The 144,179-nt window shown below is 38.2% G+C and overlaps 6 protein-coding genes across 11 annotated transcripts; 3 read left to right on the top strand and 3 right to left on the bottom strand.

The window, feature by feature from the left end:
• Positions 1-2,273: 2,273 nt before the first annotated feature.
• On the bottom strand, positions 2,274-8,993 carry LOC127945018 (UNC93-like protein MFSD11). 2 transcript variants are annotated; one of them, XM_052541531.1, is made up of 14 exons: positions 8,793-8,960; positions 8,411-8,543; positions 8,279-8,334; positions 6,973-7,080; positions 6,796-6,875; positions 6,612-6,708; positions 6,454-6,512; positions 6,065-6,221; positions 5,907-5,947; positions 5,737-5,802; positions 5,058-5,183; positions 4,799-4,973; positions 4,546-4,681; positions 2,274-4,377 (listed from the first exon to the last, which is right to left on the bottom strand). In XM_052541531.1, the coding sequence occupies exons 2-14, from the start codon at positions 8,504-8,506 to the stop codon at positions 4,216-4,218; spliced, it is 1,359 nt and encodes a 452-aa protein (XP_052397491.1). In that variant the 5' UTR covers positions 8,507-8,543; positions 8,793-8,960; the 3' UTR covers positions 2,274-4,215. The 2 variants fall into 2 exon arrangements, with proteins under 2 accessions (XP_052397491.1, XP_052397483.1); XM_052541523.1 differs by lacking the exon at positions 8,411-8,543 and having other exon boundaries at positions 8,793-8,993.
• A 3,985-nt stretch (positions 8,994-12,978) lies between these two features.
• Positions 12,979-31,853, top strand: LOC127945010 (fibrous sheath CABYR-binding protein). Of its 2 annotated transcripts, XM_052541500.1 has the most exons (6): positions 12,979-13,397; positions 15,059-15,208; positions 25,123-25,501; positions 27,886-28,000; positions 29,310-29,378; positions 30,883-31,853. In XM_052541500.1, exons 1-5 carry the CDS (start codon positions 13,065-13,067, stop codon positions 29,341-29,343), a joined length of 1,011 nt encoding a protein of 336 aa, XP_052397460.1. In that variant the 5' UTR covers positions 12,979-13,064; the 3' UTR covers positions 29,344-29,378; positions 30,883-31,853. The 2 variants fall into 2 exon arrangements, with proteins under 2 accessions (XP_052397460.1, XP_052397470.1); XM_052541510.1 differs by lacking the exon at positions 29,310-29,378 and having other exon boundaries at positions 12,980-13,397.
• Positions 31,854-33,397: 1,544 nt separating this feature from the next.
• Positions 33,398-37,243, top strand: LOC127945005 (uncharacterized). Its single transcript, XM_052541487.1, has 4 exons — positions 33,398-33,523; positions 33,644-33,685; positions 35,673-35,942; positions 36,019-37,243. The coding sequence occupies exons 1-4, from the start codon at positions 33,505-33,507 to the stop codon at positions 36,456-36,458; spliced, it is 771 nt and encodes a 256-aa protein (XP_052397447.1). The 5' UTR covers positions 33,398-33,504; the 3' UTR covers positions 36,459-37,243.
• A 3,181-nt stretch (positions 37,244-40,424) lies between these two features.
• On the top strand, positions 40,425-88,681 carry LOC127944921 (caskin-2). Of its 4 annotated transcripts, none has more exons than XM_052541353.1 (22): positions 40,425-40,731; positions 44,105-44,577; positions 59,654-59,705; positions 67,275-67,372; positions 67,812-67,957; positions 69,388-69,483; positions 72,338-72,468; positions 74,020-74,128; positions 74,294-74,402; positions 76,171-76,265; positions 77,856-77,973; positions 79,248-79,433; positions 80,119-80,196; positions 80,643-80,776; positions 81,326-81,389; positions 81,630-81,724; positions 81,885-81,995; positions 82,106-82,207; positions 82,295-82,430; positions 85,017-86,651; positions 86,829-87,081; positions 87,218-88,681. In XM_052541353.1, the coding sequence occupies exons 2-22, from the start codon at positions 44,484-44,486 to the stop codon at positions 87,312-87,314; spliced, it is 3,939 nt and encodes a 1,312-aa protein (XP_052397313.1). In that variant the 5' UTR covers positions 40,425-40,731; positions 44,105-44,483; the 3' UTR covers positions 87,315-88,681. The 4 variants fall into 4 exon arrangements, with proteins under 4 accessions (XP_052397313.1, XP_052397304.1, XP_052397327.1 ...); XM_052541344.1 differs by having other exon boundaries at positions 82,292-82,430; XM_052541358.1 differs by lacking the exon at positions 80,119-80,196 and having other exon boundaries at positions 40,427-40,731; positions 82,292-82,430.
• A 4,687-nt stretch (positions 88,682-93,368) lies between these two features.
• Positions 93,369-115,377, bottom strand: LOC127944951 (Na(+)/H(+) exchange regulatory cofactor NHE-RF1). The gene is made up of 6 exons (XM_052541401.1): positions 114,704-115,377; positions 104,084-104,254; positions 102,329-102,482; positions 95,866-95,909; positions 94,899-95,024; positions 93,369-94,454 (listed from the first exon to the last, which is right to left on the bottom strand). The coding sequence occupies exons 1-6, from the start codon at positions 115,187-115,189 to the stop codon at positions 94,308-94,310; spliced, it is 1,128 nt and encodes a 375-aa protein (XP_052397361.1). The 5' UTR covers positions 115,190-115,377; the 3' UTR covers positions 93,369-94,307.
• A 10,553-nt stretch (positions 115,378-125,930) lies between these two features.
• Positions 125,931-136,182, bottom strand: LOC127944969 (ras-related protein Rab-37). The gene is made up of 9 exons (XM_052541420.1): positions 135,718-136,182; positions 134,347-134,457; positions 131,097-131,138; positions 130,420-130,486; positions 129,828-129,880; positions 129,590-129,655; positions 127,825-127,881; positions 127,641-127,717; positions 125,931-126,834 (listed from the first exon to the last, which is right to left on the bottom strand). Exons 1-9 carry the CDS (start codon positions 135,826-135,828, stop codon positions 126,726-126,728), a joined length of 693 nt encoding a protein of 230 aa, XP_052397380.1. The 5' UTR covers positions 135,829-136,182; the 3' UTR covers positions 125,931-126,725.
• Positions 136,183-144,179: the final 7,997 nt, after the last annotated feature.

Genomic DNA, 144,179 nt, shown 5'->3' with positions numbered 1-144,179 from the left:
ATATGTGGTCCACCAAATGGTACCCTCACAGCTTTTTCTTAATGAGCATAATAGACTCCAAACTTCTGAAAACACATCAGGTTTTAATAAAGGAGTTTTTCATGAGGAGCCTGACGGCGCAGTTGTTTTATGATAATTAAGTATGATAAGAATCTAGTCCAGCTGCTCACAGCAAATATAAACAACACACAAGAGCTGTTTAACAAGTCAGGCATCATTTGTTCTTTAACCACATGAATCATTTCTTTTCAGATATTTGTCTTGGCACTGCTTAGAAACAAAGCTTCGGCAAGTAAGACATTGAACTAAATGTGAAAAAAGTAGAAAGACTGAAACAGTATGTTCTTGTAAAATGTACCCCAATGATCTTTGTTTTATGCACAAATCCGAAAAAGCAGTATATGTAAACATGACAACTTTAAATCTGACCTACGTTGATAACAGTGGGTTAATTTTGTACACTTTTTATGTATTTAAGATTGCATGCTGAAATGTATTCGATTATAATTGTATCAATATAAAAAAAAAATTGTATTACACTCACAGTCAATTGTGGACCGTTAATGGTACGTTCAGATGACAGCTGAAAAGTGTTTCCTTCATGTTTAAAACAATGTATTATTCATGCCAGACCAATAGATGTAAAGAAACACTACGCAAGTGCGCAAACACCTAGAATGCACACGTAATACACATGATGTCACCATTTTCACAAATATGCATTTTTGTAGTTTTACACATGAAAACTACTGTATATAGTTTTAAAAAACATGCACAAACATTTTTCAAAAGTTTGCAGGTCCCCAAAACACCATTGTCATGTAAATGAATGGCTAAAACACATTTTCAAAAAATCTATTTTTTGTTGAAAATGCTCACGTAAATGCCCCGTTAGGAACTAATATCCACCATTGAGGCACTGATCTGTAAAAATGTTTATAAAAGGGGAAAAATATTTATGTAAAACACCAACTTTATTCACAAGGCTCAACATTTAGCTATAATGTAAAATATTCCGATAATTTAATGTTTTATCAATGTACTTTTCTACCTTTTAAACAGTTGTTATGGTCTAGTCTCTAATCTGCTGTTCAAATCTGAGGTCATAAAGATTTTTAGTGTTTTTGAAAGAAGTATGTGTATATATATATATATATATATATATTATGATGTCCCTGTGTGTGTGTGTATGCAATAAATTTATGCCCATTGTACAGATCATATTGAATCATATTTTCCAAAATTATCTAACTCCACTAAGTAACTACATAATATTATTACATAATTAATAGTCAAGTGTAAATGCTAAATGCTATTACAGTTCAAATGCTAAAATAACATCCTGTGGGTGTGGCCAGTCCAAATGAACCAATGTTCATTGGCTGAGTAAAGAAAGAGGATCATTTGTAGCCAACATTCACAACCTTCTGCCCATTATTTGTGTTTTCAATCAAAAAGTAGGCAAAGCCATGTTATCAGTAGAGTTACATGGCACTTCTATGAGTATCAGTCACATACCCTACCATGCTTTATGTCCAAAACATAATATTTCCATTCTATATGGTCTATAAAACATGGTAAATATCACGCTAAATATCCAGAAAACGTGGTGTTATCATGTTAACACCATCATAGGCATTGCAGTACTGTGTTCTGTGGCGTTTTGAAACACACTCTGATACGTGAGAGAGGAGAGCGATGTAACGCTGTACACATTATACACAATTACATGATATACATTTGGACTGAAAATGATACTGTGTGATTATAAAATTAACATACAAACCGTTTCCCTCCATTTTCATTCCATACTATACAACAACACTGGCCTATACAAATAGCCAGTGTACAAAACATACATTTATAAATGAAATATGAAAAGCAAAACAAAATTATGCCCGTTTCTAAACATGGAACATGTCTTTATTTTGTTTGTTTCTTGGAGGAACTTTTGACCTGGAGCTTGACCATTTCTTTGTCCCAAAAAAATAAATATATAAACTGTAAATAAATCTATATTTTGTGTGAAGCATCAAGGTGTTGTAACTATCAAAACTCGAAGAAGTGCTGAAATTATTATAATGCCATACTGTTAGGTAGTTTGTTATAATTTATACTTCAATATGTTATTCTTTCGCAATGTTTTTTTATTTAAAATAATAAAGTAACAATAAACACTTTTCTTATACCATTTATTAGCTAAAGTAGTTTTTATTATATATATATATATATATATATATATATATATATATATATATATATATATATATATATATATATATATATATATAGATAGACATCCTTATTTGTCATTGTCCCACAACAAAACACTGGTATCATAGCTGACAGAAAGACATGGCCAAGCTCAAAGGCTCAACAAGGACTTTAATCCCATATATACACATTTATAAAAGAAAACAGAATATCCAGGTGCCGTTTCCATTTTTACATTACGATACATTCAAGTATACGACCAGATATTCATATCACATCGTCCCTCAACATCCTGTAGATTGCACTAAACCGCTAGAAGACATAATAACATAGATGTAGCTCCCACTCCCATGCACATGAGCTCCTAACATATGTATTGTGAATGTATTAAGAAAGAGTCTTTCAGTAGCATGCTGACTTAAGCCCAGCTTGATACGATTATAGTTGCAACTGTGAAAAATGATTCCCGAATCATGCCGCCTCAGTTTTCCATTGAATATATCAGTGATTGGTATCATTGTAATATGTGCTCACTTCACGCAAATAAACAAGGACAAACCTAAAAGAAATACAGCAAATTTCTACAAAGAATGCTTCAATCTTTGGCAATTGTTGTTGTTTTTTTTTCAAATTAAAAGCCAACTGGGAAAAATAATGAAAATAAACAAGACATTCTAATTTAACTACAGTCTGTGCATCGAGTGTTTCACACTGATACTGATTTCGTAGCTGTGATCTTTAACCATATTTCTCATCTGCAGTCTCACAGCGTAGTGTACATTTAAATGGTGTTGCAAACTTGCAATGCTCAGTGATTTACTGCGTTTGCATTTAAAGGATTAGTTCACCTTAAAAACTGTCTATTTACATAACCTCATTTGTGATCCTGGACCACAAAACCAGTCTTGAGTCTCAATTTATACATCACCTGAAAGCTGAACCAATAAGATTTCCATTGATGTTTGGTATGTTAGGATCAGACAATATTTGGCCGAGACACAACTAATTGAAAATCTGGAATCTGAGGGTGCAAAAAAACAAAAAATCAAAATATGGAGAAACTCGCCTTTGAATCTGACCAAATAAATTCTTAGCAATGCATATTACTTTGGCATAAAAGAAAAATCAATAATTTTGACCCATGCAATGTTTTTTTTGGCTGATGCTGAAAATACACCCCAATGACCTAAGACTGGTCTTGTGCTCCAGGGTCACAATTTTGGTTTTCGTGGAACAAAAAAGCTGAATTTCCTCTTTGTACATCTCTTTTCCATACGTCAACATTCAAAGTGACCACATTTGTCGAGCTCCAAAAATGGACAAAAAACTCTATTCTATTTGTCTACTGCACTATACTCCAAGACTTTCAATGCCATATGATACTTTTCTGTGAGAATCAGATAGCAATTTAGGTCAATTTAGGCCGTAGCTCACAAATCTGATTCCTGTATTTAAACTGGTAAGTTTGCGTTCATTTACGACAACCACAAAACCCAACAGTGTTTGGTGGAACCGCATGCAAACAGTTCAAGCGGCATGTTTGAAGGTGGATTCAATCTTGAGGGAAGGGAAGTTTATCTGTGGTCACTATGAACTGTCTTTGTGCTCAAATGAGCTGCGTGAAGATTCTCTGGGTGAATTATTCCTACAGCATCTTGTTTAATGTTCAAGAAAATAAGCATTGTTGGAAATATAATGAGACCATAGTTACAGGTTTCTTTTTGCACAGTATAATGCTATGTGACAGGTAAAAAAAAAATGTGAACAAACCTTTTATTGCATTATAGCACTTCATCCTTGATCCCATCGGAGGAGTAAACGTATGGTAAGTGCATGTAAAGAATAGAGTCTACACAGCCGATTCACTTGAAAAGGATCATGGATACATGGACTAGATGGACTCAAGAGCTAAACCAAAGAGGGAAATAGCTGTTGAAGATGGTTTGTGGATCTGCACGCTGATGCTGATGGCTGGAGAGGAGTTCTGGCACTTCAGTCCTATCAGATACTGTCATAATCAGAGTCCCGCTGTCTGCTGATAACGCCCCACTCCACCACAAAGAAAGTAATGGTGCCCATGAAGCCCATCAGCACCATGATGAGCAGCTGCCAGTGGAGGAGAAGGTAGTTGCTGTAGAAGAAGGCCACCGCAGCTGTGATGGACTGCAGAGAAAGGAGGAATAACTGTAACATCATGGGCCAAAAAATATATATATTTATATTTGGGTGAAATATATCCCAGTCATGTTTCCACAGGATTTTTATATCAAGCAAATTTAATGACTTCTGATGCTAACAATTGAAACGCTTCAACAAAAGGAAGTTTCAAACCTGTACAAATTTAAAGACGGCAAATGCTGAGGCACTGTCGTCCCGGAACAAGAAGCCCACAATGCTGATGAGCTGAGTGTTGAAACAACTATCACCCAGACCCAGCAGGAAACTGCATATCAGCGCCACAGTCACACTGACAGAACAAGCCAGAAAAGGGTTAATAAACAGCTAGAGCATCTTTATGTCTGACACTATTCTATCAATGCTTATCTTTGGTGGACAGTCCAGTACTGTAACTGTTGTCTCTCACCTGGGTTGGATAAAAGCTTGCATTTGTGTGCCTTCCTCTGGAGCCACGGGAGCATCACTGGCTATGTTGAGGAAGATGAGGTAAAATGCCACAATATGGGTAAACAGCCCCAAAAACACCACTGGGTTTCTGCCAAAACGATTACACTTATCCAGGATCCCAAATACTCCTCCTCCTAGTTAAGCAGAGAGAACAGTTTATAACATTTGCCATGTTCACAGAGAACATCAAGCACAATGATTGTAATGCACTGACTTACCAAGTATTTCACCAACACCAATCAAAATTCCAGAGAGGCCGATAAGACCCTTGGCATCATGTCCAAACTGAGTCATGGCCCCTAAACATGTCCCATACACCCCACTGTAAAAGGTGAGCTCGAGACCTGGATAGACAGGCAACCACATTGTCTCAACATTACAGTCACACTAATTAAAATGATCATGTTCATAATATGTTCATGTCACTAAAATGCAAAAAGATACTTCTTTTTTTTTATTTCTGTGGAACTCGATGGATACAAACCAAAAGAAATGACACTTAACAATTCTTGTAAAAACACAAAAACAATGTCAAGAAAAATTACTTTAAAAACTTTACTACATTCTATATAGCATACTATTATTAGTAGTAGTATTTTAAATTATTAGTATCTAAAAGAAAAGATCCCCCTGACCCCACTAAAGGGGTCCCCCAGGGTTCTGTTTTGGGCCCTCTTCTTTTCATAATCTGCTACCACACAAATTATATACTATATTACTATTACTATTGTTATTATTTTTGTTATTATTATAAATACATAACTATATAAAATAATAAATCTCACTGCTACTTAAGGGGTCCCACAGGGTTCTGTTTTGGGCCCTCATCTTTTTATCTGCCGTTATGATGTGAATTACCACTGCTACTACATTTTTCTTTTGAGGGACTGAATTTACCTGAGTATGCAAAGGGTATGCTCAGTAGAAGCATCTCTTTGGTCACAGCTAGCTGAATGGATCTCTCTGTTAAAATGAGATAAGAGGTCTTAGTAAATGAAACAAGAAGTTAATAATATGCACAATTGTAAATCTTTTAATATATTTGTATATATTTTGTTGCCACTTACTGAATGCCTCAAATGCCTGAGAGCACAGACTCTGGGATAGACTTGAGAGTAATAAGAATAGGAAACAATGCAAAGGAAAAAAGACACAATAAAATATGATTAAACCAGTCCAGAAAAAATGTCTTGACTTGCAGAAGTGCGTAAAAATATACACTTACACCACAGAGCTACTATCTGAGATGTCTGCTGGTAGTAGTGACTCAGAGGCATCAGTAGGAGCAGGTTCTGGGTCTGGACGCTGGATAAGGAAAAAAAGGAAGTTGCCCACCAGGCTGATGACCGTTAGTGTGATGAAAACCGTCTGGCGGTCCTTATCTGAAACCAAGAAACAGCAAATTTTTGTATTGTTTTGTATTGTGCAAATTATTTTGTATTGATGCTTCTTTTACAGTAGCTTTATGTTAATGCAAACAATTAATTTATTTTAACCAGTAATTACTGTTACAATAAAAAATAAGTTTTTTTACACATATTATGACTGTCCTACAGTTGTGGGTGGATTTCCACCAAAGTGGCCACCATAGTTTATTCTAAAAAATAAACATACCAGTTATGTGACTCTTGCCACGCCAGGCAACAAATATGTAAAGATTCCCAAAGAACAAGCTGTGAATAAAAGAGAATCAATGAAACATCCTTCCTCATGTTCCATTTTCCTTCTATACAGTACATTCTTGCCACACAATGACAACAAGCAAGACGAACCTAAACTGCATCAATGCCCAAAATATTCCACTGTTTCTTCCAATGGTGGAATCTTTGGAGTTGATGGTGAGCAGATTCCCTTGGGCCGTCCAGAGCACTGCAAGACACACAGTTAGCACACAGTTTAAGAGGATGTGTGGCCTCATAATAGGATTTCTTAACTTAACAGATAATGATATCCCACCTGCAGCGGCGATTCCGAGCAACACAGATAAAGTGTAGAACGATGAGGTGTACGGATGAATGAAAACAGCAATATAACCACTAAAAGAGAGAAACTTTATCATAAATACTAAGAAAATTATTCATTTGTTACTAAATGTATTCAACTATTACTAAATTAAGTCCTTTAGGCACTTACCTATAAACAAGTCCACTAAAAAACAAAGACAACTGAGGTCCAATGACAGCTATCACTGAGGGCGCTATGAGGTTCGAGGCAGAGAACACGGCGTAGATAATCGCCATGCTAGAAGAGAAGTATGAGACGCGTGTGTTAAGGGAGCTATTTTAATTAATGATGATCACCAAAATAAACACAGCGTAACCATTTCATTTGGTTTTATAGAAGCGCCAAAGTAAAATATTATTCTATGGGTTAATACTTTTTATTTACAGACGGGGAAACAATTGTAACCATTTTTCACATAAACAAATACAAATCTAACTGTCATATTTTGGTATAAAAATGAAACATGTGACAACAGTAATAATTTCAGTCAAACATTTACATTGAGAAATACTAGATCAAAGAGTTTCATTTTATCCAAGGAGAGAGAAAGTTACAATCTGCTCACAGTACAATAGTTAGAGGCAACTGAAACACATTAAATAATAATAATAGCCCAATATATCTCACTAATGCACACATCTCAAATGAATCTAATATATCTAACCAATCTAATAATATATTGTTCATTGGACAATTATTTCATAACCAGTGTTACAACTGCCTTAACATTCCTAATAAGCCACCAGATAAAATATATTTTACTTTTCCCCCCAATATTTTCTTCCATCACTGAATAAATCAATAAAATGGTACAGTTATCTATAGAGTCCATGCTGAATGAGTGTCACAGCTGTTGATACAGTCACATGTCGACCGCTCACACTTCTGTTCCAAAGTTCTGCTTTTTTTGAGAACAGACAGTGCTTTTTTGTTACATAACCAGAGTCAATGTGATTACTGAGGTCAAAGAGAGATTCATAAGATCCCAGCACAACATCAGATGACCCTATTTTCATATTAAGACCTAAATCAGCCATCATAAATCTCATTCAAAAAGGGTACAGAGGCCAAAATATGTCACATTACTTGAGCAGAAATAGAACACAGCTGTTGGATTCAGATTTTATGAAAAAATCCCATTCATCGTTTTTATGTGTATGTGGATGTGGATATTTTACAATACAGTTTGTTGCACTTCTATTTTTATATTTCATTTGCAATGCTCATGGAATTAACCTTACATAAGAGACGTCAAGTACACAGTCTCGCAATTTTAAACACTGAATCAGCATTTCTAAAGTTCTGCTAATGTTGTAATATTGTTTTGTAATACCCAATGAAATAGGTGAATGAGAAAGTTACTTCCAGTGCCACTGAAAGAAATATAAAGAACGTGGCTCTGATGACAGAAGGAAGAAATGGAGAAAACCAATACCTTGTGTAGCCACTTCCATGAAACTCTGTGCTGTTGAAACTCTTTATCACGGTTTGCTGAAAAAGTGAAAATCTGATGTGACACCATTCATCAGATTATGCATTTCTAAGTGTGAACCAGATCTAAACCTACTTCAATATTCCCGCAGGTGCCAAAGGCAGTAAACATAACCATGAAGCCCAAGCCCAGGACAATGATGTTGAGCAGGGTCTTTCCTTCTGGACTCATGGTGGCTTACAGTCTTTAGCTCGATGACAACCTGAGACTAGTGAACACACAAAAGCACCAGTCACTAGTTTATTTGACACAACTGCTTAAAAACATGACTATGACATTTTATTATTCATATGCTGCATATGATCACTGCTTCCCTTGAGATCAAACAGCTCTGAATGATGTTCATGTATACCGAGAGAGTTACTGTAATGCATGCGTGATTAAATGATGAATTATCAATAAGTGATTACTCATATCATTTAGGCTGAATGTAACCGACTGTGCTCCGTAAACTTACCGACAACTTGGGTGCGCTGATGAACACAGCTAATTCATAATGTGAACACCTGTTTCGATAAGGGGAGGGAAAAACATTTTGTAAAAGCTGGTTAACATAAAGATTTGTTCGTTTCCGTCTTCTCGGGAAAGCGCTGCCTGCTCCAAAATAAAAAATGTCGGTCATGTGACATCCATCAGCTGACGGTGACGTCATCACATGCTCCGCTAACTGAATTGTGGGTAGTGTTGTTTTTTCCGTGAGTCAGTACGCGCTGAGGTAAACCGGGAAATTTGTGATTGATCGATATTCATTAAAATATTTATTAAATGTATATAGCCTAGTTAGTAGTTTGTATAAACTGTTTAAGTAAGATAAAATGTAGAGTTTTTAGATATAATTATATATTTTTTTAAACAGGCTGTTTAATGCTCAGTCAGAGGTCATGAAAGCATTTACTGCTATATCAGTTGCATAAATATTGTTACAAGACTAATGTAGTAAGTATAACGTTGTGTCTATATTCAGAATGTGTTAAAAAATGTATTTTACAAAGTGAATCTAAGGGTAAGTTTACACAACAATGATAGTACTAAAAACAGAAACGTCTTTCATTTGTGTTTTGAAAAATTTTGCTTACAAAGGACAACATTGTCAAAATGCTGACGCTGTCACCAACGATTATTTTGGTAATTGAATAATCGGTTGATTATTCTGACGATTAATTTGAGTAATCGGATGATTATTATAAATGTTTTGTTGTGGTAATAAAAATAGACCTAAGAAAACGTTAGCCTTTAAAATTACTTAAAATACAAATATTATAGCAATGAGGAAATAATAATTAGTTCAAATAAAGTATCAAAAGAAAATAATCATATGGTTTTATTGACCAAAACTGGTAAAATTAATGTATTATAAACAATAGTGATAATGTACATTACAAATTAAAAAAAAATGCATGAAGAGGATGCCAACCTGACGATTGTTTTTACACTTTACAGCGCAATCTAATCTTTGTTTATTATTGAATACATATATAACATTTTACTCAAATTTATGGCGCAATCTAATAGCTAGTGCTAATAGCTCACAGCCCGCCTTGTACGGAGATTCTAAGAATCTGATTGGCTGGCTGTTTCATAGTGTACAGTCACTTTGGAAGCTCATTGGCTGTCGGGTGTACGAGTAGCTGTCCATCAAACTGAGAATCAATAAAACGTAACCAGAGAAAGAACGGTGCAGGTATTATTGGATTAAATTATTATTATTTTTTATTAATGCCAAAACACTTAATAACGAGCCTTTAACCACAACAATCTAAAAAACAATAGAGGGGAAAAAAAGATAAAAGTAAAAATGATTAAATCAAAGAACAACCAAATAAATAACCAGAGGGCAGAAATTATACAAGGTTAAACAGCGAAAGCATTTTTTTTTACTTTTGAATGACTTCTTGTTTTTTATGCCCATCAAAGATAAAACATAAGAATTTTTAGCAACAGCCCAATAAACATTTTATGTGTCAAAATGATAATTTTTTCTTTTATGCCAAAAATCATTAGGATATTAAGTGAAGATCATGTTCCGTGAATATATTTAGTATTATTTCCTACCGTAAATATATCAAAACTTCATTTCTGATTAGTAACATGCATTGCTAAGAATTCATCTAGACAAATTTAAAAGCGATTTTCTCAAAATATATATATTTTGCAACCTCAGATTTCAGTTTTTCAAATAGTTGTGTCTCGGCCAAATATTGTCTGATCCTAATAAACCATACATCATTGGAAACCTTATTTATTCAGCTTTCAGAATAATTGTTTTGCGGTCCAGGGTCACACATATGTTTTATAATGATTTTGTAATCGTTATGTTTGTAGAAGAGTTTGGTCCATTCCTTCAGTTTTGTCTTGTTGATGTAGGTGGTTTGTGATGGGTCCGGCCCGCTCTGGGACAGGGATCCACATTGACCCTCTCGGGACGAGTGCGTGGAACGCTCTGGTGCAGGGTCACAAATGCTGGTGCCTGTTCCCCACCCACACTCCTCGAGAGCTCATCAAGGTGACCCGAGAGGACGGGGGTAACCAGCAGGACGAGGCCATCACCTGGTTCAGCCTCATCTATCCCCGAACACAACAGTCCACCTGGCCAGCCGAAACACCAACAAAATATCCAAATGTGGAGTGTTGCATGAGTGTGTTTGTGGGAAGACTTCCTGTGTTGCCTTTGCTGATGTCAGGCTCTGGACAGGAAGCTTGACGTCTCCTCCTGTCCCAGTGCCAACATCATTAATCTGCCTTCGAGTCAGAACAGATGCCGTTTTTATACTTCTCACAGAGGTTATGCTCAGATACACGTGTGAAATCTGAGGTAATACGGTTTAACCTCTTGTGTAATGTTGCCTTTAGCTGTTTGATCCTAGAAAACCATTCTTGAACTGCACCTAAACGTGGCTTGCTTGTCTCTCAGGTAGCAGAAAATGACGTAAAACTGTTAAACAGCTGTGATCTGTGGTCCCTTTTCTCACAAGATCATTAAGTCGCAGTATTTTAGATGGGAATTTGGATTTAAAATGTCTCTAAAGACTAAACTTTCAATTAGAAGCCCTTTACGCATGCACGATTAGCCCAATTCCTTCTGATTCTCTATTAATGAGTTTTATTAATGAGGAGTTTTTTTTTTATGACCCTTTCTACATAAGTGAAACCCTAGGAGGCGCTGTTGTTTATTTATTATTACAGTGCACAATGAGCCATGCAAAAGATGGGGGATAATTTGCTCTGAGCGCTCATGTTTCACATTCTCATATCATTTCTCAGAGCTGTGGTTTGAATTGCAAATACTAATGTTTAAGTGAATGGCCTGCACTCTTAGATGAAGCCTCTCATTCTCATCGCTCCAGATCTTCTGAGTTTTCTCTAGGAGATGTTCTTACTGAAGCTCCTCATGTTTCATATTCAGCACTGGCTCGGTCATGTGACCCCATGGTGTTGCTCAGATCACAACTAAATGTATACTTGTTTAATAAAGGTTTCTATGTATTTATCTTGGTGCAGTGTCTTTGTCCAGCATTTGCATGTTGTCCACTGGGCGTATTTAACTGTTCAGAGTGAGCACCCTGGCTGATTGTTATTGACCATTGCATGCCATAATTCCTCTTTTTACGTCATTCTGTTTATTTATGACAAGATCAGTTTAAAAGGGGGATGCACAAAATACCAGTGCAATGTCTCTTATTCCAAATCGTTTGAAGAGGTAAAATATTTTTTTTCAATACAGGATTGAAGATTAATTTCTAAATTAACACGTATTTGTGGTAACTTCCATTTAACTCAACTTTAAATATTAAATGATGCAACTTCCCCAAGGATATTTAAAACTATTATTTGCGTAATTTAAAAACTCATATGCATGAAAAAAACAAGGGTTATGTACTGCACAGTCGGACAAAATTCTACATATTTCTAAAAGATGCAGTGGTGTAAGTTAAGTAATGACATATTGTGAATTCCATCATATTTTCTCTTTTTCAAAACAGGAATAAAAGGACCATCTTTTGCACCTGTTTGGTCAGTGCCTCTTTAATAAGGTGGTCTGTCCTGTAGGGAGTCTTGGTTGTGTCTCAAATCCTAATAACCTGCCTAACTACCATTCATGGGTAAACACAAGAAGCAGCATTTGTAGAATCCTTAGTAGTACGTTTGATGCACGTTTATTTTTAGTTGTCCTCAAAATTCACATAAAAATTGACTTAAAATAAAATAATAATAATAATGAAGTCAAATATGCAAATTAAACTGACGTCAAAAACTTGACATGACTTTGATTGGATGTAAATTGAACGTCAAATATCTTGGCTTTCATATGAAACCAATTTCAGTGTGAGATTAACATCCTATTTTACCACTGGAAGAAAATGTTTTTGAATGAATTTAATATTATGTTACAGCACCTTAAGTCTATTTGACGTCCAGCTGATTTCCAGGTGCCCTCTGGGTTATTATTCATGCACTTGATTTATTCATAATTCAGATGTCTTGTTATTAAACAAATACATTTTTTTAAATGTAACAAATACATAGGCTATTATTTTAATTATTGCAATGGTTCAGAACGCTGTATCGTTCGTCTTCTGGATCTCAGAGGCGCGTCATAGTTCGCTCCCGGACTGCTGTATTTGTAGGCAGCTTACAAGGTTTTAACACACCCCCATCTCAGAAAGCGTCTGTGGCACGTGAGCTTGATGAGCTCTCTAACGGGACGAGCTCGAGGCGCTCTCTAATCCGCATGCCACAGCCACCATCAACCTTTCAAACTTACATTTCCATCAAACTCCGACCACTACAGCAGGCAATCATGACTATCGACGCGCCCGTTATTCTGTCCGCACTTTTCTTCACGATTATTGCCATTATAGTTGCGTCGGCGTTCCTGGCGAAGAAACCTGCGCAAAAGAAAGAGCAGAAACAGAAACAACGCGAGGAGAGATCCGAGCGGGTTTCTGAATATCACCAGCCCAGAGTAGAGCAACCAGCTCCAGTTCAGAAGGAGCTGATTACTGAAAAGAAAAGAGAAGAAGTCGTTCCTGAAGCCGAAGTCGTCCTCCAAACACCTGGACAGGTAGATGCGCGCGCGCTGCTCTTCACGCGCACCTTGCTTACAATTTCTCTCTTTATAATGGTCATTGATGATAACGAATGCATTAATGTGTTTTCCCCCCTCATTTGTATTAAAATAAGCTCAACGCTTCACAATTCCAGTCGGTTGTAAACTATGTAGGGGAAAGTTATTTTTAAAGTAATGCATGTCAGTATTAATAATTGTTACTTTTATGGAAAGTAATGGGTTATGTTACGTTTGCACTACTTTTTCTCATCTGAGCTGGGCTTGCTTGATTGGTTTTAAATATCAAAAACTCTATTTTTGGCAAATGTAAAAGTCCTTAAATGAATTGGCTGGCTGTGGACTCTCTAGTCAAGTCATGTTTATTTATATAGAGCTTTTAACAATACAGATTGTGTTAAAGCAACTGTAAGCTATTATTAAGGAAAATAGTGTGCCAATAATGACAAAGAACTCTAGAACAGAATTCAGGAACTGCACAAAGTAATCTCTTTACTTCACATGGTATTTTTTTACTTTAACGTTCATTAAATGTAGAAATGGTGTCACTCCAGTGAAGAAGATCCAAACATGACTTGAATAATGTGAATTCTTGTTTGGAGCAAAAACAACTTGAAGATCTTTTCAAAACCGTAAGCAGATGGCCATTTTGGCCTGGAGTAGCTATAGAATGTTTCTCTGCTCAGCCTCACACTAGCAAAGATTATAGAGTTCAGCAAGGGTTTGACCTTTCATGTGAGCACACGTCTGGTCTCGTCTCAGAATGTGCTCACCGCAGCACAACTCAAGAGTTTTGGACATGGCACACTCCAGGGCCCTTCTATATACAGCTTCGAACGTATATCCACTATGTTTAAGCGTATATTGTATAACATAGTGCTGTTGAGAGCTCAAGGAGCCTTGAGCACAGGTGTGTGTGACACTAGCGAGCACATGATCTTCAGTGAACACTCTTGAGGGGCTGAACATGAGCCTCAGAGATCCAGTCTTACTAAACCGAGTGTGAGGTTCACTTTGGTGGACTACATGATTACATTCATACTTTAAAACAATAGTCCATATTCTGGTTATGGCTTTATTTTGGAAAACCAAGGTTTACATAATCCACAGCTATTGGAATATTCCTGTATTGGTGTAATAAAAATGTGTGCCCTCCTTGTACCAATAATGTATTCCAGCAATAGCTTGATTTTTTTTCACTACTTTTCTGTATGTAATATCACCTGGATTTATATATTTTTTGTGAATCTTATATCTAAAATGTTTGTTTATGGATATGGTGAATGCATTTTTTTATATGACCAAAAAACTTGCATATGCAAGATTTATAAAAACCATAATATTGTCTGAATGATGACATAATCAGAATATGAGCAAAATCTGATTAATATCGGAATATTCTTGTATCAGAAAATTCTGGTTTTGATTTTGGTTGGGTTCCCTTACTTTTTGGAACCAGTTCTTTTATTTTATAATGGATGGATGGATGGATAATTCTTATTTTTTGAACATGGAACTTGTTCCCTTTCTCAATCCTCTAGTCATGATTTTTCAAACTCGGATAACATATTAGTATAAAGTTAGGTTTTCATACGCAACCACACTGAAAACAGTGTATCCTTGCTTTTTTCTGAGCTTCATTCTCTTTGCTCAAAGAGGCAGAGGTAAAGGCTGAAGAGGAGATCGCTGTTGAGCCGAAAAAGGAAGAGGCCGCTGCAGTCGCGCCTGTAATTGAGGAAGTTGGTGTTATAGAAGAAAACCCTGGAGTTGAACCTGAGGTCATCCCTGTGCAAGAAACACCTGTCCAGGTAAAGATACGTGATCTGATGTACTTGTTCACAGCATATAGATGTGTATAACAGCTAGACGAAACAACTATCAGTTCTTTTAGTAATTTTGTGTTTGGTGTCATGATGGGGTTGTTTTAGTGGGATGATGGTGTTTTGTCTTTGTGAGAAACATTAGTCCACCTCCTGCTCCAATCCTGTCCATTCAGTACTGCAGGAGACCCTCTGCTATCCATTACATAGTGTTATGTAACTTTACTTTTCTGCCTCCCCTGCAGCCAGACTAAATAACCATGAGGGCGTCAAAATTACAGGGAGAGCCAGGCCAAATTTTGTCTAGTCTCCCATAGCCAGACTTCAGACTAAATGCATGAAATCTGGTCCGCATTGCAGCTCATTCTGGCTGAGAATCACCCTCCAAAGTTGACAAGGGCCTCTTTTTTTCCATTTAGGGGCAGAATAATAGACAAGCATGGGGGGGGGGGGGATCGGGTCAAATAATGGTCAGTCAGTCACAGTGAATGGTTACACTTCTTCTGCAGTTAGTGTATTTATGAATTTATGAATGTCTTGATATATATGAAAGCTCTGGATATATTTATGATATGTTACTCATTTATTGAGGCTATAAAGCATATTTACATTATCTTGATCCCAGTTCCCGCCAGGCCATATATTTTGACATGAGTTCATTTCTAGAAAGAAGGGCTCAAATTTCACCATGCTTTGCACTGAGCCTTTGGATTGACTGCAGGTTTCGTGTTCCTTCATGACTCTGTACATTGTTTATCTGCTATTTTTGCATGACATGCCTCATAATCAGATGTTTGTTCTGCTGTTGGATAGAAAACCATTGCCACCGAGTATGCAGTGCACCCAAGCCTCATTTTTAAACATCTGGACTAGTTAAAGGAACGTTTATCCAAATGACAATCACTTCAAGTACAACAGAACAAGTTTCCAAAGTGAAGCGTATATGACCTAAATCACACTTGCTTCAGGGGCTGATTCATTGAGTCAATTTTAGGTTTATCTTTCTTCTCATTTCTGTTTGCTCTCTTTCTCCCACAATTCCTTCTCTCAGCTCCTCAAATTTCCTGTGTTCAACGTGTTTTACCTTCCTTACATGGCAATGTGTATAAAGAGGGAAAGCCTCAAAGAGGAAAGCTGTACCAATCTGCCCTGAGGTGCCGCCAACAAGAATTCAACTCCGGATGTAGTCTGCAAAAGAATGTCCTCCAATGCTAACCCTGCTTCTGTTATTTGGGCTGGAACATGACTTGTGTGTGAGTGGCTGAACTGCAAAGATGTCCGTGTTGAAGATGCAGACCATGAGCGTCTGAAACAGGGCGAGCGCTCAGGAACATTCCTCAGCACTTTGGTTCTGTCTCTTAACAGCTGCTTGGACAGGCTTTTTTCGGACTTTGCTTGGTTTGGAATTCTGTCCTGTTGCGGTTAACTTCCTTTTCCAGTGATCTGTGCAAACACTGGCTTGATTGATTTCTTCTAGGTGGGAGTTTAACTTGGGTATCCCAAGACTGTCAACAGTTGTATTGGGATGTTAATGTTTTTATGTCCACAAATGATATATGCAGCCAAGTTTCCACATAGCCTTCCAATTGAGGGAAACTAAATCTAGATGGTCAATTCCAATTCAAAATTCTGTTTTAAATGAGCTGCCTTCTTAGACTGCATTGTAATTAATCATATTTGTGTTTCCATTGAGTTCTGGAAGATCGGCTGCTTAATAATGCTTTCCACTTCAAATGGACTTTACTTTGAAATGCTAATCGCACAACTGTGTGCTTACGCTAGTGCACACACACAAAAAAAAACAAAGTATCCTTGGGCCTTAAGGAAGCTCAATGTTTTTTGGAACCCATCTAACAATCCCTGTCTTGCCCTTTCAGTCAAAAGTGGTGATGTCTCTTAACTAAACAATCACGCAGTATAGTATGCTAGTTATGCAAGTAGGCTGGCCATACATGATGACTATGGCCTTATGACACAATGGCCTTTTTGTGAGAATTCAAAGCAGAGCTAAGGGGTTTGTGGAGATTTCATTCAGCGCAAATGCTTTCCATCATTGACACAATAAGAGCTTATTCCAGTCGAGATGCTTTGGCCCACTGCATCAAATAAGATGTTAAACCATTCAAAATGATTAAAGTGGATCTTCATTATTTTCTTGCTGGAAATGTGGAAATTAGGAAGTGAAGAGCATTTGAATAAGGTCATTGAATAAATTGCATTGCATCTCATATAGATTTGCCATCATCCACTGAGGGAGGATCTGAGATGAAAGTTAAGCCTGCGATGGCGTTGTATATCCTCGATGGTTGTTCACGCTTTCTAAGAGCATCAGGGGCTAATGGACTGTTGGCAGTCCTCACCGCGAGGAGGAATCCGTCTCAGGCTGCCCTAATTCACTCAGCGCCTTTGAGTTTGTCTCGGGACAGAGTGCTGCTGGACATTAGGGGACTTTTTTTGGAATAAAAAATTAGATGTTGATCTCGTATTGTAAATTTAATACTTTTAGCTCTAAATATGTGGTAAAAGGACACACTTGTGACCTCACATCAGTTAGAATTCTGTGCCATCTCAGAATTTTTGATGTGTTCTAATAAATTACAACAGAAATAATGTCCAGCCATTTGTAAAAGAAAAAAAAAGGGCAAAGGTAAAAAAAAAAATAGTGTATTACGGTATACACTATATGGACAAAAGAATTGGTCCACACTTCTTAATTGCTGAATTCAGGTGTGTCAGCTATTTTTGCAAAGTGGAAGCGTTTCAGGCAGAAACAACAATTTTGAACAGTTCTATGCTTCTGACTTTGAGGACAGTTTGGGGAAGGCCATTCCAGAGTTAAAGCAAGGCCCATAAACACATGGTTTGGTGTGGAAGAACTCGACTGGAGCCCTGACCTCAACCCCATCAAACACCTTTTGGGTTGAACTGGAACGAAGATTGTGAGCCAGGCCTTCTGGTCCAACATCTGGATGACTTGGCAAAAATTCCCACAGAAACACTCCAAAATCCCTTGGAAAGCTCATTCTGATTGTTTGTTGAAACTGAAGTCTGAGTTAAACTTGTTTTCTGTGGTGAACAACAGCATGTCTTTAATGCGGACGCTAGAGCTTAACTTGAACCTGGAATCAGTTTCTACATTGCTCGTCAACCATAAACAGTGTAACGTTGGTCTAATGAACAATTTAATATTTGCACTGGTATTATGATAATATGTGTCTTGACATGGTGCCTAAAAACCTTTAGCTTTTGGGGGCAACTAAAAATGTGAGTTTTTAAGTTTCACTGATGAAGTTTAATTATTGGCCTTTTTGCATTTGATTCTGCTGTACTTGGTGCGTTTGGCTCTTTTCTTAACTGTGGAATCCAGTCGCAGATTCTATTTCAGCAGTTTGTCAGTGGGATTTGAGGGTTACTTCACACTCATCAGAAATGTATCGGTGCGGTTGTGTGAGATGAAATGCACCATCTGCTGGTGGCCAGCCGATGCCAGAATTCTTGAAGTGAATAAAGTTTGGTTTCAGAGGGTTGTTATTCTGGTAGCAGCTGTCTTGTCGTGTTTAGCCATGCATTGTTTTCATCCAGTGGATAATAAAATGCACTGAAACAATCTCTGGAGGGACCGAAGTCTTAGAAACTGCATAGCAATGATCTTGTAACCACTCAGAAAACTTGTGGTTTTCTGTTGGTATTGCTGTCATTGTTATTGTCATTCTCTTTGTTCTCTTCTCTTATTGTCATTCTCTGTTGTCAACAACACACTTGTTGTTGGCATTCTGTGTCACCTAATCTAATAATGGCACAAATCTACAGGTAATCCTAAATTGAACCCCTCTGGATAACCGTAATCCCTGCAGACTCCAATTCAATCCAGTCTCCACGTTGCTTTTGTATGGTGTAAGGTGGAGCTGCAGTACGATTGAGGCCATGTCACAGAGTGTGATAGTATTAGGCATTAGTATTGGTTGCAAATTCAAATAAAACAATCTATTTTGCAGATTTTTTTTTTATCCCCTAACAAGTGCTAAGGCAGCAGTCACTTGGTGATTGGAAAGCTTGCACACCAGTTTCTCACAGGCTTCTGGGAGTGTATGTAAGTGATTGAGTTAAGCGCTTTCATGGTCAGCAGAAGCAGAGAAGTGGGTTTGGATGAGGGTTAGTCTGAAGTAGTAGCTTTGTCCCCTTGTCATGGAGGGGTGTGTGTGGGTTAAGGAATGAGAGGAGGGACGACAGACTACAGCTGTCATGCTGACACTCTACACCAGCCACAAATTGTTTTGTTTTGGGTTGTTGGTTTTGTTCTGTTTCTGATTGCAGTGAAGTAATAAACATTGGATTAATTCAAGATCATTTCCCCCAAGCCACCTTATGTATCCCTGTTAACCTGAATTAAAACTACTTGTCTGATTGATCCTATTCTATCTCATCTTCAAGCCATTTCTCCTGCCGTTGTTCCTGCACTCACTCACTCACATCAACAGATCCTTGCCACTGGTTTGCTCTGCATTTAAATAGGCACGTATAAACCCTCAAATTAAGAAACCCACCCTTAACCCATTTCTTGTAGAGAACTACAGACCAATTTCCCGTCTTCATTTAATTTGCAAAAACACTTGAACGAACTGTTAAACCAAGTCTCTGCCTTTTTCACTCAGAACAACCTCCTTGTTGACACCAACCAGTCTGGTTTCAGAAGTGGACAATCAATCGAGACTGCCTTGCTCTCAGTTGTTAAAGCCCTAAGACTTGCAACAGAAGATTCCAAATTTTCAATACTTGCTGGATCTGTCCGCTGGCTTTGACATAGTTAACCATCAGATCCTCCTGTCAACCCTACTGTCAAAGGGCATCTCATAAACCACATTCCAGTGGTTTGAGTCTTATCTCTCTGATCTCCTTCAAAGTATCTTGGAGAGCTGAGGTGTCCAAGTAACAGCATCTAGTTAGCTACTGGGGTGCCCCAGGGCTCAGTTCCTGGACCACTTCTCTTCTCTGTCTACATGGCATCATTAGGTTCTGTGATTCAGAAACATGGCTTTTCATATCGCTGATGATGCTTAACTCTACCTTTCATTCCATACTGATGATTCGACGATAGCTGCTCACATCTCAGCATGTTTAACATTTCTTGTTGGATGACAGACCATCACCTTCAACTCAACCTTGCCAAGACAGAACTGCTTGTGGTTTCAGCAAACCCATCGTTTCATCACAATTTCACCATCAAATTAGGAGTTATGATTGATGATCAGCTGAATTTGACTAGTAAGTGACTAGTAAGACTAGTAACATGTGACTAGTAACATGTGACTAGTAAGTCAATTCTCAAATAACCATTATGATGAGTTTTGTTCCACCCGCTTAAATGATAAAAGTACTTGTGCTGTAAAACCTATTAAGACTGTGTCTGTTCCCAGAATAGTGAGGTCAAAATATAAATATAATGTAGGATCTAGAAAAAATCTTATCGTAATTAAACCAGAAAAATGTAAAGTAAATGAACAAAAACAATTTTTAAAGTTTGGGCTCATAAATATTAGATCACTCACACCAAAAGCAGTTATTGTAAATGAAATGATCACAGATAATAGTTTTGATTTACTCTGCTTGACTGAAACCTGGCTAAAACCAAATGATTATTTTGGTCTAAATGAGTCTACTCCACCAAACTACTGTTATAAGCATGAGCCCCGTCAGACTGGTCGTGGCGGGGGTGTTGCAACAATATATAGTGATATTCTCAATGTTACCCAGAAAACAGGATACAGGTTTAACTCTTTTGAAATACTAATGCTAAATGTTACTCTGTCAGACATGCAAAAGAAATCTAATGTATCTCTTGCTCTGGCTACTGTGTATAGACCACCAGGGCCGTATACAGAATTCCTAAAAGAATTTGCAGATTTCCTCTCAGACCTTCTAGTTACAGTTGATAAGGCACTAATCATGGGAGATTTTAATATTCACGTTGATAATACAAATGATACATTAGGACTTGCGTTTACTGACCTAATAAACTCCTTTGGAGTCAAGCAAAATGTCACCGGGCCCACTCATCGTTTTAATCATACACTAGATTTAATTATATCGCATGGAATCGATCTTACTGCTATAGATATTGTACCTCAAAGTGATGATATTACAGACCATTTCCTCGTATCGTGCATGCTGCGTATAACTGATATTAACTATATGTCGCAGCGTTACCGTCTGGGCAGAACTATTGTTCCAGCCACCAAAGACAGATTCGCAAATAACCTGCTTGATCTATCTCAACTGCTATTTGTACCCAAAAATACACATGAACTAGATGAAATGACTGGCAACATGGGCACTATTTTCTCTAATACATTAGAAGCTGTTGCCCCAATCAAATTGAAAAAAGTTAGAGAAAAACGTACTGTACCATGGTATAACAGTAATACTCACTCTCTCAAGAAAGTAACTCGTAGTCTTGAACGCAAATGGAGAAAAACTAACTTAGAAGTTTTTAGAATTGCATGGAAAAACAGTATGTCCAGCTATAGACAGGCTCTAAAAACTGCTAGGGCAGAGCATATACACAAACTCATTGAAAATAACCAAAACAATCCAAGGTTTTTATTTAACACAGTGGCTAAGTTAACAAATTACCAGATGCCACCTGATTCAAATATTCCACCAACGTTAAATAGTAATGACTTTATGAATTTCTTCACTGATAAAATAGATAACATTAGAAATACAATAGCGAATGTAGATTCTACAGCATCTAACACTTCAGTTTCATCCATCGCACCCAAACATAAACTGCAGTGCTTTACAACCATAGGACAGGAGGAGCTAAATAAACTTATCACTGTATCTAAACCAACAACATGTTTATTAGATCCTGTACCCACTAAATTACTGAAAGAGCTGTTACCTGTAGCCGAAGAACCGCTTCTCAATATCATTAACTCGTCGTTATCTTTAGGACACGTCCCAAAACCATTGAAGCTGGCGGTTATCAAGCCTCTTATTAAGAAACCAAAACTAGATCCTAGTGTACTGGCAAATTATAGGCCTATTTCAAATCTTCCATTTATGTCTAAAATTTTAGAAAAAGTTGTGTCTGCTCAATTGAGCACCTTCCTGCATAAAAATGATCTGTATGAAGAATTTCAGTCAGGTTTTAGGCCCCACCATAGCACAGAAACTGCACTTGTTAAAATTACAAATGACCTGCTCCTTGCGTCAGACCAAGGCTGCATCTCATTTCTAGTCTTACTTGATCTTAGTGCTGCGTTCGACACCATAGATCATGACATACTCATAGATCGATTACAAAACTATACAGGTATTCAAGGGCAGGCTCTAAGATGGTTTAGATCCTACCTGTCCGATCGCTACCATTTTGTTTACTTAAATGGGGAGTCATCTCATTTATCATCAGTAAAATATGGAGTGCCACAAGGATCCGTCCTAGGTCCCCTTCTATTTTCAATATACATGTTGCCCCTTGGTAATATTATTAGAAAATACGGAATTAGCTTCCACTGTTATGCTGATGATACTCAGCTATATATATCAACGAGACCAGATGAAACTTCCCAATTATCTAAGCTAACAGATTGTGTTAAAAATGTAAAAGATTGGATGACAAAGAATTTTCTCCAATTAAATTCGGATAAGACGGAGATATTAATTATTGGACCAAAAAACACTACACAGAATCTTGTAGATTACAATCTGCAACTAGACGGATGTACTGTAACTTCCTCTACAGTCAGAAATCTGGGTGTTATATTAGACAGCAATTTGTCTTTTGAAAATCATATTTCCAATGTTACAAAAATTGCATTCTTCCATCTTAGAAACATTGCCAAGCTACGAAACATGTTATCTGTTTCTGATGCAGAAAAGCTAGTTCATGCATTCATGACCTCTAGACTGGACTATTGTAATGCACTTCTAGGTGGTTGTCCTGCTTCTTCAATAAACAAGCTACAGGTCGTCCAAAATGCAGCAGCGAGAGTCCTTACGAGGTCAAGAAAATATGATCATATTACACCAATTTTACAGTCTCTGCACTGGCTACCTATTAAGTTCCGCATCAGTTACAAATTATCATTACTTACCTATAAGGCCCTAAATGGTTTAGCTCCAGCGTACCTAACTAGCCTTCTACCACGTTACAACCCATCACGCACCCTAAGGTCACAAAACGCTGGACTTTTGGTAGTTCCTAGGATAGCAAAGTCCACTAAAGGAGGTAGAGCCTTCTCACATTTGGCTCCCAAACTCTGGAATAGCCTTCCTGATAATGTTCGGGGTTCAGACACACACTCTCTGTTTAAATCTAGATTAAAAACACATCTCTTTCGCCAAGCATTCGAATAATGTATCTTTTTAATTGTGAGTGTAGTTGCATCTGATCAAAGGTGCATTTTTATTCATTAGCTTGGGTTAAACTAATTTTACTTTGTTGGATCAGCAGCTATGCTAATGATGTCTGTATTTTGTTTCTATGTTTTGCCACGGGATTCACATCCCGTGGTAACTAGGATTTACACAAGCTCCAGTCTGGATCCAGAACACCTGAGAAGAGATGATGCTGACCCTCAGAGGACCTCAGATGATGCTAACCCTGAATGAACAAACAGAACTAACAATTATTCCTAAATGTGTGACTTAATCATATAATAACTTAATTAATAATATTGATAGTTCATCGTCTAGCTGACTACGTCTTGTATTATTATTATTTTTTAGTTTTTCTAAAATCCTGTCAAATGTGCACAAACTACTAGCTACTACTAAATATTGTAGAAACATAATTTTCTGTAAAGTTGCTTTGTAACGATTTGTTTTGTAAAAAGCGCTATACAAATAAACTTGAATTGAAATTGAATTGAATTGAATTTCTCAGACCACATTGCTAAAACTGTCCGGCTTCATTCAACATCAAGAAGATCAGGCCCTTTCTTTCAGAACATGCTGCACAACTCCTTGTTCAAGCTCTTGTTCTGTCCAGGCTGGACTATTGCAATGCTCTCTTGGCATGTCTTCCAGCCAGTTCTATCAAACCTTTACAATTAATCCAGAACGCGGCAGCAAGATTAATTTTTAATTAGCCAAAAAGAAAACACGTCACACCTCTGTTTATCAATTTGCACTGGCTACCAATAGCTAATTGCATAAAATTCAAGATTTTGTTTGCCTACAAACCCACCACTGGCTCTGCACTCCTTTACCTAAATTCATTACTTCAGACTTATGTGCCCTCTAGAAACTTGCATTCTGCAAGTGAACATCACTTTATTAAGCCATCCCAAAGCGGCACAAAATCACTTTCACAGACTTTTAAATAGTATGTTCCCTCCTGGTGAAATGACCTGCCCAACTCAATCAAAGCAGCGGAGTCCTTAGCCATCTTCAAGAATCGACTTTAAACACATCTCTTCCATCTTTATTTGAGCCTCTATCTCTGGCATGCACTATTCTAATGCCCTTTTTAGACTTGCACTATTAATTTACTAACTGCTTGTTTTATAAAAAAACAACTAGGTTCTTATTGTAATATGTTTTCTTTTAATTTATTTTACTGTTAACGGAAGCAAAAAAGGCCTCCAACACTAGCTCTCTCTATTCTTTTTATATTCTGTTTTGTTTTAATTTATTCTTTTATTTTTATTCTAAAAACAAGAACAAAAAAAAAACCTTGCTATGTGCACTGCGTTAAGTTGAGGCTTGCTATAGCACTTTTATATCATTGCTTTCTTGATATATTGATTGCTTCCATTGTCCTCGTTTGTGAGTCACTCTGGATAAAAGCGTCTGCTAAATGACTAAATGTAAATTTGAATTTATCACACCTTATATTTACAGTATTATCAGCTGCATCTAAATGACTGCTATTCTTTCTCTCTATCTGATCTCTACAGGCAGCCCCAGAGCTTGAGCCCGAGCCTGTACCTGAAGAAGTCGTACCATCAGCACCTGTAGAAGAGCCCGTTCCTGTGCCAGAGCCAGTGCCTGAGCAAGCACCCAACTTGTCACCAGAACCAGTGGCTGAACCAGTGAAGGAGTCTGTCCCAGAACCAGTGCCTGAACTAGTCCCAGAGGTGCCCATTCATGAACCAGCATCTGAAACCACCCCAGAACCAGTATCAGTGCCTACCCCAGAACCACTTCCAAACCCTGAAACCGAGCCTGCACCCATCACAGAGCCACTGTCCTCACCAGCCCCTGAAGCAACGCCTGTGCCCATCCCTGAGACATCACCAGCAGCTGAATCCCTTCCAGAAGTCCTACAGAATACTGGTATGGATGCATCAGTGCTACACCGGGTGTAGTTTTTGTACTCTTTTTGGGTACAATCCTGCCATTACAACAGGGATGGAAATTAGCACCCGCCACCAGCAAATGCGAGAAACTTTGTGTTTTGGCGGGTAAACTCGTTTCACCTACCGGCCACCGTGGCCGGTAGGTGAAATAATAAAAGAATAATAAAATTAGCATACTGTTTCACTCGGCCGGTGGACTAAAAAGTTAAGTTCCATCCCTGGTGTGTGTACAACATTCAATAAAGTGTAATATCATCTGAAGTAGCTCCGTGGAGAAAGGCGGTGTAAACCGGGCTCGTAGTGGCGGCGTTGTTTCCAGTACAGTGTTTGCAGCTGAAGTTAGTGCCGCCGGCGGAGTGATATATTTGTTGGTTATTTACAGTACGTTTTATAGCATGCGCTCATGATATACAAGATCGCGTGAAGAGTTGAATTTCCCAGACAGCAAGCAGTTTCAGCCCAGATCTGGCCCACATTTGGCTCGCATGGATTTCACTCGGGCCAGATGTGGGCCAAACAGCTTGCTGTCTGGGTTGCTATCGCGCACAAGTTTCCACATACTGTCGCGTCTCTGTCAAACCCCGGTAAGTTATTTTTACTCCAGCATTCTGCAACGTTTCAGATTTATATAGACTGTTTGTGTTTATCTTATTGTTTTTAACTGCATAATAAGCAAACTAACAAACAGTATTATCGGTCGCGTGTCTATAATAACGCACAACCTGATTTTACCAAGTGAGACATGTTCCTGGGACAACATCGTTGTTGACCCTGGAACAACACTGTGATTAACCAATCACATTTGAAGAACCAGTTTATAGATTTTGGGAAGTTTACACTTAAAATCAGTGCTTGGTGCTTGTACATCAGTGTCATTCATCTATCATTTCTTCTGATTTTAGGGATTACTCATGGTTAAGGTTAGGTTTAGGTGTAGGGATATGGTTAAGAATATATTTTTGGAGTAAAATGTTGTTCCAGGGTCAACAAAATATGTTGACCTAGGAACACATCGAACTTGGCAAAATCAGGATGTGCCTATAATAACTGCTGTCCGGGGATGCATTTAATTTCCAGTCTTCAAGTACTTTTTCAGAAGTTAGCTCTGTGGCTAGTAAGTTGTTACGCTGTTCATTTTGTTTTTTTGTAGAAACAAAATTGTATTGTTTGACAGCTCTGGCGTGATGAGTGGACAAAAAAGTTAATTTTTCATTTCCATACAAGTGACCCTGTGAAGAATGCTGGGTAACACTGTTTTACAGTGTCCTTGTAACACATGTTAAATGTACTTACTATAGTACTAACAGTAAATTACTAAACCAGTAATTAGTAATAGTAAACCAAGTTATAATCCTAAAACTACAGTAACTATGTGCTTATGTGCACATTAATTTGAATTAAAACAAGGACACTTTAGAAATGAAATATATTCGAATACTGCATTTATATAAAGATTTTTTTATACACTTCCTCCAGGTCACTTGGTTCCATGGTTAATGTAGTTAACAAAAATGTGTGTGTGTGTGTATTATATATTATTTATAATTAAATTATAAAATAAAATAAAACATAATGCAAAAAATCAAATAGACTCTATTGTAATTTGACATTCTGAAGAGTAAATCATTTATATTTTCACTTCTCTCTCATGCATTGAGGTGGTTTCTTCAGATCCTGGCTTCTTCCTCCAGTCCTTCTTGTCATATCTGCCTGTGTCTTTCTGAGCGAGTGTTTTGAGAGCAGGGCTGTGAGTGCTCACAGAGATAAACACTCATAGGTCGACCCACTCAAACACACTGGAGCTTTGTGCCCTGCGGGTGTAAACTGACGCCAGTGTGTAACTGGGTCCCGCTCACAAACTTCCTTTGTCCTCCCAGCAGTACATTGGGCTCCAGGTTACAGATACAACCCTTGTTTCCAAAAGACCAGTGTTTCTTGGGCAAAAGCATGTCAGTTAATGAATTACATCATCAACAGAGCTAGTTTCAGCAGCACAGATCTGAGGTGTGTGAAACAGGCGTCAGCCGCCAACCACCAACCGGGTTAGGAACGGGCCGCAGCGTCACAGGAAATGTTCTGGCCTTCCTGTCGTGTTGTCTGATCCATCACAACAATACAGACACTTGTCCTTGTATCTCACTTAGACAGGAGACCGAGGCATTAGGCTGACGTTTAAAGCGTCCAGTGACCGCTTTCTGTTCCTGAGGCGTGTTTATTTAAACTTAACCGTTAGCTTCTGTTGATAGATGATACAACTGCACCATTATATGGACAAAGCCCTATTCTGACAGCGATTATGTGAAGCTGAAATATTTTTATATCAATGTAAGAGTCAACCTGATCACTAATCGTCTCTTTCAGATGTGGCAGCTGCTTTGGTGACAGACGAGGTCGAGACCTCTGCAGCCCTCCCCGGAAATAAGAGGACCACCAAGTTTGAGAAGAGAATGACCAAGGAGGAGACAGAGGAGCAAAGGTCAGTATTTAGCTTTCTCCCGCGCAACAGCTTCTCCTAATGACACAGCAGTCAAATCAACATTTCACTGTTTTGCATTTCATATGTATATCTAAAATCAAATGTAATAAATAACCAAATGATGTGTGTTTTAGAGCTGTGTGTTTTATGGTGAGATTATACTTCTTATGGTGACAACAATAAAGCCTGTGCTGTTTGTTGTAGTTAGGAGCATGTCCAGTCGATGTGTTGTGAGGAAGGTTTTTGTTGTTGTATTTCTGGGTCATTTGTAGCGGGGGAGCACAGGGCCCACTGTGTGTGTTTGGATGAGGAGGGAGACACTCGCGGGGGCTCAAGGTCTGTCTGGAGGTTCAGGCAGTTTGTTTGCTTGATAAGACACAGATTGAGCGTCGGGGGATCTGAAATAAAAATAACACGTAGGCTACACTTTACTTGGACAGTCCACTTTAGACATTCGACTAACTATGGGGGTGTTTACATGACACCATTTTCAACAAAAAAAAAAACCTGAAAACGTATGTGTTTTGGCCATTCATTTACAGGACAACAGTATTTTGAGAGTTTGAAATTGCGAACATTTGAGACCGGGTTTTAAAGCGCTAGTTTTTGAAAGCTGCATTGTTGTCATCTCCATGTAAACTGCAACAAACGTGAATGTGTGAGAACTGTGACATTATGTGCATGTGTGTTTAGTCTGTATGTGCACAGACAAATAGTGTTTCTTCACAAAGCCACATCGCCATCTATTGGCCGGGCATGCATAAAACAATGCCTTTTTTTGATTTGTCTATTTTGAGGGTCCATGTGAACTGTGATCGATTTGACGACAATTGCATCACATGAATAAATGACATTATAAAATATATTACAATAGAAAATAGCAATAAGATTTTAATAGCGTTTCACAACATTTCTGTTTTCACTGCATTTTTTATTAAATTGATGCAACCTTGATAAACAAGTCGTCTTTCAAAGATATTAAAACAAACTTACTGACCCCATACTTTTGAACGCTGTTGTACATTTCCTGCATATTTGTGTCAGAAAGGGAGTTTACATGTGCAACAAATAATTATACATAAATAAAAAGTGGAATTTAAGGGCACCATAGGACGATTCTTAACAAGAACCAAGCCACTGTCTGCTAGTGCATGTAAATTCAGTCGGTGATTTGAGATGATTTCTACCGTTCCCACTGGCAGAAGTGTGTGTGTGTGTGTGTGTGAGATTAGCAGGAGGACTCGGAGTCAGAACCCTACAGTAATGCTCTGTACGTGATGTCCTCTGCTCCTGCCCTTTATCTCCGCAGGATAGAGTTCACAAATGACTTTACAGCTCTTTAAACAACAGCAGGCAGTATGTCTGTGTCAGGCCTCTGGTAAGGTATCGTTTACTTCAGTTTGACCCCTGACACCCCCCACAGTCCCTGTGCTGACACATCTCCCCCCTTCCACTCTCTCTCCTGATTCAGTGACCGTCCATGTCCTCACATGTTCAGTTACAGTAACACTTCACCCACAAATAACATTCGGTCATGTGCTAGCCATGTTGTCTCAACCCTGTTTGAATTAGTTTGTGTGTTTGTAGATTCACTCTTTTTTTTTTTTTTAAGTCTTCATTCGTTTGTTTGCTTGCTTGCTTGTAAAATCAACATTTTCACAATTTACAATTTAGAAATCTTTTCATTCCTTTTTCATTTATTCCTTGTTTATGTAAAGTCACAATGGATTTTATTTATAACGTGACTTTTTATTTAGTTGAAGGGTCACAATTTACTTATATATTTTTAAAGTCAGTGTATTTGTTTGAAAGTTTATTTATTTGTAAAGTCACAAATAATTAATTGTCCTTTTGGAGCTTGGAGCTGTATAAATCTATCCACATGTCTTATGCGGAAAAGAGAAGTTATATACATGGTGTGTGTGTGTGTATGTGTATGTGTGTGTGTGTGTGTGTGTGTATATATATATATAGTATTAATAGCTAGTCAGACTTTCAATGGAGAACACATGATGCTACTTTGAATATTTAGCATAATAATAATGAAAGCAAGCAAAGTATAGCTTTAATTGTATATAACTATATAATAGTGTGTTAATAATAATGCATTTGGATACTAAAGCCTGCACACTTAAAAATGTCTGAATGTCATTATTGCATTATTAGTGCAAGCATCTGGTCATATGTATTGTGACACGTTATGATGGTGAAACGTTAGTGGATTGTGTTGAGAATAGGAAAGCTCCTGTGGCATTTGAGTACGTGTTTTGTTTTTTATGTATTTTATCAAGATGATGCAAGATGCAATGACTTTCAGACACTTGTAGATGTGGCTAAGGGTTTTTTTCTGTTGTTTTTCTGTTGCTGAAGTAGCATTAAATGTCATTAGGAGGATAAATCCTGTCTTGTTTTCTGACTGGAGACTTCCTGACTGTGTATCTTTGCATGTGTTTTTAAATTTTATAGTTTGTAAGTCAAAGCAGCACATCCTCCAAATCATTTGAAATGGCGGTAGAATTGAGCCACGGTGCTTTCTGACTAAATGTGATGTTCTACTAGTGTCCTGCATTAAACAAATAGTTCACCCAAAAATAAATCTTTGCTTAAAACGTACTCGCCCCCAGGATGTCCGAGATGTAGATGAGTTTGTTTGATCATGGGAACCGATTTGGAGAAGTGTAGCATTATTACATCACTTGCTCACCAGTGAATGGGTGCCGTCAGAATGAGAGTCCTAACAGCTGATAAACACATCACAATAATCCACGAGGAATCCTCCAGTGAAAAGTCGTCTCGTCTGAATGAGGAGAGAAATATGCACAAACCGAGCAACATCTGAGGCTCTGTCTGATGATGGATATTCTTTTGTTTGTGTTTTTCAGAGATGCCGAGTGAGCAGAAGTTAAGGGAAGATGCGCTCCCTCTAACGGACCTTGAGGACCTTCAGGGACTTCTCTGTTTGACTCTCTCTGAAACTTACCATCGTGCTTTTAGTCTCTTTCCCCTTTGTTTTCTGCCTGTGAATAACTTATTAAAGCAAAATGCCAAAGAACATAAGATTATTTTATTATATATATTATTCTATGAAAGGTTTATTTAAACAGTAATTACGTATTTAATCTACACTGAGCTAGATTTAATTATCACTGTGATGTTACGGTTTACATTAAGTTCATTTAGTTTGTTTTGGAAACTTTTGTTTAAATGAAATGGAGGGATAATGGTGAACCAGTGATTCTGATTTATTTTATTTGATTTCTTTTTTATATGACATGAAATAATCTTGTGCCTTTGAGCATCATGCGTTCTTTAGTCAGCCAATCAGCATTAAGGCTCATCTTCTGAGAGACCACGCCCCCTTGTGGACACACACAGCTATGACATCACGCAGTTAGACATGTACATGATGAGATTTAGAAACCATGTGGATTTTGTTGTTGTTGGTGTTTCGGAATGTTATGTAATATATATATATATATATATATATATATAATAAAAATAGGTGAATCTCATTAAACATTTTATGAGTGACATTTCATGCCAGAATTAGAGAATGGAAAATTATAATTTGCATAAAGAAAAGTAAAGCCTATTAGAACAATGATCTTTTTTTTTTTTTTTTTGCATTCTAAAAAAGTTATATTTTACTTTAAGAGGCTAAATATTGTGCTTAATGTTGTTATTGGTAATGCAAAAAATACTACCATGTGAGAATTGTTTTTTTTTTCGGCATTATTTTAAGGAGAATATAAATGTTTTTTTTTTTTGTTTTTTTTTTGTCAAATGTGACTGATAGGGTTTCTTGAGATTCCCCTTAATGGCTTTTGTAATATCAATAAAGAGCCAAATTTGATTAATGTCTGTTGTGGCATTATTTCCTATGATGATACACAGTACATAACGTAAAGAAACCGTGAACATAAATAGAATTTGAAAAGGAATTTCATTCAATTAAAGGCATAGTACACCCAAAAACTAACATTATTTTCATAATTCACTCATCCTCATATTCCAAACCCGTCTGAGTGTCTTCTTTTGAAAACAAAAAGAACACTGTTATTGATTTCCATATTTTTTTTTATTTCATACTTTGGAAGTCAATGGCTACCAGCAACTGTTCGGGTTACCGGTATTCTTCAAAATATATAATTTTGTATAAAAGAAAAAGAGTTCTATTCTCTAGGTTATCTATTTGATAAAGTGGATGATGACAAAAATGATTTTTTTTTTTTTTTTTTTTTTTTTTTTTTTTGTGAACTGTCCCTTTAAGAGCTTTCTGAACTGAACTGAGGCCTTGGTAAATGATCAGGACTCCAGACAGCTGAGTGTGTGTGATCTTCTTGTACCTTTCTTTCTTTCTTCCTATATACTGTTGTGTTTGTGTTTCACTTTAAAGAGAGGTTCTCCTTCAACCCTAAAATGTAAGCGTCTCCACATGATCACTGCAGAACTCTTGCAGCATGAAGCTGTGTTCCCATGATCATATATCAGTTAAACTTTTCACTCGTTTTCACCGTGTGATTGGAAACTTAAATAAGTCTGCATTAGCATTTTGGAGTTTCTCTTGGTGTTGATGTTAATAAATGCTTCATAAACTAATCCCAGATTGCATATTCAACATATTTTGATGTTGCATTCTCTCTATTAGATTGGTATAACTCTTCTTATTTGTTTCTGTTAACTTAAAGAACAAATATATTCAAGAAAAAAATTTATTTCCGGTAACATTTCTCTCAGTTTTTGAAACCGTTATGGTGCATTGTAGTCTTAAACACTCCATACCACAAACATAACCAAACTTTTGTCACAAATGAACCCAAGATAGAGTCTCACTTTCATCAAACAAGCTCCGTGTTCAAGGTTAGATGTGAAATAGTTGGGACATCCCGGGAGGCGATCAGTGCCAGCTCTTTGTTGTGAAAATTGCTCAAATTCGTGTTAAACTGTGAAAGAGGGGGGAGGGTGCAACCAATGTTTTTTTTTTTTTTTTTTTTTTTATCTGTTTGGTAAAAAGAAGAGAAATCCGCATTTGGTCAAAGAAATGTGTCACATTCAAACGAGTCAGTCAGAACCAAAAGCATTAAACTTTAAAAGTTATAGCGGTTCCGGAATGTTATGCACAAAAAATAATATTATTCTAACAAAGAAATGGAAAGAGGAGACTTGTTGTTTCACACACGTGCACATTAATCAGCTGCAGTTTAAAGACGGCGAACAAGCGTGTTTGAGTCATGAGATGCATGGCATATTAAAATGGCGCAAAAACTTTCCCTAAAGAATATAAATAAATGAAAAATGTGGTTGATTCATTTCAAAAAGCCTAATTATGAACTGGATTTAAAAGGGGCCTTGGTGTGTTTTTCTTGGGAACACGCCCCTCTTCTCGCGATACTATGACGCGCCCAAACAGCTGTCGGGAGATTTAAACGTGTGTTGCGGGCACGCGCCTCATTGTTCCCATCAGCTATACAACGGTAACATTACCTGTGATTCACCACGAGGACATGGCTCACAATCTCAACGGTATGTGACCCTTTTATTTGTTCATGCACATGTTTTTAAGTGTAGCGTACATCGGGCTGCAGAAAGATATTACAAGAACTGAGCTCTGTTCGTGCTAAACGAGCGCTTTTCTGTTTGCAGTCGACCAGGCTCGAAACGGCGAAGAGGACACAGCAACGCCTGGTAAGTTATGCACACACACTTCTCATGGCTTTTATGAAAAGTAGGCACAGCTTTCTTACTGCAATGTTTATTTGTACTTTTTTCACGTGCTCTCAAGTTGAAACATTTATTTACACACTAAAAAACATATTAATGCTAAAAAAAATATTTTATATAATTCAATTTTTCGAAATTGTAATTTTTACATAATCTGAAATCTTAATAAATAAGCTTTCCATTGATGGAAATGATAGTAAATATTTGACCGAGATACAACTATCTGAACATCTGGAATCTGAGGGGGCAGAAGAAAAACCGAAATACTGAGAAACTTGCCTTTAAAGTTGCCCAAATGAAGCAGCATATTACTTATTATTATGATATAATTATTGTAGCAAATGTAGAAAATATTTTAATGGAACATGATATTTACTTAATATCCAAATTATTTTTGACATAAAAGAAAGATCTGTAATTTTGACCCATATATAATGTATTGTTGGCTGTTGCCCGTGCGGTCCAGGGTCACATTTACGGAGTATATCTCTATCATCTATCTTTATAGAGTATGTTTGTGTGTTAATGAATGTTGTTGGACTTTGCGTCTTGTGCAGGGGCAGCCCAGACAGAAGCCACAAAAGTTTTCGTTGAATTAAATGCCAGAGAAACATCATGTAACCAAAATACCAATATTAAACTAGAAAAAAAAAATACTTTATGCATATTGCAGGACATTTAGTTATACACCGGTCTAAAATACATAGACTTTTATTTTGAAATGTCTATGCTCTACTCTTTCTGGATGGTCAGTTAAAAGGGATGATATATGCATTTCAACAACTCCCTACAACATTTTCAGTGATTGTGAACTGCTCTGAAACGGCGAGCCTGTAGAAGTACTTTAACTTGTGCAGCAATTTTTTTTTTTTTTTTACGAAATCCAATGCTTTTTGAAGTTTAATAATAACATTTGATAGTTAAAGACACCCAAAGCAATGTCTGACGACCAGCCCCCCTTTCATCCGATCTACCCACATGTTCTCGTAACATATTACAGTGATCTTGTTGTGAAACAGTGATCATGTACAAAACACGTTTTCAAAAATGTGTGTTTTTCAGTCCCCGAAACGCAGTTGTCCTGTATACGAACAAGCAAGACGCATTTAAAAGTTTCTTGTTTTTGTCTGAAAACATTTTCATGCGAACGCCCCCTAAGATGGGTCACAAGACAGGACTATAGTAGCCTTAAATTCAGAACGTACTGATCACTGTTGAAAATGGGGAAAAAACTAAATGTTTTTTTAAATGGTTACAACAATGTCTAATTAATAACCATTTTAATTCAGACTTTTGGTGAGACGCCCTATCTAGGTGAGCTCCAGCACATTCAATCAGTTCTTGCATCGCATACCTTGAAGCACAGACATTTTTGGCAGATTTAAAGGATATGTTTGCCAACTTAAAACCAGCGTTTTATTGTTAGTGTTGGCAGTGTGTGCACGAATAATGTGTGCTCTTTCTCCAGGTTTCCTCCACCCAGGTTATCAGCAAAGTGATCTGCTTGACTGACGTGAAACATCATTTGCATCATGCCTTTGACTTTAACAGCTCCAGGGCTTTCGTTGAAACTACAGAGCGTTTTTGTATTCCTGGTTTCAGTCAGATCAACGTTTTTGGCAAACCAGAGCATATTTTCTCAGTTTTCTCTTGTCGTATATCAGATTTCAGATCCTTTTCTTCATTTATTATTTTCTTGCATTTCTACTGCACACGCAGCCAAGATTCGTTATAAGCCTGCAGCAAATTAGCTCAAAAGACAATATCAATAATGAATTATAACTTATTATTAAACGACAATTCCTCAGGTCCAAACTGACCCAGAATGTGAAAATCGTATACAGATTTGCATTATAGGGGTTAAGCTGTTTTCTGTTTTCAGTTGACTATGCTCATCGTCTTACAAATGGTGAAGAAAATACAACTCAAAGTCAAATTGTTTCACCATCAGGTGTCCCGTCATCGTGTGCACCTGGTAAATCAGCAGCTCTGGATAACCTCAAACCGGTGGCATCAGTAGCTTCGAGTGGCAGTAACAATGAGTCTGAACCGGTGACGCCAGGACATTCACGCCAGGCTACAACAACCCAGAGTCTTGAGTCCAATGGATGCAACACACCCTCCTTGAGATGTGGGGAAAAGCGGGAGAGGGGATCAGACAACCCCTCTGAAGTTCCCGTGAAACGCCGTTTGAGATTATCAAAGGATAACGGGAGAGAATGTATGGGATAATCATCTGTAACGATTGTGGGTTTAAATGGATGCATGCTAATGCTAACCAATCTCCTGTTTCACAGGTTCGCCAGATTACGACGAGAGATGTGCGGAGCTATGGATCGATGGTGAAGTGGCTGCTTGTGAGGCTTATGAGTTATCAAAGTCTAGCAGCAACACCCAACAAGTCGCTCGACAACCCGACAATAACAGCTCTTTCAGTCAGCCTCTCACTCCGAGGGACTTTCAGGGTGTTGTTCGAGCCGAAGTGGCAGGCTGTTTTGAACCCATCACAGACTTGATTAGTACGAGTATGGAGTGGAGCAGGACTGATTTCAATCAGGTGATAAACAGACTTCGTACACTGCAAAGGGATACCACAATACTGACACATGAAATCCGTAATATGAGAGCAAATCAAAGACTGGCGTTAGACGCAATCCCTCTAATGAATGAAAGAATGAGCGTCATTCAAAAGTGTGTGTTAGAGACGCACAAAATGTTGACCGCTACTAGAAAATGATGGGTATGTTTATTATAGCATACTGATACTGTTCAAGCCGATTTCTGCTAAACTTTTCCTCTTTTTTTATAGAATTTTGAGTGAATTTTTTTTTTTTTTATGAATGATGTGCATGCTTGTTTATTATATTCATTTTTGTGTGTTATAGTAATAGGTTTTTTTAGAAGTCATTTTAAAATGGTCATTTCAATGACATCCAACAAGATAATGAATGGGATTTTCCGAGTAATGCAGAACTGTTGAAACAACTTAAATCTGGAAAAAAAATACTGTATTTTACTTAATATTCATCTCTGCAGTGTATTGTGTTGTTTTATTGTATGCACCGATCATTGATATTTTGTGAACCGGTGAAGAGTATAACATTGATTTGGTTTTTAAATGGCTCCTGTCAAGGGGTGGTATATGTTAGTCAGCAAACGAACAGTCACAGCTTGAATTTCATATTTTGGAAGTTGAAAAAAATGGCAAATCGTGACCCCAAAGACAACTGGGTCAGGTGATGCAAGGAAGCAGCATCAAGGTCAAGGACGGCCGAGGCACACTGATGCATGCAGGTACAGTATGTAGACAATCTCATGTACACAGAGTACTGTGCAAAACTCTTTCAACAAGTTAAGGAAGCCAATGCTATGTTTTGTGAATATTTAACCCAAAACGAAAGATTAGACCGATTTAGCGTCAAATATGATGATGGTGCATTAAATATGGTAAACTCAGATGGTCACACCTGTGATGGGGGAGAAGAACCAAATCAGAGATAGATCAAGTCCATTCTTGATGAAGTTTACCATTTTAATGAGATCAGAACTGAACCAAATCGTGACGGGAGTGTATTGTTACACACCCTTTAGTAATTTCCAAACCATCTTTCTGTCATTAACTGTAATAATCAAGTGAAAATTTTATTTGCATAAGGAGACAACAGAAAGATCTGCTTTAATGGCCATTAATCCCCCACTTGATTAATCACAGTACATTTAGACAATTGGTTTATATTACACGTTTTCGGAAATATGATGCTTGAATATGCAAATCTAATTTAATATCAGCAAATTTGCATTCATTTCCAGACCAGAAATCTGAAAGTTAGATAAAGACAGGTTTAAAATTCCACTCCGGAACAGTATTCAAGGCTAAATGCATCCCATCAGTGTATGTTAAACATTAATAATAATTAGATACTACATATAATTTGGTAAAAAACAAAAAAAAAAATTAGTTGTGGCACATTTTATTAACAGTTTTGTTTGCATATTTTGATAACAAAACACAATGACAGATTGGTCTTTACATTGCTAACACAACATTTAATCCTTTGTATGATTCAAGTCTCATGTTAGTTAATAAGTTTATGGACACTGTGTTTAATCTGTTTTTAATGTCAAATGTAGGAAAGTCTTTCCATTTAATAGCATGTGCTTCACCACTAGAGGTACATGTCTTTTCCACGCCCAATTGACTTGTCAGAACATTAGATCTTTACACTGTAAAAATATGCCAGGAATTTACATGATTAAAGAGTATTATTTACTCTTATTTGCATATTCATATTCAAAGTTCTGATCTAGTCATGTCAGAAATGTGACAAATGAAAACATTTGTCCAAAAGATGACAAGTTAGAACATGAAATAAGCTAAATGCCTGACTTTAAAATAACTATTCTTAGCTTGACAATGAAGGTTTTATTTCACCATTATGTTTGTGGATGGATCTTCCACAATAGTGAGGCAGCGACATCAAAACTCGACTTACAAAACACACACAAAAGATAAATACAACACAACATAAACAAATAAAACCAACATAAAAAACAACAACTCTTCATGATGCTTTGCATGCTGGGTGACCTCATGGTGCAAATACACTGGTAAAAAGACTACACAATTAAACTGGCTTGATGGCTCTTTTTAATGTTTTCAGAGTATCCTTTTCTTGTGCAGTGAATCTGTTTGCTTATCTTACTCTATAAAAACCTTCAAAAGTAAACTGTTCTTTGCTTCAAGGTGCTTGTTTCACCCTATGGTTTAGCTTGTGGTCACTGTGATACTGACTTTATTTAAACATGCCCCAGGTGTGCAACATCTGTTTGTGGTATAGCTGGAAGATGATAGCACCCCTGATCCTTTGATCACCGCTCGCCCTTACCTTTGTGGGAGCAGGTGAAGGGATGCAGAACCACAAGCCTTATTCTCCAGTTTTCATCGGGTTCTCCACAGCACAGTCTCATTCAGGCACTTGTCAGAGCCATATCCACTTCCTGTTCCAGGTGACTTCATTTGAGAGGAGACAGGAAACACTTTGATCTGTGGCTCAAGCGAGAGACTGATAGATTAGTGTTTAAGTGAATGCATGCTTTTGGTGATGAGGAATAAACCCAAAGGAAAGACAGATCACAAAGGAGATCACTTCTTTCTCCTAAATAATAAAAATGAAAGTTGCTGCAAGTGTGGAAGCCTGTGGCTCTTTGTTCTTAATGAATAAACAACTTTCACAATAATAAAAGCTGTCTGGTTATTTTAGCTCCGTGAGAGTTGCAGGAGGTGATAAGACCAAATCACTCTGATGAACAGCTTTGGCTCAGGCATTTTTACAATGATTAAAAAAACATTTGAGATTGTGTGCGATGAGATGGGTACGCTGGTTAGCTCAGTTATCTGATAACATGATCTGCTGAAGCACACAAACACTAGTCACATGATTTTTTTTTGATGAGTATCAAGGAATTTATTCAGTAGTTTATGTGCATGTTTCCTTAATAAAAATAAATAAATAATAATATTAAATTGAGTGTAAAAGTTATATTTTTGATTTGTTTAATGAAAATTATTTGAATGTATGCTCATCTTGGCATTTCCATCCAGTGTTTTATATGCAATATCCCAAAATTCACAAATAATAATAATAATAATTAGGGGATGTAAACATATGTAAGCTGATGTGAACTCCAAAATCATTCATTAATTTCTGCTAAATCCAAATTTTTTGATGCTCTTCACATTTATTTGATTATGTACAAAAAATGTAAAATATATATATATATATATATATAATAATAATAGAATTAAAAGAATAACAAAAGAACCTAAAAATGGGAACATTTAACTTAACACCTAAATTAATATTATTTAACATCACAGAATCAACCTAAATACATTACTTCATTACCAACAAAATCATTTTTATGGGTTAAATCGGGTAGAATAGCTCTTTAATTGCAGCACTTTTTATGCCACTATTAATGTATCATGTCAATGTTTGCCTTATTTGTGTGTCTCATGTATTTATTACATATACTGGTTAAACATATATATTCTTTGATAAACTTTGTCCATTTATCATATTACATCATTTACACACACACACACACACGTTTGTTTTTGTGAAAACTGGGGACATCTCATAGGCGTAATGGTTTTTATACTGTACAAACTGTATATTGGCCCTACACCAACCCTACACCTAACCCTCACAGGAAACTTTGTGCATTTTTACTTTCTCAAAAAACTCATTCTGTATGATTTATAAGTGTTTTGAAAAATGGGGACATGGGTTATGTCCTCATAAGTCACCCTCTCCTTGTAATACCTGTGTCATACCCATGTCATTATACAAAGTTGTGTCCTGATATGTCACAAAAACAAGAGCACACACACACACACAAACACACACGCATACATATATATACTTATGGATTAATATCTTGCTAATTTATAGACACATATTGTGCCATTTTTGTATGTAATTAATATAATTTAATTGACTAAATTCATCATTCACTTTTATATAACACTCACAATATTAATAATATTATAATTTTAAATCATTATGTACTGTGCTTCACCTGTAGTCTACATCGGATAAGTCACGGCAGAAGGGGCTCGGGTGAGTGTGGTCTGCCGGTAGAGCAGCGGTAGAGCAGCGGTAGAGTCCCAGAGGGCGACAGAGCTGCTCTCCTCCCCGCCCTCACCGGAGCACCGCCCCGCGCAGGACTCCACTCACCACCGGAGCTCTCAAAACACGCTCGTGCAGGTCGAAGCACGCGCTCAGTCTGGAGTTCATCGACACGGACTGCGGAGAGAGTAACTTCTAAAGACTCGAGCGCGAGTAGAAGCGGTGTGGAGAGTTCACACTCACCCCGAAGTGTGTTTAAAGTCTGAGAGCTGCCTGAAGGGACTGAGCTCGCTGGGGTTCATCTGTCTGGACTGAACCTGGACCCGCTGTTACTGCTCCAGACTACATCGAAGACAAACACTTCTCTCTAATGTTATGGTAAGTGTTTTCATCATAACTGACGTCTTACAGTAGTGTGAAAACAATGTTAGTTGTGTTTAAATCGGTAGTTATGGCGCTAATGTTTGATAGATATGATATTTCACCAAATGTTGGTTTCATTTTCCAGTTTTGTCAGGCACAAAATGTCTAATTAGAGTTTCTGCGAAAACACAATTCTTATTGTTTGTATTTTAAAGTAGTGATTAAGTGTAAGCAGCTTTCTGTTTGTGTATTGACCTCAGTTCAGCGGTAGTAACTCAAACTGATATTTTAGCGGTCGCTGTTGTTTTGTAAGGCTCTCTGTCTCAAGATTGAATTAAAATCTGCCAAATGTATCAACTACACAAACTGAGCAGTTTACAGTGTGCTTCTGGACGTGCTTTAACTTCAACCAGCAGCAGCTGTTGTTTGGTTTATTGTTGTATGGTGTGCATTAATATGATTTATCGTTGTTTGTTTATTTTGGCAATTGGCACCCATGTGATGTCTGTGCTTAGACACGTTTTGTATGGACTGAAGGGGTTGTGAAGCAAACATCCAGACTTGTAACCTAAATAATATATAGTTGTAAACCTCCCAAGAGTTGATAAATCCCCATCCAGTCTCAATCTCTTTGCTTCGACCAAAATGATCTGAACAGATCTGATGCGCAATCACCGCTTCCCAACTCATAAATACAAACTTCCCAGAAGTACTCGAGGCTACCATGATGAGCGAGGGGCTCCTGGTTCTGGAAACCCCAACCAATGCTTATTTTTATGCATCCCTAAAATCAAAATGATTGTTTGTAAACATGAATGCCAGTTACTGCGCTTGTCTGTTTGTCACCTGTTTGTGAGATACAGTTTTGTTCAAAATAATAGCAGTACAATGTGACTAACCAGAATAATCAAGGTTTTTAGTATATTTTTTATTGCTACGTGGCAAACAAGTTACCAGTAGGTTCAGTAGATTGTCAGAAAACAAACAAGACCCAGCATTCATGATATGCACGCTCTTAAGGCTGTGCAATTGGGCAATTAGTTGAAAGGGGTGTGTTCAAAAAAATAGCAGTGTCTACCTTTGACTGTACAAACTCAAAACTATTTTCAACAAACATTTTTTTTTCTGGGATTTAGCAATCCTGTGAATCACTAAACTAATATTTAGTTGTACGACCACAGTTTTTTAAAACTGCTTGACATCTGTGTGGCATGGAGTCAACCAACTTGTGGCACCTCTCAGCTGTTATTCCACTCCATGATTCTTTAACAACATTCCACAATTAATTCACATTTCTTGGTTTTGCTTCAGAAACAGCATTTTTGATATCACCCCACAAGTTCTCAATTGGATTAAGGTCTGGAGATTGGGCTGGCCACTCCATAACATTAATTTTGTTGGTTTGGAACCAAGACTTTGCCCGTTTACTAGTGTGTTTTGGGTCATTGTCTTGTTGAAACAACCATTTCAAGGGCATGTCCTCTTCAGCATAGGGCAACATGACCTCTTCAAGTATTTTAACATATGCAAACTGATCCATGATCCCTGGTATGCGATAAATAGGCCCAACACCATAGTAGGAGAAACATGCCCATATCATGATGCTTGCACCTCCATGCTTCACTGTCTTCACTGTGTACTGTGGCTTGAATTCAGAGTTTGGGGGTCGTCTCACAAACTGCCTGTGGCCCTTGGACCCAAAAAGAACAATTTTACTCTCATCAGTCCACAAAATGTTCCTCCATTTCTCTTTAGGCCAGTTGATGTGTTCTTTGGCAAATTGTAACCTCTTCTGCACATGCCTTTTTTTTAACAGAGGGACTTTGCGGGGGATTCTTGAAAATAGATTAGCTTCACACAGACGTCTTCTAACTGTCACAGTACTTACAGGTAACTCCAGACTGTCTTTGATCATCCTGGAGGTGATCATTGGCTGAGCCTTTGCCATTCTGGTTATTCTTCTATCCATTTTGATGGTTGTCTTCCGTTTTCTTCCACGTCTCTCTGGTTTTGCTCTCCATTTTAAGGCATTGGAGATCATTTTAGCTGAACAGCCTATCATTTTTTGCACCTCTTTATAGGTTTTCCCCTCTCTAATCAACTTTTTAATCAAAGTACGCTGTTCTTCTGAACAATGTCTTGAACGACCCATTTCCTCAGCTTTCAAATGCATGTTCAACAAGTGTTGGCTTCATCCTTAAATAGGGCCACCTGATTCACACCTGTTTCTTCACAAAATTGATGACCTCAGTGATTGAATGCCACACTGCTATTTTTTTGAACACACCCCTTTCAACTAATTCAACTAATTGCCCAATTGCACAGCCTTAAGAGCGTGCATATCATGAATGCTGGGTCTCATTTGTTTTCTGAGAATCTACTGAACCTACTGGTAACTTGTTTGCCACGTAGCAATAAAAAAATATACGAAAAACCTTGATTATTCTGGTTAGTCACATTGTACTGCTATTATTTTGAACAATACTGTATTTTCATCAGTCAAAGAAGGTGTGCAATCCACCTTCACATTCATCTGTCCTGTTCCTCCTCTTTTCTTTTTCCAGCCGTGGCTTTCCCCACAATAAAGAGCATCTGTAAACAAGCTCATAAAGTTCAATCGAAACCTTATAAACCCATCATAACAGCACACTCCACCCTTGCGCAAAAACTCACACATTGGTTTGGCAACAATGACAGTGTTTGAGATGGTATGCCATCAAGACTTTTTTAGTGAGTGTTTCTTTTGGCTTGTTTAAATGTCATTTGAGACTTTGAATACTAGAGTCAGCAGTTTCGTAAATAGTGATGTAAAGGCGGTTGCTACTACTACAGCTGCTCATATTTGGGGCTAGGCATGTAAACGCAGATACGATAGATAAGAAAAATAAATGGATTTTGTCCATGCAATAAATGTGTTATTTCGAACCTCACTGACTTAGACAAAAGCGTTCAAAATACACAATACAAAATAATGGGTGTCGGTAATATTTTTTGTATTGTTTTTGAAAGAAATCTGCTCAAGGCTGCATTCATTTGCAGTAAGAACAGTAATATTGTGAAATATTTTTACTTTTTAAAATAACAGTTTCCTACTTTAGCATTCGAGTTGTCATTTATCCCTCTGATGCAAAGCTGAATTTTCAGCATCATTACTCCTTCAGAAAACGTCCTAATATGCTGATTTACTGCTTAAAGCATCTGTAACCTTTCCTTGAGAGGGAATTGTTCTTGTTTGAAAGGTGAAGAGAGTATTTATTTGATCTCAAAAGCTTGCTGTCAGAGCGTCAAAGTAGGCTTCTGTACTTTCTAACACTGACTGATTTGCTCATGGACTGTACTTGGCTGATGGATTAACAGTAATATTTTTCTTGCCCACTCTTTTTTTCAGGTTTTGGTCTGCTTGTGCCACTCCAGTCTTCTCAACTTTCTCAAGCATATCAGCAGGGCCTCTGCGTTCCCAGAAACTGAGCTCCACGTGACCAAAACCGACTATGTTACCCTGAAAAGGCTCTGGAAACTGAGACAATTCGTATAATTGGCGAAATAGATTTTCCATTTCTCCGACCTTCCGTGATTTTCGGAGAAGCAGTGATATCTGGTTGCTTGTGGTTCCCTCAGCCGTCTGGCTGTCACCTCCCCCGACTGTAGCACTACCGAAACAGAGGATTCTGGGATAGGTCCATGCCGTGGTTGTGCCGCTGTATGGAGGTGTAAGGGAGGAGCAGGACTCTTGTGGGACGCTGGTGGAGATCTGGCTGGTGGAGATCATGGGAAAAGAGCAGGATCTTCTGCAAGCGGTCAAGAATGGAGATCTAGCTACTACACAGAAACTGCTGGCCAAGGTCAAAGCCAGCAAAAGCAGTGAGTAACAGTGAACTTCCTCCCTCTCCTATCGCTGCATTTGACAAAATGTGTATCCATGAGGATTTTTGCATCAGACCCTCATTGGCGATTGTTCTACCACGAGGGGGCAAAAAGATGAGCAGTTAGTTCTTCAGACGATCCTGTGATTATAATATTCATCTACCCATGACTATGTGCATGTATTGTTTTGAAATGGTGCTCATGATTCTACAGATTCTGCATATTTGTTTTCACATCTTCTCCATGAATTGTGAGGGACACTTTGCAAGATGGATTTCAAGGAATAGTTCACACATAACTCTGAAATTTGTCATAAATGATTGATCCTCAGGTCATTCCAAGCCTGTATGACTTTCTTTCTTCCATAGAACACAAAGGAAGATATTTAGCAGAATGTTCATACTGTAAAAGTACATGGTGATCAGGAACGGTAAAGGTCCAAAAATGACCAAAAAAACCATATAAAGGTTGATCCATATTGCTTGTACACTATATTCCATGTCTTTTTGAGCCAGCTTCGAGGAACAGACTGAAATAATTTGGCTACGGTCTGCAGAAATTCTCCTGTGTTGTTCCATGGAAAAAAATAAGGTCATGCAGGTTTGAAATAATGTTAAGTCAATAAAAAAAAGTCACATTTAGACACAGGCAGGCATGTTAATTGACGGTTGAAAGCATGATCAAATTAGCCACAGTCTTTAATTAACAAACATGCAACGGGTAGCAAAGATTTCCACAGAATTCAGAGTTGACATATTCATGACCAAATTAGTCATTAGGAACAGTGATTGAACACATTTGCTCTTATTTACTGACACATGGCCCGTTTACTTCTCATTTCACTGGTTCAGTCAGTCTTTGCTGGAAGTGCATTGTTTCCCCTGGTTTGTGATCCCGGTAAGAGCAGCGGGATTGGCCTTTGGAACACCTTGCCAACTGGGTCCTGATAACATCAACAGACTCTGTGTTTGCGTTGTACTTTTATCTCTTTATGGCTGTACATTGAGAGTTCAACTCCGGCATGAGAACCCATGTTCTCTGTGATGTGGTCCAGCGGGAGTCTGTAAAGGGGAAGACAGATGCTCCACCCCAATAAGACCTCCCAAACAGCCAGGCGTCAGAAGAGAGATGGGGCCATAACATAAAGACAGCTGTGAAAACTATACGCCACTAAAAGCTGAATATTGCAGTGTTTTACTATAATGTTATGCATATTGTTATATGGTCACCAAGACTTCTCACTTTACAATAGACTGCTTCAGGGTTTGATTTCCAAGGCCGGCGAGAGGTCACTTTGATAACCCAGCACCACCTCAGCTATTCTTCACCAAAGTGTGTGTAAACACGCACAGATAACACAGCCGAGTCCATCTTGTGTATAACCTCCTCTTTTGTCTGGTCCATTGTGTGAGTAATTGTGCCATAATGTCATCTTTAGTGCGCTGAGGGTCATAAATGCTTTCATACAGTCATTAACACGCGGCAGGCTTTCGTGGCCCTCGTCCTTCAGGCTGTAGAAGACCAGGCCAGATGACTAGCCTAACCAGCATGTCTCAGCCCCACGTCCCTGCCGTTTTCCCTCAGTCCTCCACAGCCTGCTAGATTACCCACGATCCTTTGTTCGCACTCGCAGCTTTACTAATTCATCACCTTGTGCTTGTTACACGTGCTCATCAAGGCTGTGCAACAAACACCCTCTATTGCATCCAAACTATTTAAGATCTCTGTGTTTATGTCTAGAGAAAGGCTGTGGACAGTTCTCATGGTCAGGTGCACGTCTGCTGACTTTGGATTTTGCTGGACGGGTTTTCTTTCTTTCCACTGTCTCCGTAGCAGATGGAGGTTTGAGGTTGGGTGGGATTGTACAGTAATTTGTTTGTGCGTGTGATAATGCTCCATGTTAAATCTGTGGTGTAATCCTCTGTTATTTCAGATTTGATCCTGTTGTTTTTAGTGCTGGGATGTTTGTTGGCATACATGTTATTCAAGGGAACTAGACACAACATGATACAATAAATGCAATGTAAAGAGTTTTTTTCTACACTGTACAGGCTCAACAATATGCATAACAATAATCAACACTTTTCAAAATAAAATATTCAAATTATTCAAAATAAAATAAAATTTTCAATGTGCTTTCTTCACACAAAGCACCTTGTAGTCGTCACAAAGCATGTTTATCCTCATAGCAGGGAATGAACTGAGATGAAGTGCCATTGTGATGTATTCAGTTCACTGGATTATCCAAAAATGGGGATTACTTCATTTTTATTTATTATAAAAAAATAGCCTAATGTCTTTTTAATTTCTTAATAGTTTTTCTTACAAAATAAGATTAGTCAAACCATCCAATGCTAACATCAAGCACATTGGTGCATCCAGGGTGCAGAAGTTCGTCTAGTTCCCCGTATTTTCTAATACTCATTTCAGTGAATGTGGTTTTGATCCTTTCCTCCAGATGGGGTGCGTGTTTGTACGGGTCTCAAGCAGTCAGTGGTGGTTTCTCAGTTTGTAATGAGGGCACTCATAGTCACAGGTGAATTCATTTGATCCTGTAAAGGAGCCACTGTAGTGGTTCTTCATTCATTAGTTAGTGGTTTAACTGCATGTTTATGGGATGCCTCATCTCCCACCATGACTAATGGCAGCAGGGGAAACTAATGAGATCTTGAAGAGGACGTGTTAAAACCTCTTTTGACAGACTGTGAAATTCTGTCTCTGTACAGCAGTTGTTTGTCGAGTCTGTTGCTTGCCTGATAAATGGTTAATTGGCAACATGAGAGCATGTCAGGTGCTGTTGAGAAGATGAGAAATATCCCTAAATGTTGTGCCTATTGTCACCTGATTTATCTATCTGTGATCATTTGAACCAAACAGCCATTTAGATCCATGTTAAAAATGGACGCATCTATCAATACCATTCATAAATTGAAGGTGGTATGATTCTTTTGAATGCTTTTGGAAGAAAATACTTGAAAATTGTGAACTATTACAATTTAACAACTGTTTTCTGTTCAAATATATATTAAATAATTGACTTGTTCTTGTGATCAAAGATGAATTTTCAGCACCATTACTCCAGTGTGATTGTTATTAATGTTAAAAACAGTTGCTTAACATTAAACCATGATGCATTTTTTTTCCAGGATTCTTAAAAAGAAAGCATTTAAACATAATTTATTTGAAAAGATAATCTTTTGAGACATTATAAATGCCATTATTGTCACTTTTAACAAACAATTTAATGTGTCAAAGCTTATATCTTAGTCCTATGTAACAGTACTATGTAATATTTGATAAAAGATCACAAAAGATTTATTGACAAAACCCTGAGAATTTCAGAAAAAAGAAGTGACCCTGTTGTGACCTCTACATGAAACGTGTCAATGTCCTGAAACAATACTAAATTAATTATAAAAAACGTTAATGAGCATTCAAGCCGAAGAGGTGAATGGCTGAGATCATCTGTTTGTGTGTGTGTCTCACACACTGTTTATTTTCTCTGGGGGTCTTATCTTCTTATCCTGCATTTGTTGTGTCCGTCAGACACACAGATGCAGTTTTTGGCATGCCACAGATCAGTTTTGAGATTACTGTAATTATTTTCTGCCTGTGAATGAGTATACAAACGTTATCTTCCTGACACAGATGACTTGTACTCGGAAGAGTACTGCAGTCTTGCCTGAGGCCAAAATAATGCTGAATGAACCAGAGAACACTGTGTAGCTCGAGCTCTGCTTTGCTGCGGTTTAGCTTACATGCACAAACAGCTTGCAGTAAGCCTGTGTTTTTGGCTGTGTTTAGGAATGGAAAGTTACTATAAGTGCACCCAGCTCTCAGTAAGACCCCAGCAGCGCTCCATAACACTGCAGTCAATTAATGCCTAAGCCCTGCTGCATACGAGCATGGCTGACGACGCCACGTCTCTTTTCCACACAGGAATGCAGGAGCAGTACATGCGGAAAAAGGGTCAGTGTTACACTGTATGCTGTGACTGGAGAGCCGCAGCTGCCTCGAGCTGGAGCTTAATCGTATTCCACAGATATTTTCAAGCATTCCTCCTCCTCTGAGCGTGCCAGCCATTGTCCAGGCTGTGACATAGCACCCCGAACTTTGAATGAGGGGGAAAAAATGCACAAGAATCGTAGAGATGATGTCAGCCAGAGGGAATGCATGCCTCACATCGCTCTCTGTGTAGTTTGAATGCATGCATTTAACAGGTACTGCAAGACTGTGTTGTGTGCTGAGACAGCCGTGGAGCTGCAGAGGATGGGGCAGTGAACTCTACAACACCATCCTAGTGTACTGCACTGTGCTGTATGTTCTAGTAGAGACAATGATGCAATAATGGCAATATCTTGATTGTTGGAGCAACAGCATTACTAATTGAGCTGTATGTTTTGGCTTTTTTGAAGCATGTTTCGTTCCTAGAATTTGATTGGTTGAGAGTTCCAAGAGTTTTGATGTAACAGTCCAGTGGCACGGAGACTTATCACACCATTTAAGTGGCAACAAGTGACCATTATGACCTTTATAACACCTGCTGGTCTTTATGAGTGAGTCGTTGAATCATTTACTCAACCGATTCATTCAGTTTTTAAGCCATTCCTCTTGTGATGTTGCTTAATTAATGTGACCATAGCTGTTTAAAAAAACCTTTCCCACTGAGCAGTGTTGTTGTGTGACATAATACTCCATAACTCTTTTGGTAAAATTGTGCTTATAGCTTTACACGTTAGTGAACTGAAATTATAAACTCAGTTACTTACAAGTATCAGGAAGCATTAATAAATTATTCATTGTTTTTAATTAATTAACATAAATTTGACATTGTTTTTCTAGTGATACTGCTCATTTTTTAGAAATTTATGTATATTCTAGTGATGCTTAGCATTGGAAAATATAATTTGTTACTTTGTAATTCTTCTTATTCTCATAAAGTATATATTTATTCAATAAATAAGTGTGTACACCCTTCGAACAAGCAAATGTTTTTTTTTTTATCCCAAAAACCACTCTAGCCTAAGCTGACCTCAAAGCTAATAGATGTGGACTAAAAGCCACAACACACTAATTTTGGTTTAATGGGCTCTTTAAAGTGTCTTCACAGGAGACGTGGAAAAGCTCCAGCTCTTTTCAAACGGTGATGAACGGACGTGAGCCGAAGCACAGATACGGCAGGAGAACAGCTCTAGGCAGCACTGTTAATCTGTCACCTTATCTCAGACGGATACAGTCGATCACATGTGAGCAGCACGGGATCTCAGTGCAATACGGTGGGAGTGGATTTGGGTAAACCAATGAAAGTTTGGGAGAGGAGGAAAAAGACCTTTTTGAACAAAGCTTGGGGTGTGAATTTCCTTTTCATCCTGAGGACGAAATGAGTAGCTGATTCCTGTGTGTGTGTGTGTGTGTGTGTGTGTGAAAATGTGCTTATTTGTTATGAAAATATCACAAAACAAAAGCATTTTTTTAACTGAATATAATTGTGGGTGAAGTATGTCAGAAATCATGATATATCTAGAGTTTGAAATGCATTTGACAGCTGTATGCTACACACTTTACACACAGTGAAGCTTATGTAACAGTAGCTGGTAACTCATGATGAGCTATCATCATTACACCTTCGTTGAAGACACTTAACCTCAGGTTACTCCGAGAGGACTTAACCAGTAATATGTAACTGTTAGTCAAGTTGGATGAAAGTGTAAGCTTAATGAGTACTGGCAAAGCATGCCATGTAAACCAGCTCCACATCATCATGCAGCACACTGTCAGCAGTTCTTTGTCTCTTCCTACATCATTATCATCATCATCAGTGTGGTCACCTGTGCTGAAATGACACATTGGGTGTTCTGCTGAATCAACAAACTGTTAATGCTGGATTGAGAGAAGTCACACCAAAACAGGCCAGCCATGGTTTTACTGTTGCTCAGCTTGTCCATGTGCATCACACACACACACACACACTCACATTCAGAGCACGGATCATTTGCATGTTACACAGCCTCTGCTATCATCTTGCTTTGCATTTAATCTTACTTTAGCTTCGCTCTTCGAAAATGTGCTTATTTGTAATAAAAAAAAAAAAACTCAGAAACGACATTGTTTCTATACCTAAAGCAGTGGCTATAAGTAAAGACTGCCTCAAAACTTTGGTATTAACGACTTTATTTTGGCAATAATTCGAGGGACTGCATCGTCTGTCTGCTTCTGAAGAACCACAATTCTTGACAACATGCTCTTGTGAAGCTCCAGCTAATCAATGCTTTATAGTCAGAAACAGATCCTAGATCAGGTGTTTTCTGTACACAAATGCAGTAAATGTATTACTTAACCTGGAGTGCTGTTTTCAGGTTATTCTCACATGCCACCGATGCAGTAGCGGGACAACCCATGGCTCAAACAGATGTTTCCCTCTTGTTGAATAATCTCCCCTTCTCCCGTTGTTATTCTTGAGATATAATGGGAAGCGACAGGAGGAAATGGCCGCTTGTTTTAATCCTAGCTGAAATGCATTGTGGCCACAGGCACAGCCTTGCACCAGTGATCTGGATGGTGGTTTGTGCCATTACAAATATTAATGAAAGCAAAGTTCAGCTCTTCTAAAAAATGTTATTCAGCATTCTTATCCAAAGTGTTGGTTTGGAAAAGCAACTGTAACACTTTCACATAATTTAGTATGACAGCCTCTTATTTTCCTCTGTCTTGACAGGCTGCTCTTCACAGCTGTGGTTTGTTTTATTACTAGCTTCATAACCTGTTTGCACATTACTCATCAAATTCTAGTTTTTGAGCTCTTGCACACACATAATTAACGCGACCTTTTGTCATGAAGCAGTTGAGAAGTTTTTTTCTCATTTGGAACGGCAGGAAAATTTCCTTGACTCTATTTAGTCTATTCATTCGAGTCTACTCTTCCGAAACATGCAGAAACACTTCATCAGCAGCCCCAGACAAAATCTGTGGACTTGTTTTCCCACATTTTCCATGCTGATTTTTTGGGGAGAATCTGCTTAATGGATTTTACTATGGTACACTGTGTTAAATGAACTGACAGTGGTTTAAGTCATTCATTATTTAAAGTGAGAATTGGCAATTTCTGGATGTGATGCACAGATCCAATACCTGGATCAAGTATTGCCACAGGTGACCCTGATTTGATACTGTGTGTTAGTCGATACTATCAAGCTCTAAAAATGACAGGAAGGACTGTAAATGTAGTTCATACAACTTGTACGCTACAAGTTTTGTTTGAGGAACAGATTGAAATTAAGTCTGAATCCAGTTCAGCAGTCTTATGTCATTATTCTTCAAAACGTTCAATAAGACTGTAGGGTTGAGACGGTGAAAAAATGTTCCCATTGGTTAATGGACGCGTGACGACACTTGTAATACCGGTATCACCAGGGGGCAGGGCGTTCCCTCTTTTCCTCGCTTTGCATTTAAATAGCTTGTAAAATCGGTCTGCACATTTTACTTTCACTTATTAGCAGGCAGTTCTGCGTCAATTGCTTGAATAAAAAATACAACTCAAACTCACTTTAGCATATATATAAAACATATAACTTTACAAAACAAATAAAAATACACCATGCTATAGGGCAGGCTATGTCTAATGTAAAATAACAAAATTAACTTACATAAAGTTTAAATAGGTACAAAACTCTAAATAGGCTAAGCAAGCTTGTATAATATATAACCAAATAAATAAACTTAGAACGTTTATTAGCAAAACGTTGAGAGAAAGCTCGGAGGCATGGAATATATACCTTGATGTCAAATAAAAATAAATAACTCCAAGTTTAAATAAAGTAAAAATCTGCAATCAATAATGTAGAACCAATTAAATAAGAAACGAATCCGAAATCACCTTAGATAAACGGCAAAAGTCAACAGGCTTTTCAAAATCTGAAATATCGCCCCAACAGGCACTTTTGCATTTCATCTCAAAACTAAATCATCCGCCATCGTCTTGTCTGTCTCACCTCACTCTTCTTGTTATTGAGCTCGACTCACTCTCCTAATTCGGCACGCTGCATTGAGCAGCCGCGTTCAGTTTTTCATTGTAGTGACTGTTCTTTTACTGAAATAAATGATTTTTATTACTATAAAAAAATCAAAACAACTGTGGGGTCTGTGCCGCGGTGGGCAAGTGACGTAACAGGTATTGTGGCTTAATACCGGTATAACCGTCACTACTGTCTATCGCGGCAAGCCAATGATAAAAGTAATCCATATGAATCAAGCAATTTAATCAAAGGCTTCTGAAGAAACACGATCGCTTTATGTGCTGGAAAGATTTAATTGTCTTATATTCACATATATACATACATAGAGCACATCTAACATGGTAAACGCAAGCTCCAACACACTTGTTTGACGTGCGAGAACCAATATGGTGTGTTCTTGCATGCTATGTGAGTCTGTTTGAGTTTCCACAAGAACCAATTTTTTATTTTTTTTTGCATGTCAGGTGAGAACAGTTGAGCTGCTGTTGACCATGTTCAATGCGGTTGGGTTTGGGATAAAAATGGGCATGATCAATTGATGACAGAATTTTCAATAATGGGTGAAGTATATCCTTAATTAAATAAATATACTGTAGTCTGCATGTGTTCCATGCTGTTCCGTCCTTGACTACACATACTCAAGAAAGCAGTATGTGAACACTCAATAAAGTATGCACAGGCTTTATTGGTAGGAGTGAGTCAAATTAGAGAATATATCCCCACCCCTTGCATTTGAATGAAATGTGTAGAACTTTATAAATGACAGGCATTCTAGTTCTTTGAAAATCTGCTTTCAGCGTGTTTATATTCTCAGACGACCTATCCATCAGTGAATTTAAGGTTGTTTAACCTGAGAGAGAGTGTTTTGCTCTCTTGTGAGCCTCAGGGCTTGATCTCTGCTCTCCCAGCTGCCAGACCCCGTCATTTGGCACGAAGATGAAAGCGTGTCCTCTGTGACAAAGCCTGACCGCAGCACAGTCACAGACTTGTCCATTAACTGCACCGCTTGCCCTGTGACGGACACCCTGAGACCCGTAGGTGGCAAATCTGTCATACGCACAGTTCGCACACCAGCAGACATCCATTACTGATTTATTAGCACAGAATTGACTTCCTGAGATCATTTTTTATCTGACTTTAAAAGGAAACCAGGATTGGTTTCTTCAGGACATAAAATCATGGAATGTGTTTGGTTTGGATATGCATAGGCTTCCAGAGGCCTCAGATCCAGGCCTTGGCAGCAGCAGGCAGCCACAGTCTCTCTGTAGACAGGCAGCTCTCTTTGAAACGTTTGGTGTCTTGCTGCCATTTCAAAAATGCAGCCATGTGTTTAAAGCTGAAGGCGTTGCCGAATGTGAATTATATTACTTTCCTCTCTGCATTCAGGACTAGATCTCACGAATTGGATGCTGCATCAGTGAAACACTATCTAACACAGAATGGCCTGAGCTTGTAAAACAATCATTGTAAATTACGTTGGCATTTGCAATAAAGGGGTTTGTAATAATAAGAGAGGCTTCACTGAGAAGTTAATGATTGTGCCGGACTTTTCACTTTTTCAGTTTCAGAGAATGATCAACTTTTACATTGTGTTGAAGAAGGCAAACGGTCATTTGATTTGTTTGTTTTAGCATTGGCTTGCCAGCATGGAATGAGTTTTAACGCTCTTCCACAACGGCCATTGGAAGTTGTTGTTTCCTAAGCTTGGCGCTTTGGTGTTAAATCTAATCTTGTGCTCAAACTTCCACCTCTGACCACTGACATCATCTCCAACTTAAATTTACTGACCCTTTTAGGGTTTGTGTTATTTTTGTACTGTGGATTATTTTTTTTTGAGAAGTCACTGCCTCCCTTGCTTCTTTAGAGGAAACGCCCCTTAAACTAGCCAATGGTAAGTATTGGCCCTTAGAATGAACTTGATGTCCCAGTTTAAGTAAGAACTTTAGTCTTTTTTCAGAGGACTCTGGTGCGTGTGCTCTGTGGTGTGTTTGAGTTGGCTGTATGTGTGACCACACGCTCCTCTGGGCCCATCAGCAATGATTATCTATTTACACTCTGTAATGCTTAACCTCGAGCAGGCAAGGGCATCCCAAACCTCAGCAGCAGGGCAGGATTGACTCTGTACATATCGTGCCTCTCTTTTCAAACTCAATGCTAATCTATCCTCCGTACCTCCCTCAATCATACGTTGAGCACTCTTGATTCTTCCCAGACAATACTGCGGACATTACCAAGGTTCCAGATTCAAGTAAAATAAGCCTTTGCCTCATAAAATCAAACGTTTTAGTTGACAAATTACAGAATAGTGCTAAATAGATGGTGGTTTAGAAGTAATGTCATCTAGGGCTGCCCAAATCATTAGACTTAGGGTTTGTTAGTGCTATAGGAAACACTGGAACTAACTAACAAACAGTTCCTTTTCAGATCTGACTAAATAAAGTGTTTTCCTGACTGTCACCATTGGCGACTGGGTTTTAAATTATGGTCACATATATTAGGTTCTTTTTGTCGTAGTTGTAGTCATTTTAGTTGCAGTCTGGAGGTTTGATTATAACATGCAATAATCATGACCTACGATACTGGAAAGAGAGATATTGCACAGATAAAGACTGGCTTTATCTCTCAAGGATGTTATCAGGGCTTCATCAGGGGTCTTGAGAACAGGCTGAAGTGAGTCTCTGCATTCCAGAGTGGAGAGGTTTGAGCGTGTGAAAGTCTGCCATCCCTCCTAAACAACAATCACTGTGAGCTGGGCCAGTTGTTCACCTTTATCTCTCTCTGTTCACAGGCGTTGCTGCCTGTTTTGCTTCAGTAATCATCTCATGGGAACTGCTGCTGGGGTTAGTGTGTAACAAATACAGGGTTCTATTTAACATATGTGCTTGTTTTCAAACTTTCATATTTTTCGCTTTCTTTCCTGCCTGCATATGAGAGGCATCTACATTTCAAAATAAAAACCATTGTTGCGAAGTAGGATAGATGTTAAAAAGTTCAATATATGGTTATAAATAAGTTTTTTCACTAAATGAACATACAAACCATTATATTAAATTATTTACCAACATTATTTTCTGCTAAAACATTTTAAATCATATAAATTGGAGTGTAGAGCCATCCGTGAGCACTGTGAATGATCAGATGTACAAAACATTGAGCCAGTTCATTGAGATGGATGTTGATGGACATTAAAATGGAGGAGTGTTTAACAGAATCGGATCAAACTTCTCAAGACGTTTTGTTTTTTTGCTGTTGAGTTTTAAACCAGAAATGTCACAGTGGAATGAGACAGGGAACATCCATAAAACAATCCATGCCCTAGATGTTAAGTTCCTCAGCACATGTATTAAAAACTAGGAGCAAAAGCGTTTTTTAAGTGACCTCACCAGGAGATCTTCTCACCCTCTGCATGGAGACTTGGAAGTGTTTACTGGGGATGACCGAATGGACACAATAGTCTAAGTGATTTTACTTTTTGGAACAATGGTTTTGGGAAGGAAGTGCAATAAGGGGCCTATCCTAAGTCCTTGAAAGCCTGGCTGCTTTCGATGGGGCCTGTGTCAACAGACCCCCCACCTAATCTCGCCAAGGGTCACACTTGCTTTTGCACCCCTTTTCTCCACTCGGACAATTCCTCCGTCTGTGTGGAATCCCAACCCCCCTCGCCTATGGATTGGGACGGCACAAACCGGAAAAATGGCTCACAAAGGGAAGTGCATTCTTCCATGCAGAAAACAACGTGTAAACAAAGAAGACTACTAAAGACATGGTAGGTGAACTGAGATGGGTTTGTCGTTGCCTGCTGGAGCAGAAGTGTGCTGTGCCACCCTGTCTCTCGCTGTGGACACTATGTGCGCATTACAAATCCATGTGAAGAGCCAAAGATTGGAGCAAAACAATGAAGATCGGTTGGAATTTGGTGTTATTACGTAACTTGAGACTGGTTAAGAGAAAGAGTTTGAAAGGGATGGTGCATTTCCCCCGATCCGAGTCTAAGATTCCTGTCTGTATATGTGGAAAAGAGCCCAGGTGTTCAATTAAGTGCCAAAGGAAGTCTTGATGACAGGATATGGATGTTACCTAAAACAAAAAAAAGCTAAAGTCTTTGACTCTTTAGAGAAAGCCCAATTCCTGCTTCCTGTGATCTCATGCTTCCTATGAGATAATCCAGCAAGTGCTAAGGAAACAGCCAAAATGTGTATAGATGTGCACCCACACACCACGATTATGTTCTTGTTGAGAATTTTATTTACATGGCTGCAGGAATTTGCCTACTGTAGCTACATACTTTTGCCTAAGTAGTGTATTTGTTTTTTGCAATCTAGTTTGATCTGAAACAGCCTAGTTTTGTGAGCGAGACTTTCCCAGCTCTGATATGGTACAAAAATCCTGAGTGGTAGCTGGAGTCTGCCACCTCTGACTTTCTGCTGAAATTCTTCAGGCGTCAAACATTTGAGACGGCCACAGATGCTAACCAGTCCACCCCTGCTTTCCTTCTGTTTAATCAAGAAGTTTTTTTTGAGTAGTCATTACCGAAGAGGAAGGTCATCAGTCATTAAGCCATTGTTTCAGTGGTCACGACTGCTCAGGGCGGTTTGGTGTGCAGGAAAGAGTCGATGTAGAGGAATCAAACATCAAACATCCAGCTCAAGGATCAAAGCTGCACTAGGTGACAGTTTGTAGGATACAGCTGCTGTGAATGCAAGCACAGCTTCTTGAATGGGGAACTATAGGATTCTTCAAAATCTTCTCCAAAACAAGACCATTACCAAATAACCAAATAGTACAGAAGGGTTCCAGTCCTTCAGGTGTGTTTAACTGGGGCTAGAGTTGCCCTCCAAGAGCAGGATTGGACACCTCTGAGATTGGCTCTTGAAAGGTGGGATGCATCCTGAGTTCGAATCCGGGCAGTTTTGGCTTTACTATCTGTGCAGATTAAATCGATTTTTTTGAAATGTCATATTTCAGTATGGCAGTGCTCATGGCTCGTTTCAGATGGAGCACAATCTATCTGTGTGACTCCACCACCAGAGCTAGAGTAAAATCATGAGCCTTGCTTTTTTCTTTGGGTGTGTATGTTTACAGCTTGGCTCCAATTCATTGTCAGTCATAGTAGTAAAAGGCGTTGTCTGCTCTTTTGTAGTTGAACATATAATTGTGTACTTTTGGTATAAGCAGTGGTTGACTAAATTTAGTGTTTTCTTTCTTTCTTTCTTTTAAAAACTCAAGCTTCATTCAACAGAAACCTGAAGTCGGCTTTACAGTTCAACTAAATCCTTGATTGTGCAGAGTTGAACAAAACGGCCAAATGCATTCTTGTGGTGGAAAACCCATTCTGCTTTATGCGTGCCAGTTTTAGCATAAAAAGTAGTTATTTTAAGGTTTACCAGCGTGGTAACCAAAGAGGAGGTGCTTTTTCTTGCTCATAAATTTCATTAAAAATAACTTGAATAAATGTTTTGCACGTTAAAGAGGGTGCTTTATTTTTTTTTTGTATGACCAGTGTCAAATGACTTCTTTTATCAGGTTATTTTTAAGTAAATTAGTCATACACATCATCTCTCTCAAAAGTACTAAAACATTAGTTAATGGATTTTTAAGTTTTCACAATTTCAACCAAAATCATTCATTTCCTTAGGTTTTCCATCCATAAGGAAGTGCCCTTGCTATACTTCAAAGCTTCTCATCATGTGTGGAAGGTAACTAGGTTCCATTGAGAACATGTCAATGAACTGCTCCGGTGCATTAAGGTTATAGAGCTTCACTTCAAAGGTTTTTTTGTGGTTTGGTCACTCATGGCTGTGACAGCTTCATAACAAGGATCGTCACTGTGACTCCACATCATGGGTGTATCCAGTGTCTGCGTTCTAGGTCCCATTCTACCCCAGTGCCCTCATTGTCTTGAACTTTGACCTTGTCGAACTGGGAATACAAACACTAATTCATCTTTAGGTGGACACTGTGGGTTTCTGTGAGGTCCCTGTGGTCTGGTTAAATTGTTCTGTCATTACTGGGGAAGTATCTGGAAATATCTCCATATATTGATATAGTATTTGTATGTGTATTCTCCATATATTTCCATGTATCATTTGAACAAACCAGTCATAGTAGCCAAGTAGGCTTTTGACACAAACCTTTAGGGAAACAAATCTAGTTTATTTTTTGCTCCAAAAAGGCTAATCACTTTGTCAGATGTTTTTTGGGGATAAATAGCAAAAAATACCAATATTTACAGACTTGCATCATTTTATGAAAGCATTTACATGCATAAGAAACATGCCACACTGAGACTTCTTCATTTTGAGGGATGGAGAAAACGAATGGTCTTGAGACACTGTCCATGTGTTGCAATGACAGAACTGTCTCCCTTAAGGACCACAATTGCTGAAGATCAAAGACTCCATTATTTTCCATCCTCCTGAGAGTTTAACATCCCCTGAGCAGGCTAGTGAGGTCAGGCAGAGGTCAGAGGTTAATGAAGTGCCCTTTGTTGTTCACAAGAAGAGACGGTGTTACTTAGTCCTCTATCTCCTAGTAAGCTAACAGGAATCTCCAGAAGACCTCAGACCTTCCCAGACTCCCTCTGGGGCTCTCATGGGAAAGACCAATGTAAACTGCCTAGCGACTCAAACCTAAACGTTTAACTGTGTAGCTCTTTATTTTTGCACTGCTGATGGCATTTTCTAGAGTTTATTCGAGAGCACTGTAACCTCACAGGGTCATACAGACACATTCCACACAGTCCAGTGAATGAACAAACAGTCCTCTCATTTGCTTCATGTGACACATCAGCCATGTGCTTTCATTAAAAGAGAAAAACAGCGTGGGACTTGAGGTAGACAGTCATGCTGTGGTGATGTAAATAGTGATAGCTGAAATATCAGCCAGGCCAATTAATAATAAAAGGTCATTATTATAGTGCATTGGGCACCCTTGTTTCTAGTCATCAGTATCAGTTTGCTATTAGATCGAAACCACTATGGCACACTCTATATATCTCAGCCATAATCTGTTGATTGTCTTCATGTGAAGCTGACGCTTGTGTTCTTTCTCTTGTGTCGTAGAGTTACTGGGCTCCACCAAGAGGCTGAACGTCAACTATCAGGATCCAGACGGGTGAGTCATTGTACTTTTGTGGGTGAATCTCATATCAAATCAGGTCAATAACATAATGATCAAGTCAAAACACGGGCATTGTGAAGTGTTCAGCCAGTCAGCACGTTCCCATTAGGCAAGTTGGGTTAGGGTTAGGGTTAGTTGCCCATTATGAACTTGTAAGGCATGCAACTCCTTATATTCAAGTGCTATAGATACCAACTAGGTCCATTGTCTAATAACAGTTAGGTAGATAATTATTTTTTGTATTGGCAGTATTATTAGTATATGAAAGGCTAATCAAATAATGTGAAACTTGCAAAGGTAATTTGTAGTTCAAAAAGTCTTAATGGCCCTAAGATAGGCAAATCATTTCCAACATCTATCTTTTGTCTTTACAGTCAATTATGTCTTTAAATTACATTCAATGCAAGTATTTACAGTCCAATTAATGCATCCTTGCTTGATTAAATTTTTTTTTTACCCTATGGTGTCTTCAATGACAGCATCACTTCCTGTGTGATGGATCATCCCACTTTGATTAGTTTTAAATTGATAGTTGTTGAATCACACAGACATGAGCTCTTAGCCTTAAAATCAGTGTATATAAGACTTAATTCTGTCAGCCAGATGCTTTACCTGTGTCTCATCCTAAAGTGACTGCGATCATTGCTCACACAGTCTATTAAACGTGCTATGTTAGCAGTGTCTTTGAGATAAGATTGGCCTCTCACAGGGCTGTCAAATGCAACATTGACCTCATATATTAAAGTCGAGACTCTGGTGACATTTAGGTGCTTGTTTTTGGGTGGCCCACCACCTATCTGTCCTCAAGAAGAGAAAGGGGTGGGCCAGTTGAGGGGTCAGAGATGGCCATTCGCAGATAAGGACCATAACAAATTAGATGGGAGTGTTTGCCAAGCACCGAACAGCCATTATTGAGGCCGGATGGGGAAGGCAAGAGAAAAACAGGGAATGATGGATGGAGGTTCATGGGAGTTGTTGAGTGCTGGTGTGAAAAAACCACTATATGGCATTGAAGCACTTTAAATAGATCACAAAAATATCCAAGATAAACTCTCGAGTTAGATTGGCTGACGGTCCACTCTTAGTTTGAACATGATGCATCAGTCACATAGTTTTAGTTTGTTTTGCTAAGTTGACATGGTATCTACTGACCCGGGTTTTGTTATATAACATCCCTATTTAATGGAAACTTACTGACGGAAGAGGAAAACAGGATGTAGTTGAGCTCAGCTCGGTCAGAGTGAATGTAACTCAATCATGCAAAAAGTTGTATCACTTATTAATGGGAATAATATATATATTTTTTTTTGTCAGATACACCCATCTAAGGGATGTTGTAGTTGCAACACTGTTAGGAAAGCCTTGTTTCTGCATGCCATCTAATGATGACCTCAGCGTGCATCATAAGCTTGTACATTTGATTGTTAAAGATTTGTATACTTCTGCATGCCCAGGTCCATAAAGGAGAAAAATGAAATGTGGGGTCGGGGTTTTTAGCAAATAATAATGGTGTAACTTTGAAGGTTTTGCTTGTCTGTGAGACAAATTAGTATTTGAGCTGCCTTTGACTTTCTGGGGAACTGTTGGGATTTGTAAGGGGGGCGTTTCCATGGCAAACGTCCTGGAATGTTTGTGTGAATGGCAAGGCCGGTGTGAGAGGGACTCTTTGGAGCCCTGTCCTTTGTCCACCGAGGGCAGTGCTGCCAGGACGCATCAAATCCATCCTGACATCCCGAGAAATGAAGGCGAGAGTGGACAGGGCTTGTAACACAAGACCCTCACTGAGTTCTGGGAACTTTTCCAAATTGTGTGTTTGTGGGTAAATCAACAACTGCTCAGTATCTCTGTGGGCAGCCACCGGACTGTCTGACCCGCTCTTGATATTTCCTGGGGTGCAAAACTGTGTTTTTGTCTGGTATGATGGCAAACACAGCCAACTCGTGCTGCTGAAGAACATGATAATATTCAAATTAACTGAACAAGTTTCACTGTATTTCTAATTATTACAGTAACACTACACTTTTTCATTTTCCAACTCCCCTAGAGTTAAACTGTTGAGTTTTACCGGTTTTTAATCCATTCAGTCAATCTCCAGGACTGACGGTAGCACTTTTAGCTTAGCTTAGCATAGATCATTGAATCTGATTAGACCATTAGCATCTCACTCAAAAATGACCAAAGAGTTTCTATATCTTTCCTATTTAAAACTTGACTCTTCTGTAGTTACATTTGGTACTAAGACTGACGGGAAATGAAAAGTTGTGATTTTCTAGGCCGATATGGCTAGGAACTATACTCTCATTCTGGCGTAATAATCCAGAAACTTTGCTGCCATACCACCGGTGCAGCAGGAGCAGTGATATTATGCAGTGCCTGAAAATAGTCCCCAGCATTGAGATTATAGTTCCTAGCCATACTGACCTAAAATCACAACTTTCCATTTTCTGTCAGCCTAAGTATACAATGCACACAACTACAGAAGAGTCTAGTGGTCGACCGATATGTGTTTTTTGATAGCTGATGCTGATATCTTGGAATGCAGGGGACTGATTACCAATACACATTTTTTTACAATAATTTTTATTAATATTTAAGAAATTTGAAATAATTTGACAATGGATTAAAAAAAATGTGTACTTTAGATGACAGTATTTTTCACAAATAAATAAATATTTAATACAATTATAATATAAAAAAGTAAACACTGTAACCAACAGGGCACTCAGTATTCTGGGAAGTTTGTGTGCATTTGGAATCATATTTTTCAAATAAAGTCAGGGTAACCCTAATTTTACATACAGCACACGGTAAAAAAAAAAAATGACATGAATATGACAGTGGGCAAATGCATAAAGTGCAGCATAATTTGAAATCACGAGTTTAAAGTTTAAAGCATTCAATTTTGACCATTACGCAGAGAACACTTGATCATGCTGGATAAAAATGCACACTTCACCTGGATTTGACTGAGTTTGCAAGTTTTGTAAAATTAAATGTTCATTAGTCATTCAAAGATTTCTTTAAATTATATAAATGCTTAATGCTGACGGCAAACGAGAAAGTATTATAATGTTTGCCTTTCTATTACTAATAGGCCTTATATAAAACAAATAGTTAAAATATTTTCTGTATACATTTCTTTGTTTAACCGTTCTATCTGATTATTAAACCGACTTCTATTCGTATTAGACAGAACTGTTAACGAACAAGAAAGAGAATGTGAGCACTCTGTGCGCAGTCAAAATAAAAGTCCCGCCTCGAACACATCGGCCAAGCAGAAAAACTTATCGGCTGATGCCGATATGTTAAAAATACCAAATATCGCCCGATATATCGGCCTTGGCGATATATCGATCGACTACTAGAAGAGTCAAGTGTTAAATAGGAAACATATAATTCTTTGGTCAGTGTTTACGATCTTATCAGATTCAATGTTCTATGCTAAGTTAAGCGAAAAAAGCTACCGCCAGAAACGGAGATGGGCTGAATGGATTCGGAAATGGTAAAACACAACTGTTTAACTCTAGGGGAGCTGGAAAATTTGCCTATTTTCAAAAAGAGTGGAGTGTTCCTTTAAGTACAGTAATTAAGGCTTAATGATATTTAATTGTTGCTGAATATTTCGAAACTGCTTTAGGAAATACCTGTACTAACATATTCCCTAAAATGTCTATTGTAGGCAAGGCTCAACAATAAGGATGGCCCAAGGCCAGATCACACTACTCACACTTGTCCTGTCGTGCCAGTGTGGTCACAAAATATTGTTTACATTTTATGGCATTATGTCAGGTTTTTTTGGGTTGAAAAATTGAACACTTAATTTAATGATTTAAATGTATTTATTTTTTAATATATTTCTACTTTTAACACATCTATATAAGAAGTTTAATTTAGGTTTAATTACATGTAAGTTAAAACCCATGCTATAATGTTTGAGGAATGGGCTGAACTATAAATAATTATTTGCTGAAAATCTTAGCATCTGATCTAGCTCTCCATTGGCACATTCAAGAGAGAAGTAGCAATACACACTTTTGGTGGTTTTGGATAACTCACTGTATTTATGTAATAACTTGCCAGAACAGGTATTTTGACGTGTGTGTGTGTGTGTGTGTGTGTTTGTAAATGAAGCATTGAAAACTAAAATCAATTACTCGTACAGCCCTAGTATGTGCCTCCAAATCATCAGTGTCTAGTATTTGGATATGATTGAGGTAGTGTGAATTTTATCCCAGTTCCCTGATTAAATGGTGTCTTCTCCAGGTTCAGTGTAGTGATAAAGAGACAATCTGTCTTTATGACAGTTCATCTCTCCTCACAGCTCCCAGTTTCTTTTAGTTTTTTTCCCTAAAAAGCTGATGGAAGTGTGTGTAGAAGTGTTGAAGAGAAGAGTACCATCACCTTCGCAGGAGAGAGAGCTCTTTCACAACACGGGTTTCTTTCAGCATCTACACCCCCTCGCAGGACTTGAAGTGTGGCCATCAGCAGGTCAGGTAGAGCTGCAAAGAAAGACAGCACAAAGGAGTGATTGTAACACATACCCAAGAGCCCCACACCTCAAACCCAAACCCACATGGAATATGCAGACCTTTCATGCACTGTTATTGGGATGACATCCATACTTCTTTAGAATGCATATAGAGTGCGTTATCAAATAAATGCTTGTTATCCAATGACCCCCATGATGGGGGATTCAATTCTGCGGAAAAATGAGTTGTGTGGGCACAGGTCCTGTGCGGGCCTGCCTCATAACACAGATATAGGGACTATACTGACTCTTTTCCCCTCCTCAAACACTAATGTCCTAGTTGTGAGGGTGATGAGTTAAAAAAAGTGATGTTATGCCTATTGCTTTGTGCCATGGAGCCTCCGGCAGTCTCCATTTCTTGCCTTAACCTGCCCTCTTGTTGAAGTGCCATGGAATGTTCTCCAATTTTTTTTTAGTATAATTAATTTGACTTTAATAGAATCTTTTTACTGGCAAACTACCAAGATCAGTGGAATTTATTTCTGGAACTTTTGTACAAAGTTCTAATATAAAACAAGTACAAGGATTGTCTCTTCGGAGCAAGGGCCTTGCTGAGATCAAATCGGCCAACTTCTGGTTTCTAGTCCTGAGATTTAACCACTATGCCACATTTATTTGCAGACCTTCACAGCTGTGATGCCATTTCTCATGAGTGTCAGGAGCGTCCAGTGTGAAGACACTTATGCATCAAGCTGATTTACATCAGAACGCATCTGCTAAGCATGGCAAACTTTGTGTTTTTTGTGATTCATTACAATGTGAAAGTTTGACACCAGCTCGTGATTCCGAGGGTTGGAAGACCTTGCAGTTCCAGCTCTTCAAATGCATGGTCGGCAAAATGTTTGCCCAGCTGGAGTCTCAAACTGAGCCTTCATATTTATCCAGTCTGATGCATTTCCGCTCTACTTGTCTATGTTGTCCCATTTCACATCTAATAGACACAGCAGTCAGCTCTGAGAATGTAGTCTGAGGCCCATGAGTTCAGAAAATAAACAGCTCTACTGGCTTACCCCATATGGATTGAGTAAAATCATCTGACCCTCAGCTTTTCATGTGATAAAATGCTGAGCCAAAATACCTGCACTACAAAATAGACCACAAAAGATGTTCTTGATAAGATGAGTCAGGCATGTTGTGGGTTAAAATCCAGGAATAGGCACTGCAGATACTAGATACAGATACAAATTTCCAAGAGAAATCTTCTCAGATCTTCTGAGCTGCCAATATAGTTGGCTATTTAAGGCATCGTAGCTACTCAGGACAAAATGTCTGTTCTCAGAAATTGGTAGCATGATTTCTCTGCCTGTTTAAGATGCATTTGTTTGAAAGAATTCTAAAGCAGCATTGCAGGTATTCTTCACAAAGATGGCAATCATTGAAACTGCAAGGAACATCTATCCCCATTGGCAAACAAACACTTGAGACTTCTAGAATGTTCCAAAATGGTCCTTTACGAGGTTCTGGTAGAATGCTGAAAGCCTAACTGAAAATATCAAACAAGTTTAATATCCTCCGACTGAAAGGAAACATAATCTGAAGCAAAAAAAATAAAAAATCAGCCTGTGGCTATCATACACTAGACAGTTTTCTATTAATTCTGTCAACTCTTACTGCCCCAAATCTGCAGACTGGCTCTGATTTTTGCCAAATAGCATTGACTTGTCCAGGCTGCAAATCAGCTCAAAAGTTGTGTAGTGTAGGTAGGGTTTACCGGAAATGTTCTGCCCCTTTACAACCCGAAGTGTTGGTGATTAGAAAGGCAGCTCACTAGGTTTAACTAATTTACCCTTCATACATAAGAGAAAGAGTTGTTTTCTTAGTTTTACTGGATGCTTTCATGCACCCTGATCAAATTATCCTTAAAGGAATACTCCACTTTTTTTGAAAATAAACACATTTTCCAACTCCCCTAGAGTCAAAAAGTTGAGGTTTACAGTTTTTGAATTCATTTAGCCGATCTCCGGGTAGCATTTTTAGCTTAGCTTAGCATAGATCATTGAATCTGATTAGACCGTTAGCATCTCACTCAAAAATGACCAAAAAGTTTATATATTTTTCCTATTTAAAAATTTACTCTTCTATAGTTGCATCGTGTACTAAGACTGACGGGAAAATGAAATGTTTTCTAGGCCGATATGACTGGGAATACTCTCATTCAGGCGTAATAATTAAGGATAAATAACTTTGTTGCTATATAATTACTGAAATTTGAAAACTGTAAAACTCAACTGTTTAACTCTAGGGAAGTTTATTTTAAAAAAAGTGGAGTGTTCAAGGAATGGCTGGAAAAATGCACTACAGTGCAATTTGGCTCGTTCTTTATGAGGCCACTTGTGCCTCAAGTGACTGTTTCCTCTTCTTAAGTAATACGTTTGCAGTAATGGCTGTCAGTGAGAACTTTACTAAGAAAAACATTTTGGAAGGAGATTTTCGTCTGGGACGTCTGAAGCATTTGAGGGGGGTGTTCGAAGACAGGTCTGTGACTCACCTGGAGGAGGTCTTGCTTTGATTTCGGCATGTCCTAACGAAATACATCCACCCCAGACAAGTAGCATTTTCATTTGTCATACTTCTGTAAACATCAGACCATACAAGGGTGTCTGTGCCCAGAGGACACTTATTTTTTGTTGCCTGAGCTTGTACTGAGAAGAATATGTCTCCCCCTTATCGCCCTCAGTTTCTTTTTTTATTCGCCTCATGAAACCTTGTAAATTTCAGACTTTAGTCTCTAATTGCGCCACAGCTTGAGCAACACGAGGCACTTTTACAAGCCTTTGGTTTTTTGGCAATCTCACATGTACTGGGATTTGTATTTTTCCATTCCCTTAATGACCACACATGGCCTCAAGTGGGGAATGATGAAAGTGTAACTGTGTGCTCTGGTATCAAATTAAACTGATAAAAGTTATTGAGTGGCTTCTTTATTTGGCTGTAGCCTGCATCTTTCCCAAAAGTACTGTTCTTCAGTTGTCAAAAGTTGCTTTTTCCACCATTTTCTCGTTCTCTTTAAAGTTTTCTGTTTTGCTCCCACTCAGGTTTTCAGTGTTGCATCATGCATCTCTCACGGGGACTACAGAGTTGCTCTCTCTGCTGCTGGAAGCTCAGGCTGTTGTGGACATCAAGGATAGCAATGGTACGAACTGCCTCCTCATTAGCTTCAGCTCTACATTGAGTAAAAATATCAACTGGTTGTGATTAACTTGCATATTAATCCAGGACCTGAAAGAAGACCTCAGCCTTTCTTTCTATTTCTGTTTTCTTTATTTCTGCACTCAAAAATGAAAATGATATCATCATTTACTCAACACTGTCAACTGCTTTGAATTAAACTCCTAAGCAATTTCTTAATTTAAATGCATTGGTATTAAGGTAGTAAAGAGGTTGTAAAATAATATGATTTTAAATGTGTTGTCATATACCCAACACAGAGAGTATTTCTTGAAACATAAGATGGCATTAATTTGCATTCTAACTCATGCATTGAAATGGAGCCAATTCTTAAATTGTGTTCAGTCTTGTACAGCGCTTGCATAAATCTGTGTCAAAGATTTAATGAATGTTTTGCTCTGCAGGCATGCGGCCGCTGCATTACGCAGCATGGCAGGGTAAAGCTGACTCAGTGCTCATGCTGCTGAGATCTGGGGCTGCCGTTAACAACGCTTCTCACGACGGGCAGATTCCCCTGCACCTGGCTGCTCAGTATGGACACTATGAGGTGGTGCGTATCTTTCCCAATCGTATACCTGGAGCCTCTTTAGCATTGCACATTTAGCATGTTTCCTTAATCAAACACACCTGATTCAACTCAGCAGCTAAATGTAGAGACTCCAAGACCTGGAATGTGTGTCAGACAAAGGGGACATGCAAAATGTGAACCAGTGCATTAGACCACACTCAGATCTATGGAAGCCCGTTTCTGCCACTGAATGATAAAAAAAGGTTATAACGACTGTTTATCTTACAATTCTGACATTTTTACACAGAATTGTGAGTTATAAAATAAATTCAGCATTTTTTTCTCGTGAAATAGACTCACAATTGCGAGATAAACCCACAATTTTGACTTTTTTTTTTCTTAACAATTGCGTGTTTATATCAAGTCAAGTCAAGTCTGCTTTATTGTCAATTCTTCCACATGTACAGCACATACATACAGAGAATCAAAATTGTGTTACTCTCAAGACCCCCGGTGCATACAGATAACACTAACAGTAGACCCTAAAAACCTAGATCAAATATAAAATATAAAATACAACTATAAAATAAGGCATGTAAAAAAAAAAAAAGGTTAAATAAAGCCGCGCAAGGCACATGGCAGATAGAGTGCAAACCAGTGAAGTGAACAAACAGTGCAGATAAAAAGAAAAAAGATTGTGGTGCAAAAAAAAGCTTATTCAGTTTGATTAAAGTGACAAAAGGCTGAAAGAGCAGTTATTGAAGAGGTAGTTGAATGAGGTAGTGAGCAGTCCAATGCTGCACAAAGTGACTGGTGCAGGTCATCGTATGTTATTGGTGGGGTGGGGGGTGGGGGGGTGTTAGTACCTGGGAATGTGGGATTCGAATTCTGAATTACTTCTTGCAATTCAGATTTTTTTCCTCGCAATTTTGACTTTTTTCAGCAATTGGGAGATAAAAAGTCGCAAATACCTTTTTTATTCTGTGGCAGAAATGGACTTCTATACAGATGCTTCAAAACAGATTGCTGTGAACAAACATGTCACACATGCTCCTGAACAAAGAGCAGAGCAGTTTAGCACCGTGGCTTAAATGGGCCTGTTTGACAATGTTAATGACAATGTTTTATTTTTAAATCATTACACATTTACTCTGTTTATAAATTTGGTTCCAAAGGGCCCCCTGGGGAGACTGGCCAGACCATCCCTGTTTGAGAAAGTGTAGTTTGGATACATCCCCTGTGTGAATCATTTTACATAACCTCTTTGAAATGCAAAGAAATATAATATATGCATTGGAACATTAACAAGTGGCCCCAGATGTGTGTTTATTAGTGATGGATCAGAGATAATCTATTTATCTAGATCTAGATAATCGAATAATTTTCAGTCTCATGTCACACGTATTGACTAACAAGTTGGTATCAAAACATCATTCTTCAGTTCTCTCTTTCTCTCTCTCTCTGTTTATCAGTCTGAGATGTTGTTGCAGCACCAGTCGAACCCGTGCATTCTGAACAAGGCCAAGAAGACTCCTCTGGATCTGGCCTGTGAGTTTGGCCGAGTGAAGGTCAGTGAGCTCATCTCTGTAGGGACTCATCAGTGTTTCAGTACTAGTGTGTTTGTGCTCATTCTTCATGTGAGATGTCATTCATTACACGATTTCATAAATTACATCGGATGTGTGGGTAATTTCACAAAATCTGATAAGAACATGTCCAAAGAGAGATAATAAGAAATTTTGCTTAAAGAAAATATGAGACAAAATGATTAATTTGTGGCATTAAAGGCTAAATTCATGTTAAACTCATTCTAATTGTGATTGTCTTTACAGCATTTTGCTGTATTATAGCAAAAACAATAACTTTTTTCTTTTTAATCAACATAAAGGCAGTGCAAAAACAATTTTTTATAAATATTTTCATGAGTATACATGATTATATTAATCACAAATAATCACACATGAGTACTCAGAAAATCCTCCAGGTGTAAATGTAAAAACATGATGAATAAAACATTGAATGAACATTAAAATGGACAGAAGTCAGTTATAGTTTCTTGAATTTGATATAATTGAAGATCTATCACTAGATGATAAAACTAGATGATTTGTTAGTAATTAATTTTACTAAACTTGCTACACTTCACAATTAAAAAAATATAAAACAATATCTTAAACGTTATCAAACACCCAGTATAATCTAAAATGTATAATTTAAATAATTTAATTATAATAAAAAAAAATGTTCTTTGCTCAAATGAGAATATTTGCGTGGAAATTATACTTAGTTATCATGAAAATAATATTACAATGCAAAAAAAACAAGAAAAAAAAAACAAGTGATGATTTTGTATGCTACAAAAGTCTCATCTCCCTCTCCTCTGCCCTGACTGTGATTTGTTTTCCCGTCTGTCTTTGTGTGTCATTGATTTACCAGGTGAATAAGAGCTCAGATTTCAGTAGCTGTTTTGTTTTACGTGTTCTCGCACACACAGGCCCAGTGGTGTGTGATTTCACTGCTGCTGTGTATTTAGGTCTTCTGGAGGTGTGTTTAAAGGCAGTGTGCGTATGTGTGGTATTTAATCAGCTGCTGTATGAAGGTATCAGGGTGCGGCTGAAGCAACTGGATAAAGTCTTTCTTTCTCGTCCTATGTGTGTGCTGACGTGGAAGACATCCACTCAGTACTGTCTGCTCAGGGTGTGCCTCACCAGTGAAGCGATCTTCAGCATGATCTTCTTTAGATTGCTTTCAATAAACGCTCAATAAAGAGTCATCATGTTTATGATTACAGATAGAAATATGCTATCTTTATTCTTATCGGTCATGTTTACAAATCTAATCAGTGTTTGTAACTTTATAATTGCGGTTTTCCACTTTTCTGGACAACAGTTGAGTCACAAACCATGATGTTTTTCCATGTATGCTGGCCGTTTGACTGATTTTCATTCATCTTAGTCATTTGCCTCATTGATTTATAGTGCCCCTATTATGCCATTTCCAATTCTGCCTTTCATGCAGTGTGTAATGTAGCTGTTTGTGAATATAAACGATCAGCTAAGTTGTAAAGCAGAAGGTGCACGATAAATAAAGTTATTGTCTCCCACAAAAAAGAAGACAATGACTTCAATATCTAATCCGTGATGGCTAAATGTCGCTGGGTAATACATTTGCATAATTCCCGCCCTCAAACACGTCATTAAACTGACGACTGCTTCTCTAATCGCGGGGAATTCAACGCAGGATTTACAAAACGCTTGCTGTTGAAAGATGCTTCAGTATCCTGTTTATTTGGACCAACTGCTCCACTGAATCACAACCTGTAAGTAGGATAAATAAAAGATGTTTTTATTGTCTAAGGAGCGTTCAAAATACAGAACAATTGAAATAGGCGCATCGTTTCCAACACGTGTTGTATGCGGTAGACCAATCACAACAAACTGGGCCGTCTGACCAATCAGAGCAGAGCAGGCTCACGGAAAGGAGGGGCTTAGAGAGACTGAATCTTTGAACTGCTTGGAAAGAATAATTTGATAATCACTGGACAATCAGGTGATATTAAATGCATATTTTGAGAAAACTAAAGTGTTTTTTGACCTTGCATATATGTAATCCTGTTGTTGGAGACTCTCAGAACAATATTAGGAACCTTAAAAATGGCATAATAGGGGCACTTTATAAGAAAAAAAAAACCATTTCTGTCCACCATTAGAAACACTGTTTGCTTCACTCCACACCATCCCACGGTCCCCAGTACAAGTCTGACGCTCGCTTTCCAAACTCTACTCCGCTTTACTGACTCTACTCCAGTGGACACACGCCATGTGGCCCAGATGTTTATTAGTATGACCTCATCCTCACCTGTGAGGCCTCTGAGAGCCAACACTCACCTTCCCAAGAGCCCTCTGTGTGTGTGTGTGTGTGTGTGTGTGTGTGTGTGTGTGTGTGTTTTCATAACTCTCTCGTCTTGCCGCCTTTTCCTTTTCAGTCTCAACGCTTTCATTCAGTAATATTGCCCTCTCAGTTCAGTATTAAAACTGAACATGGCATTAGCAGAAGCGTTTGTAGCATATATTCAGATTTGTTTAACCCTTTGTTTGCTTGTGCTTTAGGAATGCAATAAAATAGTCTTAGTAATAGAGTAGCCTAATTAAGTAATTGATCAAATGCGATACAATTGGTGCAAAACAGTGCTATTTTAGAAATATTTATACACTGTTACACTATTTACTCATTTTTTGGCTTTTATTTAAATTTTAGTCTAAGTTTTAGTAATTTTGCTATGTGCTTTCGTAATGCTTGCTTATTAATTAATTTTTTATTATTTCTTCTCTCTTCGATTAATTTTAGCTTAAGTCACTTTAGTACTACACACTTCTCTTTTCTTTAAGTTCCCAATGCCAATGATCTCCTTCTCTTTTGTAGGTGGCGCAGCTGTTGTTGAGCAGTAATATGGTTGCGTCTCTGTTAGAGGGCGATCGGAGAGACGGGTCAGACTCTAACTGTAACACTCCTCTTCATCTCGCTGCACGCAACGGACACAAGGACGTCATCCGGTGAGCTCTTGAAACCCTCTTGTGTGTGTAGCACCCCTGTAGGCATCAGTCTCAGCTGTGTCAGGCTGTCCAGTCTCTCCGACGGTCATCTTCTGTTTCACTTTGTGTGTGAGTTTCACAATGCGTTTATGTGATGCTTCTCAACAAACTTGCATCACAACACGCCTGCTTGATGCTTCACAACATGCTTGTTTAACACTTCACAACACTCTTAGTCAGGGGTAGACCAGTTTGGTCCTAGTCCTGTCCTGCAGAGTTTAGCTCCAACCCTACATAAAAAAATTGTGTATTGATCCTTTTCTTTAGTAGAAAATGACAGATGCATTGGATATTATTTCATTAAAAGCTAGTCAGGTGACACCTTACCAGAGCTGTAATACTCTCTGAACCGTTTCTTTAAATATGAAGTACTCTTTGACTATAGTTGAGTAGGTTTTTGTGTTTTGAAAAAATGGGGGTTCGAGGCAAGAAAAGACTACCTGTGTCGACTGGTTTATGCTTATGCCTTTATGACCTTACTCCAAAAAAATAAAATGTGTTGCCGCATTCAAATAATAAATCATATCTGAGTGGATTAAATACTGCTGCGCCTCATTACTCTCATTTTGGTGCTTCGCTTCCTGTATCAGATCAAACTCTTTATTATAATATCGTTGAGCTCTGTTCAAAGAGATTGACAGTTTTGACAAGGACTGTGGGAGGGAATCACATGAAACGGGGGTAAAATCACATTCACACCAAAATCAAACAAAATAAATAATACACTATTAAAATTAAGTACAATAGATACAATTTGTACAATTGTGTCATTATAAAATAAATTTTGTATAAAAGCCCATTTCTGCCACATAAGAAAGAAAAATCTTTTGTAAATTGTAATGATGAGATAAAAAGTAAATAATTATGTCATTGTCAAACTTTTGTGTTGTCAATATGACGTTTATGTAATATTTCTGACTTTTTGCCATAAATCATGCTTTGGTTAATACATTTTATAATAGGTAGAATTAGGCTTCCACAGACACAGACATTCTCAATTTGTAGGGTAAAAATTTTGTTAATATTCAAATTAAACATTTTATATAATACAATGGCAGTATATTATATTTAATAGATTTATTATATAGCATTTTAGATAGGCTTATTTAAATATTGTATCAAAGTAAGGATAGTGTAGATAATTTTCACACTTGTGCAGTGTGATTTGTTTTTAGTTTGCACAGTAATGACAAGCCTGTGTGTGTGTGTGTGTGTGTGTGTGTGTGTGTGTGTGTGTGTGTGTGTGTGTGTGTGTGTGTTTACTACGGCTGTCACACTAACAGATCCCATCCTAATGCCTGGCATTTCCAGTGCAGCTCTGAAATTCCATCCAGCATTCCATTCCATCAGAGTTTCTCTGATTCCACCTGATGTGTGTGTGTGTGTGTGTAAATTCCACAAGTCTGTGTGTATTACAGGCCTTCAGTATGTAAATATAACACAGAACGCTCAAGAGTAGTAGGCTCCTGACGCCAGTCCATTCATTGAGTTTCCATCTCTCTGGGTCTCCAGGCTTCTTCTGAAAGCAGGTATTGACATCAACAGAACCACTAAAGCTGGCACAGCGCTCCATGAGGCCGCCCTCTATGGGAAGACAGAGGTAGTGCGGCTACTCCTGGATGTAAGTTCATCTGTGTTTTGGACTCGACTCTAGTGGTCGCCAACCTTTCTGACACTAAAATGACTTTATTCTAATATGTTTATGTCTTTTATCCACACTGACTGTGCTTCTGCTAATGAACAGACAGCATTTATCCAGTCTAATGTTTGTTTCATATGATGGCAGAATGGGATTGATGTCAATATCCGTAACACTTACAATCAAACAGCCCTGGACATCGTCAACCAGTTCACTGCATGCCACGCCAGCAAAGACATTAAGCAGCTCTTACGAGGTGAGATGCAATCTGACATGTATTTTAAGACTGTACTTAAGCGGTCTTGTGAACTGTAGTGTGTGTATTTGTGTCTTACAGTGTGTGTGTGTTCATACTGCATGTACACAGTATATGTATGTACATGGTGAAGTTTGTTTGTGTGTGTTTGGGAATGACCCTTCTTTGGTTTGTAAGTGGTTATGGGAGATATGTTTAATCATTTAGTAAGCAGCTGTTTAAATTTAGGATTATATAACCTGCTGCTTTCTCTGGCCAGTTCTGAGTCCATGAAAGAGACAAAAGACATCTCCTGTGTGTGTTTGTGTGCAGATGCATACCATGAATTGGTGGGGCCCTTCTGTGAAACATAAGACAGGGCCCCGCCCACAAGAGCTGATGTCATACGAGTTGTGTTCTGACACAATTTTCACAATGCAACTTGTGAGATTAACTGTACTGAACTTCCACTAAAACCAAATGGACTCTGAAGTCTAGCCTCGAACAGACTCGGTCCCCATGAATGCTCTGTTTTTGTGAACTCTATACAGTTTATATGTCAGTGTGACACATGTCTGTGATATTAACGAGTTGGTATGCACAACTTTTGACATGATCTTCATGCATTCGTAACATCTGCAGTATTTATTGCCATTTTGTAGGGATGGATATAAATAAATATTTGAAGTGAATGTCGATATGAGACACTAATTCTGCTTGTGGTGTCTTTGCACTCGGGCAGTAAACAGACAGCTCTTATCACAATGAGCACAGACAGCCCATCTGCTTTAACCAGCGCCGCTCTGTGTATGTGGGCCACCACGCTTCCCTAAACCTCTGACAGACTCATAGAGTTAATTATTGATTCATTGAGCCTGCTGTGTGTCCGTGTGTCAGCACATTCCTTTCACTGGAATAAAATCACAGAAATTACACGCTGGAGAGTTTCAGATGGCGCGACCTCACTAAACTATTTTTAGGAATATTAAGTTATACATTTTTTTGCATTTGCATGTTTATAATAATTTTGTTAAACACATTTTCATAAAAAAATATAATGGGGAAAAGTACTTGAAATTCTTTTAAGAAAATCAAGCACTATACATTACAGTAAAAGTTAAATAATTTAAAGCTGCAGTAGGTAACTTTTGTTAAAAAAAATTTTTTTTTACATATTTGTTAAACCTGTCATTATGTCCTGACAGTAGAATATGAGACAGATAATCTGTGGAAAAAAAATTAAAAATCAAGCTCCTCTGGCTCCTCCCAGTGTCCTATTACCATTTGCAGAAACTCCATTGCTCCCGGTAAAAAATAACAGAGCTGCGGTCCGTAACTATTTTTCTGTTCAAAATTTACAAAATGTATATAATAAGCGAGTACACCATGAATCCATTTTCCAGACCGTGTTTTTGGCTTGTCCTGAATCACTAGGGTGCACCTATAATAAGTGTTTATATTCGGACTATTTTAGATTGCTTCGGGTGCACCGCGGCGGAGTAACCCAGTACCTTTGTGATTCTTCATAGACATAAACAGAGAGAAGTAGTTCCGGCTACAATGTTCTTCCGCAAGACGCAAGCAGTTCTGTTTATTAACCACTAGAGCGTCAAAAGTTATCTACCGCAGCTTTAATATTATAATGGTGTTTTTTTTATATTTTTGAGCTGGACAGTTTCATGAGTTTTAACAATGTATTGTAATGTACAGTTTATGGTATCTCTCTGAACTGTGAATTTCTGGTGTTTTGATTCAACAGATATCTGTGTGTGTGTGTGTGTGTTTTCAGAAGCTACAGGAGTTCTTCAGGTCAGAGCTCTGAAAGACTTCTGGAATCTTCACGACCCCACGGCCCTCACCATACGCGCCGGTGACGTCATCACGGTACGACCACTTACATGACTCATTAAACCTCTTCAGTCAACTTTCTCTTAAAGGGCTCATATGATGTTGCCAAAAAGAACATTATTTGGTGTATTTGGTGTAATGGAATGTGTTTATGCAGTTTAAGGTTTAAAAAACACATTATTTTCCACATAATGTACACTATTTTGCTCCTCTATGCCCCGCTTTTCTGAAATGTGTTGATTTTTATGAAGCTCATCGGTCTGAAAAGCAAGGTGTGCTCTGATTGGCCAGCTATCCAGTGCATTGTGATTGGCCGAATTCCTCAAGCGTGTGACAGAAATATTACGACCCTTACCGTACTGTGATGCCGTCTCCTGGCGTGACGAGACAAAACAAGGAAAACCAGTTGCATCCATAATTACTGATTATAATGACTTATACTGTCTTTTTACGTATTGCGTTAACATAAAACCATGTCTGCATTTGTGATTGCAGAAATGACAAACAAAAAGTGTACTCTACTCTGCTTAAAACTCGTGTTTGAATCATCACTGGAAAATTCTTTAAATATAAAAACGTACTTGCAGACTGTGAGTCAAAAGAGCCAGACTGTCCTTGCAAAGTTGGAATTGCACTGGACCAGACACCGGGATTGTAGGCTACTCCTTCAGGAAAATGGTCCTCATCATCCGTAAAATGCACCTCTGAATAGTTGGGTTGAACTGTTCTGGAACAGTGTTGAAATACAACTTAACCACTGAATTCTTGTTGTGTCCTCTTTTGGAAGACCAAAGTACTTTTGCTTTCACAACAAAACACACAGCGACTCCACGACATGGCTTTCTCTTCCAACAAAGAGAATAAAAGTTACGCCTTCTTTCTTTGCATGAACATTTGGGTGGCGTTATGCAAATCTTCCCACATAGTGACATAGACAAGCCGTTTTAGGAGGGTGTGGACAAGTCTTAACTTTTATAAAGAATATCTATTTAGATCTGAAACTTTAGTCTTTGCAACTTTACAGATCTTCTTTATGCAACAAGAGCTTGTAACACTCCAAAGAGAAAGGGAAAATTGAAATCGCATCATATGACCCCTTAAAGCACTATACCAAAGCCCTGAGTACCTAGCAAGTATATTCAACTAATGGTTCAGAAGCAGTTTCACTTTAACCAAGGCCAGCTTTTTCTCTCTTTCTCCTTCAACGAGTTCTTTGTTTATCGCCTTGTAGGCCGCTAAAGATAAACTCACAATTGTTTATTTGTGAACTCAATCCAAAATACATTTTCATACAGCATTCTTTCAAAGGAAGTTGTAGGGAGAGTATGAGTACAGTTCAAGGGTCGTTTACTGGTGGGTTTAGAGATTTATTTCATCAACTGAATGTTCTCGCTGCTGTTTTGTTGTTGGGCCTGAAGCTATTATATGCTTTATGTGTTGTTTGCTTAGGGTGGGCGGCTGGGGTTATGTTATATAACTTTCAAAAGCTTTCAGATCATGGATTGTCTCTGAATTCCTGACCTCCTCCTCTGTTTTGACTGATTGTCAAGGACGTGAAAAACGGGTTGGGTTTGTAGCAGTTTGGGTGAGATCACTGTGACGTCAATGCTGTGTTGTGATTGGCAGGTGATAGAGCAGCATGTGGATGGACGCTGGAAGGGCCACATTCATGACACCCAGAGGGGAATGGACCGAATCGGCTACTTCCCTCCCTCCATAGTTGAGGTCATCAACCGACGCTCAGGTACAATAATAACCTGAATTTTAGTAGGGGTGTAATGATTAATCGATATTGATCGATACGATATTTTGCCACAAGTAAAATATCTAAATCTGTAGTATAAAGTAAAGGCACCATTCTGAACTGTCCACATTTTCACATAATGTCCGTCTATGCATTATTGCCAATGTGTGCATTCTCGCTCAAACTCATGTATCTGGACTTGAGATAAGGACTGCCCCTGCCCGAATGCACAAGGTGAAGTATAAATGATGCTCGGGATTGTTGGCGTAACATAAGTTTTCAGCGCACACATTTAAGTGCAAGCTAGCACACAGACAGCAAAGTCTAGACCGCGCAAATCCTAAATCTTTTGCTTTTTTGTGCATGTATAAATAAATATAGACAAAATTCAATCAAAATGCACGTTTTGACAAATATCCTAGTAAACACATTCGGTTAGACATATGTCTTAACTTAAACAGTTGAGAAAGAAAAGGCATATGTATCAGTATATTAAATCTGTGCTTTGTTCTTAAAGTGAAAGCAAAATAATAATACATAATGCTGTCAAAGAAAAATACAAGTGCTCACTGCTCCTGACTAAATAAGCATTGTAACATCAAAAATGATTAATCTATATTTATTTTACATGTGATTAGCATTAAATTTTATTATTTTAGACTGAGCTGAAAAACGTATGTCTTGGTTGTATTGTATTTATTTTCTGCTATTGCTTTTAATTTTGGTATCTGTAGAAAAGATTTTTAGCACTGAGCCCATAGTAGCAGCCAGAATAGTTTTTAATAGTTTATTTTCTTTATTATAAAAAAAAGGTGTAGGCCTATTTTTTTGTAGTGAATGTCCTAACTGAGGAACAGAATGTAAAAATCTCTTTTGGTTGCATTTGTGAGTTAATACGATTGAAGATGGTTGTTTAAAATAGATATATAATATCAAAATATCAATATATATCGATCGATATACTCCTGTATCGGATCGAATCGTAGATTTGTTTTTTGAGGTATCGAAAAATATACAAAAATATACAAGAACCATACAATTTACACCACCAAATTTTTGAAGCTTCACAGGCTTTATATTTTTTTGTTTGATTGATTTTATTACAGCTATTAATAACATTGTTTCCTTTATTGTATCAGTAACATTCTGACAGATATAACCTGGATGTGTCGATTTCTTCCATTCCACTGCTTCCCATGTAATAAATGTCCATCTCTAACCTCCATCCGCTTGCATTAACCCTCTGCTCCTGTCATGTGTGTGTTGTCCTGTAGGGGGCACCCTGTCACGACACGCCTCTCTGCCCACCCATAGGCAGCAACTGCCCTCCAGGTCCGCCCTCAGTCCCAGCTTGAATCTGAGCGGGGGCGGGACCTCTCAAACTGACGACTCCTACACTCTGTACAACACTAACCCACACCTGGTCCTCCCCCACGCCAACGGTCTGAGCACCAACCCAGGTATACACACTCGTGCCCCCCTCTAATGGTGCTTTCTCACCCATTTCTACCTGGTATTAAGATGTTTTCTGTGGTCCAATCACAAATGAGACTCTTGGATTTAAAATGCCTTTCAAATGCATCTCCTTTGAACTCATCGGTTTATATTTTCAATTTCGTTACACTCTGCATCACTTTTGCGGATGTGCTGAACGCATTTTATGAATACTATTGGCAATGAGTTTGAATTGTTGTTTTGGTGCATTTTCTTACAACATCCTACAGTGTTAGGTGAGTAGGATATTTAAATGCATTCAACATCAGAAATCAGTTGGTCTGAAATCACTTTTCTGAAATCTCTAGCACACCTGTGAATGAGTACATGGGTATCCTCGCTACACATGATCTAGTACATCACACTTATATCAAGACTAATCTGTAATGATTTAGATCACAAAAAATATAACATTTTGCTTATACAAATGGTTTATATATTAAATAACCATGTGGTATTGCGGTTTTTAAATAAGTACACTTTATGGATGTAAACCAAAAGATTTATCTTTATATCATTAGTTATCGACAGTCATTGGCACCATGCAGTGGCACACACTCATCAGAAGCCCCTGATTTGGGATTCACACACCCTTATTTCCCGCCCACAAGACTGAGGCTAAGTGGCCCAAAAAGTGTTTGTGTCCGCTAGGTGGGCCTCCCAGCATTCTGTCCCAGCACATGATCCCCAGTTTGGAGGACGTGTGGGTTTTACGGAACTCCTGCGCTGGTAAGAACCGCTGCACTCCCCTCCTCTGAAACGCTCCTCCCCTGCGCCCCCTACTGGCTGTCACCCCCTCCCTGCTGCAGACAGACCCTCTGATTGGCTGGTCTATCAGAACGCCACACAGACAAAGTTGGTGTTTGCTCTAGATGTTAACCCCCTGTTAGCGTACAGCGAACCCTCTCACTCCTGTAGCAGAACCTACTGTAGGTTGTGTGCTGTCTTCTGTAAACCCCATCACCACATGCCTGTGGCTTTGCCCTGCTACCCCCATCCCATCCTGCCTGCTGCTTAAGGAGAAATCCAGCCCCTTGGCACAGAGGGTACAGTGTCCTCACAGCTGTGGGGTGGCACTCTGGCATGGCAGTGCAGACGGCTGCTGTGATGGCATAATCGGGGTCACATTATGATTGCAGTCACTCTCTGGTCTAATGGCTCTGTCTCTCTTGCAGCTGGGGACAGGAACAGTGTGGGCAGCACTGGCAGTGTTGGCAGCACCCGCAGTGCAGGCAGTGGCCAGAGCACAGAAAGCAACAGTGCCCCCAATGGACTGCAGCAAAACACCACCAGCCCCGACACCAGCAAGGTAACAATTCACTCAAAGAGTGCTCTGTTCAGTCACAAGGATGATGCTTTGAAAGAAACACAACTTTCAGAGTTCCTATTAAAAAATGACAGTGAAAAATTGGATTTCTAGGTCAGTCTCAGTAGTTTAACAGGTGCTTCATTTGGATAAAGAGAAATTAAATTGAAATGAAATTTTTAAGACCATTATGGTGATCATCTTGCAGTGTAATGTTTCTATTTTAGCGGGGTAAAATGTTTTGTTTGGTGTATAAATAATCTGTGTTTTAAGACATTTGTACACTAATAATGTTTGAATTGATTCTAAGGATTCATACCTGATATGTAGAAGAAATGTTGGTACATAACAGCTCCAAAAATACATGCAGGTTGTTAAATTCCCACTTTGCAATGTTTAGAAGTCTACAAATCTTCATCAGACCTTAATGGACCTGTGGTGCCTGACGTTTTAGTTGAACGATTTTAGCTTCAGCCATACATTTGTTGTTCCAATGGTAACTTAAGTTTTATTGCCAAGGTTTCTTTTGACATCTCATCTTATTTTATACAGGCATCACCTTCGGTTGTGGATTTCCTGCAGACGGATGATAACAAACATCCAGACACACCCACAGGTAATGTGTGCATCTGTGTGCAGCTTACAGAGATAGTATTTGGACACGTAAAATAAATGAACATTACTGCATTAGATAAAATATCAAACTATATCAAAGTTCCTCTGATAGGACATCTGTGTGAGGATAACTTACTTCAACTTAAAAAACGGAAAAACACCAGCTGATTCAAAGACACTGAAAATACCATCAAGTGAATATTTGTGCATATATAACGTGCATATAAATGTTGTTTTGAAGGAGTTCCTCACAGACCTGTGCTGCCCACACAGAGAGCAGGAGAGCAGGGTTTCTCTCAACAGTTTGTGCATCCTCAACAGCTGCTGGAGGGCAAGGTCAGGAAACACTATTACAGCTACAACTAAGATAGACCTGATAATATTTTGATATGGCCTATTCATTTTGTATTGTATTGTATTGTATTGTACCTTACTATTAAAATATCCTGGATTCTCTCTGCTACCTGTCATGTCTCATGTCTTTTATCATTGTCAGGATGCTGAGGCCATTTATCAGTGGCTGAGTGAGTTTCAGTTGGAGCAGTACACTGTAAATTTCCTCAACGCTGGCTATGATGTACCTACCATCAGCAGAATGACTCCAGAGGTACGTTCAGAGAACCAATGTTTGGTTGCTTTGAAGAGAAGTGCCTCTCATTCTTGTTGCTCCAGATAAAAGTTGATGTAGGTAAATTTTTTGTGTACCATTTTTTTCAGGATCTCACAGCTATTGGTGTGACTAAACCAGGTCACCGTAAGAAAATTTCTCTGGAGATTGGAAACCTCAGCATTCCAGAATGGCTCCCGGAGTACACACCAGTAAGTCACTATACCTTATATTATGCATATACTTGTATCTATGGTGTTATCTTCGGTTCACTCACAGTTAAACTTGTCTCTTAGCAGGATCTTGGGGAGTGGCTGAGCGCCATAGGTATGCCTCAGTATCATAAGAAACTCTCTGAGAATGGCTATGACTCCATAAATATTGTCCGAGATCTCACATGGGAAGACTTACAGGAGATTGGCATCATCAAACTAGGTGAGTTTAACCTAAACATGCAATTAAAGTACATTGTGGTGGTTGTAGTTTATAAACGCAACACTTTCATGAGCTGAACTCAAAAATCTAACACTTTTTCTATGTACACAAAAGGCCTATTTTCTCAAATATTGTTCACAAATCTGTCTAAATCGGTGTTAGTGAGCACTTCTCCTTAGCCAAGATAATCCATCCACCTCCACATGTGTGGCATATCAATATGCTGATCAGACTCGATCTAGGAAAACCCAACACATGGTGAAATTTTACCTTTTTTTGTCCATAGCTTGAAGTTGGCTGATTGCCATGATTTTGTTTAAAGAGACGGCTTTCACTTCTACTTAATGATCGCTGTCTGTCAGGAGCGCTATACTGCATCATTACACAAACAGACTAACGTTACTCTGAAGAGGACAGTTTTCTGTTGTTTATCATGATGTGCATAGTCTCTGAACTTTTGATCACCCCTCGTTTGTTTGGATAGCGTGAATAGCGTACCTTGTAGTTAAAAAGAGCGAGCGCAGTGCACCTGTGCATTTAACAGACGGTCATCTGACTCCTCCTCTTTAGCAACATCATCATCCGATCCTTCATTTCTTGATATGAAATAACATTATAACATTTTTTTGGGCACTGACATTACCACGATTGAGTAGACGGAGACAAGTAAGATCGGCTAAAAATTGAGCAGCTTCAGACTTGCTTTTTTTTTACTGGTGGGACTGGTGGGAAATTTTCATTGATACAACATTATTATATAATTCACGTGATTTATCACCCACTGTGTGTATACAGTATTGTTCAAAATAATAGCAGTACAATGTGACTAACCAGAATAATCAAGGTTTTTAGTATATTTTTTATTGCTACGTGGCAAACAAGTTACCAGTAGGTTCAGTAGATTGTCAGAAAACAAACAAGACCCAGCATTCATGATATGCACGCTCTTAAGACTGTGCAATTGGGCAATTAGTTGAAAGGGGTGTGTTCAAAAAAATAGCAGTGTCTACCTTTGACTGTACAAACTCAAAACTATTTTGTACAAACATTTTTTTTTCTGGGATTTAGCAATCCTGTGAATCACTAAACTAATATTTAGTTGTATGACCACAGTTTTTTAAAACTGCTTGACATCTGTGTGGCATGGAGTCAACCAACTTGTGGCACCTGTCAGCTGTTATTCCACTCCATGATTCTTTAACAACATTCCACAATTCATTCACATTTCTTGGTTTTGCTTCAGAAACAGCATTTTTGATATCACCCCACAAGTTCTCAATTGGATTAAGGTCTGGAGATTGGGCTGGCCACTCCATAACATTAATTTTGTTGGTTTGGAACCAAGACTTTGCCCGTTTACTAGTGTGTTTTGGGTCATTGTCTTGTTGAAACAACCATTTCAAGGGCATGTCCTCTTCAGCATAGGGCAACATGACCTCTTCAAGTATTTAAACATATGCAAACTGATCCATGATCCCTGGTATGCGATAAATAGGCCCAACACCATAGTAGGAGAAACATGCCCATATCATGATGCTTGCACCTCCATGCTTCACTGTCTTCACTGTGTACTGTGGCTTGAATTCAGAGTTTGGGGGTCGTCTCACAAACTGCCTGTGGCCCTTGGACCCAAAAAGAACAATTTTACTCTCATCAGTCCACAAAATGTTCCTCCATTTCTCTTTAGGCCAGTTGATGTGTTCTTTGGCAAATTGTTACCTCTTCTGCACATGCCTTTTTTTTAACAGAGGGACTTTGCGGGGGATTCTTGAAAATAGATTAGCTTCACATAGACGTCTTCTAACGGTCACAGTACTTACAGGTAACTCCAGACTGTCTTTGATCATCCTGGAGGTGATCATTGGCTGAGCCTTTGCCATTCTGGTTATTCTTCTATCCATTTTGATGGTTGTCTTCCGTTTTCTTCCACGTCTCTCTGGTTTTGCTCTCCATTTTAAGGCATTGGAGATCATTTTAGCTGAACAGCCTATCATTTTTTGCACCTCTTTATAGGTTTTCCCCTCTCTAATCAACTTTTTAATCAAAGTACGCTGTTCTTCTGAACAATGTCTTGAACGAACCATTTTCCTCAGCTTTCAAATGCATGTTCAACAAGTGTTGGCTTCATCCTTAAATAGGGGCCACCTGATTCACACCTGTTTCTTCACAAAATTGATGACCTCAGTGATTGAATGCCACACTGCTATTTTTTTGAACACACCCCTTTCAACTAATTGCCCAATTGCACAGCCTTAAGAGCGTGCATATCATGAATGCTGGGTCTCATTTGTTTTCTGAGAATCTACTGAACCTACTGGTAACTTGTTTGCCACGTAGCAATAAAAAAATATACGAAAAACCTTGATTATTCTGGTTAGTCACATTGTACTGCTATTATTTTGAACAATACTGTATATATATATACACGCACACACACACACACACACATATATATATATATATATATATATATACACACACATACATACATACAGTGAAGTTTATCCTGTGTTAAATTAATGTGTGGCATATTCATTATAAATTCAGCTTGTGTTAAGTTGGTGAATGTGTGTGTGTCTCTGACAGGCCATCAGAAGAAAATAATGCTTGCAGTGAAGAAATTGTGTGATATTCACAAGGCTCTTCTGCAGGCGCAATCTGGGCAGGGCACACTGCGGCGCAAAACCCCCGCAGCCCTGGACCTGGTCACTATTGAGCCGCCTCCCGAGAGCGGCGACCTCCCCTCACCCCACACGCCCAGAATGATGACTTTCCAGGACAGTGAGCTGAGTACTGAGCTCCAGAGTGCCATGTCCTCCCACTACAGTGGCTGTCAGGAAGGGCTGGCCATCAAGAATGCAGTAGGAATGTCTTCCAGTCAGGAGAGCATTGACACACGTTCTCGAGGCTCGGGACGTTCTCAGGAGCCCCCCAGCACCTCATCCTCCACTTCCGCTGCGACCCCAGATAGCCGCTCCCGAGAGAGTTTAACGAGCCCAGACAGCAGTCCTGCTAAAGAGCGAAACATCCCAGAAGGCCGTGACCAGGTCCCACATCCTACGCTTCCCCAGCAGCTGCCATTCAGTGCATCCGCAGGCTTTACATACCCCACGGTGCCTTCCAAACCGAAACTGAGCTCTGCTCTTTCTCCACAAGGCTCTCCTGTTCACAAAACCCTTAATTATCTACGTTCACAATATAACAGTGCCACGCTTGACCGCCACTCTCCTAACGTGGCTAAGAAGCGCACACAGAGTCTGTCCCGGTATGCTTTGTCGGATGGTGAACCAGATGAAGAGGATGATGAAGCAGCTCAGCTAGCCAGTATGCCTTCTTATGCCACACTGAGCCGCAAGCCTACCCGTGGCCAGCTGGCACGTCTTCAGTCTGCCTCCGAGCAGTCCGTCAGCCGAAGCCACTCTTTTGCCATTAGGAGTCGACGTAAAGGGCCTCCTCCACCACCACCCAAACGCCTTAGCTCCGTCAGCAGCAGTAGCACTAGTGCTGAAACTGTCTCTGACACTCCAGCATCACCTTCTGGAGCAGCTGAGAATAGCCGATCCGGGATTGTAAAGAGTATAGCAGCTGCATTAGAAACAGTCCTACCTCAGACCAGTCCTACGCGCCTTCCGGAAACCTCTGCAGCTGTTACCAACGAAGGGTCCAGACGCAGACCTCTGAGTCAGAGTGAATCCAGCCCAGTATCCTCCAATGCAGATAATGGTAGAGCGACAAAGTCTGACTCAGAAGAAGAGGATGCAACAAAGGATTCAGGCCTGGAGAGCTCATCCTCGCCTCAGAACAGCTCTAGTGAGTGCATCCCTTTTGCAGAGGAAGGCAACCTCACAATCAAACAGAGGCCCAAAGCTGGCGGGCCTCTTAAGTCAGAGACCACTTCCGAGTTGCCAGAGAAAGACAAACCAGTCCAAACTCCTGAAGTTCCAGAGTTCAACCTTAAAGAATCGGACACAGTGAAGAGACGACAAAAGCCAAAAGAGAAAGAGCAGCCAAACCTAGCGTCCGACAGCAGTGCAGATGGCACATCAGTTTTAGAGACTCAGGGCACGGTGAAGCTCCGCATCAGTGAAACGGATATGAGTCTGCCATGTGTGGAGCTTCCAACCAAACCAGTGAAAGCACCTCCACCTCTTGCTCCCAAACCTCCCAGTCCCCTAAATCCAACACGGCATGCCTCTAAACCAGATCCTGCTCTTATAACAGGTACAGCCTGTCAGCTTCGTTTTTTAGGTTTGACAAATACTGCTCTGATTTATAAATGGTATAATTGGTAGATTGTGCTTATTACATTAAAGCTATGAGCAGCAACAATTTTTTTTCACAGTTTATGCAGAGGACTGTAACTTTTGCATTTATCCAAGATTCTTGTTCTGTCTGCAGCTGTCGGCTCTAGCGTGACTCTGAATGTTGTACAGAGTGTCGCCTTTGCAGCACCTCATTCTCCAGTCCCATACTCTCCCTCGCCAGAGAACATGGGTCAGTGCGCGATATCAGGAAGCCTCCAGGCTCTGATGGAAGGGGATCAAAGGTCAACACTGAATCATCAGAGGCTGGAGAAGACCAGCACATCCCTGGAGGAAGCACTGAAGGCTGTAGAGAGAAAACTAACTCTGGAGAACAACAACAACGTGGGGTGAGACACACTCTTCACCAGATTTTTACCCTTACAGGAATAAATCTACAAAGATGATTTTGTTTTTATTGGTGGAGTTTTTCCTTTTAAATGTCATGTTTTTAGATGTATCACTAACCTATTGTGTCTCTCTTAGCGTTTCTCATGTAGTGAAGTCTGCAGGGAACATCCTGGATGACATCGGGAACATGTTTGATGACCTGGCTGATCAGCTAGATGCCATGCTGGATTAAAGATTCTCATGGATGGAGCTGTTTGTTTTTTTGATGACCCAGAAACAGGAAGGTGGAGATCTACGTATAGCAGCATGGTTTCTTATTATTCAGATGGAGAGCAGAGATTAACTCTTTAACACAAAAGTGGGAACCTCCACTGATCTTCATTTATATGGACCACACAGACATTTTTGGACCAGTCTTCTGACTAATATCAGTCTAGATGTCATCTATATTTGTTTGTTTATTGTTATTCCAGAGGCTAATCAACCAGCATATATATTTGTTTTTGTTTTTTAGTCCTGTCATGTTTTTTTTTGGGCTAAACTGTGACCCCAATGAACTTTACATGCTGGACCCAGATAAAAGAAGTGCACTTAGGAGAATCATTTCTAAAGCAATACACATTTCAGAACACTTTACAGATTCAAAACATTTCTAGAAAGACAAATGGGACAGTTCACCCAAAAAGTGACATTTCTTTTATTATTTACTCACTCTGCCTTGCTGTGAGACTTTTGAATAAACTTTATGCAGCGCTTTTCCATGCAGCAACAAGTTATAGTGACCTGCTGTCAAAACAAAATAACACATAATGACAATTTTCATTTTTTGAGTATACTGTTCCTTCATCATAACTACTTTTCAAAGCATTTAAGCTCTAAAAAGTAGCTTGTGACATCCATTTCAGCAGGTACACAGCCTTTTTTGGAGGTTTGGTGCTTGTATCATTTTTTTTAATGACTTTGCAGTTTTGCAGGTTAAAATACATGACTGACATTTGTATTTTTGTATGAAAGTGTGGTTTTAAAGGGAACACGATGAAAACAGTAACACTGCCTTAAATAATTAGAAGTTACCACAAACTATTTTTGAAGTCTTTAAGCTTATTAGTCCAAATAGTATTTAAACTTTATAAAAATATGTATATTGTACACTAAAGGTATATTTGATTGGGACGCAAACCTGTGTGTTGTACCAAAGTATGTGTATATTTTTTATTCAAATGTTGGATAATGTTAACACTTGTCAGACTTGTCTTGCAGCTAAACTAATGAAATTTAACCCAGTGGCATTTCCCCTGTGCACATCATTTGATATGATGTATCTGATGTGGAATATTTTCCCGCTGTTCTTGAGTGCCATACGTTTAAATAGAGGTTTCATTCAAGTTCTGTCTCCTAGTTAACTGAGAGCAAACACTATTTTATCATCCATTAGTATGGACATGAATATAGTTATTATAGTTATCATTCTTGGTATGAACGGTCCATTATTTATGTAAATAGTGATGTTCTTAAGGTAATATAACACACTGATGTGATTGTTAAGTATCAAGACCCTTTTTCTAATCTGTAACATCTTCTATTAAATGAATTTAGCTATTTGGTCTTTATTACTGAGCCATATCAGCACTTACAGTTCAAAAGAGAAACCTCTTGTATTTAATTTGTCAAGATTAGGGTTGCACCAGCCATTAGTAAGTTCTTAAATTGGAACGTAAAGTCCACATCTGTTCTTATGTCAGAACATAGCTAGTAGGTTGTAAACTCTTCTGCTGTTCCGGAAGTAAAAACTCCATTAATTTCCACCATATGGGAAGTGATTTTGAAAGATAATTTATAAACCCTTAAAGACAGACCTGATGGGTTACTTTTCATCCTGAGACTCGGTTATTTAATCTAATCAATGTGTTGGGCCCTTATTAATTAATGCCCCTGTCCCAGCAAGTATTCAAAGAGTTCCTAGACTCCACTCCTTTCAAAATACTTTCAGGAAGTAAACAGTCACCGACAAGTGGGAAACATGTCAGTAAAACCAGAAGGGAAGGAAGATACGGTCTTCCTTAGTTTAATCTGTAGCCTATTAGTTAGTAGCTCACTATAATTATTTGTCTTTTTTATTCTGGAGGAGTAGTGTTACATGTCATGATATTCAAGGCATGCTTGTCTGGCTTCAGATTGAACATTCTTCATGTAAACATACTCAATTCTCAATAGCCTGGTGATTATATAATAACCCAGCGATTCATAACTCAACGAGAACAGAGATAGAATCTAGAGGAATATAATTAATGCCTCGACACTATATAGATAATCCAATTAGTTGGAACCATGCTTTTCAACCAGGTTTACAATCTTTTTTTTTCTTTCCAAAACTGGAAGAAGATTGGTTTAGTCAGGGAGAAAGATTTACAGTATTGTTCAAAATAATAGCAGTACAATGTGACTAACCAGAATAATCAAGGTTTTTTGTATATTTTTTTATTGCTACGTGGCAAACAAGTTACCAGTAGGTTCAGTAGATTCTCAGAAAACAAATGAGACCCAGCATTCATGATATGCACGCTCTTAAGGCTGTGCAATTGGGCAATTAGTTGAATTAGTTGAAAGGGGTGTGTTCAAAAAAATAGCAGTGTGGCATTCAATCACTGAGGTCATCAATTTTGTGAATAAACAGGTGTGAATCAGGTGGCCCCTATTTAAGGATGAAGCCAACACTTGTTGAACATGCATTTGAAAGCTGAGGAAAATGGGTCGTTCAAGACATTGTTCAGAAGAACAGCGTACTTTGATTAAAAAGTTGATTAGAGAGGGGAAAACCTATAAAGAGGTGCAAAAAATGATAGGCTGTTCAGCTAAAATGATCTCCAATGCCTTAAAATGGAGAGCAAAACCAGAGAGACGTGGAAGAAAACGGAAGACAACCATCAAAATGGATAGAAGAATAACCAGAATGGCAAAGGCTCAGCCAATGATCACCTCCAGGATGATCAAAGACAGTCTGGAGTTACCTGTAAGTACTGTGACAGTTAGAAGACGTCTGTGTGAAGCTAATCTATTTTCAAGAATCCCCCGCAAAGTCCCTCTGTTAAAAAAAAGGCATGTGCAGAAGAGGTTACAATTTGCCAAAGAACACATCAACTGGCCTAAAGAGAAATGGAGGAACATTTTGTGGACCGATGAGAGTAAAATTGTTCTTTTTGGGTCCAAGGGCCACAGGCAGTTTGTGAGACGACCCCCAAACTCTGAATTCAAGCCACAGTACACAGTGAAGACAGTGAAGCATGGAGGTGCAAGCATCATGATATGGGCATGTTTCTCCTACTATGGTGTTGGGCCTATTTATCGCATACCAGGGATCATGGATCAGTTTGCATATGTTAAAATACTTGAAGAGGTCATGTTGCCCTATGCTGAAGAGGACATGCCCTTGAAATGGTTGTTTCAACAAGACAATGACCCAAAACACACTAGTAAACGGGCAAAGTCTTGGTTCCAAACCAACAAAATTAATGTTATGGAGTGGCCAGCCCAATCTCCAGACCTTAATCCAATTGAGAACTTGTGGGGTGATATCAAAAATGCTGTTTCTGAAGCAAAACCAAGAAATGTGAATGAATTGTGGAATGTTGTTAAAGAATCATGGAGTGGAATAACAGCTGAGAGGTGCCACAAGTTGGTTGACTCCATGCCACACAGATGTCAAGCAGTTTTAAAAAACTGTGGTCATACAACTAAATATTAGTTTAGTGATTCACAGGATTGCTAAATCCCAGAAAAAAAAAATGTTTGTACAAAATAGTTTTGAGTTTGTACAGTCAAAGGTAGACACTGCTATTTTTTTGAACACACCCCTTTCAACTAATTGCCCAATTGCACAGTCTTAAGAGCGTGCATATCATGAATGCTGGGTCTTGTTTGTTTTCTGACAATCTACTGAACCTACTGGTAACTTGTTTGCCACGTAGCAATAAAAAATATACTAAAAACCTTGATTATTCTGGTTAGTCACATTGTACTGCTATTATTTTGAACAATACTGTATGATCCTTCCTACAGCTTCAACAAAGATACAAATTGCTAACTTAATGTTTTTTTCCCCTGTTATTTACAAAATTGAATTTGTTTGAAAACATTTTACGTTTTGAGCAGTAACTCGAACATACAGCCACTGATTGAAACAGTCCTGGGAAGAGGAATCATGCACTGACAATATTCAGAGTAGGTCAGTAAATGCTTGATTGGGCCTGATACAATTTAAAGTACTTCACAGGTTTAATTTTCCCCAAAAGAAGTTGGTCTAAATGTTCTCCAGAGATGTCACCCTTATGTCCCAAGTGTTCAGCTGCAGAGGGGACATTTAAGCATCCTCCTCACACGTCACCAGCTGAACCCTTCAGATTATATTACAGAGTTATAAAGGCAGATCCTATCATGGCATTGTTTGATGTGCTGGCACCAGTGGATCTGAACAAATAGCTACTTGCAAGACATTCGGTTGTACTACACTGAAAATCTGAGATGGTGCTAACCTTTTATATATGGGTTATGGATTTGGGAAAGGCTTTGCATTTGAAAATAATTAATATTTTTATTTATTCTTTTGAGAGAATGTAATGGTTCTATTTATTTATGCCATAATTATGCTATTTTTTCCCCCATTGAAAATATTTTTTCTATTTTTTTATTATTATTACTTTAATTATGACATTATTTCATGTTAAAACAGAGCCAATGTCTTTAAAATCACATTTTTGAAGGCAGATAAGATATATATATATATATTTTTTGCAATTTCATGGTTTAGCCACTAGATTCCTATATAGCTTTATATAAAAGTCTTGTAAATTATCCATTTTTTAGACTTATATATAGAGAGAGAGAGAGAGATTTTATTTTTCTTCTTAAGTTGTGGAATTGAATCTATTTAGCCATGCTCAAATAATTTTTTTTTTTTTATGTTGGTTTGAATTGTTAGTTATTGCATTAATTTTACTACAGTCCAACTTGAACACAAAAGAAATACATTTTATTTCATATAACATCAAAGTTCAACAAATATTTAACAAAAAATATGGATCAAGAAATGAAATGCCGATGTGGGTTGCTCAGAGATGACAAAAATAACAATATTAACTTCTTAATGAACTGTTGTACAAGATGAGTATCACATTTGCAGAAGTGTGATATTTCTTAACTATAGCTATGATGAAAATATGAGACACAATCTCAAACGCGAGTTTTGCCCCATATCTTGAATTTTAGGGATATTCTCTAGGCTCCAACACACAGTAAGTTGTTGTCCTGCTTCATATTAGTCATCAATCAACTGTATGAAATGGCAGATGATCCACAGAGGTCTGGGGCGGGGCAAGTGCGTTAAATGCGTTGATCGTTTTAACGAGTTAAATTACCAGTCCTAATTTCTAGTTTTAACTCAGCTGTGTGATGGTTTAGCGTTCATGCTAATATATGTACATGGTGTTCGTTTTAACGTGTTGGTTTCTATCAGCACTGCTGTTCTGTCTGGTACTTTTTCCACAGTAAACTTTGGTGAAAAATTACTGCAGGTTTATGCCTAATTCAGTGTAAAATACTTTTAGGTTTTGCTCTTTGAAAATGTACATCAAAGTAAATGACGTACAAATAGCATAGATTCATCAACACGACTATAACTTAGGATATTTACGTGACTACACTTCTTTATCTTAATTATGCATGGAATAGTGCTTTGGATTTCCTTACCAACAGGTAGGCTATGTATAAAAAGTTTGACATTTAAGTTAACCAGCTGCATTCAGCAGTTCCTTAGCTACTGAGTGTTGAGAGACATGAACTCACTTACCTGTCCAACGAGATGAAACCACAGACTGTATAAAAACACGCTGTTAAAGTGTGTTCCGTTGACTAATTTTCGCGCTTTTTTTTCGCACTAGCCAAAGAACACTGGCGTATCTACAGAGGCGGCAGCCAATGAGCGTGAGGATTGTCTCTGACGTCACGCCGTTTCAACATGGCGAAATACAATTCAAACACGTTTTACAAAACTTTTCATACTAACTATTATGATTACAGTCTTAATGTCACGTGAGTTTACAGCATTCAGAAGACTCAAAAAACAAAACAAAAACAACAGAAATAACATTCACATGTGCACACATGTACGACACTGCATTGATCAGAAGTGCAGATTATGCAATGGCGTGTCAGCACTGTACTACAGAGAAAGAGAGAAAACAGAAACAAATAGCAGATGTCTCAGTAAACCTTACACAGTGAGCTCCACGCATTCCTTTGTCTATTTTATTTTGTATTTAATACAAAATACTTCATTGCAGATTTGATTTCAATGTCTTTTGGGCATCACTATATCTGTTTATAATAGAAAGCAGTATTACTAAACATGTTCAGTCATTAGAAATCATCAAACACACACATTGGCTGATAGGAGTTCAGGATTCACTTCTATCCACTCTTCATTTGGTCCTTCATTTTAAAACAATGAAATGAATCTCAACAGAATTGGTAGAGAAATGAAACTGAGAGTGGCTATAAAAAAACAAAATCAGTCAGAAACCAGTTCACAGAACAGACATGGCAGAATCACATCTGCTCTATGTCAAACACCCTGGATTATAAACAATGGCTCTGTTCAGAATAGCATACTAACATAATATTATCTTCTGTGTAATGTATTGTGTGCACAGTTGCTGTAATATCCCACAATGCAATGTGACCGGGCTTTCCATTTCCAATGAACTTGGAAGTTTTCATCTACTGTTTAATCAACTTTTAAAAGTCATTTTTACACAACACTGAATAAACTTTTCAAGATGATAACTGGATTCTGCTCCTTAAATTAAACATGCAATGTAGAGTTTGTGTGACAAAAGTCTACAATACCACAGTATGCATTACACTACTACTACTGTTTTACTATATTCTAAAACAGTACACATTTCAGTGAGCATCATATTACAGTAAGTTAGTACTCCTTTCTGAACACAGCCAGTGATTGTAATACATCACAGTTGTACAACATTACATTCAATTTCCTGATGTAATCTAATATAATCTGTTAGTAATTAATATACATCATTCTGAATACATATAAATCTGTGTGTACATATACGCACTGTAGATGCATCATATTGAGCCTACTCTCTGTTTCATCAAGTCTTAAACAAAGCTGATGGAGGGATGAATGGGTGGACGGGCGACCGGAGGTCTATAGGTTACTGAACAGTTCATTTTTCTTGTTCCAGTCCATGGGTGGAGCTCTCTTATTGGAGCGTTTCTGGTGAGCGCGCTCTTTCACCTGCTGGAGGGACAGACGGAGCTCTGGGATCGCTTCTTTGATGGATGGCTCCACGGCCTGAGAGGAGGAGAAACAAACATAAACCCATGAAATAACCTCAAATGCGCACTTTCAGAGTCAGTTACCAGCATGTTCTCGAGATTTAGTCCCAAGAAATATTAAAATAGTACACTTAAAAGTATAGTAGTATACGTATTACATTAAGTATAATACATTATGCAGGTTTGAGTTTGATCTTTAGAAGGAAAATATTTTTGCGTTTTATATTTATTTTTTGAGTAAACAATATCTTAAACCTTGGCATTTGGTCCATATACGTCAAACTAAAGTCTTTAAAAATCATGGCTGATATTACTTCTACTTAATTTGCCACAAAACCTGAAAGGTTCATGTTGAGCACATTGCATTGTGGGATTGAGTACCCAGTATGCAGTGTGCTCTGTAGTATATTGCATATTTTGGCAACTGTATAAAAGTCAAAACATCATAGGTCAGTCTCACCTCAGGGGGTGGAGTCCCAGTGGGCGGAGTCGTGAGGGAGCCAATGGAGGATGCATTGGATGGGGACGGACTGATTGATAGCTTTGAGTCCTTCAGCTCCACGTCTTTGGCCACATTTCCATTAACCTGAACAGCAGACGGTAAAATGTCAGATCACAACAGCAACAATCTCTCCTAAGGCTCAGTGTTTGGCTTTGTGCAATAGGGGTCAGACTTGAGCCAGTATAGTGCAGTCAGCGTTGCCAGGTTTTCTCGACAAATCCCACCCAAATGCATTTCGAGGGGATTCCCCATTAAAAAATCGGGTTCCAGGAGTAAAATACACGTTTTTGGTAGTGTTCCCCTAAAAATACAGGGGTTAAATATGTTATTGAGGTCGCTTCAACCAGCAGACATAACAAACAACCCCAGTCAACAGTGTTAGGGTAGTTCAATCTGGCAACTCTGGCTGCAGTGTGTGAGCCTCAGGCTGCTGGAGTCTGAGCTTCATTAACTGTAGGAGTGGGCAGCATTAGCCAGGCATCAATACTGCTCCTCTGACAGGTGACAGAGCCCCTTATTCCCTCCTGCCAGCTACATCTGACAAGTCAACCATTAGCCAGAGCCTGAGGAATCACGCTGAATCCCTCTTACTTTCCCCCACAATCCTCTTTATAGAAACCGTCTCAGCATCTCTCTCTTCTGGAGACACAGACTCTAAACTTATCTGTACCTGCTCTGTCCGTGTCAACTTCAGCTTGAAGTGCACAAAAATTAAGGGGAATTCAGGAATTACGACTGTTAATAGGTTTCTTATGTGTATAAAGTTGTGAACTGATAAATATCCAGAACTACAGCACTCTTGCTTGAAAGAAGCTAATACAGGTTTGCAACAACCTGAATTAGAAGAAGAATTGAGATTTTTGGATGAACTATCCCTTGAATATGGCCTGCTAGTATTCTGTATTCGTTTGATCTGTTGTCTTACCGTGTCCTCCATGTCTCCGTTGACCACAGGTTCAGGCAGCGGTCCTGCGGGCAGAGAGAAGCAGAGCAGGTCAGTCACAGATCAAACGCTCCTCATCTGAGACAGCGAGGAAGCAGAGATAAAAAAACACAAGACACCTCCAGACCCTAGAGAATGGCTTGTATGACATTCACTGCGTCTCGGGTTGCAGTGAGCAGATGTCGATCTGTTAGGGTATGTACCACAAGTATGTGCTTCATTTATTATTCAGAGGACCATCATCACTTTGGTGACAGCCATGGTACCTGGAGGCCTGCCGACCCCCGCAATCCTATATGGGACAAAATCTAGAGGCCTTCATAGTGGATCACACATTACCAAATGAACTGACACGAGAGACGTATGTGGAGATCTGCCAAGACCGGCTTGTGAAAAAAATGCACAACATACTTTCAAAAAGAGCACTTTTTAGGGAAATAATACATTTTAAAGAATACACTTACGTGCAAACTTAAGAAAATGTTTTCGGGCACTTAATTGTAAGTTATTTAAGTGAAAACATTTTGGAGAAGTTTGGTGAAAATTTATATTAAATGCAATTAGCTGAACATTAGAGTGCTTTTTGACCCACTTAATTATATTTTATGTACATCTTTATATTCCTATTGTCTTTGAGTGTACTACCGAATGTACTATAAAACATTTTTGGTAAAATAAACAATACTTTCTATTAAAATTTAGGTAATGCTTTAGTTTAGGGACCAATTTCCACTATTAACTAGTTTTTTATTAGCATGCATTTTACTAGCATATTGGCTGTTTATTAGTATTTATACACCACATGACCATATTCTACATCCCTAACCCTACCCCATACCTAAACTAACAACCAGCTTACTAACTATTAATAAGCAGCAATTACAGTAGGAGTTTATTGAGGCAAAAGTTGTAGTTAATAGTCAGATCCTGACCTTAAAATTAAGTGTGAAACTGTAAATAAGAAAATAAGAACCAGGTATCATTTAACATCAAATGTATATGACAGAGAAGGCAATCCCTGAATGTCTGTAACACATAACTAGACACATACAGTGTGTTATAGTTAAACAGTCTAACAGTTTTTTAATATAGTATTTTAATATGCATTACTTCATGCTCACATAATATTAAATATTTCCGAACTATACCGATGTTCCTACCGCCAACTGGCTATGACGTTTTAGGAAGAACAGCAAACTAATAAGACAGGTAAGAGAATTAAAAAATAATCCCAACACCCTTACCGTCTGCTTGTGTCTGAATGTCTAGCTTTCTACCGCTGTCTGAACACTACATGAGTGGCAGAAAACTGCAGGGAGGATACGATAACACTCAGCCCTGCACAGATCCATCCGGCCCCCGATCGGCACAAAACACACACATCACTGACTGTTTGGACACTTCTGACGCCCTTCAGGCCCAATAGAGCAATCTGAGAGCCACTCCAGACCGGCACCTTGGAAACCACACACATGCTGCTTCACAATTTGGCTGACAGGCAGCAGAGAGAGAGAGTATGAAGTGTGTGTGTGATTGTGTGTGTGTGTAAGAGAAGAGAAAAATGAGTCCTAGCTCACTTCTTACTGCTGAATACCTCACAGTATGCACAGTATATATACAGTATATTGCCTGCACATTTGGAAAAAAGTAGCAATAGAAATAATAGGCACTATTAAAAAAAAATATTGTTGTCATATGACTTGGCATCCATAAATCAATTTTGTATAAGCATATTTACCCTTACGAAAGTTTATTTTACTAAGTATACTAAAGTAAAGTTAGAGTATATTTTTAAGTATACTTCATGTAGCAAGTTATCTAAATATCAGTGTTCTAGTAGTTTACTTATAAGTGTAACTGTTACTGTTTCAATGTACTGTTGGGATGAAATTGTCCCACTTTCTAGTATAAAATCCACTATAAAAGTATACTTTTAAGCATACTTTAAGAATAACAGTTGCAAACTTTGAGTACACAACTAGTTTACCTCTATGTCTGTAGTTTGTACTTTTCACGAATGTGCTTATTTCAGTGTTGTATTTCTATATTGTGGATATTTGTATTTTTGTGGCTATGCAGTTCCTCATCATCATTAACAGTTTATTATTTATATGAGTTTAAATAGCCTTGGTAGTATAAATTTCTGATATATATATATATATATATATATTAGAGGTGTTCCGATCACGATCGGCCGATCGTTATGCGCATCTCGTCAGTAAAGCCGGTTTTCTAATCAGCGGTTAATTCCATCAGGTGCGTGATTTCACATAGAGCAGCTGATACTACACAGAGCCGTTGTTAATAGAGAAGATGCGCAAATCCACTTCATTTTCAGCGTTTTTTGGCGCATCTTCTCAGTTAACAACGGCTCTGTGTAGTAACAGCTCCCCTAATATATATATATATTCGTATAACTGTATATCATCAGATCTTTCAAACGGGTATCTCTCTGACATGATAACAACACATGACTAACACAACTCAACCATGCTTTGCCCCCTCATTTAAAAAAAAAAAAAAAAAATAATAATGTATGCCTTGGGCGGGAATTATTTTAATTATTTAATATTGTGACATACATTCCCCCAAAAAACTCAGGACTGCATGCAGTTCAGAAACAGTGCTTACTGATAAAGACATTACTTTCTTTTTGGAGTGAATTTGTGCTTTGTAACTTTGCAGATCTTTTTCATGCAGAAAAAAAAAGGTGACGTGACATTCAGCCAAGTATGGTGCCCCATACTCATAATTCGTGCTTTGCATTTAACCCATCCAAAGTGCACACACACAGCAGTGAACACACACACACACACTGTGAACACACACCCGGAGCAGTGGGCAGCCATTTATGCTGTGGCGAGATTCGAACCCACAACCCTAGGGTTAACAGTCAAACTCTCTAACCACTAAAAATACATGTGGACATGATGTTACAGTAATTCTGGGCTCAAATGTCAACATGATGTTACTGTAGTTCTGGGCTAAATGTGAACATGACGTTACTGTAGTTCTGGGCCAAATGTGAACATGACGTTACTGTAGTTCTGGGCTAAATGTGAACAAGACGTTACTATAGTTCTGGACTACAATTTAACATGATGCTTACTGTAATTCTGGAATAAATGTGAACATGACGTTACTGTAGTTCTGGACTAAATGTGAACATGACGTTACTGTAGTTCTGGACTACAATTGAACATGATGCTTACTATAGTTCTGGACTTAATGTGAACATGTGGTTACTGTAGTTCTGGACTTAATTTGAACATGATGTTACTGTAGTTCTGGACTACAATTGAACATGATGCTTATTGTAGTTCTGGACTTAATGTGAACATGTGGTTACTGTAGTTCTGGACTTAATTTGAACATGATGTTACTGTAGTTCTGGACTAAATGTGAATATGACGTTACTGTAGTTCTGGACTACAATTGAACATGATGCTTATTGTAGTTCTGGACTTAATGTGAACATGTGGTTACTGTAGTTCTGGACTTAATTTGAACATGATGTTACTGTAGTTCTGGACTAAATGTGAATATGACGTTACTGTAGTTCTGGACTACAATTGAACATGATGCTTATTGTAGTTCTGGACTTAATGTGAACATGTGGTTACTGTAGTTCTGGACTTAATTTGAACATGATGTTACTGTAGTTCTGGACTAAATGTGAATATGACGTTACTGTAGTTCTGGACTACAATTGAACATGATGCTTATTGTAGTTCTGGACTTAATGTGAACATGTGGTTACTGTAGTTCTGGACTACATTTGAACATGATGTTACTGTAGTTCTGGACTTAATGTGAACATGATGTTACTGTAGTTCTGGACTTAATGTGAACATGACGTTACTGTAGTTTTGGACTACAATTGAACATGATGCTTACTGTAGTTCTGGACTTAATGTGAACATGTGGTTACTGTAGTTCTGGACTTAATTTGAACATGATGTTACTGTAGTTCTGGACTAAATGTGAATATGACGTTACTGTAGTTCTGGACTACATTTGAACATGATGTTACTGTAGTTCTGGACTTAATGTGAACATGATGTTACTGTAGTTCTGGACTAAATGTGAACATGACGTTACTGTAGTTCTGGACTACATTTGAACATGTGGTTACTGTAGTTCTGGGCTTAATGTGAACATGATGTTACTGTAGTTCTGGACTTAATGTGAACATGATGTTACTGTAGTTCTGGACTAAATGTGAATATGACGTTACTGTAGTTCTGGACTACATTTGAACATGATGTTAGTGTAGTTCTGGACTTAATGTGAACATGATGTTACTGTAGCTCTGGACTAAATGTGAACATGACGTTACTGTAGTTCTGGACTACATTTGAACATGATGTTACTGTAGTTCTGGGCTTAATGTGAACATGATGTTACTGTAGTTCTGGACTTAATGTGAACATGATGTTACTGTAGTTCTGGACTAAAAGTGAATATGACGTTACTGTAGTTCTGGACTAAATGTGAACGTGACGTTAGTGCAGTTCTGGGCTTAATGTGAACATGATGTTACTGTAGTTCTGGACTTAATGTGAACATGATGTTACTGTAGTTCTGAACTACATTTGAACATGATGTTACTGTAGTTCTGGACTTAATGTGAACATGATGCTTACTGTAATTCTGGAATAAATATGAACATGACGTTACTGTAGTTCTGGGCTAAATGTGAACGTGACGTTACTGCAGTTCTGGGCTTAATGTGAACATGATGTTACTGTAGTTCTGGACTTAATGTGAACATGATGTTACTGTAGTTCTGGAATAAATATGAACATGACGTTACTGTAGTTCTGGACTACATTTGAACATGATGTTACTGTAGTTCTGGACTTAATGTGAACATGACTTTACTGTAGTTCTGGACTACATTTGAACATGATGTTACTGTAGTTCTGGACTTAATGTGAACATGATGTTACTGTAGTTCTGGACTAAATGTGAACATGACGTTACTGTAGTTCTGAACTACAATTGAACATGATGCTTACTATAGTTCTGGACTTAATGTGAACATGACGTTACTGTAGTTCTGGGCTAAATGTGAACATGACGTTACTGTAGTTCTGGGCTTAATGTGAACATGACGTTACTGTAGTTCTGGGCTTAATGTGAACATGACGTTACTGTAGTTCTGGACTAAATGTGAACATGAGGTTACTGTAGTTCTGGACTAAATGTGAACATGACGTTACTTAGTTCTGGACCTTTCCCGATCCCAAAAGTAACTTTCCCCATTACAATATTTGGTAACACTTTAGAATAAGGTTCCATTAGTTAATGTTAGTTAACTACTTTCGTTAACATGAACTAAGCAAGAACAATCCTTCTACAGCATTTATAAGTCTTAGTTCATGTTAATTTCAACATTTACTAATGCATTATTTAAATCAAAAGTTGTGCTTGTTAACATTAGTTAATGCACTGTGAATTACCATGAACTAACAATGAATAACTGTATTTTCATTAACTAATATTAACGAAGATGAATAAATACAGTAATAAATGTATTATTCATTGTTTGTTCATGTTAATTAATACATTAACTAACATTAACTAATGGAACCTTATTCTAAAGTGTTACCCAATATTTACTTGTACTTCTGATATTTAAGCCATTTTAAGATCTTTTTTTTAATACAGGTATTTTTCCAATAAAATACTTTAAATTCGGAATATTTCCAAATAGATATCTTTACTGTTACATAAGTGTTATTATAAAATGCAACACTGCTGTAGTGTGCCCCTCATCACAGGTCCCGGGACAGTATTCCAGTCTAATGAAGAGTGTGATAGCTAATCCCATGGCCTGACTGTGCACTGAAAATAACTATTAACATAGAATCGCAGATAAAGAGCATGATTCCTGCAGAAAAAAGATTTGTCATGGGTATAAAATTACCCTCAGTGAGAACAGCCACACCTGAGATGTCTAAAGGCCTTCAACAGCTCAGTTTTCCCATTTTCACTCAGTTTCTATGATTGAACTGATTAAATGTAATAATAACGATAGCAGGTAAAGAAAATTTCCACTAGCGCTGACGCCAAACACTTACTCTGTAAATAAAATGAGTAAACATTGTCTCCACTCACTCATGACTAATCTTGTGTCAAACATAAACACACACACACACACACACACACACTTTTGGTTTCCATGGTTGCCATTGGCACTGCACTTTCACTGGAGATCCTTGGCACTGAGTGACACAACGAGACAAACTAAATTGCTTAATAGGAAACACAAAAGAGAGACCAGAGAGAAAGCAGTCACACATTTCTGAGTGACCCCTGCCAGACAATGACGCCACCTAGAGGCAGCGTGACACTTCCAGCTGCTGGAAACCTGTCAAAATCTTCTTCCACAAAAAAGTTTTACTCTATATTTTGTGTCAGGTGAGAGTTTTGTTTGTACCTTTGAGGTGTTCTGCAGTGGGCGTTACTCGACACTTCTTGAAGAAAGCATCTGTGTCTGGATCTACGACCAAGAGTGTCGTGGTGTCACCCCCGGCTTTAATAGCAGCCACCACCTCGGCATGCTTCTTCCCCTCCACCAAAACCCTGTTGACCTGAAAACAAACAATGACACATCTGAAGACTCACGCAGGATTAACTGACTCACACTTAAAGCCATAGTTCACCCAAAAAATACCATTCTGTCATCATTCACTCAACCCTCTTTTTGTTCCAAACCCTGTTTCAAGACTTTTAATGAAACCTGAGAGATTTCTGTCCCTTCTTTGAATTCCACCAAAATGCAGACGCATTTAAATTGAAAGTATGCATTTTAAAGTCTTATGGGTTTGGAATGACATGAAAGTAAATGCAGAAAGAATTTACATTTTTTGGTTGAACTAAAAGCGTTTAAGTGGCTTACAGTGTACCGAGTATATAGTATGCAGTGAAATTGAATTCAAATAGTAGTATACTATCCACCTTTTATTTGAAAGTTGAAGTAAGCGGTTTTCTGTGAATGTGCAAGAATTGTGATTCACTGAATTCCATGTATACAGACCATTATATATTATGCACAGTATACAAAATGCTGTTGAAATAGCAGGAGTATGGTAGTATGTATTAGTCGTATGCAACAGTCAGCAATTGAGATTTCCTCATTTAAATTAACTGAAGATCAGCCATCGCTTCTCATAGTCCAATGAAGAAAAACAGTCACTTTTCGGCGTTACACCGACAACTATTTTTAGATGCATTATTCACATCTGCGTTGTTCCAACAAAGAAAGTGTTTATCAAAGCAAGGATTCATTTTTCAATATTATCAGTCTCCTTTCCTGCTGTCCGAGGAAAGGACATCCTGTGCCTTTACTTCACAAACACTCAAGCGTTGCATGTTTGCCCAAAACATGAGAGACAGTTGAGACTTGAAAAATCTAACAACATTAAATATTCCTAAACATTGATTTATTAAACATAAGATCGAGAAGTCAATGTCGATTTCATTTCAGGTGGCATTTAAAGGAAAAGTTCACCCATACAATGGAAATGCTGTCATTCGTTACTCACTCTTCAGTTTTTCCTAACCTCATATTTTCTTTCCTCTTTGAAACACAAAAAAGTTAAAGATGATTCATGCTGCAAAACTTCAAGAATGACAAGCCAGAGTGTAAATACCCAGGAGCTCTGGGAACAGCTCTCTCTGAGAGTCTATAAGTGGAATGAGGGTGTGTCTGTTAGTGGAGCCCAGACCCGGAGAGGAAACGGACAATGTGCGCTCAGCAGGAACAATAGCTGCCTGTCCAACACAAAGAGCCCAGCTCGGAGTAAGAGGCCCCTCTGGGACAACAAAGACCCCTCCATCTCTCTCCTCCCTCTGCTTCCTTCCCTGCCTTCACTTGTGGCCTTTCTGTGGCTCTCGCTCCGGATGAAGCGACTAAACTCAAGAATTACAACAGGATAGAGAAAAACTTCCAGAAAATACACTTACTTGTGCTTTATTTTCAGTATTATTTACATCGTCTACAAAATAATTACGTATTCGAATCCGTTCAGGAACAAAACACCATTTTGCGTTGATCAGAGACGCACTACAATTTTGAATTAGAAATTGAAAAAGAAATTCAATATCTTTTGAACCCCAAACCCGAATTCTAAACAAGTTGTCCTAAGTGTGTGTATGTATGGTTAGGGACCCGTCTAATGTGTCTCTGTACCTGTATTATGCGGTCTTTGGGCCTCAGGCCGGACCTCTGTGCTGGTGAGTGGTCATCTATAGCTCTGATGAACTGGCCGGGTCTGGACTTCTCGCTGTGCAGGTTAAAGCCGAAGCCACTGGGGCCTTTCTTAATGACACATAGCCGGGGTCTGAGCTGGGTCTTCAAGTCCTGCAGGACAGACGCAACACAACATCAGCACAATTAAATACAAGCATGTGCCACAGGAATGCAGGAAGTTTGGCGCCTCATTTCCTGTGCCTTTTAACTTATAGGATATCGTCTTATATAGTGTCTTAAAGAGTTGAAGTCCTTAACCTAAGAATCCAAGAAGGCCTCACTAAATCCTGAGGCCGGTTTCGTAAACTGCTAAGTCTATTCTTCCAAGTTAATCATCAAATTCTTCTTTTTATTGGTCATATCTTTTTTCCATCACAGGTAGACTGGTCTAATTTGAATCTGTAATATAAGACTCTTCCTCATTGACTAGCTGCTAGCTGGTCAGACTAGCTCTGAAGACACAGTCTTAGCATATTGTCTCTGTTTATGTTTTTGGCCCTTGACCAAATCCAAATCGCTGTATAAGGCACAAAAAAAAAGAGACTTAATTTTTATTCAGCTGAGAACCTTTCATTTGTGAAAAAGAAGTACACTTTAGCATACCTAAAAAAAAAAAAGAGTTCTTCTTATGGAAATAATAGACTTAGAAAAACACTTAAATGTGGATTTAATCTAATGTTTTCTTGTAATGTGTATACAAATAAAAATAACATGTATTAATGTTTAATACTATATTAAATAAAATTATCTTTGCATTTATTTAGTTTTTGAGCATCCCTAAGTAGGACTTAAGCACATTGTCATGTAATTTCATAATTACTTCTACTGTCTTACCGTAATTAAATGTAATTAAATTAAACTTTTGAATCTACTAACAAGCATTTATGGTAAACTCACATATAATGTATATTATATATAAACTTGTATGACGTATTTATTTATATTCTATATATATTTTTTTATAATATTTACATATATTTGAAATTACATATCTCTAATCATCAATATGCAATTTAGTACATTTAAAATATACTGCATTAACTGCAAATGTAATACCGAATAACACATTACATTTAACAAAATTATAATCAGGTACTTTACACGTGCTTTCGAATATTAGTCAACAAATAATTGTGTATACAGTACGTGTAGGTCTTTATTACATCACAAAAGCTCATTAAAACATAATTTTAAATCTACTTTTAAGTAAACCTTTTCATTTGACATTTTTACAAAGTGCAGTTTTTAAAAAAGTACACTTAAATGGCTTTTTATTGGAACCATACGGAACAACATAGACAAACAAAAAGTTAAAGAACAGGAAATGGAAGAAAAAACAACAACAGCAAAAATTTATAAAAAGGTAGACTTGTAGAGCACATTCAACACAATTAAAGGGTTCATCAGTGCAGTGCCGTCTGTGAACTAACGACATGGAGGTAAGTGATTAATGACAACATTTTCATTTTGGGGTGGAGTAACCCTTTAAGTGCACTTCATTTTCATAAGGGTTTCATTACGTTCTCCAGTCCTGTCTGCTGGAGTGAGGAATAGACGCAGACAGAAGGATGTTTTCCCTTTGTCCTGACTGTGATGGAAGTGGACCGCGTGCAGGATGAGGTCACCTGATTACGAGCCGCCCCTCACTGTTCTCACACCGCACACGTACGGTGCATTGTCATCCAGGAAAATAACACCCTTCCGCTCCAAGCTGGGTCTTTTTATAGTTTTCTGGACAGTGATTCAAACTACTATTTGTGTTTAATGCACCATTGATTATATTTAGCCTAAAACCATACAATGAAAAAAGAAAAGAAAACTGATTTCAACACAGGTGGGTTTGTAATCACACCCTTTATTGTAAGTGGGAAACCATTTCACTTTCCTGGTGGGTACAATTAACCTAAGTAAGGGTAGGTGGCATATTTAGTTTAACACAGACAGAAACGAGGCTGTAAGGGACTGTCCATACAATATTATACTTTTCTGATCCAAAGTTTAATACGTCAGCGGTTTGTCCATATGACTGCAAATATAAGCAAAAATATAAAAACAGGATGAAAAATGGAGCACAGAAACACCACGGCAGAGCTGTCCTCCCTCGTACACACAGCATTTCCTCTCTGTTGAGCTCAAGCGCAGGAAGAGCTGGACTTCCTGTGGACCACACCTGCGTCAGAAACAATGCGGAACAGCACCCGCTTTCATCCACCCTGAAGCACACGCTCCATCACAGAGCCGTCAGCCTGGCGCTCTGCCCTGAGGATGGGTGCACATCGTGATCAGTCTGTGAGGGGTGTAACCTGCGCTGACCAATACTTCTGCTGCTTTTTACACACATTTTAACTTCTTTAAATAAATCACAACACAACATGATCCAATCATTCTGCCCTCTATTAAATCAATCAGACTTTCTACAGTGGATTATTTAAATGTGGCTCAAAAGCTTTGAAACACCTGTGAAACGTTGCTACATTTGTGTACGTAGGAGACAGACTTTTATTATATTGAGTTTTTCTGCAATACATATTTTGATTTTTTTTCTCTAGTTGACTTGAACATGTGTGTTTTGAAAAAATTAAGTCCTGTTCACACTAAGTATGGTAACATTAACTATAACTAATAATGTTTTGAGAATGGTTATAATAACAAAACAGAGGAACTTTATACACTTTAAGGATGCATCTTCCAGCTAATAAACGATAAGGACATCCCATCAGAATCCACACAGCTTTAAAGCGGCAGACAACAACTCAGCAAAATTTATAATATACAGGTTTGTATCATCCATTGGGCCACCCATCCATTTATTGGACTGATGACTGGACAATGACTTTTAGGGAGCCACTCTTTTAGGGCAGAATTATTTGGTGATTAACATGCCATATTGTTGATGCCTAGACATGCACACTTTACCAAAACTAAACCTCTGTCAGTAACTATAAGTGAACAGTTAAAATACTTCTACTTGAGTTATCATAGGCCACATTCCCACTGATTTTGACGCATTCAATATGACTCTTCAATATGCTCTTCTGCCATGGGCCACAGGCCACATCGTCAGTTCAACAGAGGATGTGTTGTGCGTCTCATGCGGAGGAATCTCAGAGAGGGCATGGAATCTGAGGAATCTGCTGCAATCACAAAAGCCTGTCCATCTTGCGAGGAGGAAACATTGAAATGAAAATGAGAGGAACCAAGGTTTGGCTTCCACAGAACATCCTGTGTACACAACCCCGGCCTTGACCTGAGATCAGCCCTGCCAACCCCAAACAATCACAGCCTACACCAAAAGCTCTTCCAAACTCTGAAACATAGACTGAGTTAGTATATATTTTGGATTGCTTTACTACTTGCAGTTTAATGGGGGACCAATGAATTGTTAATGAAACACATCTGAGGTTAAATCAGTCGAAATCTAACAAAATATCCATATTACAAAAGTAAATCTCTGTTCATTCCCAAACAGAGAAAATTACATATAATGAATCACAACGTCCGAATCCTCAAATGCACAGACATGATGTGCTGTGATCTGAAACAGGCTGTTTCAGGGAGAGATGCAATGGAAAAATATCAATACTTTTCCTTTTTCATTTCATCTCATTGTGATACACAAATGCACATTAGACAGACCATCCAGATTTTTTTTCTTGTTTGTTTGTTTTGTTTTGTTGTTGATATTAGAATTAAAGCACTAAAATGAATCAGACCATTTTTGCATGCATAATACTTACATAGCAGATAGCTGTCTGTGGGCATTGCTCAAATGGTTGCCAGGTGAATCTACTGTATCTAAATTACATAACATTTGATGCAGTCAAAGAGCAGATCATTTTTCTTATTGCTGCCATACAAGCCATTTCTGCAGTTTCCAAAGTGTCCATCAATATTTTCTCACAGCTGAGAATTTCATGACACAGCAAAATCGTATTTTGTAAACTGAGTCAGCTGATTTGATGTTAAAGGAGAAGCAGATCTGATGTCTCAAGTGTTTCTCCTCACTCTTGTGCTATATATTGCAACACTAGCAGAAATGCTAGTGAACCATAAAGTGTATAATTCTTCCTTGCTTAATTTATGTTTTGTTAGAAATTTCTTGTTGACTGCTGATTCATTGATAAACGATTGCCCAGAACATTACAGAGTGTATCATAAAGCCCAAAAACCAACTTTAATTATTAGCTTAGCATATTCAAATGACTGTACCTAATACTATCCAGGTATGCAACTTTGACTAGGCACACATTTAGCAAAGAAGCGCTAGTATGTAGCTGCCTATTCAGACTGTGACAAGCTTATTAACCATTTACAATTCAATCATGCTATCAATGACTCTTCAGTCGCCCCTGTATTGCTGACATACAGTACTTGAAAATACAGCTCAGGTGGTTTGAGCCCTGTCTTAGCCAGGAGCTTGGTCTACAGTGTGTATATTAGCCCTGTAATGGACTCGCCAACCGTCCCACCCTGGAGTGTCCAATCCTGCTCCTGGAGTACCAATTTCCTACAGAATTAATTAATTAGGATTGGAACTAAACTCTTCAGGACAGTGGCCCTCCTGGAGCAGGATTAGATACTCTCGGTTCAGGGTGTTTCACAGTGTCAACCAGACTTGGACTTGAGATGGACTTGAGTCAGAGTCTGTTTGTCTGATAGATTTGTGGTGGTTTATACGAATGTTTCTTAACTCTGTTCTTTGTGGCCCACAAACAGGCACAACCCCCTATTTTAAGTTCTGTCGAACACCTGATTCAACTCAGCTTGCTAGCAGAGACTCCAAGACTTGAAATGGATGAGCCAGATAAGTGACACATCCAAAATGTTGGTGTATCTCTACAAACAGGGTTGGAAAACACTGTATAATCTACTCTAGATACATATTGTATGGTAGATGGTTTATAATCTACTCTAGATACATATTGTATGGTAGATGGTTTGTGACAACTATATCCTGTAGGTTTTCTAATACAACAATCCTGACCAACAGTTTATTAGAATACACTGAAAAGTAAACCCTCTGACGACAACAAATATTTACACATACATAGCCCTAATATGTAAATAATTCCCTAGTGAACTTCTTATAGATGAATTGCACGTATTACAGTGGACTGATCTCCATGGTCACTGTATAACACAAGTTACATCTGTGCTAAGAAATAAAGGCTTGATGAGGCCAATTATAGCCTCCACAAAAATTAAAGATGTTTCTCAACAAGGTCAAAACATTTCCATTACCACAGCTTCATTTCACCCCGTCAGGTCCAAAGGTCACCCATATTAGACTAAATAGTCTGCAAATGATCAACCTCACTGTCAAGCTTACCCATCTCTAGGCTACAAGACCACAGATGATGTAAAACAAAAACAAACAGTGAGTGTTCATGAGCCAGTAATGAACTTGTGCTCTTGTTCTGGTAACAGCTGGCGTATTACTGAACTCTCTCAGAATGGTATCAGAGCTATTAAATGTACAAACATATCCCACAACTGAGCCCTATTATGTCTTTAACAAAACTCCTGACAGAATAGAGTCTATTCCTCATCTCTGGGAGCGAATCTATCACTCTCCATCCACTCAGCTGGTCTGATTCCAAACCTATGGGCATGTCCTACGTGGTATCCTGTAAGTAAGGTGTGTATTAGGACACATTTACATTACATTTACATTTACATTTAGGGGAAGTTGTGGCCTAATGGTTAGAGGGTTGGACTCCCAATCGAAGGGTTGTGGGTTCTAGTCTCGGGCCGGATGGAATTGTGGGTGGGGGGAGTGCACGAACAGTTCTCTCTTCACCTTCAATACCACGACTTAGGTGCCCTTGAGCAAGGCATCGAACCCCCCAACTGCTCCCCGGGCGCCGCAGCATAAATGGCTGCCCACTGCTCCGGGTGTGTGCTCACAGTGTGTGTGTGTGTGTTCACTGCTCTGTGTGTGTGCATTTCGGATGGGTTAAATGCAGAGCACAAATTCTGAGTATGGGTCACCATACTTGGCTGAATGTCACTTCACTTTCACTTTCATTAGTGTTATTGAGTCACTTCAGTGAAACTAGAATTGTCTCTTATTAAGTCTGGCTCATGACAGTATTCATGTTGATGATGCAACCATAAAGTACTTACTTAAAAATACAAACAGTAAGAAAAGTACATCAGAAACCCACTTGGGGTACCTCAGGGTTCGATACATGGCCCCTTCCACATTTTGATATACATACACTCCCTGGGACCAATTATTTAGTTAATTATCTTCTCCATCTCAACACATGTAATGCACTTATTCATGAACCTGATCTGAACTGGTCTATACCAGCTCTTTACATGTTTCTGTGCTTGTAGCAGTGTGATTGGCCATAGAGGAGATGCTGATCTATTTTAGGTTGATAAAGTTTGCCATTTCAAGTCAGACTTTGTTAAATAAAAAATTTAGCTTATTGCCATAGTACCCCAAGAGGAAAAAACCCTCTTCACCTGCTCTTCCTCTGGCACTGGTGGGTTTGGCCTGCTCTCACAATATAAAGAACAGATCACAGAGATCACAAATACCTTCAGAGGAACCTGCACCCACCCACCTCCATCTATACAGTCTGTGTTTACATTCTAACCTATTTGTTTCAGGCCATACCACACAGAGACTGGTGTTTGTTTATTAAAGGCACAGTGCAATTTGATCTCTAAATCCTCTGCTTTCACACTGACAACAATGTAGCAGGTCAAAAAGCTACAGATATAGGACAGAACGTTACCAGATACTGGTAAATCAAAGTGACGTGGATCAAGGAGAATGAAATAAAACTAGTTTGAACATTCTGCAAACATATGATTGATTAAGGTGATGTTGACCTGGGTTTCACCTAGTTTCGGTTCATTGGTGCGCACTAGCTTTTGGAAATCTGGTTTCATGCCAAACCAAACAAAACAATCGCTGACGTCAAACAGACAATAATCTCTATTTGTAAAGTGCCGGACTAAACCAATCATCAAAAGTGAGAAGAGTTTGCTGCATAAAATTCTCAAAGAAAAGTCATTTACATGAAAAGAAAAGCTTTGCTGACAACACTACAACTTACAAATACTTCTGAATATTTACTGAGACAAAAAGTGGATCCAACCACAAAACCAAAAGTATTTCCTTTGTCTGGATCCTGAACAGATTCAGGGTCAAATTTTGTTCTTGTTGTTTGTAGACTAAGAGTTGGAGCACTGCTCCTAGATCAGTGCTTAAAGACAGGGGAAGTGTCATATCTGCACATCCATGAAAACAATCAGAGGAAACTGCTCTCAGCTTTCTGGAGAGCCTGGTGAGCCAGCGGCTCCAAGAACACATTCCCACAGACTGACTACAGACTCTTTGAAGATCCACTTTCAAAAACACCCCATCACATGTTCTTGTTTCTCCATGAGTGTTTTCAATATGAATGTTATAGGAGTCGTTGACTCTTACATTTTATAAAGAATATCTCTTTGGGTTTGAGACTTTAGTCTTTGCAAATTTACAGATCTTCTTTAAGCTTCAAGAGCTTGTGACACTCCAAAGAGAAAGGAAAAATTGAAGTCGCATCACATGACCCCTTAAAATATGAAGTAGATCAGAGATTCCAGAGTAAATGTGCCTGGCGGCCACGGGATGACGTACCCCAGTTCTTCCTGACAGAGGAGTTATGCAAGAAACAGCAGTTGACCTGGACAGTCACAGTCAATTTAACCCAACACAAAGGCACTTCCACGCAAGTAATTGGCTCAGAGAAAAGGCTTATGTAAGACCAGTCATCATAAAAACAGCCCTGCTATCCTCACAGATTTCATTCCGACTTCCCTTCGGAGCAGTACAGGAAAGCAACAGGCTCTTAACATGGAAAACTATGGGATGAGTCATGTGGTGCTCATGAAAACATCAAAACACAGCCCTGGTTTTCTCGGTTTCTCATTCAAATGCTCACGTTGTAATACCAAAGAGAATTACAACTCTTGTGTGATCACAAAAGGATGGTACTTGCAACATCAGCAGGTTTTAAAGGGCAGTTCTTTAACCGAGGATACACTCCCATCTATGTGGAGTCCTGTGCAACATGTGATGTATTTTTGACTATTCTGCCACAGTCACAGTTTGGCAAAACTTTTCAAACTTAAATCTGTTTGAAGTTTAGTTTGAAGAAAAAGAAGTGTGCTTGATTACATTGCATGCGAATTTGTAGTGTACTTCAAATCTTAAAAGTAAGTTTTTATTTTATTTTACTGTTTTTGCATAATTTAATATCAATGAAATAAGGCCAGTTAAGTGCACTTAAATATAGTTCACTTTCAAACTACTGTGTTAGTACAATAAAGTACTATAAGTGCGCTTTTTAAAAATGGTAATGTAAAATATTTAAGTGGGTCAGAAAAGAACTCTAAGGTTCAACTAATTGCATTGAATATAAATTATACTATAAAACATTATTATTTATTTGCAATTAAAATGCAATTAAGTGCTCAAAAGCATTAAATTACTACAATTTACTATTTATGGTAAAATAGGGAACAATAGTGTACCTTTTTCAAAGATACAACCCTAAAAGTACCTTTTTTCTCCCAGCGTGTAAAGGGGATTGCTAAAGTGTTTGCTAGGCAGGGGATGTCAAGCAGATAATAAGGTGATCTGAGAGGTTACAAGGCAATTGACTATTTGGATTTGATAGACAAAACCTCTAGGGGAAATCTAGGGGGAGTAACAATCGATATGAAAAAAAAAAACGATATGCATATTTTTGATCATCAGCTATATCCATATAGTACAAAAAGTACAGTTTGTCAAGGAAAATTAACAAACATAACTGGAGTGGAGGCTTGTATAGAGTTCAACATATTCTCTCTGATGTTTCATAAACCTACTTTTCTTTCAGGATGAAGCCAAAATTGTCAAAGTGACCCTCAGAGAAGTCCTGCCCTCATCCGATCAGACTGTTTAGACTAGTACATCACTACACAGTAGATCACTACAGGTGCAGGACGCATGCATACACACACTCAGAGCACAATGCCAGAGGGGCATTGTGGGTAATTTGGTTATGCAGATGACACGAGAATGAAAAGGGGGTTTAGGCGGTCAACAGGACTGTCACCATGGGGAGCCCAGCTGTTGTAGAGTCTGGCCTTGTTCCTCCTTGAGTAATGTGCAAATCATTATCATGTGAGCAGTACACACACACACACACACAAGATAGCGTGGTTATAACCGTCTGAACAGAAAATAGAGCCGTGCGTGAGAAAAACACAACAACAAGAGCTTTCTCAGACAGCTGCACGTCACCTGAGCAAAATATAACCCTTCAGCGCTCAGACACACAGATGATCTGTTCATCAGGTGCGCAGCTTCAAACGATGTTCTCCAGACATCCTGTGAAACTGTGTTTACTCTGGACCGAGGCTGAAAGGAGTTGTTTGTCTCCCGTGAGAACTAACTGTGTTCCTGTGGAGGACGTTCTCCTCAAACAGTCAGTGATTACTAACAGTCACTAATTATGTGATCTGCCAAGTGCACTACAGTGTGTAGGTGTGTATTTCACAGTTGTCATACCACGCGGTTATAATCGCTTGGGGAATACAAAGCACTTTTTTTTAACTGCACATATGGACAGAAAAATCAATCCGATTGATATTTTTATGATTTAAGCATGACTAATTATAGAGACAAAGGTTAGGGTTAGGATGAGAGTTTAGGGTTAAATTTAACCTTTACAAAAAGTACTGTTGCAGTACCATGTTAAAGAGACTAGTCTGATAACAAGTAGCATATTAATTCACAGTGTACTGTATTTGCATGGTACTACAGTACTTTCCTAGTGGGTTATTATAGGAGACAACTAGCTTTTTTAGTATAAACTTGCATGAACGTGCTAGTATATTCACAAAAGCTTTGTGGTAGTATCACTGTACTTTGTTATTTACAGCAGGGGTGTTACTATTTGCCCAGATGTTCAGATTAGTTCTCAAGCAGTATTTTTTCTTCAGTGGCTGATTCTCATTATATAACTTCCCTTGTGAAAAAAGAAGTACACTTATAGCATAGTTTCACAAATAAATAAAAAAACATAGCCTATATATATATATACATAAGCGTGAACTGAGTGTAATGTAAGTAAATGAATATTTATTCAATTTATTTGGTTCAATTTATTTTAAAAACAATGAGCTGAACTTTAGAACTTCCGAGTGCTTTTTTGACCCGTGCATACTGTAAATAACATTTATTTCAATTAATTACACTTTTCAAATCAAGTCAAAAGATTTCAAGTCGACTTGCATACTAAAGCAAGTTACTTTAAAAGTAAATAATTGCAACTTAAGCATTATTAATGGGTAATACCAAAAATATATTTAAATATATGACATACAAGTTTCAGTAGAAGTGACATTAAAGTATATTTTACCATAATAAAAAATGTTTGCATGATGCATTAAAGTAAACAGAAAAAACTGAAAACTTCATAAGTAGGCTACCATACTTTTCATACGTATTGCTATTTTACTTCTCATACTATCACGGTACTTTTGAATCAATGCTCTGGTGTCTCTCACCGTTTCTGAGCTCACGGATGATCTGGGTTTCTCCTCCACGGGAAGGTGTACGGGAATGATTTCTCCGTTCCTCTCGGGCACCGGCGGCGGTGGTGTGTCTTCCCGCATCACCTCGTCGCTGCTCTCGGTCTCATCGTCACACTCGGGCACCGGGACGCCCTCCGTGACAAACTCCTTGAGACACTTCAGCTCGTGCTTCTTCAGCAGCTGGTCGGTGTCCACGTCCACCACTATGAGCTCCAGGTTCCCGGCGCTCGCGCGTATCCTCGCCACGACCTGCTGGTGGCTGTCGCTCTCCACGCGCTCTCCGTTCACGAACACCAGCCTGTCCCCGGCGCGCAGACCGGACACCTCGGCGGGGGAGTCGGGCTCCACCAGGCGGATGAACTGGCCGCTCTTGCCCTTCTCTCCGTGCATGTGGAAGCCGTATCCGTTCTCGCCCTTCTCCAGGACGCAGAGACGCGGGCGCAGAGTCTGGCTGGGCATCGCGCGAGCCACCTGTTGATTCAATCTCACAAATAAATAGAAACGGAGGATAAACGGGAGTCCTGCGCTCAGATGCTCACGGATGAAGCATGTTAACACGCCGGGCCTCGGTAAATGAAGGGATTTGTTGTTGATAAAGTATGAGGGGAAAGTTCTAGTGTTCGAGAGTTTGGTCAGCAACTCATCAGCATCCAGATCCAGCCCCTGGAGGAGTGACTCCCGAAGACCCTCCTCCTCCTCTAATGACTGTCCCACGCAGAGACAGCAGGCTCAACTGGGGTAATCGCTGGGACTAGTTTCTTTTGTTTGTTTGTTTTGCACTTTCCACTTGTGTTATTTACTCTAACGCCATCAGCACATTTCACAGAAGACATCGCCATTGGGAATCAACAGTTTTGGAAGTTGGCTTTAGATTATCATCCATAAAATGCGATTTTAAAGAGAAATTGAAAATTATGAATACCATGTTAAATGTCATAAATAACAACTGCAGTTATGGTTTCAGTTCCTCCTGCCAAATCCAAAAAAAAAAAAAAAAAAAAAAAAAAAAACAAGAACAAGAATTGGTTCAAAAGTTAGTGCACTTCCAAGGCGACATCACTGTCAGAGATAAGGCGAGTAGTAAATGTTAAAGACCAAGCAAAACCAATCAAATATCGTCCAATGGAATTTGAAAAAAACTAGTTTCACAATTCAAATCAATATTTTGTCATTAATTTCTGGTTTTAATCAATAATGTATGTGTTCCTCGCTCTTTGGAGGAGCAAATGCAATGCAATGTAATAATATAAATTACCAAAAGATACATGTTATTCGTATATATCCGGATCGCATGTGTGAACATGCTCTGCTGGAGGACTGCAGATGTGGCCAGAGCAATACACTGCAATGAAATGTAAGACACTTAAGAGAGTGCTACTTGAGACTGGAAATACAGCTAATAGTCACTGCAGTGGCGCACCACAAGTGTCCGGATGTACTCCCAGATGTGTCTCTCTCAAGTGAGATCTTGGTGGAAAAGTGGAGTAACATCTCACATCCAGACCTGGTGAATATGACTCAGTCCAGGAGGATGAGATGCACTGCAGTCCTTGAAGAAGCAGCTGCTGGAAACACACTGCAACTACTATTACAATTAGGTCTTTAGCAAGCATTTAGCTTAACTTTACATAAACCTTGTTACACTATCTAAAAGTCCAATGCCCATAAATATACAAAATTATCAGTAATGGTTTATAGAAATTTATAAATGATGAATAGTTTCAACTTTAGATTGGCTGCTGCAAAAACCGAAAACAGTCAAAGAGGAACTCGACAGATTTAATGCACTTTCTAGCTCGTTACGCTTTGCCACGAGCCAAATATTCAGCAAACAGGTGCAGCGTGAGGTCACATGACTCATGACGTCACCACACAAGCACGTGCCCTATAGAGCTCGGGCGTAGACGTCATGGAATGGTGCATTGTGGGTAACGGCGGCCATTTTAGAGGTATCGCAAAGCAGGTTTGTAATAAGATAATAGCCAGTATCCAGAAAAAGTTATAGAACGTGACAAAAAAAGTTGCCTATACCTATACGGACAAACTTAATAATGAAGCCAAACAACGCTACTTAAAAAAAAAAAAGAGGTTGTAGGCGGAATCGATCCCTATGAACACATGAAAGTTTACCAAGCCTCAGTTTCCCTGATAATTTATCCTACCGGGTCTGTGGAGTGAGCGCTTACACCTCCGATCAATTTAAAAATGTCACTTTCACTTTTCAAAAAGTCACTGGAGGCTCACCTGCAGATCATAAATGGATCTGCAAATTAAACGTGGAGAAAACAATCTTTTTCACTAAGGAAATGTTAACATTAACCAAGCATCAGTGGTGACACACACACACACACACACACTTATCAGATTCTGCGAGCTATGAAGCTTGTCTATGCGGGTTTGTTACACTTCAGGAGTAATTACTCACCTATCATACTTGCAAAAATCCACTGTTTTCCTCCGGTAGTTCTGTAATCCGGTATAATATTGACGAACATTCACCTCAGACACAACCCACCATTCACCAAAACAAGACGCTTAACTTCCTATTTTGAAGTTCGTTCCAGTTTTTTATTTTTTTTTAAACAAGTTGTTCAAATTTGTTAAATACAGTCAGCACAAAAATATCAAAAAGCAAATTAAGTTCAGGATTGGGTCAAAAGAAAATGTTTAAACAAAAAATACAGACACTAAACTGACTCCCTTACTGGCCAAAAACTAGAGAAAACGTAATGTGTTTGTGTGTGTGTATGTGAGAGAGAGAGAGAGACCATACACAACATGTCTCACCATAACTATGTATTATAATATTATCGAAGGTGATGGTTTCCCTCCGTACAGTGGCGACCCAAGCCATCTGACGCCTCTTGGTGATTTCAGACACCTTGTGTTTTTTTTCCAAGTAGGAAAATGTTGAAAACTAATATGATTCACGAGGCGTTTGCCCTGTCGATCATGAAACCGATTACAGCAGGTCACAATACAGCAATACTGAACCATTTTCCAAAAAATAATCAAAATTAATGACCAAATGACCAACGTTACCTAATGCCTACTATACAGTACATCTACTTCTGTACCGCGATTCCCACAATGCATTGCGACGTGACGCAACGATCCCGACCTCTATAGCAGGCTTCCGACCACTGTCTCGCCAAGATCAAATAACATTTACATTTATTAATTTGGCAGATGACTTTATGCAAAACAACTTACAAGGAACAACACATCACAAGCATTTACTCATTCAAATAAAGTGTGTTCATCTTCTCTTGTCCCAAACCGAGACCATTAACCGGATGTTCACGTTATTAGGGCTCAAGCCCGAAGGGGCGAAGAGCCCTATTGTTCTTCTAAGGATTATTCTTGTTATTATTATTAGGGCTCAAGCCCGAAGGGGCGAAGAGCCCTATTGTTCTTCTAAGGATTATTCTTATTATTTTTTTTATTTTTTATTTAACCTTCCGGGGGTTTTTAGGGGCCTTAACATGCTCAAAAACTCTTGAAAATTGGCACACACATTGGAATCTGCGGCCATCAGGACGCCGCAGAGGCTGGGACCCGGGCGTGGCACAGGGACTCTACAGCGCCCCCTGGAACACCTTCAGAAATCTTGAACCATAGCTCACACAGACTTGCATGTATTTATATGAAACTCGGTACACTTATAGATCTCATTGAGCCGAACAACTTTCACACTTTATGTCATAGGCTCCGCCCAACAGGAAGTCAGCTATTCAGAGCTGTTTAAAAAAAGCATGCTCTGGAATTTGAAATACTCCTCTGAGGTTTTCAACCCGTTCGCCACGAAACTCGGTGAACATGATCTCAAGACATTGGGGACGAAAAATTGCGAGGGGATTTTTGATATCTCGAACGGTTTGCCCGTAGCGAGGCGTGGAAATTATGGCGAGAAATGAGAAACAGGAAATGTCTAATAACATCCACATACATTTCCTGAATTTGATCAAACTTCATTGGTTTGTTCGTTGTATGATACCGATCGTATATATGTGACTATTAAGAGTCAACGTTATAGCGCCACCAACTGGCAGCAGGAAGTGAGTCATTTTCAAAATGTTTTGAATTCAGCATCTTATTTTTACTCGATTTACTTAAAACTTCATCAGAATAATGACAAAACACGGCCGATGTAAATCTGTTGTGGGGATATTGATATCTGATATGGCGTTGCCATGGCAACGTGTCAAACTTGAATGTTCTGTTATGATGAGTTTGAGGCAGACACCAACCTCAGATTTACATGAAACTAAAAACACATATCAGTATTAGTGATAGCTAGACAATGGGAAAAGCTTTTAAAAGGGCGTGAAGGAGGCATGCTATAGCGCCACCTTTTGTCAAAAGTGGGGGGTTTAGTTTTAGCTACAGACACCAAACTTGGTACATAAATTGTTCTTATCAAGACGGACAACTTTCTAATTCACAGTCATCAGCTACGACCAACAGGAAGTCGGCTATTTTTATTTGAATATTTAAATTGAGCTCTGATTTAATGCATTCTCCTCAGAGGAAATGTTCACTATACTCACCAAACTTTGTCTACATGTTGAAAAAACATTGAGGAACTTAAATTGCGAACGGATTTTGGTTAGCTTGAACCGTTTTGTCGTGGTGATTTTTTGAAATGACAGTAAAAAGGGAATCATTAATTGTCTTGTATTTTTAAATTGCAGCTTCCAAACACTTTAAAAAAAAATCATACAGAGATCAAATTATTCTGAGGACATATGCATAGTTTCATGACCTTACAACACTGTATGATTAAAAGAAAATAAAAAAAAAACTGTCAGACATCTCAACTCACTCTGTCCCTCTGTTTGAGCAATGTATGTGTGCTGACTGAGTGCATGTGTGTGTGTGAGTGTGTGTGTGAGTGGGGGATGGGCATGAGCTGAGTGGCAGACACAATGAGAGAGAGAGAGAGAGACTTAATCATCTCTTTAATCACCAGAAAAAAAAATGTATTTTAAATTGTTATTTTTTGTTGCTGTTGCTAACATTGCTGTTTTCATTACAGCTTAAAAAATCTCTTAGGCCTTATCCTTTTCTGACAGTTTCAGGAATTAAAAACAAAATTCTAAAAATACTTATTTGTGCTGCAAATAATAATTTCAACTCATTTGATACTGACCTATTCCATCCTGTGACATGACATTTATCTTAATTTACATAATCTCATGGATGTAACAGTAAAACTGTTCAGTTCACAGATGAAGACTAAGCTTCTTTCACAAATGCTTATAAGTCATTAAAGGATTTAATAACACTGTAAAATAATGTCTAATTTGTTAACATTAGTAAATGCATTGGTAACACTTTATAATAACTGCACTCATTAGTAAATAGTCAGTTTATGCTTTATAAAGCCTTGTCCCAATATTAATAGTCAGTAGTAAGCAGTTTATAAATACAGCTATAAATAGCTTGTTCTTGGTTTATAAGCACATTTATTAAAAAGGAGAGTAATCTTTTCAGTTATCTTCCTATGAAAAATAAAAAAAATAAAAATAAACAAACAACAACACAGATTGATACAGAACTCAGAAATTTTATTGTGGATTTATGATAAAATTAGCATGTAAAAATGAATTCATACTCCTCCGAGAAGACATAAGTAGTTCACACCAAACTTTTTCAACATGATGCTAATATACTGAAGATGTTAAATTGCGAATGGGTTTAGGATAGCTTAAATGGTGTGGCCATAGCGATTTATTAAAGTAACATAAAAAAATACAATAGTTATTTTACGATATCTTTAAAATTTTTCATTTCAACTCTTCATAATTTTTTATATATGTAGAAGTCATCATTTGAAGGAAGCAAAGTAAGTTTCATAGCTTTAACATTTTCAAGAGCCAGCATAAAATTAAAACTATCATAACTTATAAATCAAGCTTGCAATTCTTAGTACCAATAATGGCCACCAGATGGAGCTATAGGATTACTTTTAAATAATTATTGTAGAAACGAGTATGATTTAAATCATTTATAGAAATCTTTCAAAGAAAAATAATATGAATTTTATGTATTTACTGATAAAATGACCCTCACTTAATTAGAATAACAAGCTGAAGTATTGTGAACTGTATATTAAGAATAATTCTTTATAGGCTTTATGGACAGATAAGTTTTGAGTGACTCTTGAAGGTTCAGCCCCACATCCTCTTTTACCACTGTTTAAAGAATTTATCTTACAGAACAGGTGCGAATGAATTTTGGATAGCTTGAATGGTTTTGTCGTGGTGATTTATTGAAATAACAGTAAAAAAGTAACCAGTAAATGTCTTTTTATTTTTTTAAAGTGCAGCTTCTAAACACTTCAAAAAAATGTACACATAGAAGACAAGTCATTCTGAGGAAATATGCATAGTTTCATGACTATACAACACTATATGGATGATAGAAAATTAAAAAACTATCAAACATCTGATGTAACTCTGTCCCTCTGTCACTGTGGGTAATGTGTGTGTGTGTGTGTGTAAGTGAATTAGGTGTGAAACTATCAGGGAGCATTTAGTCTCCAGCGCCAACATTTTACAGAACTGCCACTTTCCTGGAGTCTCCAGAATTACTCTGTGTCAGGTTCTGAGAGATCTAAGATTCCAAAAAATGATTTAATTAGAATACCATGAAGTATTGTGAAATACTATATATTAAGACTTTATATATAGGCTTTATGAACAGATTAGAGTGACTCGTGAAGGACCAGCACCACCTTCTCTTGTTCGATGGTTTGAGGAATATATCTTCCAGAATCCGGGATTAAGATTTAGGAGCTCTTTTTTATTCCACCCCCTTTCCTGAAAGTCTGTCTTGCAGAATTGACTAAAAATTAATCTTCACATTAATTCCTAATTATTTTGCAATTCTTTTTGTCAGTTCTTCTTGACCTGTTTTTTTCTTCTTCTTTTCTGACCTCATGACCCAGTCAGCATTTTTTGTACAATGGCCAAGTCTTAACTTATCAATTTCTGTATTGCATTTGTGTTTGATATTTCTCACAGGCTTTACAGAGTTAAAACTCTTTTTTTAGCGCATTTCATCTGTAAAAGAAAACATGCCCAATAATTCTGCACACATGAATATAAGGAGTTTTTCTCTTCCAGCTTTCCTGGACTATTGTATAGCACTCATAAATGATTAAATAAAAAATAATAGTAGTTATTAAGATTGATATGGTTTGGAATTGGTAAAATGTGCTTGGAAAAAAATCACAATAAAACAATGTTTTAATGTTTAAGTTTGGAATATTAACTGACATGAATGAATGCTATATAAATATTGTTTGTGTTAACATAATGTTTAGAAATGAAATATTATTGTAAAGTGTCACTAAAGTTATATATATTGTTCTGTGAATGTGATTTTAAAGTCTTGATGATTCGGATTAACCCTTTAACTACCATATCCTTTAAAACCTCACTGCCAGAGGGATATTGTGAATGCATGTGCCCGCTGGGCACAGTTTACCTGATGCCACCGGGGTGGCGATGGCATTGGTGGCTTGAGCCCGCCATCGCTGCTTGCAGCTATATTTATTATTTTTATTTTTTATTAAACCTTCCGGGGGTTTTTGGGGGCCTTAACATGCTCAAAAACTCTTGAAAATTGGCACACACATTGGAATCTGCGGCCATCAGGACGCCGCAGAGGCTGGGACCCGGGCGTGGCACAGGGGCTCTACAGCGCCCCCTGGAACACAGTCAGAAATCTTGAACCATAGCTCACACACACTTGCATGTATTTATATGAAACTCAGTACACTTATAGATCTCATTGAGCCGAACAACTTTCACACTTTATGTCATAGGCTCCGCCCAACAGGAAATCAGCTATTCAGGGCTGTTTAAAAAAAGCATGCTCTGGAATTTGAAATACTCCTCTGAGGTTTTCAACCCGTTCGCCACGAAACTCGGTGAACATGATCTCAAGACATTGAGGATGAAAAATTGCGAGGGGATTTTTGATATCTCGAACGGTTTGCCCGTGGCGAGGCGTGGAACTTATGGCGAGAAATGAGAAACAGGAAATGTCTAATAACATCCACATACATTTCCTGAATTTGATCAAACTTCATGGGTTTGTTCGTTGTATGATACCGATTGTATATATGTGACTATTAAGAGTCAACGTTATAGCGCCACCAACTGGCAGCAGGAAGTGTGTCATTTTCCAAATGCTTTGAATTCAGCATCTTATTTTTACTCGATTTACTTAAAACTTCATCAGAATAATGACAAAACACGGCCGATGAAAATCTGTTGTGGGGATATTGATATCTGATATAGTGTTGCCATGGCAACGTGTCAAACTTGAATGTTCTGTTATGGTGAGTTTGAGGCAGACAACAAGCTCAGATTTACATGAAACTCAAAACACATATCAGTATTAGTGATAGCTAGACAATGGCAAAAGCTTTTAAAAGGGCGTGAATGAGGCACTCTATAGCGCCACCTTTTGTCAAAAGTGGGGGGGTTAGTTTTAGCTACAGACACCAAACTTGGTACATAAATTGTTCTTATCAAGACGGACAACTTTCTAATTCACAGTCATAAGCTACGATCAACAGGAAGTCGGCTATTTTGATTTGAATGTGTATTTTTGAGATTTTACAGTTGTGAATTAATGAATACTCCTCACAGGGGAAGTACACTATACACACCAAACTAGGTCTACATGAAGAAAAAACATAGAGGAACTTAAATTGCGAACAGATTTTGGTTAGCTGGAACGGTTTTGTCGTGGTGATTTTTTGAAATGACAGTAAAAAGGGAATCATTAATTGTCTTGTATTTTTAAATTGCAGCTTCCAAACACTTAAAAAAAAAAAAAATCATACAGAGATCAAATCATTCTGAGGATATATGCATAGTTTCATGACTTTACAACACTGTATGATTAAAAGAAAATAAAAAAACTGTCAGACATCTCAACTCACTCTGTCCCTCTGTTTGAGGAATGTATGTGTGCTGACTGAGTGTGTGTGTGTGTGAGTGGGGGATGGGCATGAGCTGAGTGGCAGACACAATGAGAGAGAGAAAGAGAGAGAGAGAGAGACTTAATCATCTCTTTAATCACCAGAAAAAAAAAAGTATTTTAAATTGTTATTTTTTGTTGTTGTTGCTAACATTGCTGTTTTCATTACAGCTTAAGAAATCTCTTAGGCCTTATCCTTTTCTGACAGTTTCAGGAATTAAAAACAAAATTCTAAAAATACTTATTTGTGCTGCAAATAATAATTTCAACTCATTTGATACTGACCTATTCCATCCTGTAACATGACATGTATCTACATTTTTAAAATCTCATGGATGTAACAGTACATGTAACAAGACTAAGATGCTTTCACAAATGCTTATAAGTCATTAAAGGATTTAATAACACTGTAAAATAATGTCTAATTTGTTAACATTAGTAAATGCATTGGTAACACTTTATAATAACTGCACTCATTAGTAAATAGTCAGTTCATGCTTTATAAAGCCTTGTCCCAATATTAATAGTCAGTAGTAAGCAGTTTATAAATACAGCTATAAATAGCTTGTCCTTGGTTTGTTAAAAAGGAGAGTAAAGGGTCAGTTATCTTCCTATGAAAAATAAAAAAATAAAAATAAACAAACAACAACACTGATTGATACAGAACTCAGAAATGTTATTGTGGAATTATGATAAAATCAGACTGTAAATGAATTCATACTCCTCCAAGAAGAGTAGTTCACACCAAACTTTTTCAACATGATGCCAATATACTGAAGATGTTAAATTGTGAATGGGTTTAGGATACCTTAAATGTTGTGGCCATAGCGATTTATTAAAGTAACATAAAAAAAATACAATAGTTATTTTACTATATCTTTACAATTTTTCATTCCAACTCTTCATATTTTTTTATATAAGTAGAAGTCATCATTTGAAGGAAGCACAATAAGTTTCATAGCTTTATTATATTCAGGAGCCAGCATAAAATTAAAACTATCATAACTTATAAATCAAGCTCGCAATTCTTAGTACCAATAATGGCCACTAGATGGAGATATAGGATTACTTTAAAATAATTATTGTAGAAACGAGTATGATTTAAATCATTTATAGAGATCTTTCAAAGAAAAATATGTATTTTATGTATTTTACTGATAAAATGACCCTCACTTAATTAGAATAACATGCTGAAGTATTGTGAAATACTGTATATTAAGTATAATTCTTAATAGGCTTTATGGACAGATAAGTTTTGAGTGACTCTTGAAGGATCAGCACCACATCCTCTTTTACCACTGTTTAAAGAATTTATCTTACAGAACAGTTGCGAATGAATTTGGATAGCTTAAATGGTTTTGTCGTGGTGATTTTTTGAAATAACAGTAAAAAAGGAACCAGTAAATGTCTTTTATTGTTTTAAAGTGCAGCTTCTAAACACTTCAAAAAAATGTACACATAGAAGACAAGTCATTCTGAGGAAATATGCATAGTTTCACGACTTTACAACACTTATCCTTTTCTGACAGTTTTAGGGATTTAAAAACATCCTAAGAATCCTTATTTGTGCTGCAAATAATAATTTCAAACTTATTTGATACTGACCTATGACAACCTGTGACATGACATTTATTAATCTCATGGATGTAACAGTAAAACTCTTCAACTGACAGATAAAGCTGCAATGCAAGCAAAACTATTTCACAAATGCTTATAGGTCATTAAAATCATTACAAAACACTAATAAATTATTTAAGGATTTGGTAACACTGTAAAATAATGTCTAATTTGTTAACATTAGTAAATGCATTGGTAACACTTTATAATAACTGCACTCATTAGCTAAGCATTAGTAAATAGTTCATGATTATAAAGCCTTTTCCCTTAATAATAGTCATTATTAAGCAGTAATACATCTTTAAATAAATATAAAAATAAGGTGTTACTAAAGTTCTATATATTGTTCTGTGTATGTGATTTCAAAGTCTAGATTGGTCGGATTAACCCTTTAACTGCCGCATCCCTTTAAACTTGATTGTCAGAGGGTTACTGTAAATGCTTATGCCCGCTGGGCACAGTTTTCCCGATGCCACCGGGGTGGCGTTGCACTGACGGCTTGAGCCCGACATCGCTGCTTGCAGCTATATTTCACTTTATTATTCAAAAGTACAGGACACACATTTGAAATCTCAAAGGTAAGGCAATTCAATCATTAAGCTCTTTATTATTGATGAGTAATTCTCAATGTGTAATACTGCCCCCTGTGGCTTTAAATATGAACTAAACCATGTAAAACACCAGAAGTACACACAAAACCCTCTCACAAAACACGTATGTGGTCACATTGGACTTTCTCATGGCACTTTGTGATCACTACGAAAAATGTAAAGCGTACAGATGAGACAAATCGAAATATTGTACGATACAACTCAGATTCACATTTCACATCGATCTCTAAGTCATACAGTGAGTGTGTGAGTGTGACATGCTTGTACGCCGAGCAAAAAGAAACCGATTTTATGTCATAATCAGGCCTGACTCGGTCAAGCTGTGCTATGATTGATTTTAAGTCATCAATATAAACTGATTGTAAACATAAGCTGATCTTCTGACTCTGCAAGACACTCAAATATACAAGAATCTTATACATGTAAAAAAAAACACGACACAGTTTGTGCACATTTGCGTGGCATAAAATGTAATACAACACTAATATATTTTCTGCTGTGTGTAGATAGAAGCTATAACCATCAGAGAAGAAACCCGGGAACCATGTTACACAAACAACGTACCTGTAATAATCAGACACACCTGGGTACTGTACACACCTGGATTAATACAGTTTATAACCTATTACTCTGATGCATCTCAGCAGTATTTGGCTGTATATTCCTGACTATAAAGCGAACAGGGGTCTCGGGATCAGACACATCAAAACAAAGCACGTCTCCTTCACACACGTCTTGGTGCATGAATATCTGTCGTCTGGAGCTGGTCACATGACGCTGCCGCAGCAGCTGGACTTCTGCTTCTGGGACTCGATGTAATCGTGGATCTTGAACTTGGGCTCGTGGGGCTGCTGGATGTTTCTGTGCTTCAGTTCTCTGAATGAGACAACATATTAATCAATGTAATAACTAAAAATGAAAAGAGTTCAAGGAAACATTTGAATGCTGGTTCGACAAAGGCTTGAAAAACCTTGAAGCGCTTACATTTGAATAAACCTGTGAGTGTGATTAATTGTACTGGATGTGCACTTGTAGTGTACTTGTGATGTTAAAACTAACCGCGGACAAAATAATTAATTAAATGAAAGGGCACTTTTTATTTAAAGTGAGACACTTTACACTTTACACACTTTATTACAAAGTGCAGTTTTTAAAAGTGTCCTTATGTCAAATAAAAAGTTTTACTTTAAAAATATATATATTTTTAATAGTCTTTCGTCATGCTTTAAAGAAGTCCAGATACTTTAATGCAATGTATAGCGAGTTATTCAAAATTACATTTAAAGTTAATACATTTTAAATGTAACTAAAGTGCAACTACACAACATTACAAACATATTTCAATAGATGACATTCAGGCTTAAATAGAAATTGCATTAAATTATATCGGAGTTTACCATAAATGCGTTTCAGTACATTTGGCAATGCACTTCAACCATAGTTTACAGGCAATACTATTTTAATAATAAGTTTTTTTTATACTTTATATACTTTTTAGCCATGTAATTATGTCCTACATAAGTGGGTCAAAACACTAACTATAACACAACCATTTAATTTGTATTATATTAATATCAATGTTGCTTACTAATCAGATTGTCTCTGCATACAAGCAATAGTAATAGGGACAACTGTGTAAAATTCACTCAATGCTTATGTTATATACACAGAAAGTCTCAAACCTTGCTATGGCTTGGAAAGCGAGCTCCACATTGACGCCGGTCTTGGCACTTGTCTCCATGAAAGGGACTCCATATTCCTTCAACGAAGAAAAAAGCAGAGGGTTGCAATTAAATAAACAGCGATGTTTACCGATCATTTGTAATAGAGGTTATATGGATGTGTTACATTGGTGTACGCTCGTACCTTAGCCAGCTTCTCCCCTTCTTCGTGTGTGATCACCCTCTCGGCAGCCATATCTGACTGTACAAACACAATTACACTGTAATATCACAGAGCAATGCATTTGTGTTTTAGAAAGACATTTTCTTAATAAAGTGAAGCTACCCTCAAATACATAACATGTTCTTGTTGTCCTTACAGAATCAAATCAAAATAGTTTTAATCAGCTGTTAGAATTTAGTTAAACGTCGTGGGTTAACCCTGTGAAGCCAAAGTTTGCATCATGTTTTATGGCTCCTGTAATATGATACAGGAGAATACGGAGCTCAAACAGAACATTTCTAATTTCATTCAGAGGCCCAAATTGAGGAAAAGAATGCAATTTGCTGCACCGAGAAAAATAAATCCTGACAGCTTGTAGTGTAAATCAATAAGAACTTGTCTAACTCGGCCTAGTTTAGTTTGCCTGTAAATGCATTACTGTAAACACTCAGGGAAGAGCTGAAATGTTTCTCTCTGGTCACTGCAGAAGGACACAGAATCCTAATAAAGCCTACTGCATCATATTTGATTTGCAGGTAAATGATATGCAGATGCTGTGAAACCTTTACGGACTGATCTTTACTGACATAAGCATAGATGTTAGAACAGCTTAATATTTCAAGATAAACACTTACTGGACCTACTTAAAGCATCAGTTCACCCAAAAAATGAAAATGAAGCCATAAATGACTCACCCTGAAGTCATCCTAGGTGTATATGACTTTCTTCTTTCAGACGAATTCGGTTGGAGTTACATAAAAAAAAAGTCTTTGATCTTTCAAGCTGTTTGATAAACAAAGCTGACCTCATACATCACTTTGCATATGGATATTTTCTTAAAGCACATCTTTGTTCACCCCTCGGAGTCATCTAAAACACTTTATTTTAAAAGGATGCACTTTTTATTAAACTTCCCACGGACCGATGCAGTGCAACACCCGCTGAGGGCATCAAACAGCTTGAAAGATCAAAGACACATTTTTAATATAACTAATGACTCTCCATTCATCATTTTTATACAAATCAAATATGATCCACCAGACTTTTGAACATTTATTTGTTCATGTCTCTGTCATCATTGTATTGCAGTGCATTATATGCTTTGCCCACCACCATTAAATATCTTTTTTAAGACGAATCTATTGTTAGATATAGAGTGATGGCTGATATTCATATGTAATTTTGGTAAGTAGTCTGTCGTTATAAAGATCTTTTATCTAATCTGTTCCTTTATATATATATTTTTTTTATTCTCAATAATATATATAAATATAAATTTCCAGCGTATCTTTCATATGCCAGGCTTTAGAGGTTTAAGCATTCAGTCACACATTCCCTTCCTCGAAGTCATTTTCCATCGTTCGGTCTCAATACTAACAGTGTTTTTAGCTTGAGGGACGAGTCAAAATGTTCAGTGTAAACAGCCTGTATTGAACCCAGGAGCTTTCCTTTCATATCATTAGGGGGCACTATTTAATCCACTGCAAAACCAGTTAGAGCAGTTAAACCAGAACACACCCTAACCACACACCACAAGGTAAAAGCCAACCAAAGGTGGCAAAAATGCTTGTCTAAAATGACACACGGACACATAAAAGGCAGAAAAACATAAATGAGATTAAAAAAGAAAAGAAAAAACTGATTTGTAGCTCTTTCTCTCTGTGTGTGTGTGTGCATTAAACATTATATGCACATTTAAAGAGGGACTGCTTATTTCTGTTCACTCCGTTCAGGAAGTCCCACTTACCTTGTTGCCAAGCAACATGATGACCACATCCTTCTGTGCATACTCATAGATTTCAGTCAGCCAGGCCTGCGTGGCGATAAGACATGCAAAAAAAAAAAAAAACACACTTTGAAGGACAAGAAACACTTCTGTGGTAGAAATGAATTTCATCTCACAACCCACGCTAACCACAGCAAGAAAACGAGAACATCAAATAAACAGGCGTCTTAAAACGTCTCAAAATGTTAGTTTGTCTCACTCTGATGTTGTCGAAGGAGGACTTCCTGGTGATGTCATACAGCAGCAGTAGAGCTGGAATGGGAAGCACAGCGAGTTTAAGTCACACCGTACTGTATGACTCAAGCTGAGCTTTATAGTCATTAAACACACACTCAAAAGTCTGCCGTGTTCTTCAGGAGATGTGACTGTACAAATTTCACTGCAGTGTTTAAAGTTCACTGCAGTGATCTACCACAGAGACTGAAACTAAACTAAATCTTCTTTCTACACTATGTTAAACAAAGATGATGTATTTAAATGTGTGTGTGTCGCTGTCCGGATTAAGAGAAGTAAATGCGTAAGATTTAATGATTCGATCATTACTGCATTGATTAATATGTTTCTGGCATGTTGTATGTTTGGCAACATCACTTTTTATTTCACAAACAACCATGCACATACTCCAGGATGATAATTCATCAAGCTCAAACTTGGCCGCCACAGAGTCCTGACCTCAGCCCCACTGAAAGGCTTTGGGACGTGCTACATGACTTACTGTTATGATAAAGATATCGCACCAGTAATGGAGTCTGTTAGATGTGCAAACGTCTCAGTGAAGATGGCGTATTTACCCTGAGCATCTCTGTAGTAAGCGTGAGTAACACTGCGAAACCTCTCCTGACCGGCCGTGTCCCACATCTGCAGAAGAGGAGCGTTAACAGGTCAAGCTTCATTTACGTGTCAAGGAGCGTTGAATTCAGGTAAATTAAAACACCTCATTGGGAAAAAAATAAAAGTCTCATTTATCATCAATTCAGCCCATGCATCAACTGCATCTTTTTTTTACAAACAGGGAAACCTGAAACCATTACGAATAATCTGTTTTATGATTTTTGTCCTGATGCAATAAACTAATTGCCTGCCTTAGTTACTTTTTATGGAAAATAATGCTTTTGCATTACTTTTTGTCACCTGAGCTGGGCTTGCTCGCAAAAATTTTGCTGTAAAGGCCCTCTTAAACCAAAAGTGAAATTAATAAGCCTCAGTCTGAAAGACGTTCTCTCAACACAGGGTCAAAATAATGCATTACTTCACTAGTTACTTGAAAATCATGCAACTTGTGTTACTTGTAATATGATCCCTCCTTCACTCTAAAACTATGGTATTTTTGTAATCTGCGTTATCATCCAACAGGTGAAAATCTGATCGTAACAGCGACCACCTGCTCAAGTCAAATTATTCATGCCCATATGCCAAACAGTACAGGATTGGAGTGAAATTAATAGTGATACTCGTCTTGTTTTCTTACCTGGAGTTTGACTTTCATGTTATCCACAGTCACCACCTTATTCTTTTTATTATGCAACAGAAAGAAGAAGAAAACCCCATTAAAACACAGCACTCAGAAAACCACAATGCACTGCTTCTTTTCACCAATGTTCTGAAAGGCAACATAATGAGCAGTAAATAGTTTGCTATTCAAGGAAATCATGCATATAACCAAACAGGAAAACAATTTAGCTGCACTACTTAAGTGAGATCTCGAACTGTGCTATTTTGCTTTTGTGTGGCCAGGCTCTCCACATAGACTTAATTATACAGCGTGTAGATGAAATAACAGACCAGCTCCCTGCATAATTTCCTGTTGACGTCAGCCGTTACTTCCTTTGTGAGCGAAATGTTTTAAAATCGCACCTTCTGCGCTGAGAGAACCAGACTTATCAGATGCTTTCGTGCACCAAATGGCAGTGCAATCAGAGACGTCAGTCATACAAATGGAAATGAGATTTTCACTGATGAGTAATTATCATTCACATACAGGCCCCCAATCATTCAATCCTGAACATCTACCGTACACAGTGACTATAGTTAATGCTGACAGATCAAAAAAAAACGTAGGCGTTTGAAGCTGAAGCATGTCATTTTATTCACTCATTTCTCCTTTCTCAGCTTAATGTGGAGAGAAAACTCAAAGTAGTTTGATTTGTAGCTCTCGCCACTTGCACAGAAACGGCACACTTCATCATTTAAATCAAATCACGTCAAATAATCACTCCATCATCCACGAAATCATTTCAAATCCATCTTGCCAACTAACTGATGTAAGGATAAGGATTCACTAAAGAAAAAAGGCACAGGGTTGGAGCTCCAAGGGAGTAAATGATGACAAAACTGCTTCTGTGGTTGACTATAGAGTAATAGTAATCACAAATGGACGCTTTGGCTGTTTACTCCTTCCAGGAAGTTCTGCATAAAACATGAAATCAGAGCAGAGTACAAAGCAATTCAAGGAGAGCATTAACCGGTTCAATAAGGACGCAGGTATTGTTCCTTCAATCAGCATTGCATATCTGACTCGAATGAAAACACAATTCTTCTTGACAGGAGTGCATTCGACAGAGCTCAGAAGAAGTCTTCTTGTTTCTCCAAGGGCAGGCCAACAAAAGCTGCAGAATAAGATAAAATGAAATCCACTGTAGTGATGCTTAGGTTTGGGAATCGATTGAAAACATTGCCTATTTAAGTCGTAAGAGGGGAGTGAAATCAGCTTACAGATTTAAAATTATTGCAATATTGCCTAATTGGATTGGATTATAATGTTAATAAAGCTCTCAGCCATTCTTATGAGTTACTGATTTAAGTTTAAAAACTAAATCTCAACCTCATTTCGTTCCAAACCTGTAAGACTCGCTTTCTTCCACAAAACACACAGAGAGAAGCGGCAAACCAAACCAAAATCATAATCTACAGTACATTTTGGCCTGTTCTTCGCACTAATCTATCACATGACTGTGTTTACTTGTGCTTCTTTATGGTGGATTCGTGAAGCATGATGGTCAACTTTGGGCTCCACTCACTTCCACTGGTTTGGAACGACGTGAAGGTGAGTTGACAATTTTTGGTCGACCCCTTTACATTAGCGTCAGTCGTGAACAAATATCGACGGGCTCTTCCTCGAACGTACTAAAAGAATCAATAATGGCAAAGTAAAAGGCCAGAATCATTACATTCCTTACCATTTCCATTCCTACAGTGGCGATGATATATGACTATAGGACATTCATCTAGGAGTTGCTCTACCAATCTATTTGAATCTCAACCTATTATTTGAGAAATGGAAACCCGACCTTGTGTCAGTTGCAAGGCCCTTTTGACACCGGAAAGGATATTGATTTATTAAAAACATACATACTACTTTCCTCTGCCTATCCAGCATCAATCAAGAACAGCCATCAATTTGTTGTAATGGTTTTCCATTTCTCTGGCATCAGACCCGCTCTGCTCTGGCTCCCACACATCCTCATGCTGAGCAAGTGCTACAAGGAAGAGCCCAAAAATAGACACAGGCTATAGTGCTGCCGCTGTGCCATTCAAAGAAAATACCAGCACAGAAACGCTTCACTGTTTCTCCGAGCTGCAGCAGATAAGATGCTTCATTTCAGACGTTGTTGGCAGGCGATCAAAGAACGAGGGCTTAAAGAGGTTTTCGAACTTCCTAAAGACACCTTCTGTCTCCAAGCATGGCACTTTCTGCTCGAAGCTGACGCTGGAAACCGGTCCACATCACACGCCAAGATAACCTTCACGTCCTTGCAAAAACGCATACTGTGAAACCAAATCGACTGTCTTGGCTTGAGGGCAAAAATCTAATCGTGGAGCATGACAAACTTTATTTTCCTCCAATAAAAAACAAGCCCTTAATGTCAATTGACACCAGCCTCTAACATTAGCATAATGGTGCATTAACCATCTTGAGGCCAAAAAACATGACAGTTTGAGAAAATAAACCAAAAATATTGATGGCTCTCATCTTGCATTTAGGTGCATTAGGAGCATCCATTTTTTGTCCAATCAAATGCTCTCTACAGTGACAATGTTGGCAGTGATTGTAATTAGCAAGTGAAGGTTCCTAGCTGTGATGGAGACAATGGTTGATGAGCTTTTTGATCTCACTCAAACTTCCTGTTTTAATAGGATACGCACCATTTCATTGGGTCTTTAAGCTCCTGGTGAAACCGAAGTAGCAATAGAGCTTTTCTTCTGTATTGCAACAAAAGGTAACAGATAATTGTAAAAGGAAAATTAATGTTGGACATGGTTTTGTCCATCATTTGTTGACTGGATTTTAAGACGTGGTCGTGCACTAAAAACTGAGTGCCAACTTGCACCCAATTGTGGAGGAAAGGGGTTTGAATTACTGGAAGGCCAGCATATGTTAGATTGCAAGGTCAGATTAAAAAAATAAATATGCATTGATGAATCATTAACAATAACATTAATAAAATAGAGTGAATTCAAACATTCAACAGAAACGTTCCAATGATGTTTGCAACATCATCAAAATGCAATGATAAAAACATTGCGAGCCACCCGACATAAAAGAGCTTGAGCATTTAAAGCGGCAGGTGACAAAACTTTTAGCTCTGAAACTCACAATACAGGAAATGCTTATTTCAGTTCAGAAAGAAATAGATGTATCATGGTATGACCTCCATCAGTAGATATAAACATGTTGCAAAAAGAGAAGCAGCAAACAGCTTGGTCCCCTGCAGGCTCACCCTAAAGTCTATCCCCACTGTGGCAATGAAGTTGCCTCCCAGAAAGGCACCATCTTTAAAGCGCACCAGGATGCAGGTCTTCCCCACTGCCGAGTCTCCCAGCAACATCACCTAAAGGCATCAGGGTCAGAGACAGCTGTTAGGCCTACAACCACTTTATTACACACATCCTGGCTTCGTTTAATGAGCTCTAACTGTTTACCAACTCTGTGTTAAAGTCAATATGGAATGACATTCCCAACACTCCTTACTTCATTAATTTGACCTTTTCGAGTGGAACAAGACAAAACTGTGAAATTAAAAATCAGTTCAATCCGTCGAAAACGTGTGTGAAAAGTGAGAAGAGAGAAAGGGTTGGAAAATAAGAGCGAATTAAATGATTGCGAATAACATACAGCAGTAAAATAGTGCACAATAAACCAGGAACATATATTAGAACGTAAGTTTCGCTTCCATGTTGACTTTAACACCAAGACGCAGTTGTTTTTAACTGAAAAGAAAATGCATTGTAATGGAGAGGAAAGTTACATTGTGAAATGCGTGTTTACCCAATTGCATTTTACTGGTATTGCATAATATCATTTGCAGGAACAACTGTTGCGCAATTACCACATTGCACATTGTTTAGCACTTTAAATCTATGCATCTTCCACACTACAAATAAGACGGAGGCAAACATTGCTCCTTGGATTGGACCAAAAAAAAATTAAAAATCACAATTTCTCAAGGGATCATTCTGGAATCCCAGAGACTTGATGTTTTATCTCAATTGTGATTCTCTTTAGAGTATACAGATAAGTATTTAGATGCATAAATATTTATCCACCATTGAGGAAGTGTCAAACTACTATCACTTTACTTAAATATTAGAGGAAATGCATCAAATAAAATAAATATATATATGTGTGGTATAATGCAGCCTATAAAGCAGTAGATCTGAACTGGTGGCTTGTGACACAAAACAGCTTGTGGGCAGCAGGGGGGTAAACAATGTTAGATAAGATCCATGCAAAAAATAAAATACAACTGACATACACTGTAGAATAAAGGTTTAACTTGAATATACAAAATACTATGTTATTTTAATAATTTTGCTAAGTTGACTGCAAATTTGATAACCAGTTTTGAAGAACCAATGCTATATTGTACTATTAAGATATTAAATTTGCATGTAAAAGGACATGTAAAAGTGAATTCTGACATTTGCATGACTGTGAGCATGCATTTGCATTCTTAAAAAGTGATTTCCGAGTAGAAGACGCACTCGCGCGCGCCACAGGTGCCAACTAATACTGAGCAAATGTTTCAGACACAACAACAATACAAATCATGACACCAGCAATAAACTAAACAGTAAAATGTAACTCACACCTTAAAAGCGATATCAAAATACTCATTGACCGAGGCGCATCGCTCCAGCACATTCCTCGATGTTCCGTTTTTAACCTCATTCTCCGACAATGTGGCTTTTCTCATTGACATCGCGGAAACGAATAACGAGGACCTTGCTTTCCGTGTTCTTCTCGAGACTATATCACAGATGCATCACATAGTGCATCTAAAACGAGCCCAAACTTCATCAGATGCTGGAGGAGGATGAGGACAGACCAGTGGACATGAAGAAACACACACACCCACACAAATGTATCTATCCAAAAAGCGTCCTTTTCATCATCAGTACCGCGCAAAGCCGCGAAACATGATCGTTATCGTGCAGTCGCGCGCATAGTCACACACAGCAAAGAAGCGGATCGCTCCACAACACACATGAGCAACAGGCTCCGGGGGGTGTTTCACACACAGGTGCCAGATCACATCTGATCACACACTGATTGAGAGGAGGAGACCGACCAACGACGCGACGCGCGCGCCCCACACAGAATCAGCGAACTCTCGGTACCGCGAGCGCGCTGCTTCGTTCATTATAATGAGAGTGCTGGGGTTTTGTCGCGTCGCATATGTTGAGCGGCAAATGCTTGCCAACATGTTTTTTTTATTTATTTATTATTATTTTTTTTTTATGTGACATAAAAAAAACTGTTCTTTATGCAGGGGCCGCTTAGAAAGCCCATCCTCCGTTAAACCCCATTCAAATCTTAGGATGTTTTTTTTTTTTCAATTATAGACATTTGTACACCAGAACGTTAATCGTTCAAATCTATTCTGACACCAAAAAAATAAATAAAAATAAAAAAAAAACTCGAGCGCCAGCAATTTCTAAGTACATGGACAGAGATGGCATCGCAAACGACTGTGATTAGTCCTTTCTTAACAGCGCGGTGAAAAGTAACACATACCACGTGACACGTGTCTTTTTTTTGTGGCGCTTCAGAAGCGGAGATTAAAGTCTGGGCATGACATATTTATGACTAAATAATGAGACCAAGGAACTTTAATAATATCTGTGAATTAAAAATACTAAAAACTCAAGCACTAAAAACATAATAAACATTGTTTATTTATAGCCCCGCCCATTTCGTGTTCTGTTTCAGATTGACAGTCATTCTACCTGCTCGTTCAATTTCTGTGACAGTTTCGCTCAATGTTGGGGCTTGTCGGGGCGCTTATGGCCAATGCAGATGAGGTTTGACAAAATGCAGCCCTTTGTAATGTCAAATCCGTAAAGATTTAGTAGTTTGAAAAGGGCACTTCATTTTTCATAATTTACCTGAAATATGGAAGTCCTCTTAAACACCTCTTCCTGTGTCATCATTGTTCAGTGGATTGTCCTGCATGTGTCCGTATGATAACAGGTCTTTAAATCCATCCATCAAGGAAATATAAAATGTCACAATTCTTATGGTATGCTTTAAAACTTTCATAACTTAGCGTTACAAAAGCGTGTGTTTAGTGCGCCCCCTACTGAGCAATGAGTGGAACACACTGTCATCCATTCAGAGTATGTGCATTACATATAACATAACATATGAAAAGAACAGCCTTATAACAAACACTCAACATCTGCCTAAATAATCATTTATATTTAACAGCATCTATATTTTTTCTCGTTATGATCTGCAGGAATATTGTGCCTGTATCTTGCAGGACGGCTGAGTATTCATGCATGTCTTCTTTAAGCTGGCTCTTGGCATGGTCTACCTAAATAGGTATTTATTTGTGCACACACACACACACACACACACACACAAAATTCATAATTCCAGAGTGTACTCTGCTCATATTCTGCACACATATTAAACACCCTGTTTCACACACAAAAACACTAATTACAAAATATGAAGGGGGGAAAAAACACTTGGAAAACAACAAACTATGATGATCCAACCGAGTCCAGATAGATCCCTCTGTAATTATAATCAGCGCCTGCAGTGAAATGATCATTATCATATTATTGTAATCAGACGCTCTGTGTTGAGAAAGCCCAGGGAGTTATGACAGCAGACAGAGCTGACCTGGACACTAAGAGGAAGATGAGGGGCTCACAAGTGATGTGTTTAATATTAATAGTAACGTATTTAGATATAAGGTTGGCATGTAGAGGATGATAGGGTTTGAAATCATCTGAAACATTCGCTAATTTACCCCATATTCTAAAGCATATTGTTTTTCCCTGCAAACTCCTACAAACTGCATAAAAAAAAAAATAAAATAAATAAAAAATAAATAAATAAATAAATAAATAAATAAATAAATATATATATATATATATATATATATATATATATATATATATATATATATATATATATATATATATATATATATATATATATATATATTTTTTTTTTTTATTATTATTTTATTTATTTATTTTCAGAAAATTTGATACTTTTTTTAGGAAACTTTGATGAAAAAAAAAGAAGCTATGTTTTTAAAATATAAAAATTTTGTAATAACAATATACACTACTGGTCAGTAATTTGGGGTCAGTAACTTTTATTCAGCAAGGATGTGTTAAATTGATAAAAAGTGATAGTAAAGAAAATATATTATTAGAATATATATTATTAGAATTTTTTATTTTTAATAAATGCAGTTCTTTTTAACCTTTTATTCATCAAATATATTAGACAGCAGAACTGTTTCCAACACTCATAATAAATCAGAATATTAGAATGATTTCTAAATGATCATGTGATCGACTGATGTTGCATGTGACACTGAAGGCTGGAGGAATGATGCTGAAAATTCAGCTTTGCATCACAGGAATAAATTATGTTTTTAAAGTATATTCAAATAGAAAACTATTATTTTAAGTTGTAATAATATTTCACAGTATTACTGTTTTTTCTGTATTTTTGATGAAATAAATGCAGGCTTGATGAGCAGAAGAAACTTCTTTCAGAAACATTAAAAATAGTAATTTTTCCAAACTTTTGGTCTGTACTGTACATATATATATATATATATATATATATATATATATATATATATATATATATATATATATATATATATATATATATATATATTTCCCACTTTTTAATATTTGATATTATTTTTAATTAAAATAATGATATCTAATATTTGTCTCTGCTTTATGTTTGTATGGTCTAAGTGTATTTAACAGTTCTGTTTACTTAAATCACAGACAAAGAGAAAAATCTAAATGTATTACATAAAATACTTACTTTGACATTTACATTTATTTTTCTTACTCCACTCATTAAACCTAAAAAAATTATTATTATTATTTTGAACTTATAAACATAAAATGGTTATTTTTATGTAAGTATTTATTTTTTATTAATGTTTTATAATAATAATAATAATATTTTTTTTTATTATTATTATTACTATTTTGCAGTGTATTTGGTCCTGTGCGTTGTATTTTCTCCCCAGAGAAAACGACTGTGTGTCCTGAGAAAGCAGTATCTGTGCAGAGACTCACCGTGAAGCCGATGCCCACAGTAGCAGAGAAGGATCCTGCGATGAATTTCCCCTGGTCGAACTGCACTAGCAGAGATGTCTTCCCCACGCCACTGTCTCCAACCAGTATAGTCTGCAACAGACAGAAGGAGGCTCAGATGAAGATAGAGCTACTCTGACAGATCTGTGCTTGTCAGACGTTAGTAGATCACTGTGAGCACACCTGTATGAACCTGAGGAGAACTGACTACATACATCCACCAAAACACCAGCTGATTAAAAGACAATGAGCAAAACTGATGTGAATATATATGGAGATAGTGAAGAGAAAAAAAACATCCAGCAGCATTTGATCAAAGATGCCACTTAGTTTGCTGTTATGTCGAAAACACAATTTTAACATAAGACTGCAATCATTTTTCTTTAAAGCATGTGCATGTGCATAACATGAGCAAATGTTCAGACAAGTGACAAACCCAGGGAATAATTACGTGTCTTAATTTCCCTTCGCTGAATTCTCAAATCTACCCAGTGTGATTTCTGTCGCACAGCTGAACTGTGATGAATAAATGAGCCTGAGCTTTAGTACAGGAGAGATGATCAGAGCTAGAGCTGTAAAGACAGATTAGACACTTTCATGTGGACACCTGCTAATGGCGTCAGCAAGAATCAGTTTGGTGGGGACAGAAAGCAGCTCTGCACACTCATATTGGGGTTTTGACTGGTGCTTGTTGGTGTCACTGATGGTGGGATGATAATAAAATGGGTGAAAAAAGTCCCATAGATTTGTAATTAGGACCCTGTCATATTTACAGACCAGAATTTCATGGAGAGACTTTAGCGTGGGCTTTTTTGACTTGGGACTGTTAGCAATCACCATGCAACAACCCAGAATAACATCTAGAGATGCAATAATCTAGAAACAGTCCCTAGACATTATAGAAACTCTGCAGCAACATCCTGGGTATTCCCAGAAAACAACTGCAACCACTTACAGCAGAGAAACACCCCAAACGTGCTAGAAACAAGACACTGAACATCGCAGCAAGTTCATGAAACAGCCACAAAACTGTCCTTATTGTTTGGATTTCTTACAAAGCAATGCTAAAATTAGAAAGCTGAGACTTTGTTTCATACTGAAAGTAACCTGATGTAGCATCGGTAACTTTTAAGGGGAGTGGGTCTTTGTGAAGGGTTAATTGCACCATTACAATGACTTTAAAACCCGTCTGAACAACCTAGCGACCCCGATGTGAATGGAGGCTTATTCTTCAGAGCTCTCCGTGAAATAATCACATGCAATGAGTCACAGAGCAATGTTTTGCACTGCTAAACAAACAGAGAGAGTTTAGGAGCTGAACACAGAGCACACAGGCAATCAGACTCGATTACTATTTCATCCAGATCTCATCCATCATTGATATTCCTTCAATCCCTCATCACTTATTCAGCTATGAAATGCTTGATTAAGGGAGAACACAACAGAACGAACCGCACGAGGCATGCGTTTCCACAGCCAAAGCACTGGATTCAGTAATATACAGAAATAAATAACTATATTTCCCTAAATCTTTGTTTTCGAAAACATTTTTTAAGTATAAAGTACTTATTAACTGTAAATATGCAGCTAAAAGGTTGTTGTTTGCAGTGTGTTTGTGAGAGTTGAACTGATGTTTAAATGAATAAATAAGCAAAAACCTTTTCTAAGCAGAACTGTCACGTTTGAATAGACTGTACCTAATTGGGCTTAAAGAGAAAGTTTTGCCGTGTAGCATTTTTAATAATTGAAAACAACACCAGAGAAGCAGAGAGCGCCTTCACTCAGAGGAACTGATGTGCTTCACATCTCATGTTTCTTTAATTAACTCATTTCCTCTCATCCTTCCTCGCCACATCCACTTAGTTTTTGAAAAACACTTAAAAAATGTAAATGACAAAGATTGAAATCAGCTTGATTCTGTGTTTTTGCCTATATTTGTCTTTAGATATGGCTTGGATCCCTCCGGTGGTATTTTGTGTCTGTTTTATCAGATGCCTATTGAAAAGTATGTCTGTTTGTTTACAAAAGTAATAACACATCTCTCATAAACAGTGTGGGATACTTCTGTGAAGTTAAACTCTTAACTATAAAGTATAGATATAATAATTTATCCTTCTGGATAACTAGTTAAGCTAGTGTTTCTAGCTTCACAGCCAGGTCAGGGTGGTCTACTGGCTCTGTTACAAAGTTTTTTTTTTTTTTTTTCAAATAATCTACAAATTGCACAGTTGCAGCAAACACTTAGTGCTTACACTGCACTAAGTTCAGAAACAGTAGCCCAGTGAGAGTACGTTATTTGAAAGAAAGGTTCTTAATTAGATGTTTACAGTTCTGTAAGTACAGTAAAAGATCTTTCCTGTAGGCCTGGTTTGTGATCTCATTGTGTACATATAAACAATCCCCCCATCACAAACAAAACCCACACATTTAAATCAAGCATGAGTCAACACAATCTCATCTACCTCTGTGAATGAATACAGCACCTCCACCTCCATGGACCAAAGGTGGGTGTGTAACTGATGCAGTCGTGTACAGCATTGTATTAGTGTGTCTGTATCTGTACAGCTCTCAGGCACTGACTGTGAGACTGATGGGGGTGTGACTTCATCTGCAAGAGCCATCATCACAGCTGATGAGCTTTTAGACAACAGAAGAGACAGACAGAGAGACAAATAGATGGACAGATGGACGGACAGATAGATAGAGAGACAGATAGAAGGATGGACGGAAACAGACAGACAGATAGAGAGACACATAGATGGACGGATGGATGGACAAATAGATAGAGACAGACAGATAGACAGACAGAGAGAAGGATGGACAGATGGACAGACAGATAGATGGGCAGACGAGGACAGACAGACAGAAGGATGGACAGACAGATAGATGGATGGACAGAAAGATAGAAGGATGGACAGACACATAGACTGATAGACATGAGGACAGACAGATAGAAGGATGGACAGACAGACAGACAGATAGATGGGTAGACATGAGGACAGACAGAAGGATGGACAGACAGATAGATGGGTAGACATGAGGACAGACAGAAGGATGGACAGACAGATAGATGGGTAGACATGAGGACAGACAGAAGGATGGACAGACAGATAGATGGATGGACAGATGGACAGACAGATACAAGGATGGACAGACACATAGATGGATAGACACGAGGACAGACAGAAGGATGGACAGACAGACAGACAGACAGACAGATAGATGGGTAGACTTGAGGACAGACAGAAGGATGGACAGACAGATAGATGGATGGACAGATGGACAGACAGATACAAGGATGGACAGACACATAGATGGATAGACACGAGGACAGACAGATAGAAGGATGGACAGACAGACAGACAGACAGATAGATGGGTAGACATGAGGACAGACAGAAGGATGGACAGACAGATAGATGGATGGACAGATGGACAGACAGATACAAGGATGGACAGACACATAGATGGATAGACACGAGGACAGACAGATAGAAGGATGGACAGACAGACAGACAGACAGACAGACAGATAGATGGGTAGACATGAGGACAGACAGATAGAAGGATGGACAGACACATAGATGGATAGACACGAGGACAGACAGATAGAAGGATGGACAGACAGACAGACAGACAGACAGATAGATGGGTAGACATGAGGACAGACAGAAGGATGGACAGACAGATAGATGGATAGACATGAGGACAGACAGATAGAAGGATGGACAGACAGACAGACAGACAGACAGACAGATAGATGGGTAGACATGAGGACAGACAGAAGGATGGACAGACAGATAGATGGATAGACATGAGGACAGACAGATAGAAGGATGGACAGACAGACAGACAGACAGATAGATGGGTAGACATGAGGACAGACAGAAGGATGGACAGACAGATAGATGGATGGACAGACAGATAGAAGGATGGACAGACAGATAGATGGATGGACAGACAGATAGAAGGATGGACAGACAGACAGACAGACAGATAGATGGGTAGACATGAGGACAGACAGATAGAAGGATGGACAGACACATAGATGGATAGACACGAGGACAGACAGATAGAAGGATGGACAGACAGACAGACAGACAGACAGATAGATGGGTAGACATGAGGACAGACAGAAGGATGGACAGACAGATAGATGGATAGACATGAGGACAGACAGATAGAAGGATGGACAGACAGACAGACAGACAGACAGATAGATGGGTAGACATGAGGACAGACAGAAGGATGGACAGACAGATAGATGGGTAGACATGAGGACAGACAGATAGAAGGATGGACAGACAGACAGACAGACAGATAGATGGGTAGACATGAGGACAGACAGAAGGATGGACAGACAGATAGATGGATGGACAGACAGATAGAAGGATGGACAGACAGATAGAAGGATGGACAGACGGACAGACAGATAGAAAGATGGACAGACAAAAAGACAGATAGAAGGATGGACAGACAGATAAAAGGATGGACAGACAGATAGAAGGATGGACAGATGGACAGACAGATAGAAGGATGGACAGACGGACAGACAGATAGAAGGATGGACAGACAGACAGACAGACATATAGAAGGATGGACAGACAGATAGAAGGATGGACAGACAGACAGACAGACATATAGAAGGATGGACAGACAGATAGAAGGATGGACAGATGGACAGACAGATAGAAGGATGGACAGACGGACAGACAGATAGAAGGATGGACAGATGGACAGACAGATAGATGGATAGACATGAGGACAGCTGTGGTCACCTTATGCATGAGCTCTTCATTGTATGTGAGGATGAGAGTGCTGCTGGACAGTGTGACTCCGTCCTCTGTGTCCGTGTCCACTGGAGAGGAGCCGTATGCGCTGTCAGGATAAGTGTGTTCTCCCTGCTCCACCAGCTCCAGGTCTGAGGTGTTCTCCATCATCAGCTCCATCTGTGAGCTGCTTCTC

The sequence above is a fragment of the Carassius gibelio genome, chromosome A3, assembly GCF_023724105.1.
Source record: "Carassius gibelio isolate Cgi1373 ecotype wild population from Czech Republic chromosome A3, carGib1.2-hapl.c, whole genome shotgun sequence".
In the NCBI taxonomy this organism is placed as follows: domain Eukaryota; kingdom Metazoa; phylum Chordata; class Actinopteri; order Cypriniformes; family Cyprinidae; genus Carassius; species Carassius gibelio.
This window is presented reverse-complemented; position numbering and strand designations above follow the sequence as displayed.

What these genes read in the sequence shown, in the direction of transcription:
- LOC127945018 (XM_052541523.1), bottom strand. Translation starts at nt 8,987, where the DNA reads ATGACGTCACCGTCAGCTGATGGATGTCACATGACCGACATTTTTTAT. An exon ending in TGGCAAGAGTCACATAACTG is followed by an intron (nt 6,222 to 6,453) that starts GTATGTTTATTT and finishes TCTTGGTTTCAG; the next exon opens with ATAAGGACCGCCAGACGGTT. An exon ending in CATACCCTTTGCATACTCAG is followed by an intron (nt 5,184 to 5,736) that starts GTAAATTCAGTC and finishes CTGTCTATCCAG; the next exon opens with GTCTCGAGCTCACCTTTTAC.
- LOC127945010 (XM_052541500.1), top strand. Translation starts at nt 13,065, where the DNA reads ATGCCACAGCCACCATCAACCTTTCAAACTTACATTTCCATCAAACTC. An exon ending in TGCAAGAAACACCTGTCCAG is followed by an intron (nt 15,209 to 25,122) that starts GTAAAGATACGT and finishes TGATCTCTACAG; the next exon opens with GCAGCCCCAGAGCTTGAGCC. An exon ending in GAGGAGACAGAGGAGCAAAG is followed by an intron (nt 28,001 to 29,309) that starts GTCAGTATTTAG and finishes TTATCTCCGCAG; the next exon opens with GATAGAGTTCACAAATGACT.
- LOC127945005 (XM_052541487.1), top strand. An exon ending in AGAGGACACAGCAACGCCTG is followed by an intron (nt 33,686 to 35,672) that starts GTAAGTTATGCA and finishes TTTCACCATCAG; the next exon opens with GTGTCCCGTCATCGTGTGCA. An exon ending in AAAGGATAACGGGAGAGAAT is followed by an intron (nt 35,943 to 36,018) that starts GTATGGGATAAT and finishes CCTGTTTCACAG; the next exon opens with GTTCGCCAGATTACGACGAG.
- LOC127944921 (XM_052541344.1), top strand. Translation starts at nt 44,484, where the DNA reads ATGGGAAAAGAGCAGGATCTTCTGCAAGCGGTCAAGAATGGAGATCTA. An exon ending in TTTACGGAACTCCTGCGCTG is followed by an intron (nt 80,197 to 80,642) that starts GTAAGAACCGCT and finishes TCTCTCTTGCAG; the next exon opens with CTGGGGACAGGAACAGTGTG. An exon ending in AGATCCTGCTCTTATAACAG is followed by an intron (nt 86,652 to 86,828) that starts GTACAGCCTGTC and finishes TTCTGTCTGCAG; the next exon opens with CTGTCGGCTCTAGCGTGACT.
- LOC127944951 (XM_052541401.1), bottom strand. Translation starts at nt 115,189, where the DNA reads ATGCCCAGCCAGACTCTGCGCCCGCGTCTCTGCGTCCTGGAGAAGGGC. An exon ending in CCAAAGACCGCATAATACAG is followed by an intron (nt 102,483 to 104,083) that starts GTACAGAGACAC and finishes GTTTGTTTTCAG; the next exon opens with GTCAACAGGGTTTTGGTGGA. An exon ending in CTGGGACTCCACCCCCTGAG is followed by an intron (nt 94,455 to 94,898) that starts GTGAGACTGACC and finishes TCCTCCTCTCAG; the next exon opens with GCCGTGGAGCCATCCATCAA.
- LOC127944969 (XM_052541420.1), bottom strand. Translation starts at nt 135,828, where the DNA reads ATGTCAATGAGAAAAGCCACATTGTCGGAGAATGAGGTTAAAAACGGA. An exon ending in CCTCCTTCGACAACATCAGA is followed by an intron (nt 129,656 to 129,827) that starts GTGAGACAAACT and finishes ATCGCCACGCAG; the next exon opens with GCCTGGCTGACTGAAATCTA. An exon ending in AAGGGGAGAAGCTGGCTAAG is followed by an intron (nt 127,718 to 127,824) that starts GTACGAGCGTAC and finishes TCTTCGTTGAAG; the next exon opens with GAATATGGAGTCCCTTTCAT.